Raw genomic sequence first — 121,896 nt, forward strand, 5'->3', positions numbered from 1 at the left:
CTCCCACACATCCACACATGACCCTGCACATCTTAAATCGTCAAGACAGCCCACACACACTCTCTTGTGAGCAATCCCAATATCAATGGGTCAAAGAGCCTTCGCGTAACGCACACACAGTCAGGTCCGAAATGATTGACACCCTTGAAAAAGATGAGCAACAAATACATGTTTCTAGAGCTCTTTGGCCACGCAACACCAGGGGTGGGTTTGGCGTCGAAAGAAAGATCCATATTCAGACAAGATGGATCTTTGATGTTATGGGTCTATTTTGCTTCCACTGGTCCTGGAGCCCTTGTTATAAGTTCTACGGCAACATGAACTTTACCAAGTACCGGGACATTTTTGTCAAAAACCTGTTTGCCTCTGTCAGGAGGCTGAAACGTAGCCGCCAGTGGATCTTCCAGTGAGACAATAACCCCAAGCACACATCAAAATCCACAAACAAATGGTTGACCACAAAATTAACATTTTGCAATGGACTTCTCAGTCTCAGGACTTGAACCCCAATAAAAACCTGTGGTTTGAATTGAAAAGGGCAAGTCCATAAGCGCAGACAAAGGATATCAAGGATCTGGAAAAATGTTGTATGGAGGAGTGGTCTAAAATACCTCCTGATGTGTTTCATTCTCATAAAACATTTGAGAAAAAGGATCAGTGCAGTTATCCTCACAAGGTGAGCTATTGAAAACAGGGGTGTCAATCATTTTAACCTCTTTTTAGAAGAAAAACAAATATATTCATTGTTATCAAAAAAATGTTTTAATTCTCTAAGAAATTGTCGTAGTAGAATTTCCCCCATAGAGTATTTGTATTATATTTGTATTATTTACTCAATAGTCTTCTTTGCTCATCTTTATCAAGGATGCCAATTATTCCAGACCGTACTGTATATCATATATGGGGGAGTGTCACGCCCTGGCCATAGAGAGGCTTTTATTCTCTATTTTGGTTAGGGCAGGGTGTGACTAGGGTGGGCATTCTAAGTTCTTTATTTCTTTGTTTTCTTTTTCTTTGTTTTTGTTCCCAATCAGAGGCAGTTGTCTATCGTTGTCTCTGATTGGGAATCATACTTAGGCAGCCTTTCCCTACCTGTGTTTTGTGGGTAGTTAGTTTCTGTTTAGTGTCTGCACCTGACAGAACTGTTTCGGTTTTTCACTTTGTTATTTTGTTCAAGTGTTTTTTGAGAAATAAAATATCATGATCACTTAACACGCTGCGGTCTGATTCTCATTCCCGACGAGAGCTGTGACAGGGAGTGTAAATTCTCACCGCAGGAAAATGGAGGGCTAGCTGCATAAGTAGGGAATGTTTGAAGCAAGTTGATACTTGTGTTCTAAAATAAGTTGCAATGTTTAGAAAAAAAGGGAAAGGACTGAAAATGGACCCATAAGCTGTTGATTCAGTACATTAAATAATGATTTTGGCCTGCACCTTGAAAACATGCAGAACACAACTGTATGGTCGCTGCGTTGGTGTCAGAAGTGGGATGGCACCACTCCACTTCTGACATCATGTTAACCAAGATGCTTTGTCTACTGTTTTGATAGCGTCTAATTCCAGGTCTATTGTCATTACATAAAGTATTGAGTTAACAGCAAGGTTCTCCCTTTAAATTTCAAGGCACTCCATGATAGACATGGTTGTTCCATACAACCCAGGCAAGATGCTACACTCCCAAGGTATGTTAATGATAACCAAGGTGTATAAAATTGAAGCTGGGGGCCGAAGATTCTCAATCAGAGTTTCCCAGTTGTTGAATAGCTTGTCAAATCAGGTAACAGGGGTAGTGGGGCACATACCAGATGCTTTAGGAAAATATCCTCAGTGGTGGTGTGCAGACCTCTCAATACTTTACTGGAATCGTCATTTCCACACACTGCTTCTATAATTGGCCCCATTGCTTCTAGTAGATTTGGTCCCGCTGTCCCAGTGAGAGCATTAACACACATACTCACTCATATCAATCATTTCATAGTATCCCCATAACCTCCAAACAAGTCCCAATGATTCTGCACTTAATACAACAATGGCAAATCTCTACGCTTTCAATGTGATATTCAATTATATTTTTCAGCTCGGCACATGAGGTTCTGCTAGAATCCTTATCAGCATTCCATTGCTAATGGTGGATTGACTAGGAAGTACCACTGTTGTCGGTGGATTTTAAGATGTTAGATTTTTCCTCAGAGAAATCACACAGAAGGTGAACATGATTTTACATTCACGGGTCTTTCTGAATTGCAGGCTCACTGTCGCCTCCTGACTATTCATGTAATACGTCAATATATTAAGTAAATGTAGTCAGGTGAATTAACAGACTACTACCCTCCTGTACACCCCCCCCCCCCCCCTCAATCTGTCACTTTAATGACTATTCCTCACAAAGTCTGCTGTTTTTGAGTGAACAGAGGGAGCCAAAGTACAAATGTAAGTGAGAGATTGAGAATATCATTCAAACCAATGTGTTTTTAGTAGTGGGGGGCTGTGTATTTGCCTCTATTAGCCCATAGAAATGCATTAAATAACAGATTCATGGATGGAAAAGCAGAGAGTAAAACAAATCTATCAAAGGGAAGTTTGTTTTAAAGTGTCTGGCCTATATCTGAGAGTTATGAGAAAGATCAGAAAATTATTGATATATATTTGTACCCATACTACACTACAAGTCCAGAAGTATATGGACAGCCCTTCAAATTAGTCGATTCGGCTATTTCAGCCACACCCGTTGCTGACAGGTGTATACAATTGAGCACACAGTCATGCTATCTCCATAAACAAACATTGGCAGTAGAATGGCCTTACTGAAGAGCTCAGTGACTTATAATGTGGCACCAACAGTTCATCAAATTTCTGCCCTGCTAGAGCTGCCCCGGTCAACTGTAAGTGCTGTTATTGTGAAGTGGAAACATCTAGGAGCAACAATGGCTCAGCCCCGAAGTTGCTCACAGAGCGGGAATGCGGTCTGTGCTCGGTTGCAACACTCACTACCGAGGTCCAAACTGCCTCTGGAACCAACACCAGCAGAAGAACTGTTCGCCGGGAGCGTCATGAAATGTGTTTCCATGGCCGATGTATATGACAAGCCTAAGATCACCATGTGCAATGCCAAGCGTCGACTCCAGTGGTGTAAAGTTCGCCGCCATTGGACTCTGGAGCAGTGGAAGTGTTCTCTCTGAAGTGATGATTTACGCTTCACCATCTGGTAGTCCGATAGACGAATTTGGGTTTGACTGCTGGAGAACGCTACCTGCCCGAATGCATAGTGCCAACTGTAAAGTTTGGTAGAGGAGGAATAATGGTTTGGGGCTGTTTTTCATGTTTCGGGCTGACCCCTTAGTTCCAGTGAAGGGAAATCTTAACGCTACAGCATCCAATGACATTCTAGATGACTCTGTGCTTCAAACTTTGTGTCAACAGTTTCATCATTACAATCCCCCTGTGCACAAAGCGAGGTTCATACAGAAATGGTTTGTCGAGAGTGGTGTGAAAGAACTTGACTGGCCTTCACAGAGCCCTAACCTCAACCCCATCGAACACCTTTGGGATGAATTGGAACGCCCAACATCAATGTCCGACCTCACTAATGCTCTTGTGGCTGAATGGAAGCAAGTCCCGCAGCAATGTTCCAACATTTAGGGGAAAGCCTTCCCAGAAGAGTGGAAGCTGTTATAGCAGCAAAGGGAGGACCAAGGATTTTGGAATGAGATGTTCGATGAGCAGGTGTCCACATACCTTTGGCCATGTAGTGTACTTATACATGTAGTGTACCATATAATATACACTGCATGACCAAAAATATGTGGAAACCTGCTCGAACAGTTCTTGTGCTGACGTTGCTTCAAGAGGCAGTTTGGAACTCGGTAGTGAATGTTGCAACCGAGGTCAGATGATTTGCATGTGCTATGCACTTCAGCCCTCGGCGGTCCCGTTCTGGGAGCTTGAGTGGCCTACCACTTCGCAGCTGAGCCATTGTTGCTCATAGACGTTTCCACTTCACAATAACAGCACTTACAGTTGACCAGGGCAGCTCTAGCAGGGCAGAAATTTGATGAACTGACTTGTTGGAAAGTTGGCATCCTATGACGGTGCCTTGTTGAAAGTCACTGAGCTCTTCAGTAAGGCCATTCTACTCTCAATGTTTGTCTATTGAGATTGCATCGTGTTCGTGAGTCCTGTGATGGAAAACCGCATCGTGTTCGTGAGATTTTCCTCTTTCCATAGAGTAGGCCTAACCATTGTAAGCCAAACCATTCGGCTGCTACATTTTTGGGATGGGAAGTCTCATGGTCTAACAAACACCGCTGTAGCTCAGTCACCTTCCACCGCAGATGCAGAAGGCCGCCATTGGCCGATGCGGTGGATTGACATGCAGCCCATACAAAAGAACAGGTCTCTCTACTGTAAACTGATTTTGATGCTAATTACACTTCCGCCGGGGTCGCAGACATCAACTCTAGGGGGTTTTAAGAGGTATGTGTGGCAAATTCACAAACCGTGGTTAACTGTGTCGGTCTGTGCACACAAACAATTCTGCGTCTTTCACATAGCAGTGGGGACTGTAGGCATATTGGTCCTCAGACAGAGGCAATACGTTTTCTAGACTATGCCAACTTGTATCATACATTTGGATCATATATGGTTAAACTAGTATTCAGGGTCAGTAACTGAAAGGCATGTCCCACTATACAAATGGGACATTGTATATGTCTATGCAATCTGCTTCGTAGAAAGAATTGGAGTAAATGTAGGTTTCTTTTAGAAAGGCCAAATATAGCCTATTCAGAACCATGGCTAATGTAAATTAACAGGCAATAATTATTACATTTGCTGGGAGTGAGAGAATCCCAGGCTTGCCATGAAGCACATAATTCCCTAAATTTGCCCCAATGTTTCAGCAGTATAGTATGTCAAACGTATATTGTCCTGCTTTATTGATTTAAGGTATATGAAAGCCAAGTTTTATGTAGTGGAGTATGTGGCTACGATATACAGTATGTCATTGTTGGATTGTGCTGTGTTCTTCTGTCTTGAAAATGGCTTATATATAGTATGTACTATATCTAATAAAATCTCTAAAATAATGTAATGTGAGGCATAGAAAACAGGTTTCAAAATAAAGAAAGAAACTATTTCTATACTATGCCACTGCAAAAATGAATTGCCAGTGAGACTTACTGTGAGTACTGTGCAATCCACCATTCAGAGAGAAATTACTAAGAATAATGTACCTTTTCACCTTGGCCTCAAAAAAATATATCCGAGGACACCAACTCAATTATCATTTTTCCCAATGATGAAAAGCTCAGTGCATAATTGTAATGGTCTCTGCCTGTTATTGACAATACCTTTACAATTATGGTGTCATAAAGCTTACTTCTGGAATATAAGGAACCATTTATCATTCTTTATGATAGAGTGGTGATAGCTGGGTAATCAAAAGATACCTGATCAAGACCTAAGGGTGGAAGCGTTGTTAATAAATATCACCTGGGAGCATGAGCAGCAGTGTGCGGCGTTTTCCTTTCTGTTTTCCAATCAAAAGATCAGCCCATCGATGGGAAACCTACAGTATATGCTTGGTCCAAACACACACTCCATTGTCACTTTATAGGAACCACTGCTTGAGGCAGAGGGACAGGGTTCACGGTGTAGCTGTTGCCGCTGTACTGTACCGTCGGTCGCTCTGGATGCATTGGGGTGGAGCTGAAAAGTCCTCCGGCTCTATTTCAACGAGGACTCTTCACAAAGATTGTTTCATCACTGTGGTAAAAATAGATTGGGATTTCATCAGAGGAAATCAGTCTCCCTTAAAGGGTTGTGCTACCCAGGAGACGGAAATGAGGGAGATTTAGCTTGGATCTACTCCGCAGCCATTTTAGTCCTTTGGAATTCCTTGATTTTTCTTTTCCCACACATAAAGCCATTGTGCTAATGTTAGCTATGAGTTACCATTAAGTAAGTACAGCATCGGGATGCCTTATTTATGTAATGGATATTGTAATATTGTAGATTGTGGTAATGTATTCTACTCAAGATGACTGTTTGGGGGGGTAGAGGATTGAAATGGTTGGTACTGAGGAGTCTTATGTCAGCGTTAAATGCTAATGTGATGAAGTGAAGTGGACTACTCAGCTTTAACCCCCTTGTCCACTGTTGACACTTCTCCCACTAGAACTAATGTCAGTGCCTAGTCAGTGGTCCCTTGCTTTCCAGAAAGATTGGTTCTGCTTTCATTCATCCGGCTGGCAATTATCAGAAGTCATTGCTCATCCAGTTCTGCTGTGATCTGCTGGACGGTCAGTCCACAGGAGGGATTTTACATTACGCTTGACTCAGGTTCCTGCAGCTTCAGCCCACTATCAGAGGCAGAACGATGTGAATTACACCCCGATGGCTTCAGACTACTTAGCTACACTTACATGCCACTGACCTGTCACAGCGGATGAAGGACACCACGGACAGACAATGTGCTTCTCATGCCTCGGCCCCAGTTCAGCAGCATCAAATGAGGTCAATATGCACCAAGTCATCGCCATCCCAGAGTGTCGACAGCCCCCGTCTCTGTCAGCGAACACATCCCCTGCAGGGGCAGCTGTCATGTGGAAAACTTCCCACGTCACATGCAAATAAATGACATCATGTCCAATCATCACGTCCAATGCTCAATTGAATGAGCTGAACCACTGTGTGTGAGCGAAGACAAGAATGACAGCAGACAAAATATGCTTGATTTGAGTCTTCACAAGTTATCCCTGGGTGTTGTGTGGTCATTGCAAATTGGTAGGCGAAAGTAAGACTGCAAATTGTGTCCTGTGATAAAAGTGGGAAAATAAGCATTAATTAGCACCTACCGATTGTGCGGCCGATGGAATGCTTGAGGGAGAATGTTAAACATGTCCATTCACGTTTCCCTTCAATTAATGCTCAACATAACTCAGAGCAACAATATTCAAGAGAGGAAGTTAGAGAGGAGTGCCTGTTAGCTGGAAGAGAGGCATAGAACCTAAAGTGGACAAGAGTAAATGTCACGTACACCCAAACGTACATGTAGATTACCTTTTGGTTTGCAGCTGGCAAAGACACTCATTCACAAATGGACAACAATGCATCATTTGGCTATTTCTGTCACCAGCTTCAAAACATCAAACTAGGCTAGAATAAATTACCCTTCATTCCAGATGCCCTATATAGGCTATGCATGACACAAAACAGGGTGTCTCAATTCCTGAAAGATATCAACACCCCACTTCAAATATGTAATAATCAAAAACAGCTTCATGAAGAAAAAAGGGGTCTCGCATCGGAATGTCTTACTGTTACAGAAAGCTCTATAACTCTATGTTGAGGGCAGCAATTGGGAATCTGTCCATGGGTCCAGCCATCTCCTGAGAGCCTCTTCTGAGAACCGAGGGCTATTTCCAGTGAACTAGTCTATTTATACAGTACTGCTCGCCTCAATAGAGAAGCAAAATTAGCCGGATCTTTCAAGCAATCAGGCCAGTAATCTGTCCGTCTAAGGGCCTTGTTGAATCAAAGCCGTGGCTTGGTTGAGTATTTTGATAGTTCAGGTAAGTTTCAATCCTCAGACTTGGGAGATCATGATCACCTCAACAAATGGAGTGTACCACAACAGGAGGTGTGTCTGATAAATGAACACCTTTTCAGGAGGAAGTGATTGAGTTCATTAGCCTTTTGCTGTGTGTCTGTTTGTGAGTGGGGCGTGTGTGTAGTCATTTTTGGTGTCAAGTCCCCAACTGTGCTGGATGTGTTTGAAGCCGCTTCAGGGTACAGATACTAATGAGATGGAGTCCTCCAAGGTTATGGAATGCAGTGCACACTAATTCACAAACAACATTAATGTTGAGGCATTAAGGAAGATGCTAAAACAGACTTCCAGAATGTAAACTTTACAAAGTCACATGGTATGATATCCAAAGTTATATGGAAGACATGTACCAAACAATCACTGAAATGCATTAAAAATCTTGCAGAATCCAGCTTGTTATTACAGTAGAATGTTTTCTGGCATTTGAGCAGCTGGTGACATTTCTCTTTCTCCTATGTCCTCTCTCTCATTACTTGGTCTAATGGACATTGATGAGCCTCGTTGATGCATGCTTTGTTTGCTGTACATACAAGCTAACACAGTATGCTCTGGCACTCGTAGGCAGCAGGTCTTTATTTCTTAAACAAGGGCGGAAATTAGGCGTTCTTTTATGAGCCATTTCTGGTGATGATTTTGCATGCGTCTCCGGGGTACGGGCTGGTGGGAGACGCAAGGAGAGGCGTAAAATAACGTTGGTGGGAAAACGTTTGCCCCAGAGCTTGTGTGTGTGTGTGTGTGTGTGTGTGTGTGTGTGTGTGTGTGTGTGTGTAAGTGTAGTGTGCTCTCATTCTCTCTCTCTCTCTCCGATTTTCATGAATACATTACTCCTCTGGCGCATCAACTGTGCTCTTTATGAAGCACCCCCTCTCCAATCGATTGGTGTCCTACTGGAAACGGTAAGACTGGAAACAGACTATTGTTGCAATGCAGTCTCGTCTTCCTCTCTCTTTCTCCATTCCGATGCAGTCAAATAAAGAAAGCCCCTGATTCTCTCCTCCAGTGAATATAGTCTGATATAGAGGGTTTTGAATGTGAGGCACCAAATGATGTCATCTGTGGATGCCTGTAGGCTGTACAATGCCCCACTGGTGACAATTGCTTGATGGTCTACTTGCTTGATGGTCTACTGGTCCAATGGTCTACTTGCTTGATAACTTGATCCTCGTCATCCTATCATGAAAATGTAATAGTTCAATTTTAAAATGAAGGAGAATGTGAAAGGCAAAAGCAAAACGGTCTGATTAGATTTGAGCTTTCTCCTTTCCCCAGAAATTCAAAAATACCCTGGCAGTTACTGTTCATTTCAAAAAATTAATGATAAAGAGACTACTACTGCTTTTCCACCATGTATTGGTCCCTTGGGCTTTCGAGGTGCATCCATAACACCTTTCTCCATGAAGTTGACAAGAAATGTACTCCTTGTACAACTCCTGTTTGGTCTGTATGAGTTCCGCAGACTACCTCACAGCCTCTGCAATGCTCCTGGCTCCACCATGAGAAGGATGATCACCTTCAGTGATCTGGTAACCTTTGCCCCTTCAGAGGAGAAACTGGAGAGACTATCGACCAATGGCCTCGATCCTGCTGCGAAGAATTGAGTTCAAGTGCATCTCGCTCACGTTTTCCTACAATACATGTAAATACTTGTGTGACAATAACTCTAAACATGCATTTCTAGTGTACAATTTCTAGTAGTTTCCTAGCAGGATGAATTCATATTGACTTACATTTCAATATCTGGTTTAGTCAATCCCCATCTTTATTCCCAAATCTCTTTTAATGCAGTGGTTCCTCTATTTGGATTAAGAAACCACCCCAGATTCATAAAAGCCTCTTACAGAGACTAAAGGATTTGGGTCGCATGGGTTTGCAAAATGTCTTATTTTATAACTTGGACATTGGCAGGATACTTGTCCTGTGTGGGTGTCTATGTGAATATTGCTATGCACTCCTTTACCCTTAGCAACTACTACGCACACCACTAAGTATTTCAGTTTGGGCTCAATTCAGGAAATATTTTGGACTTTAACGATCATCTTTTTCTCCCCTCTTTGGAAGATTGGGTGTTTGATGCTCATGATGAACCTGTATCCGTTGGCTTGAGAGCTGTGACCTTCCCAGGGCGTAATTTATCATTTTGATATTTAGATCGGTGCTTTGTTCAAAGTCACTATGCATTGTAGGTTAAGAGTAAAGTAAACAAATATCCTCATCCTTTGATACTGTACTGTACTTTTATCAGACTGCTTTGTGGCACAGAAAGCTGCTCCTTTCTCCCTCTCTGTGATCTCATCTCCTTGCCCCCTCTTGAGGATATCATGGAAAGATAGTCACAGTTTGCATCCTGCATCACTTCCTCATCCGTCGCCACGGCAGCCCATGCCCCCCACCAGCAGCAGCAGATGTATGCACAACACTTGTGCTGGGCCTTTTTTGCTGAGCCGCAGGCAAATGGGACGGAAACCAAGTGACATCACCATAACCTTGCGTTAGATAAAGCATTGACACACCAAACTCTGCATGTTACAATAACTGTGTCATCGTTTTGGTTCCTGAAGCACCATGATGTGTGGCACCATCTGGAGCCATGTTTTGCCTGTCATCAGATCCGATCGGAAACGATCATTAAAAATAAAGTTAGCCAAATAATCATGCCAGGCTGTAATTTGCAGCAATTGTAAATCCCTTCAAACGTTTGTAAATGAATTCAAATGCACTAGTCAACAAGATGCGCTGCAATTCAGAGAGTATGGATACATTCCCAAATGTATTAACATTACATAAAGTGGCTCTATTGAGATATCAGCCAGCTGTTTTCAAAGCTCATGGGCTTGTGGTAAGTTTGGAGATTTACCTTTGTCACTTTGTTAAATATGTCGTCACATTATGAAATGCATAAGAAGCTTAAAATAGCAAGAAACATAAATAGCAAGGCTTTAACTGATGATGATGACGGTGAGGAAGATGACTATCAATCATTGTTCACTCAGTCAAACACCTAGGCATTGATGCAGTGGAAGGTAAAACGCTGCATCTTTCATGCTATCTCTTTCCCTATGCTTGATGTGCCTCTGTTTAGCTAAGATGTCAGTCTTTGGCTGGGGTGTGATTACTAGACAGCTTGACTCACGGTTCTGACTCATTGGGTACATGTGCCAACACGGCCATGTAGCATCATCAATCCCAGCCCCAGTGCAAAGGGGCTGCTTTCTCTCTCTACCTGCCCATTACATTCTGTGTACTCAGCGCAATGACCTAAAACAATTACACACAATGACATGCTTAACATACAGCTACAATGGCATTTGTATGGCTTCGTTTTCTGTTAAAATACCATAATTTACTGTAAATCTGTATTTGAGGGGATACTGACTGAGCATGTCAGGAAAATGTCTGGATATGAGCAAAATGTTATCATTCAAATATTTTTGTTATTTTCTTCTGGTATTTAGGTTTTAAACCAGCATATTTTAGCATGGATGTACACACACACAAACCCAGTCTTAAAGCCACTCACACACCACACACAAACCTACACACACGCCTGCACGTACTGTACACATGCTCACACTCAAACATGTATTCGCACACATGGGCACGCGCACACACACACACACACAGGTGAGAAACTAGGTTATCATAGCAGTAAACTTGCTGCAGGGTATATATCTTACAGAGCAAGATAACCTGTTTCAAGGAGTCCTGGGACGTGGACTACCAAACACACACACACACACACAGACACACACACACAAACACACACACACACACACACAGACACACACACACACACACACACACACACACACACACACACACACACACAGACAGAGTAAATGTCCTCGTTGTAAAGCAGCACATTATTATCTTAATTAAGACTAAAACAACATCCCTTATTTGAAGGCTACAATACATGTTGTCCTCTCTAAGACAGAGGTCAGGTTAGACTATGAAAGGTCAAGATAGCATAAAAAGCTTTACATGTATTTTTTACTAAAACACTTTAAGACATTCCATTGCATACATTTATGAATACTGTGACATATATGTCAAATTCTTTTCTGTACATACCCAGAGTCATCATGTGAAACATACATATTCTAATTGAATAACATACATAAGGTGTTATAGTTGGAACAAAGCCCTCCCCATAAAGAGCATGTGCATTACTCATCCCCCACAAAGAAAGCAGTGATGCTTCAGTGTGTTGTGGGTGGACTAAGGTGGGTGGGAGGGTTGTGGGTAGAACATAGGGAACTGCTGTTACCACATGATTCCAGGGCTGCATCATAAATGGCACCCTATTCTTTATGTGGTGCACTACTTTCCCTATAAAGTGCACTACTTTTGACTAGACTAAAATAAGTGCACTATGTAGAGAATAGGGTACCATTTGGGATGCATACTGTACCAGGTTCACGCTGACTGTTCATTGTGTGCACATTTCCAGCTCCAAATCAACCTCCTGTGTTGCCAGCACATTGTTCAGACTCCCAACAAACAGTTCTAATTAGCTTCTCCTCTGTTAAAGCCAGTACTGTGTAAGAGCCTAGACAGTTATGTTCTGTCTGGTTGCAGGGCAGGGATTTTACCTGCACCCCACCTTCAGGTGCATAGGCTCAGAGGGGCACAGACACACACACACACGGACCTGGGCACACACACACACACACACGTTTCCTCTACCTGTTAAGATTTAGGACACACACACACACACACACACACACACACACACACACACACACACACACACACACACACATACACTGTCTCTCTGAAGTTCCTATCTCAGGTCCAGAGAAATCTGTGAAGCAGCATGCGGCTTGTCCCAGTTCCTCTACTCTACCTGTGTGCGTGCGTGCGTGCACGTGTGTGTGTGTGATTGCATATTGCGACGAGACTGACCCATTTGAATCTAGAATGCAGTCTTCCACAAGCAACATGACTCCTTGAGTCTCATCAATTGCTTTAGATAAGGTGAAGTGATGGACTGATGCAGAAAATTTTGATTTTGCACGGAAAACTGAATATTTGACATACACACACGCACACACGCACACAGTCATATTTGTTGTTTTTTCTCAGCGTATATGGCTTAGCATATGGTCCACTCTAAATGAAAAAGTTTAACAGCAATTTTGTCACCATAGCTTTGGGGCGAGGGTGTAACTACATACAAGCAGTCACATCCTGATTTGAAAGCTGTTGGTCTCACCACTGGATTTATTGCGCGGCAGACGCACAACACAATTTTGCCATACAAAATTTCAGCGCAGAACAGTGCACCGTGCACGTCTATTCTATTCATCTCTCAAGTCAAACGATGGTGTGAGACTGGGGGAGAGCATACATACTGGACTGGTGGATGGATGCCAACAACTGAGAGAAGAAGGTGTTTGGTTAAGTCATCGAGCGACAGCCTGAAAGGTGCGCGCGTTCAGATGCTCCGCAGGCACAGGTTTTTTTCCCTGGCAAGAGAGAGATAACGGGAGATGCTGCTGGAGTTGCTTTTGTGCCGTTCCGCTCTCTCTGTCTCTCTGGCTTTAATCTTTCCTTGGGACAAGACATTTGCCTAAGGGAGATGTGAAGAGGCTTAAAGTATGGCATGCAACGATGGTTTCTGCCAAGAAGGAGATGGTGACTGCGATGTACCCCAGTTATATTTCGACTCTCGTCTACCTTTTCTGCCTGACTGCTTGGTGAGTTTCTAAAATACTTGATCTGGGGGGGTGATATTCTCCTGTTAGATTGGCGCGAGCTGCTCTGGTGCCGCTGTCCATGGTCCTGAAGACTCTAGGTGCTGAAATCCAAAAGTGCTCTAACTGTGTCATATGGTTGTGACTCCCAATTTTGTCATCCATAGTCTGTGTATCGGGGAAGCTGCTGTCTTTCACGATAACAAACTATTTTGATTATTTGTGTCGTTTTTCAGTGTAAAGAGAATATCTGGAACGATAAAAAGGGATGAGAGAATATATCCCGAGAATTTCACACGCATTTTAGACCGACTACTGGACGGGTATGACAACAGACTGCGACCTGGATTTGGTGGTAGGTACCTATCTGAAGCAGTGACAGTTTTCGGCTGTTGAATGAGTTTCTATGTGGCTCAGAGATGGTCGAAAATTATTATCACTATTGTGCCAATGCTATTGAATAGTTTAGATAGGGTATGAGGTTGCGATCAAAATTGCATTGCATTTTTCAACCAGAGCTGTTCAATACTGTTTCAAGTGAAACATGTTGCTCTACTGAGTTACGAGCACTACCTCCCACAGAAGTACAACGACATTCCATGTTTCAAAAGCTGGTCATCATGAATTGAATTAACACGTTCTTATATTCACTGCTTTGACTCTTATGTGCGACTGAAAACGGTATGCTACCTTCAAATGTTTAAGCGAGTTTAGTTATGTAATCGCTGTGGAAAAAGCCGCTTAATGCACAATTTAAGTAGAAAGAGTGCAGATGTACTTTTCGTGTCTGTCAAATCCTCCACGAGCTCAAAGTATCCGACACACGTTTAAAGACTATGCATTTAACGAGAAGTAACTTCTTTATCGTTCATTAGGCCTACGGCAATGACATCTGACATGCATGTCGTTGTGCTTGAAAATACCTTAAGCTACGCTCTTCAACTCAACCCTAAAAAATCTTCCAACTCAGGGCGCGTAAAACTTCAGAACTCACCCTTCAAGTGTGCATAGCATAGGTTAGATACTGATCGGCTTGTCCCAGAGGTTTATGTTTTAAACCTATTTAGCTATTTTGCATTCCATTATATGCATGCTTAGAAACTGGTGCAGGTTGTTAGGTAGTCATAAGCTATAGACTATTGCATACAGGGCATTGCCGGCTATTTGGGTTAGTCGTTTTGGCACACATCCACACAGCACTACCAACCCAACGTTTGGCCCATGTTAGGCTGTTTCTGGGGTTTCATGTTTTACATATTATTCCAGGCCTACAGGTGAATACAGGTCAAATGAGGGTTGATGCTTAAAGGGTGGACTAGCAAACCAGAACTACTAGTCTAAGGTCTATTGGGGCTGTAATGAGATATGCCTAGGATATTCTAGGGATTGTGAAGCTGATTAAATTGTTCTCTCAATAGGTCCAGTGACAGAGGTGAAAACAGACATTTATGTGACAAGTTTCGGGCCTGTCTCTGATGTTGAAATGGTATGTACCAAATCAAGAATTTGAAACAGATGAGTACCCGAAAATAAGTTTGACTGACCATGCACTTATCGTCCCAAACATAACTGTTTATTTCTGACATTTGCCAATTTCTGTCTTTCGCTTCCTCAGGAGTACACCATGGACGTGTTCTTCAGACAGACATGGATGGACAGGAGGCTGAGGTATGAGGGGCCTATCGAGATCCTCCGCCTCAACAACATGATGGTCTCCAATGTGTGGACTCCAGACACCTTCTTCAGGAATGGCAAGAAGTCTGTGGCCCACAACATGACTGCCCCCAACAGGCTATTCCGCATCATGAAGAACGGCACCATTCTTTACACCATGAGGTAATACATTTGCCAAAATGCTTTACACCCTGATGCTTACCCAGCATGCCAGTGTTACAATGCTAAGTGCTATTCAGCCTACCTACAGTATCCATCATAAAAGTAGGGACTCACTGTATAGATATGATGCATGTTTGAGTTCTGTTTAGACGGGTCCCAACTCTCTCCAACTCCCATTGGTTCTAATATGTTTGGGTTTATGTGTCCCCAATAGGTTGACTATCAGTGCAGAGTGTCCCATGAAGCTGGTTGACTTCCCCATGGATGGACATGCATGCCCTCTCAAGTTTGGAAGCTGTAAGTATGATATGACACTGTACGTCTATTCTAATACTGTATCAGGAGTGACTTGATGAAGTGGTTCTTAGTCCTTGTTCTGATGACATGCATACTTCGGAACACTGTGTATTTATTGACATACACCCCAAAGCAAATCCACTTGTACTGTTTCTTAGTAGATCTTAAACCTGACACTGTTTACGTGCTTACATGCTTTCATAGTAAACTCATTTGTCCTTTGTCTCAATTCACTTAGTATGCAATGTTTTAAAAAACCTATTTATACTTCAATGCACTAAATCTGTCCCAGTTCGTCACATAAATGAAGTTGACTAATTGGGTTAGAAAAATATACCATTCTATTGTAATACCATTACCATATGAATTGTCATATTCTTCCAGCTTTGTCATATTTGAGGATTTCAGACATATTCCCAGAGTGAGAAGTAATTACTTTTCTGACTAAAATGCTAATAATACATTACATTCTTTTTGTACCAAAAACAGAAGAAAGAAACCCAAAATCAGCACTATTATTCATAATGAGAGGTCAGCAAAACAGTGACTTATCTCCGATGAAAGGATCTCTCCAATGAGCCTTCTTTCTTGTCAGAAAACAGTAGTGATTTAAGATAACATCTGCTGAGGGGAAAACTAAAGAAAGGAGGAGGAATGAAGGATGGTTTTCCCATGCACTTCACAATCCTCCCCCAATCTGTTATCAGCAATTGTGACATTGTAGAGGTAGAGGACAAAATAGATTCCTCTGTTATCATTCTGTCACATTACTCTTGGTTTAAGATAGTACCTTCCCATCCTCCCATCCTGGCCCAGAGTCAGGGAAGTAGATGTTGGACCCGATGGTGTAAAGGTCAGAATCCCTCTCCTCGCCCCTGGTTAGCTCAGACCTATTCCGGTTCTCTCCAGAGCTGGTGTGTGTCGGAGCGCCGCGCAGCTTTCCGCTCCACAACATGCCCCAGCTGGCCCATTTTCCCGGCGCAGTTGGTGTCCTGCCGACTTCGAGTCCCCTGTGGGAAACGGCAAATGAGAACAACGTAAGGGGGCATGCGTAGCCGGAGACAGACCCTAACATAAACCCAAGCCTGTGTTCTCGTTTTTCTTTCAGCCCTGTCTTATAGGAACTCTCATGTCACATTTCACTGTTTTTGCAACATCTTTGCAACGTTGGATATGCAAAAACATTGTACCAAAGAGCTTGTGAGACCGGGTAGTTTGTTTAAAAGCCAACTCATTGCTATTGCTATTGTACTACTCATTTTCCATCAAATTATGAGGAAAAGATATCTGAAAACCCAGAGAGTGTACCATTTGAGGTAATCTTCAACATTTGCATGTATTAAGTCAGTGAGTGAAGTGCAGATCAAGTGGGGAAATCATGTGTGACTGGACTTTTCACCATCACGTCAATATGTCTCTTTCAAATGCATTGTGATCACCTGACTAAATGGGGGAGATAGAAACATTTCTCATGTTCACAGAGCTTAGAGTTATGAAGAGGATGTCACCGGCTTACAGTAGTCATTCTTTCATAAACTTAAACGTGACATTCTCTCTATCCTATAATTAATCCTCTCCTCTCTCTCTGTCTCACTCTACAATTTAGAATTGGCCTCAACCCCCCCCCCCCCCCCACTTGAGAGTTTAATCCAAATCTTTTCCTTCTCCACCCTCAGATGCATACCCTAAAACAGAGATGATCTATACCTGGACCAAAGGACCACAGTATTCAGTGGAGGTTCCCCCAGAATCCTCCAGCCTAGTGCAGTACGATCTCATTGGCCACACTGTCAGTAGTGAAGAGGTCAAGTCAATCACAGGTATGATGGGCTGGTGAAAAGCTACTTACCATTGGTTAGATATAGTAGATATCCCCAACTCTGATGATGGTGATGCCATTCTTTGTTAATAATCATTTACATTTCTTCATCAGTTCTTACTTCCGTTTGGAATGTTTTCTCTACAGTGGATTTGTCCAAATAACTGTTTGACACCATGTACCTCAGAGAACAGAGAAGACACCATAAAAACCCCATGCTACCAGGAGTCCATTATTTCCTGTCCTCTTGCTCATTGTCTCATGCCAGTCATGAACTAATCAACTGTGATATCTATGGCTATCCGCCAGGTGAATACGTGGTGATGACAGTGCACTTCCACTTGAAGCGGAAAATGGGCTACTTCATGATTCAGACATATATCCCCTGCATCATGACAGTAATCCTCTCCCAAGTGTCCTTCTGGATAAATAAGGAATCGGTCCCGGCTCGAACAGTCTTCGGTAAGTATTACTCACAAATCCCGCCATTCTGTAGAATACGTCTGTTGAGAGGCAGAGAAGATGCAAATGTGAAGAGGGAAGTGCCTCTTCTGTGCCGTCTCTGTCTCCATTTTTTGTAGCTGTGTAGCCAGAGCATTCAACGTTCTGTCTTTAGCCTCTCACACATCTATTAAGGTCTACGCTTAATTAAATGTGTGTTATACTTCTATTTTTGTTATCCATCAAATTGGCAGTTGCATTTGCCAATATGCCCACTTGTATAGAAACAGAAGTGTTCAGTCCCCACTGTGGGTGGTGTCAGAAATGAAAGAGTACACCTTTAAGCTGGGAACCTTGTGCACCTTTCATGGAATTAGTGTACTTTACCAGATGTTCATCACATATCCTCTGTCTGTTTGCCTGGTCTCCTATCAATTCCACACCACCTTTCCCTTCGTTGCGTAATCAGACTTTTACAAGTGCTCTGTGTAAATCTGCATTTCTGTATTGCATAATTGAGTATCCATTTCTTGTATTATAGTCTTCAGTCTTATTCTTTTTCATGCCCATTTAGTTTGCTGAACTGAAATTAACTTTAGCACTTAATTAACCTCTCCTGGATTTTTTTTTAGTGAGTTGTAGACATGGATAGAATTTTAGCTAGCTTGAGACTAGTACTTTTTAGACGGGACTAACAGAAAATGAGCCAAACTAGCCTGTCGGCTAGTACCATTTTTCTCTTTTGAAATATCCCATAGCACAGATTTTGGACACGGGCTAGTAAAAATTGCTGTCTACTAGCCTGGCTGGCCAGTGCCCAAAATCCTTAAATTCCATGCCTGGTTGTAGAGGATTAGCTGTGTAGGATAGGGTCCTTTTAGTATAGAAGAAATCTAGTGCACGTGGCTGAGTAATGTAAGGTCAGTGGTTTCTGAGGTGTACTGTTGTCCTCCTGCTAGCTTCTTCTATTTCTTCAATATTGATTGCTGGGATGTTGGTTATGTGGGTGATTGCTGGGATGTTGGTTATATGGGTGATTACTGTGCTGTTGGTTTTATGGATGATTGCTGGGGTGTTGGTTTTATGGATGATTACTGGGGTGTTGGTTTTATGGATGATTGCTGGGGTGTTGGTTTTATGGGTGATTGCTGGGGTGTTGTTTATATGGGTGATTACTGGGGTGCTGTTTATATGGGTGATTACTGGGGTGTTGGTTTTATGGATGATTGCTGGGGTGTTGGTTTTATGGGTGATTGCTGGGGTGTTGTTTATATGGGTGATTACTGGGGTGCTGTTTATATGGGTGATTACTGGGGTGTTGTTTATATGGGTGATTGATGGTGTGTTAGTTATATGGGTGATTGATGGTGTGTTAGTTATATGGGTGCTTGCTGGTGTGTTGGTATGTGGGTGCTTGCTGGGGTGTTTGTTAAATGGGTGATTGCTGGTGTGTTGGTTATGTGGGTGATTGCTGGGGTGTTGGTTATGTGAGTGATTGCTGGGGTGTTGTTTATATGGGTTGTTGCTAGGGTGTTGTTTATATGGGTGATTGATGGGGTGTTGTTTATATGGGTGATTGATGGTGTGTTAGTTATATGGGTGCTTGCTGGTGTGTTGGTTATGTGGGTGCTTGCTGGGGTGTTTGTTAAATGGGTGATTGCTGGTGTGTTGGTTATGTGGGTGATTGCTGGGGTGTTGGTTATGTGAGTGATTGCTGGGGTGTTGTTTATATGGGTTATTGCTGGTGTGTTGGTTATGTGGGTGATTGCTGGGGTGTTGGTTATGTGAGTGATTGCTGGGGTGTTGGTTATGTGAGTGATTGCTGGGGTGTTGTTTATATGGGTTATTGCTGGTGTGTTGGTTATGTGGGTGATTGCAGGGGGTGTTGGTTATATGGATGATTACTGGGGTGTTTGTTATATGGGTGTCTATGAGGATGTGTGACTTTCATGGGCACCACTGTAAAATAATTGGAGGATATTTTGTTTGGGAAAAGTACTGTTTTGGCTGATCCAGTGGGGTTGGTAGTTGAAAATACAGTAGGTTTAATGTAATGAGAAGGTAATTGCTTTTTGCTCTTGCATGTGTTCATGGAAATATACATTTCTTTATGAGCACCCACTTTTGGCACTTTGTTACATGCTACTCCACATGATGTTGGTTACTGCATCTGTTTCATCTGTGGGCCTATTCATTTAGCCCGCTGACTTTCTTTCAGGGACACATATCGCTGACTCAATGGGTTCTACTCATATCTCAGCAGCTGTAGAGGCCAGTGTGTGTTATTCCACAGCCACATTGATTCACACAACGCCCCAATGCATCCCCTCAGTCCCCTCCCGTCTCAGTGGCAAGCTAATGAAACTGTCCAATATGTGACAGGAGGGTGTCGTGGGAACATAAATATTGTTGCAATGGCCAATCCCCCGGGCTGTGGGGCTGTTACAGTACTCTCTCGTCTCTCGCATGTGTGTGGGAGTGTGTACTAACGTACAGGCTGACTGGCATTTTCTTCCCTTCTCTCCTCTTCCCACGATATAACGTTCCATTTTCTGACTCTGTGACTCCAAGCCTGGCACATATAATGGTTGTAGAGGAGGGAAAAAGGACATTGACTTGAGGGATGATTAGCAAAGCTCCCCCTGGAGGCTCAATGTGTTATTGTCTGGTGATGTTGGAATTTGACATTGACGTCATATAAAACTAGCCTGGTCTCAGATATGTTTGTCCAATCAATGTCTGGCATGACAAAGGCCATAGGGGTTGGCCAAACAGCACAATGAGATCTGGGACCAGGCTAATGAAAATGGTTCCGCCTCTTGAACATGCACTGGTCATGTTAACCATTCTGTTCCAATCCAAGCAACCTTCATTAAAGCAATGAGATCCATTCTGTCCTAATCCAAGCAATTTTATAGCAATGAGACCCATTCCGTCCTAATCCAAGCAACCTTAAATCAATGAGATCCATTCTGTCCTAATCCAAGCAATTTTAAAGCAATGAGAGCCATTCTGTGCTAATCAAAGCAACTCCAAAGCAATGCGTTCTAATCTTAACAATGTGTCACAAGATAAGGAATGAAAATGCACGTGTTCCAATAGAAACAGGCATTATTCAAAAATTGGATTGTAATAGCTCATCTGATTAAAATCAGTCACACCTCGTTAATCTGTATCAAGAACGATTGTGCCTCTGATCTCGCCAATTAACCCAATGAAAGACACGAATATGAACTAATATCCTAATATTAAAGCTAATATCTACCTCTGGATATTTCGTCCTCGGAATCATACATTACAGAATCGTCCGGTGGTCGGCTGAGTTTAGACACATAATTATGCTGCGAGTCACGTCAGAGCAGGTGGTCTGGCGGTACATATTGTGTCATATCTCTAACATAAAGGTGATTTTCATTAAATCACATGTATAGCTATTTGCTAATAATCCCAAGGACATGTGACCTACAAGTTTATTGTAACTCCCCAGTTATTGTAATGGTATGATCCTTGGCGCAGGTCGGATTGGTTATTGTTTAAAAGGGAATTAGAGAGGAGGGAAAGTAGGTACGCTACGGGGTCGCTAGGGCAATCTCATTAAGTGGGAACGCATTGGAAGCAAAAGTCAATAGGTCATCGACTGGAGGTTTACAGGTCATTCTAGTGTCACAAACATTCATTTTCCTGTTTTTCATATTTAGCATTAAGGCTGTCATGCGTTGCTTTGTGTGCTGAATTTTCTAAATCATTTTCATAGATTTTCTAAGAAGTTGTAGACCTGAACTAGCACACCTGATTCAATTAGTTATGTGATTGATGATTAGTTGATCAGTTGAATCAGGTGTGCTAGTTCAATACATTGAACAGCTGGGGGTCCCTGAGGAAAGGTTTGAGTCATTCTGATATAGAGGATGGTTAGGCCTACTGTTTTAGTTGTATTAGTTTAGTGTGTTGATGTAACTTGTATTATTTTGACTACAGCCAAGGTTAAACTTTTTCTCATTTTCAGGCATCACCACAGTCTTGACCATGACCACGTTGAGCATCAGCGCGCGCCACTCCCTCCCCAAGGTCTCCTACGCCACAGCCATGGACTGGTTTATTGCCGTGTGTTTTGCCTTTGTCTTCTCCGCCCTCATCGAGTTCGCTGCCGTCAACTACTTTACCAACGCGGAGATGGAGAGACTGAAAAGGAAGCCGGCAAAATGCCCACCGGCCCCCCAAACAACCCCAGTGAAAGTGAAAGATATGGAGGAAGTTCTGCAGGTGAGACTTAAGACTTATTTTCATTCCCTTTACCCCATCAGAGACTGATGTGTGCACTCCCCTTGCTAATTTGTTTGCTAATCTCATCAAATGGAGATTCAATTCAAGTCTAAAATATCAGCGATATTGAAAGGCCATGTTTTTCAAACTTTCCGATTTGCTTTAAAGACTCTTTTGTGACAGATGAGAATTAAATAAGCATTTACAATGACTGGCATTCATGAATCACATGGTGATCACCCATTCAAAGAAATGCATTGGAAATGTCAGACAATACTATAACTGAAAGTTACTTTATCATTGATAGTTTGCTTCTTTTATTACCCCCCTCTTTCTCTGTACCCCTCTTTCTCTGTACCCCTCTTTCTCTGTACCCCTCTTTCTCTGTACCCCTCTTTCTCTGTACCGCTCTTTCTTTGTACCCCTCTTTCTCTGTACTGCTCTTTCTTTGTACCCCTCTTTCTCTGGACCGCTCTTTCTTTGTACCCCTCTTTCTCTGTACCGCTCTTTCTTTGTACCCCTCTTTCTCTGTACTGCTCTTTCTTTGTACCCCTCTTTCTCTGTACCCCTCTTTCTCTGTACCCCTCTTTCTCTGTACCCCTCTTTCTCTGTACCGCTCTTTCTCTGTACCCCTCTTTCTCTGTACCCCTCTTTCTCTGTACCGCTCTTTCTCTGTACCCCTCTTTCTCTGTACCCCTCTTTCTCTGTACCCCTCTTTCTCTGTACCCCTCTTTCTCTGTACCCCTCTTTCTTTGTACCCCTCTTTCTCTGTACCGCTCTTTCTTTGTACCGCTCTTTCTTTGTACCCCTCTTTCTCTCTCTCTCTCTCTCCTTGATAGCATGAGCTAGAAGCATGATGACGATTCACTTCCTGAAGGCCAAATAAGAATAGTAAATGGTGAACACACATTAAGTTTGGCCTGTTTACAGTACAGCTGTCTGCTTAGATCAATGCACGCCATTTGTAATCCAGCGCAGAGGCTTAGCAATATTATCCCTAAAAATTCTAAATATGCTCTGAATGTCCTACATGTGCTTGCTTTCTTGTGATTAAAAAAGACTCTCCAGCATTTTAAGACACACGTGTTTTGAAGACATGCGTTATAGAATGGGTAACGTGTTAAATAGTAGTAATAATAATTGACCTATAGTTGCAATGTGACGCAAACATGTTGTTGTTCAGCATTTTACAATCTGTTCTCTTGAAAGCATATGCGTGCCTAAAGCGTGTGTAATGGGGTTTGACCAAACATGTTTCTATTGAATTCATTACTCCATTCATGTGATCTATCAGAAACACAGGCCTACTGTAGTAAGAACACAATCCTACATTTGAGGGCATTACATTGTGCGGTGTTACATTTCTTGCGTCACAGTCCAACTGTTGATTGATGGCTGATTCCCACCAGAAAACAGCCATACATTCCCCCTGTGTGGCCCGAAGACTACTTAGTTTCTCTGTGGATCTCAAATCCTCGTGTGGAATAATCTCGCCTGAATGCAGTTTAGTGACAACGGCACATCAATGGATTAGCAGGTTGCCACGGCAACACAGCCGGGTCACGCGCGTGTGTGTGTGTGTATATAGGTTTCAGATGCCTCTTTTCCTAGAGAGCCGTGGCCCCAGCCCCAGTGGGGAAATCTGCTCGGCATTAGGACCTGTGGCGTATATTGATGTGGCGCAGATTTTTCTAAGCCTTACCTTCCAGCCATAGTGTTGTCAAACTTAGCCTAGAATCCACAGTTCTCCGCCTCACATCTCTCAGACAGGAGGCCATATGGTTAGCTGTTTAGAAACATTCCATTGGGAGTCAGTGGGGGAATTATCACTGTTGAGGCTGTGGTTAGAGTGCAGCAGCGCCCTCTACTGGGGTTGAAATACTATGATTGCTCTCGGGAGATGAGCTCTTTTGATGTTTTACTGTACTGCCACACCACCCCATGGAACAGTGCTTGTGACATAAGTTTGTGTGAAATTACCGAAAGCCTACCCAAATAATGTCTTTGAGCTGGGTTATTCTACCATACAAACTAAAGTAAGCCAGTCATATTCAGGCCCATAGGCCAAGTTTAGAATGGGAGGTTTCTGGCTGTTTTATCCTGATAGTCCTCTAGCACGGAGAGGTCTATATAGTTCATATTTATCAGCACAATCCCATTTGTCATATTTTACCTTACCACAAAGAATTAAGTGAATGTCTAATTTCAGTCAAATGTCTCCTCTTCAAGGTGTGTGCTCTTGTTGTTGCACAGTTCACTGCAATATGGGTTTTTTGCTTATTTTTCCTCCTCCACAGCATAACCCTGATACCAATGGGAACCTTCGCAAACGGATGAACTATATGTCCCAGCAAGACATCCAGAAAGCTGAGTCATACAGCACAGCAGCTACAGGGGTAACCAGGAGACAACCCCAGTCTGGCCAATCGTCTTCATCCACTGGGTCGACTGGGGACACCATCATCCTACCCCACTCCAGCCCCGGCCCTGCCAGCCAACCGAACACCTCCTTCACCACCCTGTCCGTCAAGAACACGCCCCCAGCTCCACCCACCACCCCGACAGTACCAGCCAATCAGAGCCAGCCCACTGCTGACTCCTCCCTCCAGGACCTCCTAGGACCTAGACTGGAGCACATTCAACTGATGGGTAAAAATGAGCCCAAGCAGTCGCCGTGCTCCCAGCCGACCACCACTGGTATGGGCGGGACCAGTAAAATCGATAAGTACGCTCGCATCCTGTTCCCGGTGTCCTTCGGAGCCTTCAACATGGTCTACTGGGTGGTTTACTTGTCCAAAGACACTATGGAGGCCAAATTTCGAGGCCAAATCTAGTTTCTAGCTCCTCTAGGGGTGATCTTGGGAATGATTTTCTACACACTGTATAGTGACGGGATAACAACAATGAGTTCTCCTGAATCCTATCAGAGATCTGGAGAAACGAAAGATGACATGACAAGGAAACCAAACATGCTGGACAAGAGCCTTAAATAATTACACCTAGGAATACTAATCTCAGAACATCTGTTTGTTTCATTTTCTAGAGGGCTTCTGAGAATGCGCATGGTAACATAACCATTCCAAATATGCCTGAATCAAACAAATCACAACTAGGCCATACCCTGAGTGGCCATATCCAATATTCAATACAGTAATTGTTTGATTGATTGGTTAGTTTTAATGTTAGTAAGTATGGTCACTGACGCAAAATACAGTAATTACTGATCTTAGCAAAAACGGCTAATAGATCCCTCTAGTCTTAGCAGGCGTTGCTACAATGACAAAGGATTAGGAGTCACAATATCGCTGAGGGTGAGCCGGACACACTACAAGTCACAAGGTGTCAAGAAGAACAGAGATGCATTGACAAGCAGATTTGGGGTGCATTTTCTCCCTTACTGATAAACACCAGTTATGTTGTCATTTGTTCTGGTATCAGATGTAGATCCATTTTGTCCACTCAAATCTACCAAGCCTGTACAGCGAACCTCGACCAAGCTTTGTTAATAAGCGTAGAATGAGGTTACCATACATGCTGGCCTACTTTGCTCAGTACCCTACAAACAACATTTCCAGGGGATAAGGTTCCTCTAAGCCCTATTAGTTCAATATTCTGAGTACATTCCCTCCAACAACATTCTAGGGAGTCTTTGGTTGAATGTTCAACTATTAAATGATGTGTTTTTCTTTTACGTAGTCTGTTTCTGGAACAGTGTATTAATGTATTCATTAAACATGAAATAAGAATATTGATAACTCACAAAGGAATATATTGTAGGAATCTGGTGAAACCCTTTGTTTTGGGAACATTTCCTCTGAGTTCAGGGGTGTTAATTTCTTTGCATATGTGGGGGCCTGATTGAGGGTTTTCATGGGCCTTTCATGTACGGCACCTGTTATTGTCCATCATGAGGTCAGAGGAAGGGTCATTCCACATATCATAATTTGTTACATTGGTGTAGAATGCAACTATGAGACCATCAGAGACCACAAGTTATGCCGGTTAGGGACTTGAGAGATCGGGAGGAACGTGTATAGTGACTATGCAATTCTCTCTGGGCGTTTCCTAGTGCATTAGCCTTGAGTGCTGAGGGTCTTTAGGGTCCTATACAAACTTTGGATAGCTTTCCACTGATAAGGTACAAAGTTCCACATTTCTCATTCCTAAATGTGCCATGTCCATGGCATCTATGCAACCTCTCTTATAGTAAAAGTATACTGCTGTCTCCCTGAGGACAGCTCCGCTCTCGTTATCAGCTGAGGTGATGTCATCTGCAGAGGCATGGTTAGTGACTTTCCTAATGCCTGGTTTCCTGCTAATGGCTATTATCACCCAGACAGGTCTTACATAGTTGGCCCCTCAGTCACTGTTGACATAATAGTGCATTAAGTTCCTGCAGATGGGGCTCAAAACAGAGAGGCTGATAGACAGCTCAATATGTCTGCCACAGCCTCATGTCTCATTGATGCACTCGTGTGAAATTGATTCTGCACTCCCAACTACACACACACACAATCACACATCCACGTGCAACACACACACTCTTTAAGGAACTTGTTCGCAACCGGTGGAATGGTGTGTTTTGATGCATTTTGTGTGTTCTTTTCCCCAGCTGTCCCCAGTATTTTCTCTCAATAACACACCTTGCCTAGTGATTGATCAGGTGTCACGGGCAGTTCGCCTTGCTTGTTGAAATAATTTCAGGCTAGACTGCGGCCGGCTAATGAAAGTTGGGTCTTACCTAAAGAGCTCCTGGTTGCTGTGTGGGAGCAGCGAAACAAGTGTAGCGAGTCTAGTGTATATATGCAGAGAGCTCTTGCAGAGGATGTGGTTGACTGGTTACGTCTGATACAAAAGCATCCCCCTGGGTGTTCAGCCAGAGTACAGCAGAGGGGGAGGGAGGTCATTATGCAGGCCCAATAAAGGAACACATCGACATCACTTTTATTCGTACAGGCCCTCAGTGTGTTTGGTCTACGTCTTGAATATCTAAATGAGACTGCTAAGAAGAAGACCTGCGGATATGATGTGTTAACTCACCGCAAACCCAGGCCTAATCTGTCCACCGCTTAAGCCCAATGGTTGAATAAATGTGACCCCTAAAGATGTTCTCAGACATGGTCCTGAAGGTCAGTAGATCAATTGATGGAACATAAGCTAGTTATAAAAGCAATGTACTTTCAAGTCAATAATATGTGCGATTACTTTTCAGCGTAATTGTGTTTTACACAAAAGACTTGTGTGGTTTGTGTTATGTGGCAAGCATCATTTCAGCTTGGAAATCACATTAGGCTTCTTCCACCAATTTGAACATGTCTGTCATACTGGACTCCGATGCTGAGCTTTGTCTTTGCTTCCTGTTTTAGGGATGATTTCACAGACCTAGATCCGCCTATTCCGATCTACTGCCACTGGAAGAGAATCAGATTTGTAATTGACTTAGCAATGGAAGTCTTTGTCTCTGAGAATAACTGGAGATATTTTTTTTTTCATTGTACAAGCAGTTATGTGAGCAAATATCCATAAATGCTCCTTGGACTGCCTCCAGAACCAAGCCCAGGCGAGGAGTAAAACTGCGAGAGGGATTGGGATGGCATACACGTAGGTGGAATAAAAAAGGCATTGTTACTTCTTTCCAAGAGGTTAACCCTTACACAAAATGGTGAACTCCTCCTGACTGTACATACTCACAACAATAACCGAATGTCTTTGTACAAAATACTGACGTTGTGTGTTTTGTAGTCAAGAGAATATTTACCATTGCAATTGGCTATGCAAGACGAATATGTTAAAATTGTGACATAGTGCAGGTGCCCATTCTGGACCTTCTGAGAGGAAGTGACATCACTCTCAGCCAAATAAACAGAGTGCATAATGTGACATTGATGGGTCTGGTTTCTTGATCTTCTCTTTCTATAATGTTAAAGTAATTCATATGTTATGTGGTCAGTCATTAGGCTGTCATTTTCCCAGCCACATGTCTTCTTCCTATTTGGTAAAAAGGCTTACTGTGGTGCGCAAAAGAAAATCTGTGAATCTCTTGGTATAACTGTTTAATGGCATCCATATTAGTACAACTTCAGTCATGGTCCTCAAACGCCACCCCTTGCTCAGGTAAAAAACATCAACCATCCAGTTCAGTTCTCTCTGTTTTTGGACTTCCTAACCCTTATGGCTAAAATGTTAGTAACTGCATTGACAGCCCTGGCCTTAATTTAATAATATATTGCCTGTAAATAACATGAACAGTTTGTTGGTGCTCGACTTGAGAGGTAATTTCACAAAGCAATTAAAGCATAATTAAGAAAAATTACTTCATAGATGGTTGGCTGAGGGCTTGTCATTGACAAGTGCCAGGCAATTATCTGAGGGACTCTGACTCATGCTTGTTATAACCTGCTGCTGCTATCCCAATTTTACTCACACATCTCACTGGTTAGCATGTCACAGCAGTCAATGATGTGTAAGCAACTCGACAACAACCCCAAACGGGAGTGAAATGAGAACATTTCTCAATTAGCGGAGTATTGTGTCTGAGTACAGTCTTGGCATTTATTTTCTTGACCCAGAACAGTTTTGACTGGTCATGTAGTCCATTTATTTTTGGGGGGTTATGGTAAGACTGTTATACGTTTCATAACCAAGGGTTATATTTCATTTACTTGAAATTATTGGAATCCTACTTTGTTTCCTACCTTTGCCAATATCAACACACATCCTCCTCGCTCCTCCCCAGGGTACATAAAAAGGCATATCATTTAGGTCAGTACACTAGTCTGTCCTGCTTTAAATATGTTTAGTGTTATGCCCCCTGCTGACATGTAATGATGTTACACCACAAACTTAAAATAATGTGGGAGCGGTCATTATGAAGTCTTATCAAGATTTTATCCAGTCAGAATTTTCTTGGTAATATGTCTTGCTGTCTAACCTAAAAAAGGAGAATTGTGTATTGTTCTCTTAGAAAAATGTAAAGTTTCAGGTGAAATAGACAATAGAAACTCAGATGTATTTTGATAGTTTGTGACCCCTGAAGTGACTAGGGCAGGGGTCTCCAGTGGTGGAAAAAGTACCCAATTTTCATATTTAAGTAAAGGATACCTTTAAAAGAAAGTGACTCAAGTAAAAGTCACCCAGTAAAATACTACTAGAGTAAGTCAACACTGGGGCCCCACAAGGGTGCGTTCTGAGCCCTCTCCTGTACTCCCTGTTCACCTACGACTGCGTGGCCACGCACGCCTCCAACTCAATCATCAAGTTTGCGGACGACACAACAGTGGTAGGCTTGATTACCAACAACGACGAGACGGCCTACAGGGAGGAGGTGAGGGCCCTCGGAGTGTTGTGTCAGGAAAATAACCTCACACTCAACGTCAACAAAACTAAGGAGATGATTGTGGACTTCAGGAAACAGCAGAGGGAACACTCCCCTATCCACATTGATGGGACAGTAGTGGAGAGGGTAGTAAGTTTTAAGTTCCTCGGCGTACACATCACAGACAAACTGAATTGGTCCACCCACACAGACAGCATCGTGAAGAAGGCGCAGCAGCGCCTCTTCAACCTCAGGAGGCTGAAGAAATTCGGCTTGTCACCAAAAGCACTCACAAACTTCTACAGATGCACAATCGAGAGCATCCTGTCGGGCTGTATCACCGCCTGGTACGGCAACTGCTCCGCCCACAACCGTAAGGCTCTCCAGAGGGTGGTGAGGTCTGCACAACGCATCACCGGGGGCAAACTACCTGCCCTCCAGGACACCTACACCACCCAATGTCACAGGAAGGCCATAAAGATCATCAAGGACAAAAACCACCCGAGCCACTGCCTGTTCACCCCGCTATCATCCAGAAGGCGAGGTCAGTACAGGTGCATCAAAGCTGGGACCGAGAGACTGAAAATCAGCTTCTATCTCAAGGCCATCAGACTGTTAAACAGCCACCACTAACATTGAGTGGCTGCTGCCAACTCACTGACTCAACTCCAGCCACTTTAATAATGGGAATTGATGGGAAATGATGTAAAATATATAACTAGCCACTTTAAACAATCTTACCTAATATAATGTTTACATACCCTACATTATTAATCTCATATGTATATGTATATACTGTACTCTATATCATCTACTGCATCTTTATGTAATACATGTATCACTAGCCACTTTAACTATGCCACTTGGTTTACATACTCATCTCATATGTATATACTGCACTCAATACCATCTACTGTATCTTGCCTATGCCGCTCTGTACCATCACTCACTCATATATCTTTATGTACATATTCTTATCCCCTTACACTTGTGTCTATAAGGTAGTAGTTTTGGAATTGTTAGCTAGATTACTTGTTGGTTATTACTGCATTGTCGGAACTAGAAGCACAAGCATTTCGCTACACTTGCATTAACATCTGCTAACCATGTGTATGTGACAAATAAAATTTGATTTGATTTGATTTATTTAAATGTACTTAAGTATCAAAAGTAAAAGTATAAATCATTTAAAATTACTTGTATTAAGCAAACCAGATGATTTTCTAGTTTTTTTTTATTTTAACTGTCTAAACACAGCCCTTTTTTTTTACAGTTCAACACTCAGACACAATTTAACAAACAAAGCATTTGTGTTTAGTGATTCTGCCAGATCAGAAGCAGTAGGGACGACCAGTGATGTTCTCTTGATAAGTCAGTGAATTAGACAATTTTCCTGTCCTTCTAAGCATTCAAAATGTAACGAGTACTTTTGTGTGTCAGGGAAAATGTATGGAGTAAAAAGTACATTACTTTCTTTAGAAATGTAGTGGAGTAAAAGTAAAAAGTTGTCAAATAGTAAAGTAGATACCAAAAAAAAAACGTAAAGTACTACTTAAAGTATGGGGGTCTCACACCGGTAGATCGCAAGCTATAACAGTAGCTCGCAGCCCACCTATGAGTAGCTATCCAAGCAATTCTAAAAGGACATTAAAAAAAAATTGTGTTCCATCAAAAACTGTCAAACATAAAGCTCCCGGCTACTATCCAATCAAAGCCACATTGACATTATCCCATCCCTGGTTAGCCACTATTGACAATATTGGACAATAAGATATTAGGATTATTTGTCTCAATTGTGTGGCCATTGCAAACTCTGCTATGACATGCTGCAGCAGCAGGCTTAACAGCAGAAACATCACCAGACAGACACGTTTCATTCTTGCTTAATGAGTAATTAAAGGGAAATTACACTTACATCTAAATGGGGGGTTTTCACACCTCAAAAATGGTGTTCTGGTGTGATTTTAAGCGCTGACATGGGCTCAGAACATACATTTTTGTTGTTTCTCTATGAATAATTGAAAATAGAGTGAAAATCTAAAACCAGGAAAAATACAAAAGGCTATTTTATGGGGCCCCATTAGAGCTGTTTATTAACATTTACATTACATTTAAGTCATTTAGCAGACGCTCTTATCCAGAGCGACTTACAAATTGGTGCATTCACCTTATGACATCAACCATTATTTTGTCAGGTATATTGACAGAAAATACACATCTTATACACTAAGGACCCAGGGAAGAGTTGCAGGGTAGATGAGAAGAAAAGAATGGTCCTATTTCAAAGCTATATGAGTAGCTCGCGACATGTTTAATTGCTAGAAAAGGTTGGAGACCCATGGCTTAGGGAATATTCCTAGATTGATTCAAGGTCAAGAGAGGGCTAGGGAACCTGCGGTTCTTGGACACCTAACAAGTTCACACACATCCATACACTTTCCCTTGTTGTTCATATATTTAGGTTATTCTCAAACCTCTAAAAGTCCAATTTTGATGGTGATTTTTTAAAATGTTCATTCGATTGACTCGTAGGTGCGTCAATAGACTCCTCTTAAGGATCGGACCCGATTTTTCAATTATCGCCTAAAATGACATACCCAAATCTAACTGCCTGTAGCTCAGGACCTGAAGCAAGGATATGCATATTCTTGATAACATTTGAAAAGAAACACTTTGAAGTTTGGGGGGGTGGGTGGACACCGATCCCGTAGAGGTTAATTCACATGTGTATGATTCATCTGTGGAATTACATAAGACTGGAGGAGAGAAGAGTTAAATGATACAGAAGATGTTTCTGTATGGATTTATCGTTTCATGATTTCACCTGAAAATCCAAGTGGGGAGAAATATGAAAGTTTGGGAGTGTCATTTTCAGGCATGTGCCAAGCCTGTTCCCTAGTTGCGTCTATAAGTAATCAATGTTCTTTATTTTGTACCTCATCATTCCGTTTCATATCAGGGGAAGCATTTGGGGTTGCCATTACACTTGAGCAAACAACTCAAAAGCTACACCTCCATTATTTCTAATTATGTGCAAAACATGTTTCATCATTTAAACATCATTATTTCAGCGAGACCTATCCATGTAGGTGTGTAACCCGTTTTAATTAATGAAGGTATTTATTCCTCCTAGAGTGCATACTTAATTGGAGTGCAATAAGCAACACCTGCAACTGAGGAAAAGCTATACATTTGTGAAGCACGACTGAGTTCATGTTACCATCTCGGTCAGAGCACAGTAATCATATGCATTTATTAAATATTGCAAAATGTTTAACAGATTCATGAACAACACAATAACAAGGTACTGTAACTGCCAACATAAAGGACCCCCCCCCCAACATAATGCATCTTAATAGGGCGTTGGGCCAACACGAGCCAGAAACGCTTCAATACGCCTTGGCATACAGTAGATTCTACAAGTATCTGGAACTGTATTGGAGGGATGCCACACCATTCTTCCACATGAAATGACATAATTTGGGGTTTTGTTGATATTGGTGGAAAACGCTGTCTCAGGCGTCGCACCAGAATTTTTTTCAATTGGGTTGAGATCTGGTGACCAATATAGGGCATAGCATATGGCTTACATCGTTTGATTGCGCAACAAACTATTCAGTGCCCTGTGAATGGGGGCATAGCCATGGTAGCCAAAATAATGGCCTGCTCAGCATTTTTATACATGATCCTAAGTAATGATGGGTTTTTAATTGCTTAATTAACTCAGGAACCACACCTGTGTGGAATCACCTGCTTTCATTATACTTTATCACTCACCTGTATGTCAAATGGCATCATTGTATTTAACTTCTTTTTTTTTTACAGGGGCAAGAGTCCTACATATAACCTTTCTCATCAGAGAAGGTTTCTCTATGGAAGTATGGGTTCTTAAAGCGTTCTCTGTTGGGTGAACAGGTTCTACCTGGAAAGGGTTCTACAGGGACAAGCCATAGAATCCTTTATGAAAGGTAGAATGTTTTTCCAAGAGTGTGGACATCACTACTGCGGCATGATGAGTGGCTGGTGCAGTACAGTGGTGCTATTACACTTCTAAAGGATGGGGCAGTGGTCAATGGCAAAGACTTTATAAGAGCTATTTCTCTTCTTTATTTGACATATTTTAAGACCAATGTAGTCGGAAAAGGAGAAAATAGATGGTGAGAAATGAATGTATTACATCAGAGAACATCCTGTAACATTATGGTAATAATATAGCTAGCTACATAGTACATTGAATTAATAAGCCAATTTTGTAACAAATTGAGCAATTATACATAATTCATTGAACCCATTAGCCTTATAACCTCTCCATTTCTCTCATTGTTGTTCTCTCACACCCTCACTCCCTCTCACTCATACATAAACACACACATACACACATTCTCTCACTCCCACACACACACACACACACACACACACAGTCCTTGCTACCTGTAAAGATGTAACACGGTTTGTCTTTTCCTCCATGGAGCAGTGTGGTCTTTATCGGTGTCACAGACCCTCGACAGCCTCTTCATCTGTATTCTGCAAGGCTTGTTGCCGAGGCAACAAGGCATGAAACAGGTCTGGCAGTTCCAGCAACATGTGTGGGATCAGCTGACCAAAATGATGATAATGTACGGCTGATTTAAGTGTATAATTTATGTTCTCATAAATCACTGATTAATGTCAATTGCCTTTGTTATACATTTTCCTCATATTTCCAGCATGTATAGTTTAGATAAGATATTACAGTAATTGTATCTTGCCATTTTATAATAACGTAAATGCATGAATGCCCAATATCATTACGTAAGGAGAATATGTGTAATTCGTCTATTTTGAATGCACCATATCTTGGATGGTAACATTGCAATCTTCCCCTCACAGATGATATACCTATATTATGAGAAACAATTTAGATAATAACTATTAAGAGTAAAGATCATTTTATATAAAAATACAAAACAAACATGGGAAGTGATCTGTTGAGTTACAGTAATGTGTCTCCAGCAGAGGACGCTGTCATCACCGTCATCATCAATAGTCCCACAGTCTTTATTAGAGAATGGCATGGCCTCCTCTAGTTACCTCGGTTACCCCATTGGATCACAGCAGAAATGTGACCTTTTTCAAGTACTTTTTTTTTTAGTTGTCTGCTTGTTTTGGTTAATTACAAAACTCAATTTAAGAAAATTGCCTGCTCCCAAGTGCTCAATTTTCAACATTGCCTGCTCCCAAGTGCTCAATTTTCAACATTGCCTGCTCCCAAGTGCTCAATTTTCAACATTGCCTGCTCCCAAGTGCTCAATTTTCAACATTTCCTGCTCCCAAGTGCTCAATTTCCAACATTGCCTGCTCCCAAGTGTTCACACTACTTAGAAAAACGTAATATTGTATGGCTACCCGTATGACCCTTTTCATGAAGGCGCTAGAAGCCACCTGAGAGAATGAGTGCTAGCCATTAAGCTAGGCAAGACCAACAACACAAACTATACAGCTACAAGTACTTAGTGGAGTTACAAACAGACTATACTAAACGAATTAAAAGTCCTGTGATGAAATGTTTTCCACACACACAGCTACGTGTAGCCTTCTTGAACACTGAGTCCCAACAATTCCCACTCTCCCACATCGTATAGCCAAAAGCCACAGGGCTCTTCTCGCAGGCTCTATTTCCCTACATGGGTGCATTGTGAACCTTAGGTTGGAATGTTTGACCTAGTTACATGCAGTTTGAACAATACAGCAGCTTTTTGGCATGCTTTCTTGTTTCTGTGTAACTAAAAATATATTACGAAGTTGTCTCTTTTACAATGGGAAAGAATGTTTGTTTTCCCTAATTTGTGTGTGTGTGTGTGTGTGTGTGTGTGTGTGTGTGTGTGTGTGTGTGTGTGTGTGTGTGTGTGTGTGTGTGTGTGTGTGTGTGTGTGTGGTATTCTTCTTCTATGACATAAATAAAAAAAGAGCTGTACTAACTTCTAATAGATCCTCCCCATCCCCAAAATCCCCATCCAATCTCATTGACCCCCCCCATCTTTCCCTCCCTTTAAAATACTTACAACAATATAACAGCACATCCTCCACCGTTTCATTGACCATACACTCCAGACACAAACCATTCACATGCTTGCCAACCAGACGTAATGACGAGTTTGAATCTTGATCCAACAACCTTTATTTGGAGGGCTCAGAGTCCCATCTTTTCTTCCACACATCTATCAAAATGGCTTTGATCTTACATTTTGCCTCACCTCTACCCAGTGGAACATTAATATCAATCATATCTAATTTCAAAGCTCTTTTGGCTAACTGGTCTACAATTTCATTCCCTTCCACACCCGAATGTGCTGGGACCAGTGGTGGAAATAGTACTCAATTGTCATACTTTAGTAAAAGTAAAGATACCTTAATAGAAAATGACTCAGGTAAAAGTGAAATGTCACCCAGTAAAATACTACTTGAGTAAAAGTCTAAAAGTGTTTGGTTATAAATATACTTAAGTATCAAAGTAAATGGTATTGCTAAAATGTACTAAAAGTATAAATCATTTCAAATTCTTTATATTAAACAAACTAGATGGCACAATATTATTTTTATTGGTCGGATAGCCAGGAGCACACTCCAACACCATAATTTACAAACAAAGCATTTGTGTTTAATAATCTTACAGATCAGAGACAGTAGGGATGTCCAGGGATGTTTTCTAGATAAGTGTGTGAATTGGAAAATTTTCCTGTCAAAATGTAACAAGTACTTTTGGGTGTCATGGAAAATGTATGGAGTAAAAAAGTACAGTATTTTCTTTAGGAATGTAGTGAAGTAAGTTGGCAAAAATATGAATAGTGAAGTACAGATACCCCAAAAAACTACTTAAGTAAAACTACTTTAAAGTACTACTTAAGTACCACTGGCTGGGACCCAACAGTTTTTCAATTATACATAATATACATAATAACATTAATACGTAGGTCACTCCTATTAGATTTACCAGATGATAAACTATTCAATACAGACGGAAAATCTGAGCATACTATAATTCTAACAGGTTGTACGTCCTCCACCCACTTGAGGGCAATTACTATCGCCAACAGTTCAACTGAGAATACTGACAGTTCATCTGTTAGTTATCTACATATATGCACATCCTTGGATCCATCTGTGAAAAACTTGTCCACCATTTTTCCTATATCGCTGATTTCTAACCAATCTTTCCTTCTCTCAACCAAGGTTTGATCAACAAAAGGATCTGGGAGCAATCATGGAGGAACATCCCCTATCACCACAGAAGGGCCCACCCCCAACTCTCTCAAACCCCTCTCATCAGCAAGCTTTACAATTGTCCAACCAAAACCCCCACCCCCACTAGTATATTCCCAACAGTCATCTAGAACAGTAGCAGTGGGATGCTCAATCTCACAGCCTTTCAACCTAACGCAATAAGTGAATGAAATGTTTTTACGCCGTATATTCAAAGGCATCTCCCCTGCCTCCACTAGTAAGGCATATACAGATGTTTATTTAAATGCACCAATACATATACTTAAAGCTATATACTGTATTCTATCCAGCCTCTGAAGCCAAGTTTTGGCTGCTGTTCCATAAACTATACACCCATAATCAATTGTAGTCCTGATCAGAGCTCTATAAATATCCATCAACGATTGTACGTCAGCACCCCATTCATAACCAGAGACCGCGTGCATAAGATTAACCACCACCTTTCACCTTGTTTCAACATTTATGACATGATATTTCCATGTAGATCACTCATTGAACCATAGACCCAAACATTTATACTTAGAAACCCTCCCCATTGTCTGCCCATACAGAAACAACTGTATGTTATCAGCAACTTTCCTCTTCTTCTACTGATAATTTAAAACCCCAGTCAATCGACCATGTTTGAACATCCATTATAGCTTCTTGAATAGATTTGATCACAAGAGACTTTCCTTTTCATTCTTCCAAATAGCTCCATCATCAGCATATAGGGATGGCCCAACACCCCTGCCTACATTAAAAAACAATCATTAATCATAATGTTGAACAAAATTGGACTGATAGCGCTGCCTTGAGGAATACCATTGTCAACTTCATAGCCATCAGATAAAATTGATGCTATTTTAACACTAAAAGAGTGATTAAATAAGAAGGCCAAAACCCAGTTATATAATCTCCCACCAATACCAAGTCATTCCATTAATTGTAGTAGTATGCCTTCTCTCCACATAGTGTCATAAGCCTTTTCAATGTCAAAAAAGACAGCCATTACTTCTTTCAAGACCAGAGTTTTTTAAACTTCATTGCTCACCTTTACCAATTCATACAAAGTATATCTACCTTTACAGAATCCACGTTGAAAATGACTCAATAAACCTCTTTGTTCCAGGAAATATGACAATCATCTTTTCCATTAGTTTACACAAGTTAGAGGGCAGTGCTTTTGGTCTAAAACTATCAGGACATGAAGGCTCCTTACCAGGCTTTACAAAAGGTAATATTACTGCATGTTTCCAACCAGAAAATAGAACCCTCTCACTCCAAATCTTGTTAAATAATCCCAGGAGAACATGTATGACCTCCACAGGTAGATGCTTAACCATTACATGGCACAATCTGGGGCTGTATATCCACAGCCTATTAACACATCTCATCTATGCTAAAAACTGCATCCAAAGAAGAGTCAACTGTATTCATTTTCTTATACATATTAAAATTATCATTTAAAATCTCACACCTGTGTTGCTTATATACTTCATCCAAAGTAACCCCACTATGTACCCTAGCAAGTGTCTTCCCCAACAAGTCAGCTTTTCCTTCATCAGTTAGACATTTTTTGACCCTTAACCAAAACTGGAATTCGAGTTGACTTGCTTCTTCCAGTCATCTTTTTCAACATAGACCATACACCTCCCCAACTCAGTACCCCTGCCTATTGTAGAGCAGAACTGTCTCAATGTATTTATCTTGACAGACGTAATGACCCTACGTACTAAAGCCCTCTTCCTTTGGAAATCAAGTAGATTCTTAGGAGTCATATACCTACACAACACTCTGTAAGCCCTATTTCTTTCTCTAATAGGCACAATGATCTATTCAGTCCACCAAGGAACCACCTTCCTTTTCTCACCCACTTCACTCAATGGTACACATACATTCGCAGCACTCAAAATCAGAGAGGTCGCAGAGACCGCACATACTGTACATCAACCGGCCTCTCTAAAGACAACTGTCCAACAGACTATAAGCAATGATCACCAAACTTTTCCAAGTCTGCTTCATGAAAGTGCCATCTTCATGAATGGTACTCTATCTGGAATAGTAGCATCACAATTCATGGTATACCAAATTGGGAAATGATCACTTCCAACAGTAGAATCATTCATTATATTCCATTCACACATACAGTTGAAGTCGGAAGTTTTTGATTTTGTGATGAAAGTGGGGTATGGATTTCTACGGTTAAAGGTTTTAATTCAGTTATTGTAATATCATAGTTTAACACAGTACTATTACTACACAAATGAACATGTGCTGTAATACAACCTAATCTTGGAACCCAGAAGCAAATCTCCCGTTTGCTGGCCATTTTAACAGTCCATCAAACTATGTAGCTGTAACCAACAGGGAGAATAAGGAGAGGACAGATAGAATGGTGAAAGTAGCGGCATCAAGGAGAAAGCGCGGCAAACTATTCAGCAGATGGGAGGGGAGAAAGGGCAGAGGGTAAGGAAGGGAGAGAGTGTGTATTGTGTGGTGCAATCTAGATAGCAGTAAAGCGCGGCAAACTATTCAGCAGATGGGAGGGGAGAAAGGGCAGAGGGTAAGGAAGGGAGAGAGTGTGTATTGTGTGGTGCAATCTAGATAGCAGTATGGATGGACACATAGATTGAACATAGATTATCTCATTTGCATGTGCTTGTTGACATTAAATGTAGTGACAGGGATGTCACCATGTATTTATATGGAAGTTATTTTGCCCCCAACGCCTATGTTGAATTGTGAGATTTGGCTAAGTACAATCTTAGAAAAAAAGTGTTCCAAAAGTGTTCTGGGAGAACCTTTTTTGGTTTCAGGCAGAACCCTTTTTGGTTCAAGGTAGAACCCTCTGTGGAAAGGGTTCTCCTATTGGGACAGCCCAAGAACCCTTTTTAGTTCTAGATAGCATCTTTTTTTCTATGAGTGTATTGATTCATTGATTGAGAGGTGGTGTGTTTATTCCTTACCCTTTACAGCAAGCATGTCTTTCCCTGTTGAAACAATACGTATTTGGGGGGGATGTCTCTCGGCTAAGGAGTTATGACTAATTGAATCTGTCTGTAAACTTGTCAAGGGAACCATGTTTACGTTGTTCATCATTCGTATTCCTTCCTCGCCATTCAAATTATTTCATGCGCCCACTCACTAGCCACCTACATATCACTTTGCCACCATGGCCATTGCTCTCGATTTGAATGTAGTTTTAAATAAGAAACTGGAGACATAATCGATGTATCCAATAGTATTATAGATCATATAGACTGAATGAGGCAATTCATGCATTTCAAGAAATAAATGAATAATTTACATGTGCAAATATGTGTAGTTCAGATGGAGGTGGTTCCCAAGCACATTGATTTTCCCCCTTCTTCTTCTTTGAAGTAACAACATTCCTCTTTACTCTGAAATATGGATCTGGTATGTGGAAAATTCAATTAGAATAGGATCAAAATTCCACCTCCTTGAGATTGTCATGTTTTTTTGTTTTTTTTTCAGAAACAAGGTCTTTCTCCTCCTAAGTCGTTTTCTCTCAGGGTCGGTAACAGCTCATCTCATAGTGTATCGTTTAGCACATTTTTTTTCTTAAGAGAAATACAGATTTAATCAAATGCCACGCAGTATACGCAACACCCTTGTGTTATTACATATGTATTATGCTATTATTGTTGTGTAGTTACTGGGTTAAACAAGAATATAACAAGAACATTTATTTTAAATGCATAAGCAAATATTGGTCAACCTTAAATGCGAACTAATTAAAGGCTTTGAATTAATTGGAAAAGTGTTACATCTGTTTAAAACCTTAGTTAGTAATCAATCTTTAGTGTGTGTGTGTGTGTGTGTGTGTGTGTGTGTGTGTGTGTGTGTGTGTGTGTGTGTGTGTGTGTGTGTGTGTGTGTGTGTGTGTGTGTGTGTGGCGAAAGAGGGGGGAGGGAGCGAGAGAGTCGCGGAGCGTGTGTGCCTTTCCCCTGTCACGAGGTAAACTCAATTGGAAGCAGAATTGGAAAATATGACATGCTGAACAAGACCCAGTGACATCAAGGACTATGCATTTATCCGCTATTAAATTATTAAGATAATGCATGATTTGCCATAACTGTGATATATTGGTGCTTTGAATTTATAGTAAGTATCACTCGTTATTTTCGCGCGGCGTGCTCATTCCATCTTGAGAGACCGCACATCGTAGTGGTTCCATTGGGTTCAACTTTAACATTTGGCTCAATTTCTGTACGAATAATTACTTGCAATTAGGCTACGTCCTGCATTCCAGGTGAGTCTCCTCGCTGATGAAAAGTCGTTTTGTGAGAGTTCCTGTCTGTGTCTCCGCTGATCTCATACATTGTAAGTAGCCTAGCCTAGATATGATGCAGAGTTTATCTCAGTGGGGATACCCCTAAAACATTTCTGCACGCGAGCAAGGGATTTTAGAAAGGTGGTTGTGAAGGAGACGCTCTTTTGAACAACGCTAAATGTTTAGTGTTAGACAGTGGAAATGATTATTCAACAGAGGCATGTTAGGCCTATGTGTCAATTAATTCTAATTGCAGTCTCCCTAGTTAACATGGTGTAAATGTTCAATGTAAAAAAACAAATTATACGCGCATTCAAATGAATTATTTCCAGTAATACTGTATCTAGGTATTTATTCTCTGTGTTTATTGTGTGTAGAAATAGGCCTACACCAAGAACAAGATACGCAAAATAAACAGCTGATCCATTATGGCAACATTATGTATTGTCTTCCCTGGTGTGTAGGTGTACATGCAGCTATGAGGAATAGAGGCTACATGTTTCAATGTCTACTCATCTGCCTCACACTGACGCTCCTCTTGCAAACGAAGTAAGTCCTTGAAAAATATTTTTTTGATCAATTATGTTTTGTCACATTACACAGGAAGACTGAAAGTATACCACTATATCTGGGTTTTGGAATTGAATTCCTTTCGTTTTGTACACTACAATAACCGAATGTAGGGCTACTATGTTTTAGTAGCCTAACCTATGAATAGCCTATGTATTTAGCATGGTGAACATCAATCAGGCTTTTGTCGACGTGGGGGGCTTTGAGATTAATGAAGTGGGTGATTTTCTGATTATGTTCCTGTGGGTGGCGATAAAGTACAGTCGCTACTCTCAGTCTGAAAAAGCAGCGCTCGCTTCAGATGCCATTGAGCGTGAGTCACTAATATGTAAATAGCACTTGATTTCAATGCTCAAGGAATGACATTCCATGAGATCACACAGTTCTCTCAATTGTACCTATGTAACTACTATAGGAATGCATATGTTTGTGTTCGGGACACTTTGTAAAGTGGGACCTTTGTACTGTATGGCCAACATACAGTATATGTAGTGTATAGCCTATACTGTGTCTATAGCCTCAGTTTATAACACAGCTTATTTTAGTAAGGTAGTGTAATTCTCAAATTGACGAGGAAGTCTCATGGTTCCAGCATTTTTGGCACATTGCACTTAGGGTCACTGTATCAAGAGCCCTCATGAATATAGCTTGTAGACTGATATTAGTATACATTCAATCAAGGAACCAATATATCAGTCAATGGATTAACCAAGTAATTATCCACATCAATCACATGTAATGAGAGCACATTTAATGAATTTATGCCTCTTCCGATTATTGGATTCATGAATATACAGCTCTGATGACATTTGCATATTCAATTGTGTTTTTGCTCCCAGATCAGATGGGACACAAATGTTCAGCTCATAACTGGGTCATCTGGGAGGGTGCTTGGGAAAGGGGGAGTGTGTTCTTTTACCTTTTGACTTGATCTCCTCTTTCATTCCCCCCGGAATAACTATGCAAAATCCTCATCAATCTGACTTGTCTGTCTCCCAGGCCAGTGATTGCTGATCCTACAACAGATGCCTTCAAGAACAATATCACTCTCTTCACACGGATCCTTGACAGACTTCTAGATGGCTATGATAATCGTCTTCGACCCGGCCTTGGGGGTAGGGAATATCTCTTGGCTTCATTAACTATGACAAAACAAGCTCAGGGCCTGTATTCATAAAGGGTCTCAGAGTAGGAGTGCTGATCTATGATAAGTTTATCATTTTAGATCATAATTCATAACATTACATGGACAGGGGGAGACCTGATCCTAGACCGGCACTCCTACTCTGAAACACTATGAATACGGTTCCAGTTTGTGAACAAACATTTTAGAAAGACATGGCATAAATTCACATCACAGATTGTGATGACTTTAACTTTCTTGGCTTCATTTGATTCATTTTCCTGCCAGGTTTAGTGGCAGTATTCCTCACAATATTTCCGTCAGCATGCAGAAGAAATAGTGCCAGCAATGCGTCTACTTGTCTTGTAATGTGTGAAATAGTGTGATCATAAATCATGTAGAGTGTAGCTGTGTGCCCAGCATACATTTGTGTGGAGAAGCAAAATGCAGTTCAGACAATGTTTCCCCCATGACAACAAAGTGATTGTCATAAAAATAAGCTAATATTTTCTCATTCCATTTAATGGTGCTGCGCAGGAACATATTGGTCATCAGTGGGCTTGTTATCCCAAATCCTCAGTACAAATCTGTGTCCTAAATGGTATCCTTTTCTCTACACAATGCCCTACTTTTGACCCAAGCCCTATAGGCCCTAGTCATAAGTAGAGCACTATAAAGGGAAGATTACTATTTGATTACCCTCCTGCCTGTTTGCTGAAAGTAGTGTTGTCTAGGCAGCAGGAGGCGTTTCAACGTTTCCCCAGAGGAAACAGCATCGACACTCAGCTGCCCTTCACCACCATACATAGAATAGTCTCCCCTTAACAATTTATTAGGAAACTGCCCTGTCCTGTTACAGCTGCTTCCAATCCACACGATCAAGGTGTTGTTTGGCGTCTTTTCAGATGGGCTATTTGCTGCACTAGCCCATTGGCCACCTGGGAATACCCGCTCTGTGTGGTGGCATGATGGTCTAGTTAGGGATCTACACTAGACACAAATATATGCTTTATAAAGGACAGATCAGTGCAGTCAACTGCTTTCAATCTGTGATTACGATTATGCCTGGAAATAGAAGAATTGAATGGCCGTTGATTTAACAGTATATCAGCTCCATATTGTTTTGTCAGTTCTGTTCTCCTATGTGAAAGGGGGTAATCACCTGCCCATCCTTGTTGCTCTAGTATGTCTTAACCCTTGTTGCTTTCGGTCCTCCTCCTCAGTAAACGTTGACCTGTGTACTTTGACATTGGACCCCGGCCCAGCACACAGCTACTGTATCACCAATATCAGACATCATAATTAGGCTAGTGTCAACTGAGATACTAGTAGCCTGATACATGCTACTGTCAACAGAGATACAGTACTAGTAACCTGATACCATGCTAGTGTCAACAGTGAGGACTTGTAATTTCATCGTGAGACCAGCTGAGACCAGCGGAGCAAAAAACTCATAATTATCAGCTTCCATCCAGTCAGTGCATTAAACCACTTCACCAGGCCAAATGTATACAGTCCTTTATTGAAAAATGTATATCTTAACAGCCTTTATATCTATTAGAGCCATGTTTGCGCTGAGGCGAACTACAGGCCTTCAGTGTGTGACAGGTTCGTGATTCTGAAAGGACAGCAACCGTAATACCAGTTTGTAGGAGGGTGCACTTTTTCTCAAACACAAAGGGCCAGTGGTGTAGTGGAGGGTAAAAGCAGGCATAAACTGTATACCCAAATTTTTTTCAGTGGGCATTTTTATACTCGCTTCTTAATACCTATTGATGGTTATCAAAGTAGTGTAGTGGAGCGTTCTGTCTCCTAGAGATGAACGTACTTTGGTGCGAAAAGTGCAATCAATCCCAGAACAACAGCAAAGGACCTTGTGAAGATGCTGGAGGAAACAGGTACAAAAGTATTTATATCCACAGTAAAACGAGTCCTATATCGACATAACCTGAAAAGTCGCTCAGCAAGGAAGAAGCCACTGCTCCAAAACCACCATTAAAAAAAAGCCAGGCTACAGTTTGCAACTGCAAATGGGGAAAAAGATCGTACTTTTTGGAGAAATGTCCTCTGGTCTGATGAAACAAAAATAGAACTGTTTGGCCATAATGACCATCGTTATGTTTGGAGGAAAAAGGGGGAGTCTTGCAAGCTGAAGAATACCATCCCAACTGTGAAGCACGGGGGTGACAGCATCATGTTGTGGGGGTGCTTTGCTGCAGGAGGGACTGGTGCAAATCACAAAATAGATGGCATCATGTGGATATATTGAAGCAACATCTCAAGACATCAGTCAGGAAGTTAAAGCTTGGTCACAAATGGGTCTTCCAAATGGACAATGACCCCAAGCATACTTCCAAAGTTGTGGCAAAATGGCTTAAGGACAACAAAGTCAAGGTATTGGAGTGGCCATCACAAACCCCTGACCTCAATTTGTGGGCAGAACTGAAAAAGCGTGTGCGTGAAAAGACGCCTACAAACCTGACTCAGTTACTCAGGAGGAATGAGTCAAAATTCACCCAACTTATTGTGGGAAGTTTGTGGAAGGCTACCCTAAACCTTTGACCCAAGTTAACCAATTTAAAGGCAATCCTGCCAAATACTAATTGAGTGTATGTAAACTTCTGACCCACTGGGAATGTGATGAAATAAATCATCCTCTCTACTATTATTCTGACATTTCACATTCTTAAAATGAAGTGGTGATCCTAACTGACCTAAAACAGGGAATTTTTACTTGGATTAAATGTCAGGAATTGTGAAAAACTGAGTTTAAATGTATTTGGCTAAGGTGTATGTAAACTTCCGACTTCAACTGTATCAATTATGTCGTGCGATAGAGAAATCATGGCCAAAGTAGCCTATACAATCGCAAAGCACGTGAAATATATTTACATGCACACAGCCTAGTTTCAACGGAATATAATCTGCAGGCAGCAAGAGCGTGCAGCTCTCAACTGGTTTTGTTATGGAGCAGCTCACAGAATGACATCGGTAGCCGGTAGGGTAGGAAAGACATTTAAATTTATGAGATCTACCAGTAACTGCTAACTAAGGCAACAATGGGTATGCAAATCAGGCATTGAAAAAGTTTAGTCCGAAGTGTTGGTTAGTAGGCTATTTATGATGCGCAATTGTCATAATTTGCTTTTTACATCAGGGGCATAGACATCGATGGGCCTGGGTGGAAAAGAGGCCCACCCACTGGGGAGCCAGGCCCTGATAGGCCCAACCAATTAGATTGACGTGGTTTAAGCATTGTTGTGGACTTAGACCATCACATTTTTGTATTTTTTTCTATTAAAAGAAGTTGATTTTGAGAGTGAAAATCAGACAAATCTATAGCAAAACTCATTAAAAAACATAGGAAAATATAGGATTTTTAACACTAGGCAGGCCTTTTGGGAACTTATGGGCAAAATTAGAGTTTAACCACTTTTCCTGGCACCACTACACCACTGTGTAGGACCAATGGAAAGACAGCAGTCACACACAGCATGATGTTAAAGATAAGCAGTCCTTAAACTTGGACATAATAAGCCAGTAGGTCCCAATCATAATAATACAAAAACACAACCATTAAGCATATCCCAACTGACATTTACAACTATTACTTAATTTCAAAAAACATTTCACATTTAGCACACAAAGTAACCGGTGACCTAGTTTAAAGTGGAACTGACAGCGTTTTAACTACTTTGCAGATATGAAACAAACAGACAATCATAATATAATTTAAAAAATATACAATTCCCAGTTTATGCTACAAAACCAAGTTTAAAAGCGGTTTTAAAAATAGGTTCTAGGTTCTCAGTGATACATAACATACACTAAGGCATTGTTGGCAGAATAGATGGATGCAGTTCAATGAATGATTAATATAATTCACCAATACATTTCTGGGTAGTCCAGAAAATATTGCTATCAGGTTGTAAATCACAGGTGGCCTGGTACATTGTTTGCTGCGTCCATTCAGGATGCACTTGTTCAGATTCAATGACTCAATATTTTGGGCAAAAACGGACAGATGTAACTAAGGCTGGGAATGGCAATACAATCAAACTAGCAAGGGCGATGGTCACAAGTCAGACATAACGTGGCTAATAGGTTAGCGTATCTATTTATGTAGCAAGCTAAAAACACAGAGCCTAACTTTAGCTAGCTAGCTGCTATGAGGATGTCATGCCATTGGAGTAGTGGGTGAGTGACTGGCTTTTTCCCCTTGTAATATTCATATGTGTAAACATACTGAATTACAGAACTGACTGTTACAGAACCGGCTATCAAGCTCACAGAAGAGTCATCTAAACTCACAACATTCAACACACCGTTTGGACGCTACAGGTTCCGTCGCCTGCTTTTTGGGATTATCTCAGCCCAAGACGAGTTTCAGCGAAAGATCGACGAAGTGTACGAAGGCCTCAACGGAGTTGTGGCCATTGTGGATGACATCCTTGTCTATGGTCGAACCAAAGAGGAGCACGAACGAAACCTCCGCGCGATGCTGCAAAGGTCCCGCGAGAGAGGAGTCCGGCTCAACCCTGAGAAGAGCACAGTCGGAGCTACAGAAGTCAGCTACTTCGGACATCTTCTCACAGCGACTGGAATCAAGACAGATCCACAGAAGATCTCAGCCATAAAAGAAATAGAGCCACCAAAGAACCGCACAGAGCTGGAAACAGTGCTTGGCATGGTCAACTACTTAGCCAAGTTCACACCCAGCCTCTCAAATGCTAATGCACCCCTGCGTCAACTGCTAAAGCAGCCCAGTGAGTTTCTCTGGGACAAGCAACACGGCATTGCTTTCCAGAATGTGAAAGACTTGATCACGAGAGAACTAGGACCAATCCTTCCCTACTATGACCCCGACAAAGAGCTCAGACTCCAAGTGGACGCGTCGAAGTATGGACTAGGTGCAGTGCTACTGCAAGAAGGAAAGCCCATCGGCTATGCTTCCAAATCTCTCACAGACTGTGAAATAAACTACGCTCAAATCGAAAAGGAGCTCTACGCCATTCTGTTTGGATGTAAACGTTTCCATCAGTACATATATGGACAACAAGTCATTGTGGAATCCGACCACAAGCCCCTTGAGTCAATTATGAGGAAACCACTAGCTGCAGCCCCACCAAGGCTACAGAGAATGATCCTTCAACTACCAAAATACGACTTCACAATCACTCACCGTCCAGGCAAAGACATCCCTGTCGCAGACACACTCTTCAGGAAGTTTCTTACCTATAAGGATAGCAGCCTCAGTGAAGGCATGGACTCGCAAGTGCACACTGTGTACAGCAACTTACCAGTTAGTGACACAAAACTGAAGGATATCCAAGCAGAACCAGAAAAGCACTCACAACTCACACTGCTGAGGAAAGTCATACAGGATGGATAGCCTGAGGAGAGGAGAAAATGCCCTCAGAGCGTCTCAGAATTCTGGAACCATCGTGATGAACTATCACAGATCAACGGAATAATTTTCAAAGGAGAGAAAATCATTATTCCTACCAGTCTCAGAGAAGAGATTTTGACAAAGATCCATGCTGGACACATGGACATGGAAAAGTGCAAACAGAGAGCACGGGACATTTTGTTTTGGCCCGGAATGTGCAAACAAATAGAGGACATTGTTGGTAAATGCGCCATCTGTCTTGAACGATGCCCCTCAAACACCAAAGAGCCAATGTTACCTCACTGTATCCCAGACCGACCTTGGCAGGTCGTGGCATCCGATCTGTTCACCTGGAACAACGAGGACTACATCGTAACAGTGGACTACTACAGCAGATACTTCGAACTCGACAAGCTTCACAGCACCACATCTGCAGCTGTGATACATAAGCTGAAAGCAGCCTTTGCCAGGCATGGCATTGTAGAGACTTGAAAATCTGACAATGGGCCCTGTTACAAATCAAATGAGTTTGAATCCTTCACAAAAGCATGGGAGTTCACACATGTCACCACAAGCCCGCATTACCCTCAAAGTAATGGCCTTGCTGAAAAATCTGTGCAGATTGCTAAACCACTCATGGATAAAGCAAAAGCAGACAAGAGAGACCCCTACCTCAGTCTCCTTGAATACGGAAACACTCCAGTTGACAACATCAAATCACCAGCCCAGCTGTTGATGAGCCACAGCCTTCGCTCAATACTTCCCACCACCAACCAGCAGCTGCAACCTGAGGTCGTCAGCTACAAGGAAATGCATAAAAAAGGTGCACAGAGACAACAACAACAAAAGCGATACTACGACAGGTCAGCTAGACCACTGCCACCACTGATCGACGGAGAGTCAGTTAGAATCCAGGAGCATGGCCTCTGGAAGCCAGCAGTTGTCATTCAGCCAGCTGACACTGAACGTTCATATCACGTCCGCACCGCAGAAGGAGCGGTGTACCGCCGCAATCGTCGTCACCTACTGAACACAAAAGAACAAGAACAACACACTGATGAGATGAACTGTTCCCCTGAAGGAGAATGTGATGGACTAAACACACACACAGCACAACATACACCATACTTACCTGCAACACCACAAGAACTGTTGACTGACACAGAAGCATGCTCAGCATCATATCGCACAAGGTCAGGATGAGAGGTCAAGCGGACTGTAAACTTGTTATTGAAAGTTCACTTGAAATGCTTTGGTATTGTATTTGTTTGAAATGTTAAGATGTTATTTCTACAGTGAAAGCTGAGTTGCTGAGAATCCCTTGTTTGAAAAGTAACAGTATGTTGGATCATTGTTTCAGAGTCTATGTTGATTCAGTTTGTGTGGTATGGAATATAAATGGTTACTTACCTTGAGTTCAAACTACAGAGCATGTATTCAAAAGAAACCCTTAGAATATGTAAACATTTTTCTTTTGTTTTAAAAGAAGGGGGATGTAATATTCATGTGTAAACCTACTGAATTGTAATTGGATGCATTTTACCGCCATATCATACTGTGCTATGATTGGTTAAGACCACCCAAATGGTTAGGTCATGGTCAGAATGATCCTGGTTGGCGATATGTGAACATGCCAGTTATAGCTAGCTAATAAAGTGCTACGTTAAGAATGATCCTGTAGCACTGCATTTCATTATTTTGTACAACGTGTGCAAAACAAGACACCCCTCATATCGTTTTTTGGTGGCTATACACAGCTAGTGATGCAGGTGTCATTTGGGTAGCTAACAAACACTTGAATGACTGTTTTCATATCATATCTCTTGTGTTTGCAAATTGACTCTGGCTATCTAACGTTACTCTGATTTCAGAGCACTCTCGTCTCAGTGTGCCAGAGCGCAGAACAACTGATGAATTTACGAACTCGCAACACCTGCAAAAAAAGTCATAGTTAGTCAAGTACACTCTAGATGACATGTAAACAGCCTAACCAGCTTTGCTACGCCAAGTAGAATGGTCAGAGTGAGGTGTTTTCTCATTTGGGTCTGGAAGTAGCAAGCCAGCAAGCTAGCTAACTTTAGCCAGTTAGTTAGGGTGCTTGGTTTGGACAAGCATGCATTGGCAGGCAAGCTGCAGAAGGACAAGGGGGCTACAATTCCCCATAGTCTATCAGTGCAATGTTGACGGCCAACTAGTTGAAAAAGTTTGAGGGTTTATCTAATGTTCCTTCGTTCGATTAGTTGTTGTTGATATACCTAACTGAGGGAGAGAGAGCCTACGTCTTCATAATTGTTTGATCAATAGAACTGTAAAGTTCCCAAATGTAAGAAGACTCCCGTGGTGTTTACACATTCGCAGAAATCCATTCAGGTGTATTTTGTGGCTTTTGGTGAATGCGCTTTAATGATCTAAATTTGCGCTGCTGCGACTGCCAGTCTAGTTCAAAGTGAATGATGGCAGGCCCGTGTGGCAAATGGCTTGTTTGTATAAAGGTCTACTGTAGCTCTGATTGACTATAGTGCACCAGTCTGGTGGACTCCTGTCTTAGACAAGACAGATGTTTTTATTCGGTTTTATTTACACCAGTGTTTATTAATTGTCCAAACGCACGCCAACTTTCCCATTCTATATTGCAATAGAATTTTCACAAATGTCTTAGTATACAGTACGCATTTCCCAAACATTCTAAGAATTTATGAACACGTAAACATGACCATATCTAACAGGTCGCTTGTCAGAATCTTTCTTTTTGGTTTCATATTCTTCCTGGGGGTGTATAAATGTATACAGATTTTAAAGATTTCATGTTGCTAAAATATTGTCAGTTCCAATTTAAATGCAGCATTGTTTCACACACAATCTATTTTAAAAGAGATTGCTAACAATAGCAAGCGCTCTGCAAAAAAACAAACACAGTTCCACTCACCAGATAATGATAATTTAAAAATAACTTATTTTTGAAATGTATTCTTGAAAAGTGAGAAGCTAACAAATTAGCAACAACATCCTCTTTGATAACATCTGCTGCAAACTAGCCAATAACAAAAGCTAGCTAGCTAGACTGTGGGAAAAGTATTGCTCGCTGTTGCGCAGTGACCTGGTGACCTTGAAGAAGGTAGAAGTTTCCATACATTTCTGTAAAAACGGTCCCGCTCATTAAGTCAAAATGTGACCGCTTGATTACACTGTCACTCCAAAATGTTGCCCTAATACAGTTGAATGGCTGACTTAGCTAGCTATTTATCTCCCCAGAGACCAACAAAGAAAAATCCTGATTTGATATATTTTTCTCTTCAGTGTTAGCCAAAAACTGAAGAGATTAAAATCAGAACACATTGAAATTATTATTATTATTCAGTGCATTTGGAAAGTATTCAGACCCTTTGACTTTTTCCACATTTTCCAGCCTTATTCTAAAATGTATTAAATATTTTTCCCCATTATCAATCTACACACAATACCCCATAATGACAAAACAAAAACTGTTGTTTTTTTTAAATTTTGGAAATCTATACAAATAAAAAACCTGAAATATTAGATTTACATAAGTATTCAAACCCTTTACTCAGTACTTTGTTGATGCACCTTTGGCAGTGATTACAGACTCGAATCTTCTTGGGTATGACGCTACAAGTTTGACACACCTATATTTGGGGAGCTTCTCACATTTCTCTCTGCAGGTCCTCTCAAACTCTGTCAGGTTGGATTGGAAGCGACGCTGCACAGATATTTCAGGTCTCTCCAGAGATTTTTGGTTGGGTTCAAGTCCAGGCTCTGGCTGGACCACTCAAGGACATTGAGACTTGTCCCAAAGCTACTTGTGCATTGTCTTGGCTGTGTGCTTAGGGTCATCGTCCTGTTGGAAGGTGAACCTTTGCCCCAGTCTGAGGTCCTGAGTGCTTTGGAGAAGGTTTTCATCAAGGATCTCTCTGTACATTGCTCTGTACTTTGCTCTCTATCAGAGTGACCATCGGGTTCTTGGTCACCTCCCTCACCAAGGCCCTTCTCCCCCGATTGCTCAGTTTGGCCAGGAGGCCAGCTCTAGTAAGAGTCTTGGTGATTCCATACTTCTTCCATTTAAGAATGATGGAGGCCACTGTGTTCTTGGGGACCTTCGATGCTGCATAAATGTTTTTGTACCCTTCTCCAGATGTGTGCCTCGACACAATCCTGTCTCGTAGCTCTACAGACAATTCCTTCGATCTTATGGCTTGGTCTTTGCTCTGATATCCACTGTCAACTGTGGGACCTTATATAGACAGGTATGTGCCTTTCCAAATCATGGCCAAATCAATTGAATTTACAACAAGTGGACTCCAATCAAGTTGTAGAAACATCTCAAGGATGATCAATGGAAAAAGGATGCACCTGATCTAAATTTAGAGTCTCATAGCAAAGGGTCTGAATACTTATCAGAATAAGGTTTTTAATACATTTGCAAAATTACAAAAACAAAAAAAACAGTTTTCACTTTGTCATTATAGAGTATTGTGTTTAGATTGATGAGGGTTTTTAAAAATCAATTTTAGAATGAGGCTGTAACGTAACAAACTATGGAAGCAGGCAAGGGGTCTGAATACTTTCCGAAGGCACTGTATTATCATAATCATAATTTTATAAATCCTGAGCCCTTCTCTAATGGATTAGAAGGCTAATTTTTCCCCCACTGTGTTTGGGTTAGTAATAATTTGTAGAGTGTCTCTATTTTCCCTCAGTATGCATTTTTTCACTATTCTGAATGTCTAAAGAATCCATTTGTTTAGAAATATTAACACAGAAATACTGGACATTGTACTGGACAACTCTTATGGCGGTGAGTTGACAAAATGACCCTATACCATGCTAGTGTCAACAGAGATACAGTACTAGTAACCTGATACCATGCTAGTGTCTACAGAGATACAGTACTAGTAACCTGATACCATGCTAGTGTCAACAGAGATACAGTACTAGTAACCTGGTCCCATGCTAGTGTCAACAGAGATACAGTACTAGTAACCTGATACCATGCTAGTGTCAACAGAGATATAGTACTAGTAACCTGATACCATGCTAGTGTCAACAGAGATACAGTACTAGTAACCTGATACCATGCTAGTGTCAACAGAGATACAGTACTAGTAACCTGATACCATGCTCGTGTCAACAGAGATACAGTACTAGTAACCTGATACTATGCTAGTGTCAACAGAGATACAGTACTAGTAACCTGATACCATGCTCGTGTCAACAGAGATACAGTACTAGTAACCTGATACCTTGCTAGTGTCAGAGATATTAGTAACCTGATACCTTGCTACTGTCAACAGAGATACAGTACTAGTAACCTGATACTATGCTAGTGTCAACAGAGATACCGTACTAGTAACCTGATACCTTGCTAGTGTCAGAGATATTAGTAACCTGATACCATGCTAGTGTCAACAGAGATACAGTACTAGTAACCTGATACCTTGCTAGTGTCAGAGATATTAGTAACCTGATACCTTGCTACTGTCAACAGAGATACAGTACTAGTAACCTGATACATGCTACTGTCAACAGAGATACAGTACTAGTAACCTGACACCATGCTACTGTCAACAGAGATACAGTACTAGTAACCTGATACCATGCTAGTGTCAACAGAGATACAGTACTAGTAACCTGATACCATGCTAGTGTCAACAGAGATACAGTACTAGGAACCTGATACCATGCTAGTGTCAACAGAGATACAGTACTAGTAACCTGATACCTTGCTAGTGTCGGAGATATTAGTAACTTGATACCATGCTACTGTCAACAGAGATACAGTACTAGTAACCTGAATAGTTGTGGTAATATTGTCTTTAAAGACTCTACTGCGACATCCATGTTTTTCTTTGTGTCATTTATTCATAAATAAAATTGACCACAAAAGGTTCATATTTTCACAGTTTAGCTCCAAAATTTCACTGTGCCAATCTAAGATCTTTAAGGGGAACACATTCTGATGGGGAAGTGTTGTGTGATGGAACACCGGCCCTCATGCGTCATCATGGACATTGGTTGATGTATCAGACGTCTCATTGTTGACCACCACCGGCTCGTTCCATGTAATTAACTATGTATGGGGCTAGTGGCTAGCTACACCCAGGAGTCATCTCTCACCCCCTGGACACCTCACCGTGTGTGTTACGTTCCCCAGTTTCTGTGTTGTGGGTTTGTTTGTATGTATGTGTTTCAGGATGGCTTCCTGAAGCCCAAAGCAGCTGATTGGTCGACCCCATTGATAATTGAAGCTCTGACCCCGCCCCCTCATCAAAGGATACAGCTGTCTTCAATTACAGACTCCTTCTGCATTTTTACAAGCCAGTGTTCGTTTGTTATGAGGGGAGCTTCTTGGTATGTACTGTGTTGGTTGTTGCTCAAATAGAGCTTCTTGGTATGTCCTGTGTTGGTTGTTGCTCAAATAGAGCTTCTTTGATGTCCTCTGTTGGTTTTTGCTCAGACAGGTTTTTGTAAAGTATTTTGTCACCGGTCCTGCTGAGGTATGTTTTTGTCACAAGGACTGTGTTTTGATTATTTAAATTGATTACTTATGTTAGTAATTATTTTTTGTTCCCAGGGGGGACAGGGAAGACACCTTAGGAGTGCTTAGGCAAGAGGACTGCGGGCATACATATACCCGTAGTATGTACTTTGTCTATGCACACTAGGTAAGACCTGGGCGGATCACCCCCTGTATTTTGGTTAGCACACCAGGTGGCGTTAAGAATAGATAAGTAGTGGGTAGGTAGGTAATGTAGTAGAGGGGCTCTTTAACTTTCTTTGCTTTGGTTCCGTCCAGACCCTTTTTCCCAAAATTACCGTGTGAAGGAATAAATTCCCTCTTAATTGTAAAATTCTCTGGCTCAGTCATCCTTACCCACACCTACAGTCACATACCTCTTTCACTCCACGGGGAGTTGAGTGTAGCATGGTGTTGCGTTCCCTCCTCCGAGAGGTGTGCGTAACTGTGTGTGTGTGTTCTAGCCTTTAACAAGCTCATAAAAAGCCAAACACTGTCTGCAGAAATCTTCACATAATGATCATGCTGCCTTCTAGAGGAAGGTTGAGCTGAAGGTGAATGAGTCTCTAGGTGTGATGTTAAACAACACAGAACATGATGGATTAGTGGCAGCTGACTTGGAAAAAGAAAAGAAAAACAGTTACGATCAAATGTTATATTTAGAAGCATTGAGAAGAAGTGGAATTGTAGGGCCAAATACTGTAGTTATTGCTTGAAGTGTAGTCTTGTGAGTTGCTACTGCTAATATACTACTACTATTACCGCTAATACTACTATTACCGCTACTGCAACAATTCATAAAATTATTTCTCTAAGTGTAATTTTTGTATGGCTATTAAAGCATCTCCTTCCATCATGAAAAAATGCATCTGCCTCCCTCCTCCATCCCTCACCTCCCACTCCATCCCTCTCTCGATTTGATTTCCAGGTGGCCCAGAGACTGGGCCTCCCACAGGATCTGGTGTCATTTTACATTTAAACAGATATTCAAGGGTCCATTAGCCCAGAACAGCATCAGCCATATGGTGATAGTCTTTGGTGTCGGGGAAAGGCCTGAATGGCAGTATGTGGTACAGTAGCACTGACATACTTTCTCTATGGGGAAAAATGTCTTCATGCCTAGAGGTACGGAATCATCCGTATACTTCTGTAACCCAAAATTGAGTGGCTTATGAAGAAAATATGAATTGATGCCTAGGCTGCATTTGTTTTGCCATCTGTTTGACAGACGTTGGATGCCAGAGAGTCATTTAACTTGTATTTGAAAGAAATAACTGAATATTTTCATGATGCAGATTAATAGTCTGCCTTTCTTTAGAAAGTGCATTACATTTTCCCCACAGAATTTCTCCAAGAGTTCTCTTTGCTTTGTGTCCAGGTTTTCTTTAAATGTATCGTAACCACTAGCCGAAACAACGTCACTACTAATCGCTAAAACAGAAGCTGTGTGGGTGAGCTGTTGTTGAAGACTACCCAATCCAGCAGCAGAATAGCCTGCAAACCTGCCCCTTTAATCCTCTGGGTTTCCAGTCTGATTATTTAACCAGGGCTAGCTGCTCACTGGCCCGTATGAGGGTCAGGAGCACACAACCCCACCCCCTCACATATGCACCTAGGGAATCGCCTTAATTCCTGACACTCCTAACTAATGATTTGTATCCTCTGTCAACACAGTATTGTGGAACTATTCATGTCATTCAGAGCAACTATATTGGAGGATATCTAAAGTTTACCTTCCAGGCAGGTCATATACATGCTTCCTAGTTCATTTAGTTGTCCTTTAATATAGAGTTAAAGGTTGGGTATGATTGTCAACCTTTTTCTCTTAATTCAACCCTGTTCTACATTAATTGAAAGAAAAATATCTCACTTTAGATGCTATTTTTGTATTCAACTATAAATAAATAGTGCACGCATCTTCAGTTTGGGTGTTTACTATTGTCGTTTAGTTAGACAATTGACAGCTCTAAATCACATAAATGACAAGCTATAAGTAAACATGACTAAACCGCTTTGGTCCGTCTGAGCTGAAGAAGTGAACCTGCACTACATGGTACGATAAATAAAGTGGCCTCACATCTTCGGGATTCAAATGCACTCAGGATTCTTTTCTATGTAATAAACAAGTGATTTGTCCCCAAGGGACGCTCCTTTGTACTTGGGCTATGCATCATTTGCATCGTTTGTACGTAACACTGTAATTGTTTCGTTTTTTCACGATTCGGTTTAATGTTCCATCGAATATGAACATGCAGCACGTCTGCTGTTGTGTCCACTGTTATGGGTGATGATCTGGTTCTATGGAGTTCTTGACTGTAGGTATGACCATAGAATCATAGAGCAGTATATTATAGGATCTCTATCCACAGGATAAACATGGTATCACCGCATTGTAAAGGCTTCACATTAAAACAGTGCATTAAGATGGGGTACATCGGGGTCACTGGTGTCATATTTCAGATTTCTACTCCTCCGATTGTATTTATTCATTTATTGTGTGTCTGCACGTGTCTGGTTTACACATGCAAATACCTACTTTATAATGCAATCCAGTGTATGTATTGCTACATTTATTGCACACATTTCCCACCGATCCGCCTGTTCCTCTCAATATGCAGGACTTCATAAATAACTAAGCATATCCATTACATGTCTGGATGCATTTTGTCAGCAGATGCAGTGAACAGGGAGTGGTGAGCGCACTGGGCCTGTTTTGCCTCGCCTAGACACCTTGTATGAGAGCACTCACGTTATTTTTAGGCCAATGAGAAGCTCTTTAGAATACACGTGAGTTACTGTGTGTGTGTGTGTGTGTGTGTGTGTGAGTTAATGTGTGTGTGCAGCAGAGAGTGGATAACATAGTCGTAAAGTCTGAAAGCTTTTTAAAGAAATTACCCAAGCATGTTAGAGATTAACTTAATGAAAGAGGAACTCAGAGAAAGAGATGTGTGTACTGTTTTCACTCGCTCTGAATAAAGGTAGGCCTGATAGGATGGTGTTACAGGCAGGCCTGATAGGATGGTGTTACAGGCAGGCCTGATAGGATGGTGTTACAGGCAGGCCTGATAGGATGGTGTTACAGGTAGGCCTGATAGGATGGTGTTACAGGTAGGCCTGATAGGATGGTGTTACAGGCAGGCCTGATAGGATGGTGTTGTTAGGAGTAAAAGTCTATGATATTTTATTGCACGGCAGGGAAATACCACTCAAAAGACGAGCTACAGTTCTTCTTAGATCTGTAATAATAGTATTTTTTCCAGCCTTTGTTTGTTCTATATTAATTATATTTTATGTTTTTCAGATCGTATAACAGAGGTGAATACAAATGTCTACGTCACCAGCTTTGGCCCAGTTTCAGATACAGACATGGTGAGACCACATTCTAATCTTACGAGTACCTTGTTCCCAAACTGAGCTGTGCTGGGCTGGCCTGGTTACACATTCATTATAGAAAGTAAACGTGTAATGTGTTCAAGATTTAAAAAGGCTTCTAAAGTTTGTCATTTCCACTTAATAAAAATGTTCATTAATTATAATCCGGATTATTTTCCTGCTATGAGAAACTTTTAAATGTAAAATAGCGTATCTGTATGTAGGGGAAATCAGTTTTATCTGAATCATTGTACCACTATTCAGAAATCTCTGCAACTGATAACCATGAAAACTCAATTGTGATAAACAAGATAGGAGGGTAAAGGACCAAATTGGTTCTTGTGATTAGTTTCTGTAGTGTTTTACAATTGAAACGGGGAGTAAATAGCCTAAACCATTCTTACAACAGGATAATATGGTGCTACACAGAACTTTGGTGGAACTAAGCACTTAGTTTAAATACTACACAACAACACAGAATAAACAAATCATGATTTTGTCATTCCAGGTGTTTTGTTTACCGCTTCATTGCAAAACCTTGGCACCATTTTCCTTTTTGTCACTTATTTGGACCACTTAGTCTTGGTCGTATTCATTGGGACACACCATATCAAAACGTTTTGCAACTGAAAATAAAAAGGAGCGTTTCTTATTAAACATGTTCCGTTTTCCCATTCCTGTTTCGGTATGTTTTCTTCAGTTTGGTGCCAAATGAATGGGACCGGTGTTTGTGTTCGTTCCAAGCAGCTTAGCTTGGCTCTAGTGAAGCATCAAAGCCCCAGTAACCCTGACTCCTTAAGATTTGGTCTATATTCCCATTGTGTCTCTACCTTAGCTACAATGTTCTACTCTTTTTCATCCTGACTGCTATTTTACTGTCCGGCCTCCGTTTGGTACAGCAACATATATATATCAGATTCTCCTATCATTCCCTTCTTTTAATGTTTTCTTCGTTTTTTTTCAAGGGCAGAATTGTCCGTAAATGTTTCTTTCCTGGAGCTCATCCCCATGCATTTTTGTCCCCTCATGACAAACACATTGACACATTTTAGGGTGAAAATACACTTTGGGGATGAAATTTCATTTCCTTATGTTAGAAAATACATTTTACCCAGACAAATATGATTATCCATGCTCTGAATCGTTCAGTTGGGTCTTTCTCTAACATATCATTAACATTAAATCTAGAAAGTCGGATTTTGTAACCTAACCAGTTGGCAGGTTTCCCGTAACAACATTTTCAGGATTTAATATTTTGTGGTTGTCATCTTCAAAGTTGTTTCTGCGGATTGCTTAAAGCAACATTTGCATGACACAAAATGTATTACATGTAAAAGGCTTTGAAAATAGAAAAGCTTGGTGAAGGCAGATGCTTGTTTTTGTGAGAAATCTTTGAAAAAATGACAAATTTCAAGTTCATATGAAAAGCGTATACAAAAATGTAATGTCTCAAAATCGATATACTTCTTACCTCTATATTGTTTTATGTCCTGTGGATTTAAGAGGAAAGATGACAAATTTAATGGGAAAGTGAGCCTGTCAGGTAGCCTTAATTCAGCGATGGAATTTTCCAGAATTTTTACCACTTTTTCTCTCTGGCCTCCATTGATTTCGTCACCCTAAATTGGGGCACCCTAAAGCTCCAAGAACTTTTAAACATATTATGATATAGACATGAGGTTTTCTTAGAGGAGTATCTACACAAGTAACATTTTACCCATTGGTCAAAATATGTGTTTTTGATTGGACTCTCTCTCCCTCTTCCTTCGACAGTTTTGTCTTATGAATGATTGAAAATCTACTCTTTATTCAACTCGCTACTTAATTTATACCGGGCTTGTTTTTTAAATGAAACACACACCCTTTAAAACGACAATATTCAGAGCAAGCCATTCTGTAAAGGAACATTATGGTTCCGCTGCTAATGATTAAACATTTATGATGTTTGAAATGCAATGCAGAATTCAAAAGCTCATTCATGGAATAGCAAAATATACATTACGGACAACTATTAAGTATTCACTAGGCGAGTGTCCCATATCATGGCAAGGAGCAATAATGTAAGATGTGTACAATGATCTTGATGCAGCCATGATTTAAAATCCTAGGGAGACTAACTGTATTCCTATTTATTAACATTTGTGCTTAGCATTTATACAATAAGGATTTGTACATGGTTGTTGGTAGCTGGGATGTATGAACGATAACTCAACATAGTAGGGAATTCCAAAAGATTGTCCAGTGGACTACACAAGCTGCATGTAAAATATATAAAGCACATAATACATTATCTGTTGTTGCCATCAAATTGCTAGTGGTTAAAGTTAGAATGATGAATTAACCATTTGCATTGCCCATATGGTCTCATAAGATGTAATATACTGGACCTCACACCTAAGGCCTATACTGTATTTTTTCCCAGCTCATATGATTTTGAACACACCAAAACACATACCTCTTCCAATACCGTTTGCCCTGGAGCCCTTAACAAGCCAGGTATCCTCTTGAGGGCAGGATTTGGAGACGGACGGATTAGATTCCTGGGATATGATTATCTATGACAGGATAGTGTGGCATGTAAACATCTTATCCTATTTACTGTTGCTTTTGCAGTCGGAACAGGCTGTTTGGCATTTCATGGGTGTTGTGTGATGTTTTCATTTGATTGTCAAATAAATCAGTTCAAAAAGTAGGCTACCTGCGTAGTTCGATCCACCAGAATCATTTAGCCTACTATAATTTACTACTGGCAACTTTCACCCCTAATTTAGACAAGTCTCTGCTTACAATTTCTGACATTTGCTTGTCAACTATAGTTTGATTCATGCAGCTTCTCTTCTGTCATAACTTGTTGCCCCAGAAGACTAAATAATGTAGTGCTCACCAGAATAATATCTTACAACGATAGACTGAATGCATTAGTAATCTAGTTAACACTGGTGAAGTTATCTGTTTTGTTTAGGGGCCGTGGGGGAAAAACGCAACAGTGGAAAGATTGGTCCTGTGCAAAATGTCCAAAATATTATCAGTTTGACCAAAGGAAATGAAAAGCTGAGAAAACGATAACACATTTCTTGATAAGACCTCAAGTCATCTTCGTGCATATTTTATGTGGTTGAAAAACTGCCTTTTTCCATAACAGTGTCAAAGAGAACACATTACACAAACATTCACATTTTCTCAAGAGATGCTGAAAGAAAGAAATAATATGTTCCCAAGACAAAATTAACATTTGTTGTATAATTTCACTGCAAGAAATGCATAATTCTGCAGGAGTTAATATTAGATAACGCTACATGTGAGAGATTATAGGCCTACAGCAGGTGTCCATATTTCAATTACTATTCAATTTAACCCATACACTTAAATTAGGAATATTCTGTTTATTCATGGATACAGGGACACTCATGAGTGGGATATCAAACGTGCATGTAAACCGCTTATCCCAGATAAGACCTTAAGCGGGATATGAGCTACTATCCGGAACAATGTGCACATGTAAACATGGTCAGTGGAGTCGGAGAGGCGTGGTAGGTAGACAGTACACTAAGGTAGACAGTACACTAAGGTAGACACAACACTAAGGTAGACAGTACACTAAGGTAGACAGTACACTAAGACCAGGGACCTCACCTTGTAGAGGCTGCTCCACTCTGAAATAAATCACCAGGAGAAAAACCATCCAGTGTGGATAAATGGCAGGCCCAAGCGCATGCAGGAGGCACAGTGAGTCAGTAATGGATGTTATATGGGATGCACAGCCTGGAGTGGAAGGGAGAGAGAGGGTGCCATCCACCTTGGTTTACCACAGGATATCTTCAAAGCCTCTCGCTAGGCGCTGCTTGTGTTGTATATCTGCTTCATATAGAAAAATATATATAGTAGGGATAGTACGGCATCGTTAGAAGTGTCACTTTATTTAAAAATTAAGGAGCGAGCAGGTATTCCATATTCACAGTGCAGAAATATTACGTTTGCTATGTTTATGTGGAGATTCATTTATGGTGGCATTGTCTGTACCTGTGATATTCATTTGTGAAATTCATCTGTGTGATTGTTGTCGATTGTAGCCACAATGTTATTTCTTCCCACAGGAATACACCATAGACGTGTTCTTCCGGCAAAGCTGGAAAGACGAGAGGTTAAAATTCGACGGGCCCATGAACATACTGCGGCTGAACAACTTGATGGCCAGTAAAATATGGACGCCAGACACGTTCTTCCACAATGGGAAGAAGTCAGTGGCTCACAACATGACCATGCCCAATAAACTACTGAGGATTCAAGACGATGGCACCCTGCTTTACACCATGAGGCAAATACACAGGGTCACTGGGTTGCCAGGGAAAATACAGTTTAATGAAATGTTATTAACGTAGCAGGTTTAGCTTGTGTTCTTTCAAGTAAAAGCCTTGTCTTGTGGGAGTCAGAACGGCTCATAGGAGCCTATCTCCTGTTTCTGTAGCGTGAGGCAGCTTGATGTACAAGTACACCCCCTGGACAGGACACTAGTCTGTCTCAGGGCCTTACAATTAACATGGAACAGGAAAATACAGGAGTACCAGTCTCCCCAATGTCACCTCAACCCAAACACATCTCATTACATCTCAGTTATAGATCATTTATTTTATTTTTTTACCTTTATTTAACTAGGCATGTCAATTAAGAACAAATTCTTATTTCCAATGACGGCCTAGTGGGTTAACTAGTGGGTTAACTGCCTTGTTCAGGGGCAGAACGACAGATTTTTACCTTGTCTGCTCAGTGTCGTGTCTTTGGCTATGCCGGATTAAGTGATATGACATGCTATTCTATAAAATCCTTTTTCTGTAATTAATATGACCTGATTAAGCTAATCATGTAAATGTAATTAACTTATAGAGCTGTTATCTTCCGAATAAATTCTGAAAGACCTAGTAATATTTTACATCAATAGCAGTCAATATTAATCAGTCAATATATTTCAGTCTCATTTGAAAGTTGTAAATTCTTGGTTATCTGCACGAACCCTGGCTAACAAGTTGAATCAGCAATACAAAATTGGGTTTAATTACAGTATTTATTTACTAAATACCTAACTAATCACACAGAATTACATATACACAGAATGAATCATACTTTGATTACAAATTATGTCATAAAGGAAAACGTCCTTAGCGGGCAGAACAGATTTGACAGCTGGTTACACAAATAACGGGGGTTGGGTTTGAGTGCAAGAGCGGGAATACTTGAGTAACAAAGGGAGAAGCTATGTCTCTATCGGGCCATAGGCAGCTACTCTATCATAAATACAGAATCTTATGCATTCTAAATTACCGCCCATTTGGAAAAGGAAAATGCAATAAATATTTACTCTGAGCTGCGCTTCAATAGGCTGGTGGTAGATGGAAGGCTGTGTTGCCCAACAGAGTCCTTTGAAGAGTGTCTCTGGTGGTGAACGGGATACGCTGTAGTGTCGTCGTTGTGTGGTAGACGGTATACTCTGTCTGTCCTCTCCTAGCCCATGTTTACAGCGGCCGCTGCTAACTCAACAGCTAGGAGGTATCACTTCTGTAGCGAATAAGAGTTCAAAGTTCATACCATTCGCAACCAAAGCTCACGCGGAGGTTGGCTTCATTCTGTAGTTATTATCTGAATCCTTCTGACATCGGACCGTCTTCCTAATGTACCCGGAACAGGAGGTTACATTTTCGTCAAGGGCTTATATAGTGGAGGGAGAGAACGGTGTGTTTCATAGTTTATAACCCATGTCTCTTCACAGGGGCGGGCCACTGATTGAGCAGAGCTCTAACTTTATGAAAACCCAAATCTCTCATTTGGAAGCTAAAATTACATTTAATCTTTTCACAAATAGTGTCATATTTAAACATTTAAATTGCACAACAATTCCATGTGAATCTGATAACTAGAATGTGTAGACTTTCCCAGATACAGTTTGTCGTCCTGTCATCAGTCATAATGTCTCAGATGACAACCGAACTGACATCATATTCATTAAGTACCAACACATTTTCAACTGGTTCTATTACCAAAATATGGTTCCTTTCCCCCACTTGTTTGATGTTCCCAGACTCTTTATGTTTAACAAAGGCTATTCAAGAGTCACTCAGAGTCAGAGGGAAGGGAGAAAGGTATTTATGGGGGGGGGGGGGGGGGGGTTATAAACCTTACCCACAGGCCAACGTCATGACATCAGGGATTTGATCTTGCAGCCTTTCGGTTACTAGTCAAACGCTCTAACCACTAGGCTACCTGCCGCCCCACATTCTACACATTGAATGAGGGAAAATGTTGCTGATTTAAAGCTAATTTCCAGAAATTCTCCACATATTGCCATGGGGCAGGGAGAAAAATGTGCAGTTTTATAGCTCATCTATAGGTACACATTTTGCGATGAGGCTGAGAGAGGGTTGAAAATGCGCTAGTGGCTTTATTGCAAGATTTTACTCACTCAGTGCCAAAAGGGCCATTATTTTGACAAGCAAGTGCTTTCAGAATACAGAATGTAGAAGAGAAATATTGCCCAATCAGAGGCCATTTTGAATTGAATCACTTAGGAAAAGGCATTGTCAGGTTCTTTAGGTGGTTAGAGCGTTGGACTAGTAACTGAAAGGTTGCAAGATCGAACCCCCGAGCTGACAAGGTAAAAAGAAAAACTGTCGTTCTGCCCCTGAACAAGGCAGTTAACCCACTGTTCCTAGGCCATCATTGAAAATAAGAATTTGTTCTTAACTCACTTGCCGAGTTAAATAAAGTTAAACATAATAATAATAATAATACATTTGGCAGGAATGGAAATAGACACAGAGCATCTTCACTGCACATAGTGCAATATATTTCAGAAATTGCCCACGATAATCTGGGGATGCTCAGTGTGCCCTATAAGCATTTGTATCCCTTTGGTTTCCATCAACTCTGGTCCTGCTTAATTATTGATTTAACCTTAGCTACATTTAGATTGAAAGAGGCACTCATGTTTTTTGGTACAAATGCATTGCTTGTTCATTCTAACACTACTAAACACACTAAACATATGCAGCTGAAGTCGGAAGTTTACATACACTTTGGTTGGAGTCATTAAAACTTTACAACCACTCCACAAATTTCTTGTTAACAAACTATAGTTTTGGCAAGTCTACTTTGTGCATGACACAAGTAATTTCTCCAACAAATGTTTACAGACAGATTATTTCACTTATAATTCACTGTATCAGTGGGTCAGAAGTTTACATACACTAAGTTAACTGTGCCTTCAAACAGCTTGGAAAATTCAAGAAATTGATGTCATGGCTTTAGAAGCTTCTGATAGGCTAATTGACATAATTTGAGTCAATTGGAGGTGTACCTGTGGTTGTATTTCAAGGTCTATCTTCAAACTCAGTGCCTCTTTGCTTGACATCATGGGAAAATCAAAAGAAATCAGCCAAGACAACAGAAAAAGAATTGTAGACCTCTACAAGTCTGATTCATCCTTGGGAGCAATTTCCAAACGCCTGAAGGTACCATGTTTATCTGTACAAACAATAGTACACAAGTATAAACACCATGGGACCACGCAGCCGTCATACAGCTCAGGATGGAGACGCTTTCTGTCTCCTAGAGATGAACGTACTTTGGTGGGAAAGTGCAAATCAATCCCAGAACAACAGCAAAGGACCATGTGAAGACGCTGGAGGAAACAGGTACACAAGTATCTGTATCCACTTTAAAACGAGTCCTATGTCGACATAACCTGAAATGCCACTAAGCAAGGAAGAAGCCACGGCTCCAAAACCGCCATAAAAAAAAGCCAGACTACGGTTTGCAACTGCACATGGGGATAAAGAGTGTACTTTTTGGAGATATATCTTCTGGTCTGATAAAACAAAAATAGAACTGTTTGGCCATAATGACCATCGTTATGTTTGAAGGAAAAAGGGGGAAGCTTGCAAGCCGAAGAACACCATACCAACGGTGAAGCGCGGGGGTGGCAGCATCATATTGTGGGGGTGCTTTACTGCAGGAGGGACTGGAACACTTCACAAAATAGATGGCATCATGAGGGAGGAAAATTATGTGGATATATTGAAGCAACATCTCAAGACATCAGTCAGGAAGTTAAAGCTTGGTTGCAAATGGGTCTTCCGAATGGACAATGACCCCAAGCATACTTCCAAAGTTGTGGCAAAATGGCTTAAGTACAACAAAGTCAAGGTATTGGAGTGGCCATCACAAAGCCCTGACCTGAATCCTATAGAAAATGTGTGGGCAGAATTGGAAAATGGTGTGCGAGCAAGGAGGCCTACAAACCTGACTCACTTACACCAGTTCTGCCAGAAGGAATGGGTCAAAATTCACCCAACTTATTGCGGGAAGCTTGTGGAAGACTACCCGAAACGCTTGACCCACGTTACACAATTTAAAGGCAATGCTACCAAATACTAATTGAGTGTGTGCAAACTTCTGACCCACTGGGAATGTGATGAAAGAAATAAAAGCTGAAATAAGTAATTCTCTCTACTATTATTCTGACATTTCACATTCTTAAAATGAAGTGGCGATCCTCTGACCTAAGACAGGGAATTTGTACTTGGATTAAATGTCAGGAATGGTGAAAAACTGAGTTTAAATGTATTTGGCTAAGGTGCATGTAAACCTCCGACTTCAACTGGATCTGTGTTTTGGGACACTACAGTGACGCATTGGGCTGTATGTATTGTATCTAGGTTGACGGTTCACGCAGAGTGTCCGATGCATCTGGAGGACTTCCCCATGGACTTCCACTCATGTCCCCTGAAGTTTGGCAGCTGTGAGTAATGCATACCAAATACATAGACGCACGGCGTCACTGGGTTGCCAGGGCATTACTCTCATGAAAAGAACATGCGATTTGAAACTCGTGCAGGAATCAAAATGTGTCTAGTTTAAGTCGTACAATAGGTCATGTGTCGTATGTGTGTAGGTCACATTGATTTAGTTGGGGGGCCACCAGTTTTGAATAAATCACCACTGTAACTTTTGTGTTCAGTGTCGTTCAGCGCGGCTCCTCACTCTGCTCCATGTCAACAACACTGTCACATTGGCTTTTCCAAGAGGCAGAATTTGATCTTCTTGCTTCATTTGATTTGAGCCTAAACCCGCATACAGTCCCACTCTCAAGTCCCACACCATAACTAAACAAACCAAACAGGGGATACAAGACCAAACAAGACACAGGATAAGAATAGACTCTGTTTCTGCTGCTACAAACACTGAGTTTTAAATTTCAACTTTGTTACAGCAATAACCATTCCATAACCACTAAGGGTGTAGAATTACCTCCCACCGCCCACACATGTTTTCACTTAAAACACACGCTGTCAGTAGCAGCACATATTTAGAAAGGCTTTGGTCTGAGCTTCTGGGAAAAAGATAAGAAGGTAGTGTTATTGGGTTTGGTGGCTGAGTTGAGCTCTCTGTTTTCATCCTAGTATCGATGCAGCGCTCTCCTCTCCTTTGGCTGCTACTACCCTTGGATGTTAGTTAGAGTGGCACATTGTGGCACAACAAAATATTTTTAATCAATTTCTGTTGGCACTTATATTGCTCCATACCACAAAACCCAATTCTAAAGACTTTATTGAAGGAGCTCTAGAAATTATGCTAATTGAAAAAGTAGAATCTGAAAATATTATTTTTATACACAATGTGGATATGTTCGTTCAGTTGCATGATGCATTATTGTTCAGATGATAAACAAAACAAACTAGTGCTTCATCCCCTAAAATCAAATAAAACGCTACCTGAGTCAGTATGTCATTGCATGTTGTGAAGTGCACTGCAAGCCGGCCCCTGGCTATAAAACCTTCAGCCTATTAAAAGAAACTCAACCATTGCCAATGCCAATTAATAATAAAAGCCTTACTTTAAATGTTTGGAGGAGTTAATACAGTATGTTAAGTGTTTTCATGGCGCAGCAAGACAGGCAGCGGGAGAAAATCATTCTCTAATGGCGTTGATGACTCACTGTGTCAATGTTTACTCTTTGAAATGTCTTAGCCTCTTCATATTTGTCTCTCTGCATAAAACCCCCACGGTTTGGAAGAGATCTGACTCTCTGTATAAAACTCCCATGGTACGAAGATGTGATGACTTTATATACACTGCTCAAAAAAATAAAATAAAGGGAACACTAAAAAATAAATAAAGGGAACACTAAAAAATAAATAAAGGGAACACTAAAATAACACATCCTAGATCTGAATGAATGAAATATTCTTATTAAATACTTTTTTCTTTACATAGTTGAATGTGCTGACAACAAAATCACACAAATTATCAATGGAAATTAAATTTATCAACCCATGGAGGTCTGGATTTGGAGTCACACTCCAAACGTAAAGTGGAAAACCACACTACAGGCTGATCCATCTTTGATGTAATGTCCTTAAAACAAGTCAAAATGAGGCTCAGTAGTGTGTGTGGCCTCCACGTGCCTGTATGACCTCCCTACAACGCCTGGGCATGCTCCTGATGAGGTGGCGGATGGTCTCCTGAGGGATCTCCTCCCAGACTTGGAATAAAGCATCCGCCAACTCCTGGACAGTCTGTGGTGCAACGTGGCTTGGTGGATGGAGCGAGACATGATGTCCCAGATGTGCTCAATTGGATTCAGGTCTGGGGAACGGGCAGGCCAGTCCATAGCATCAATGCCTTCCTCTTGCAGGAACTGCTGACACACTCCAGCCACATGAGGTCTAGCATCGTCTTGCATTAGGAGGAACCCAGGGCCAACCGCACCAGCTTATGGTCTCACAAGGGGTCTGAGGATCTCATCTCGGTACCTAATGGCAGTCAGGCTACCTCTGGCGAGCACATGGAGGGCTGTTCAGCCCCCCAAAGAAATGCCACCCCACACCATGACTGACCCACCGCCAAACCGGTCATGCTGGAGGATGTTGCAGGCAGCAGAACGTTCTCCACGGCATCTCCAGACTCTGTCACGTCTGTTACATGTGTTCAGTGTGAACCTGCTTTCATCTGTGAAGAGCACAAGGCGCCAGTGGCGAATTTGCCAATCTTGGTGTTCTCTGGCAAATGCCAAACGTCCTGCACGGTGTTGGGCTGTAAGCACAACCCCCACCTGTGGACGTCGGGCCCTCATAACACCCTCATGGAGTCTGTTTCTGACCATTTGAGCAGACACATACACATTTGTGGCCTGCTGGAGGTCATTTTGCAGGGCTCTGGCAGTGCTCCTCCTTGCACAAAGGCGGAGGTAGCGGTCCTGCTGCTGGGTTGTTGCCCTCCTACGGCCTCTTCCACATCTCCTGATGTACTGGTCTGTCTCCTGGTACTGCCTCCATGCACTGGACACTACGCTGACAGACACAGCAAACCTTCTTGCCACAGCTCGCATTGATGTGCCATCCTGGATGAGCTGCACTACCTGAGCCACTTGTGTGGGTTGTAGACTCTGTTTAATGCTACCACTAGAGTGAAAGCACCGCCAGCATTCAAAAGTGACCAAAACATCAGCCAGGAAGCATAGGAACTGAGAAGTGGTCTGGTCACCACCTGCAGAACCACTCCTTTATTGGGGGTGTCTTGCTAAATGCCTATAATTTCCACCTGTTGTCTATTCCATTTGCACAAAAGCATGTGAAATTTATTGTTAATCAGTGTTGCTTCCTAAGTGGACAGTTTGATTTCACAGAAGTGTGATTGACTTACATTGTGTTGTTTAAGTGTTCCCTTTATTTTTTTGAGCAGTGTATATATATATATATATATATATATATATATATATATATATACACTAATATGGTGTGATATAGATCTAGATCTTATATCATTTATACGGTGTTGATTTCTCAAGGCAGTAGTCATTTTCTTTCATTTGCCTAACAAAATGTAATGATCTTGCTTACAATGGGCAACATAGTCATGGAGTTGATTTTTTTTTTGGGGGGGGGGGGGGATTATACAACCCTTAATCAGTTACATGACATTAGACACTATTCTCTTGAATCATCAGAAATGAGAATGAATCACTGCCCAAGAGAGAATGAATCACTGCCCTATTTTCATATGCCTATTTTTCACATACCACACTGATGGTGTTAACCTCACTCCCTTTGTGATCTTAGATGCCTATACAATGTCAGAGGTGACTTACGTCTGGACTAGTAAGGCTGCCGACTCTGTGGTGGTGGAAGGAGAGAGCTCCCGTTTGAACCAGTACGACCTGCTCGGCCAAACAGTGGGCCAAGAAACCATCAAGTCCAGCACAGGTACGCTCAGGATATTACTTCACTTGGTTATTCATCCAATTAGACAACTAGATCATGAGCACAAGCTCTCCCTGCAGGCCTGGATCCCACCTCTGCCAGCAAATGAAGAAAGTGAGAAACAAAAATACATAATTTATCCAAGATCACTTTGTAGATGGCCAAAGTTTAGTGGAGCAGATGTGATGTTTTTACTACAGATCATTTAAGATTCCTGATGCCCACTTCAGTGAGAGGCACTGCTTGCTACTACTGACTGCATCGGTTTGTTCTGTGGTTCTCAACCCGTTTTGGCTACTGAATCCACCATCACATTTCACTCTTATCTTCCATTCTGCTTGTGCAACCAAGGACTAGGTATGTGTTCTTATGAAATCTTCCCAAGGTCCCACTGTGGATAGACCAAGTCTCCTCAAGAGTACTAACAACTCAGGTTGCAATGCACTGTTAGTTGACTCAGCCAGTGGATAACAGAGGATGACAGAATGTTTATTCCATGTCTTCTCAGTGGGAGATGCTGCATGTCTGAGTTTATTCATAGGAGCTGCGACTAGAATTTCTCCAAAATACATTTTAGTCTAACTGGGGAACCAACAGCACAAAACAACAACCGATGATTCTGATTTGACTGTCGGAAAACGAGACTTTCCACTTTGGACCCATTGGACTCCTACGGGAGTCAAGAACTCCTGCTCTCCTCAGTCGGTTGGAGAGGAGCGTGGAGGGGAGGGAGCGAGTGAGCACTTTGTGCCTAATTGCAACATTAATGGGAAACAAAAGCACAGCTGTAGGAGCTGCCATTCACTCAGACACACAGGAGAGCTCCGTTCTGAAAGGAGAGCCGCCTCTTTATTCCTGAGCTGTGCTGCTGGTCTTATTTTGGAGCTGTCGTAAGACACAAACAGAGCCTTGTCTCACCAAAGTGCACCAGAGTGTTAAATTAGGATTTGTGGTGTTCTGGGCCTCGGAAACACAGGAAGGAAGAAGCCTGCGTATAGGAACAGATGGGGAAAGCATTCAACAAAGTAGATGGAGGGGAGTCATTAGCGAAAAGAAAGGGAACCGACAGTGACACGTACACTCCATCGAGATGACAGACAGGCTTGTTTATGCTGGAGTATGGCTAACACATTGTTTTTCATCATTGAACATTATGACATTTTAAAATGCAATTACTCATCTAATTTAAGAGGAGTTACAACATATGTATAGTACTGAAGGTTCGTGGAATTACAGTATATTCCTTTTTTTTTTAACTACATTACATGATTCACCATCGGAACAAAAGCAAACTGTACTAGCTCCTGTGAAGATACAGAACAGTAGTTCATTATAGGTCAGAAAAGCCACAGCTACGTTGCATGGCATGGATCAGCCAGGTGGATCAATACGGTGGCTCATGTCTTCAATGTTTAGTATCTGGCCCCTCTGAATGTCTCCACACGCGTCTCTGGGGAGCACTCTCATCAGACAAGTCACTACATGTTTGAAACGCTCTTGATCATCTCTTCTCCTCCTCCTTTCCCCACTTCTTTCCTTCCCCTTCTTCTTCTCCTTCACTTAGACAAACATACTCTCCATTATTACCCAGAAGTCTACATTCCAACGATGTAGAGAATACTACTGTTGGCTGTTTTAACATCCAATTGCAATCCCAACTCTGTTTTCATTCAGGAAAAGCCCTCCAATCTCAACTAAATGCTCCAGTCATAATCCCAGCTAGCACATAACATTCTGAGAACCATATGTTTCTTAGAGCTTGTTGAGAGCATGTTGTCCTATGGTTATTTTGCATACAATCTTCCCACAACTTTCTGGGAATGATGCAGGATAATTGCTTTGGAACATTCTCAGCACATTTAAGAAACGACCAAAAAAAAAAGTATTTTCTTGGCGTTTCATTACTTTAAAAAGATCAAGAGAGCCGCACACTCTAGGAGATCAGATGCGGAAACATTGGTTATTAGGTTATTCAATTATTGCATCTGAGCTCCTAGAGTGTGCGGCTCTCCTTTAATTCTTCAAGTGTTCTACTCCGCTAGCCAGCACCTCACCTAATTAGGTATTCCTTTCTTTCATCTCCAGTTTCATTACTCTAAACAGAACGTTTCCTAAAACTTCAAACATGATTACATTTCATTTCAATTCTGGCAATGTTCTAGGAACGTTTGACATTGGGAATGTTCTCAAATTGTTCAAGAGAAAGTTAAGAAACAAAGTTCTGTGGTTATTTCAGTACATCAGTTTCTTCATGGTTCTATTTAAAGTCATGTTCTCAAATTGTTCTGTGGGAATTTCAGTACTTACGCATAACGCTTCGTACAGGTTTACACATGGTTCTATTTAAAGTCATGTTAACAAATTATTTAAGAACTTTAGCAACGTTCATCTATGGGAATTTTAGTACTAAAGTATAATGTTTCCTAAAGGTTTCCTTGTGGTTCTATTTAAAATCATGTTCTCAAATTGTTCCGAGAACATTAAGAAAACTTGCCATAATGACAAGAAAACTTTAATATTCAGATAACGTTGTAAGAGTTTTTAAATACATAATTTCAGTTTTTAGAATGTCAAGAAAATGTTCTATAAAAACCACAACACTAACATTCAGAGCGTTTTAAGTGGTATTTAAAAACATATACATTCCATTCTCAGCATCAACAAAATTCTCTATCCTCTATCTTGTTAAATGTGTTCAGGTGTGTTGGCCGCGCCCACTAATTGGCCACACCTGATCTTAATGAGTGCTTGTTTCCTTTGAAATTACTAAAATGAACAGCTTTGCTATCATCCAAAAAACATTGCATGCTAAGGTGGGGCAGTGGACTAATTCCATGGAGAGAGAACATAAGATTATTGTTTTGAATCTCGCTGATGCCGTGTCACAATAAAAAAATCATTCATGCCTATGGAAATGAATTTCCATGTGTCCTATCTGTGCTTTGAGTTTTTTTTTAAGTTAACCCGAAATAAGCCACTATAGCAGTGTTATGAAGTCTTATTGAAACATTAAGTGAAAGTTCATTAAGGAAGTTATTCAGAATTCTCAGAGCGTTTTCAGAGTGGCAGGTAGCCTAGTGGTTAGAGCGTTGGGCCAGTAACCAAAAGGTTGCTAGATTGAATCCCCTAGCTGACAAGGTAAAAATCGTTCTGCCCCTGAACAAGGCAGTTAACCCACTGTTCCTAGGCCGTCATTGTAAATAAGAATTCGTTCTTAACTGACTTGCCTGGTTAAATAAAAAAAAAAGAGTGTTAGTAAAATCTCCCAGCAAAACTTTCAAAGAACCAGAGTAAAATGTTCTCAAACTCTCTATAACCTAAAAAATAAACATTCCTAGAACAGGCAAAATGTTCTCAGAACATTTAAAACAAATGTTGTTTATCTGGTCAGAAAATGTATGGCTTCATTCCCAGAACCAATGTCAAACCAAAAACGTACCTTCCGACAACTTCCAAGGAACCAAATGTTGTAGCTGAGATGCTACTAGTCTGAAAGTGAGTAAAATATTTCATTCCTGGGCCCAAGTCCCACTAGGAACATTTCCCAAGTGAAATACGGAGGAGCCCCCTTTGCTGAAAATCCATTTGTTGTATTTTCCCGCTACAGATTTGCTGATTGTCTGACTTTAAAGGAATCGTTCATCAGCACTGTGTCAGTGTGTCATCAACCGTGGGGGTAAACTAGGTCATTTGGCATGGGTGACTGTACTTAAGTGCGAGGGACATCTTGGGTGACTGAGGCTTGAGTGCGAGGGACATCTTGGGTGACTGAGGCTTGAGTGCCAGGGACTTGCAATAGGGCCACGAGAATAACAGCAAAATACTTCTAGCAAATCACTTCATTTTGTTCTATTTTTACATTGACTCACATAGAGAGAACAGAGGGGTGTTCACCAAAGCAAATGTGTGGACAGAAAATGACAAAATAACATTAGAAGTAAATATTTGTACATTTCCATGAATTTAATCTGTGTTTATTATATATATGAGGTCATATTATGCTATGAGGTTGGAATAATACTGTGAAATTGTGAAAATTATGATAATGCCCCTTTAGTGTAAGAGCTGTTTGAAACCACAGTCTGAAATGTCAGCCTCTTTAGGTTAATAGACCAATAAGAGTTCCAAACGTCTCTGCCAATTACAGCAAGTTTTCAGTTTTTCTCTCCCCATTCATAACACTCTCAGACAGTCCTAGCAAAATGCTTTGCTAAGAAGCTGTTTTTGTTTATTTTGGACCATATTCATTGAAAGAAATCACAGTAAGGTACTTAATTGTTACCCAGAAATGATTTGATATAAAAAATCAAATTAAAAAAGGCTGCATTGGACCTTCAATGAAAATATTGTGGGTTTGTTTTCTAACCAATCAAGTGTATTAATCTTTATCTATTTGTCTTTATCCCCCTCACCTGGGTCAATGGCAGCAGTCCTACATAGGCACTGTAGCCCATGCTTCCTTCCCTCTGTCCTTTATCAGAGGACACAGGTTGGCATTTATTGGGGTGACTCATTTACTGGAGGCAGCTTGGCATATTAGTCACTAGCTGGCACAGCCACAAAGTCATAAAATTACATTTTAAACCTAACTACACTTCTAACATTAATCCTAACCAAAACTTTAAATTAAACACCAAAAATACCATATTTTTGTTTACATTATTTTTGTAATGGTATACAGCCAATTTTGACTTTGCAGATGGCCCATTTAGCAGAAATCGCACAGCTCTGCCTCCAGGACCAGATTCGTCTCAATAAAGGTCAACTTGCTCAGAGGACTAAAGTTAATGTGAAATCAAATGATTGGCCTAGATTCCATCAGATGCATTGGACATTAGCATCTCAAGTGAGGGTGTGCTGGCGTCATCAGTGCCGACAGGAGGCTGAAGCTATCTAGAACCAGGCTCTCCATCTTCATTTGCACCCACAGAGGAGTATGTCAAGCTGCCTGCCTTCTTCTGGAATGAGAGTGCATTGCTCATCTGCTGGAAAGGCATCCTTCCCCTGGTCTACTCCATTCCCAATCAAATGTGGCGGATTTAACAAGCTATAGGGGAGGCACCTCCCTTCCACTTTAGAACAGTGAAGAGTCCCTCACCACCAACGTGTCTATTTACAGATGGGCTGTGTACAGCTCTGACAGCTGATGCTTAAAGTTCGTGAGGGAGATATAAGTCTCCAACTTCAGTGATTTTTGCAATTCCTTCCAGTAATTGGCAGCAGAGAACTGGAAGGAAAGGCGGCCAAAGTAGCTGTTGGCTTTAGTAGTATATGGGGCTTTGGTGATGAATAGGATGGCACTGTGATAGACTGCATCCAATTTGCTGGGTAGAGTGTTGGAGGCTAATTTGTAATTGACATCGCCGAAGCCAAGGATATTTAGGATAGTCAGTTTTATGACGGTAAGTTTGCCAGCATGAGTGGAGGAGGCTTTGTTGTGAAATAGGAAGCCGATTCTAGATGTAACTTTGGATTGGAGATGCTTAATCTGAGTCTGGAAGGAGACTTTACAGTCTAACCAGATACCTAGGTATTTGTAGTTGTCCACATATTCTGTCCACATATTCACATAAATCAGAACCGTCCAGAGTAGTGATGCTAGTCGGGCAGGCGGGTGTGGGCAGCGATTGGTTGAAGAGTATGTATTTCGTTTTATTAGCATTTAAGAGCAGTTGAAGGCCTCGGAAGGAGTGTTGTACGGCGTTGAAGCTGGTTTGGAGGTTTGTTAACACAGTGTCCAAAGAAGGGCCAGATGTATACAGAATGGTGTCGTCTGTGTAGGTGATCAAAGAATCACACGCAGCAAGAGTGACATCAGTGATATATGCAGAGAAAAATGTCGGCCTGAAAATTGAATCCTGTGGCACCGCCATACAGACTGCCCAGAGGTCCAGACAACAGGCCCTCCGATTTGACACACTGAAATAGTTAGTGAACCAGGCGAGACAGTCATTAGAGAAACCAAGGCTGTTGAGTCTGCCGATAAGAATACGGTGTTTGACAGAGTCGAAAGCCTTGGCCAGGTCGATGAAGACGGCTGCACAGTACTGTCTTTTATCGATGGCGCTTATGATATCATTTAGGACCTTTAGCGTGGCTGAGGTGCACTGTTGGTTTTCTTCAGCCAGGGGTGAAGGGTAAGATCCATGTTTCTGGCCCTCCCAACCCTGGCTGAGGCAGAAGGGTTCAAATCAAATGTCACATTCACCAAATACAATCCGGTGAAAAGCCCTTAACCAACAATGCAGTTAAGAAAAATATTTACTAAATGAACTAAAGTAAAAAAATAAGAGCAGCAATTAAATAACAGTAGCGAGGCTATATACAGGGGGTACCGGTACCGAGTCAATGTGCGGGGGTACAGGTTAGTCGAGGTACTTTAGATAATATCTACACTACCGTTCAAAAGTTTGGGGTCACTTAGAAATGTCCTTGTTTTTGAAGAAGAAAAGAAAGTCCATTAAAATAACATCAAATTGATCAGAAATACAGTGTAGACATTGTTAATATTGTAAATTACTATTGTAGCTGGAAATGGCAGATTTTTTATGGAATATCTGCATAACTTTACAGAGGCCCATTATCAGCAAGCATCACTCCTGTGTTCCAATGGCATATTGCGTTAGCCAATCCAAGTTTATCATTTTAAATCCAAGTTTATCATTAGAAAACCCTTTTGCAATTATGTTAGCACAACTGAAAACTTTTTTTTTTTTTTTCTTTTTTTAAATTCCACCTTTATTTAACCAGGTAGGCTAGTTGAGAACAAGTTCTCATTTGCAACTGCGACCTGGCCAAGATAAAGCATAGCAGTGTGAACAGACAACACAGAGTTACACATGGAGTAAACAATTAACAAGTCAATAACACAGTAGGAAAAAAAAGGGGAGTCTATATACATTGTGTGCAAAAGGCATGAGGTAGGCGAATAATTACAATTTTGCAGATTAACACTGGAGTGATAAATGATCAGATGCAAAAGAGCAGAAAAGTAAATAAATAGAAACAGTATGGGGAAGAGGTAGGTAAAAATGGGTGGGCTATTTACCGATAGACTATGTACAGCTGCAGCGATCGGTTAGCTGCTCAGATAGCAGATGTTTGAAGTTGGTGAGGGAGATAAAAGTCTCCAACTTCAGCGATTTTTGCAATTCGTTCCAGTCACAGGCAGCAGAGAACTGGAACGAAAGGCGGCCAAATGAGGTGTTGGCTTTAGGGATGATCAGTGAGATACACCTGCTGGAGCGCGTGCTACGGATGGGTGTTGCCATCGTGACCAGTGAACTGAGATAAGGCAGAGCTTTACCTAGCATGGACTTGTAGATGACCTGGAGCCAGTGGGTCTGGCGATGAATATGTAGCGAGGGCCAGCCGACTAGAGCATACAAGTCGCAGTGGTGGGTGGTATAAGGTGCTTTAGTGACAAAACGGATGGCACTGTGATAAACTGCATCCAGTTTGTTGAGTAGAGTGTTGGAAGCAATTTTGTAGATGACATCGCCGAAGTCGAAGATCGGTAGGATAGTCAGTTTTACTTGGGTAAGTTTGGCGGCGTGAGTGAAGGAGGCTTTGTTGCGGAATAGAAAGCCGACTCTTGATTTGATTTTCGATTGGAGATGTTTGATATGAGTCTGGAAGGAGAGTTTACAGTCTAGCCAGACACCTAGGTACTTATAGATGTCCACATATTCAAGGTTGGAACCATCCAGGGTGGTGATGCTGGTCAGGCGTGCGGGTGCAGGCAGCGAACGGTTGAAAAGCATGCATTTGGTTTTACTAGCGTTTAAGAGCAGTTGGAGGCCACGGAAGGAGTGTTGTATGGCATTGAAGCTCGTTTGGAGGTTAGATAGCACAGTGTCCAAGGACGGGCCGGAAGTATATAGAATGGTGTCGTCTGCGTAGAGGTGGATCAGGGAATCGCCCGCAGCAAGAGCAACATCATTGATATATACAGAAAAAAAGAGTCGGCCCGAGGATTGAACCCTGTGGCACCCCCATAGAGACTGCCAGAGGACCGGACAGCATGCCCTCCGATTTGACACACTGAACTCTGTCTGCAAAGTAATTGGTGAACCAGGCAAGGCAGTCATCCGAAAAACCGAGGCTACTGAGTCTGCCGATAAGAATATGGTGATTGACCGAGTCGAAAGCCTTGGCAAGGTTGATGAAGACGGCTGCACAGTACTGTCTTTTATCGATGGCGGTTATGATATCGTTTAGTACCTTGAGCGTGGCTGAGGTGCACCCGTGACCGGCTCGGAAACCAGATTGCACAGCGGAGAAGGTACGGTGGGATTCGAGATGGTCAGTGACCTGTTTGTTGACTTGGCTTTCGAAGACCTTAGATAGGCAGGGCAGGATGGATATAGGTCTGTAACAGTTTGGGTCCAGGGTGTCTCCCCCTTTGAAGAGGGGGATGACTGCGGCAGCTTTCCAATCCTTGGGGATCTCAGATGATATGAAAGAGAGGTTGAACAGGCTGGTAATAGGGGTTGCGACAATGGCGGCGGATAGTTTCAGAAATAGAGGGTCCAGATTGTCAAGCCCAGCTGATTTGTACGGGTCCAGGTTTTGCAGCTCTTTCGGAACATCTGCTATCTGGATTTGGGTAAAGGAGAACCTGGAGAGGCTTGGGCGAGTAGCTGCGGGGGGGCGGAGCTGTTGGCCGAGGTTGGAGACCTCGGTGAGAGACTTATTTCTGGAGAGAGTAATTTCTGAATAAATAAGCAATAAACCTGGCCTTCTTTAGACTAGTTGAGTATCTGGAGCATCAGCATTTGTGGGTTCGATTACAGGCTCAAAATGGCCAGAAACAAAGCCCTTTCTTCCGAAACTCCTCAGTCTATTCTTGTTTTGAGAAATGAAGGCTATTCCATGTGAGAAATTGCCAAGAAACTGAAGATCTCGTACAGCGCTGTGTACTAACTACTCCCTTCACAGAACAGCGCAAACTGCCTCTATCCAGAATATAAAGAGGAGTGGGAGGTCCCGGTGCACAACTGAGCAAGAGGACAAGTACATTAGAGTGTCTAGTTTGAGAAACGGACGCCTCACAAGTCCTCAACTGGCATCTTCATTAAATAGTACCTGCCAAACACCAGTCTCAAAGTCAACAGTGAACAGGCAACTCCGGGATGCTGGCTTTCTAGGCAAGTTACTAAGAAAAAGCCATATCTTTGTCCAGTGTCTGTTCTTTTGGCCATCTTAATCTTTTCTTTTTATTGGCCAGTCTGAGATATGGCATTTTCTTTGCAACTCTGCCTAGAAGGCCAGCATTCCAGAGTCGCCTCTTCACTGTTGACGTTGAGACTAGTGTTTTGCAGGTACTATTTAATGAAGCTGCCAGTTGAGGACTTGTGAGGTGTCTGTTTCTCAAACTAGACACTCAAACTAGACACTCTCTTGCTCAGTTGTTCACCAGTGCCTCCCACCAGGACCTCCTTCACACATCTAGATGGCGGGGTGGGTGTGGAGCCAGACACAGCAGGGAATTCAAACTGTAGAACACTGTTCCTACATTTGAATATAAAAATGGATTTTATCAAACAAAACTATGCTACGGTTTATCTCTGGGACCCTCAGGATGACAAATCAGAGCAAGATTATTGAATGTAAGTACATTATTTACCTTCAGAGGTGAATGTATCAAACCAGTTGCCGTGATAAAAGTTGTTGTTGTGCACTCTCTACAAACAATAGTATGGTATTGTTTCATTATAATAGCTACTGTAATTTGGACAGTGCAGTTAAGTTAACAATAATTTAAGCTTTCTGCACATATACATGTCTATGTCCTAGGAATTTTTTCATATTACTTACAATGTCATGTTAATCACATTAGTGCATGTTAGCTCAACTGTCCCAGTGGAGGGACACCGATCCTGTAGAGGTTTTTAATTTGGCATTGTTAAGCCACAGATAAAGAGCCAATAACAAGTATTTACCCCATTGCACAATTTCCACAAATTGTTGACATGGAGCCTGGATATTGAGAACCAGTTAATTGGGATTTGTTTTACCAATCTACACAAAATGCTCCACAATCTTTTGGTGTTTGAGCCACTTGATTGCAATGGCGGTAGAGGACCTTAAGTCTGTTATGTCTGTGGAGTGATTATCATCTTCATCCTGTAATTACACTCTTCCCGCTCGCAGGGAAGCACGCATAAACTTCTCTGGAGTAAATCCCACCACGTCTCACAGATTCTCTCCCCCCATCGACGACAGAGAGACATCAGGGAAGCACGCATAAACTTCTCTGGAGTAAATCCCACCACGTCTCACAGATTCTCTCCCCCCATCGACGACAGAGAGACATCAGGGAAGCACGCATAAACTCCTCTGGAGTAAATCCCACCACGTCTCACAGATTCTCTCCCCCCATCGACGACAGAGAGACATCAGGGAAGCACGCATAAACTTCTCTGGAGTAAATCCCACCACGTCTCACAGATTCTCTCCCCCCATCGACGACAGAGAGACATCAGGGAAGCACGCATAAACTCCTCTGGAGTAAATCCCACCACGTCTCACAGATTCTCTCCCCCCATCGACGACAGAGAGACATCAGGGAAGCACGCATAAACTTCTCTGGAGTAAATCCCACCACGTCTCACAGATTCTCTCCCCCCATCGACGACAGAGAGACATCAGGGAAGCACGCATAAACTTCTCTGGAGTAAATCCCACCACGTCTCACAGATTCTCTCCCCCCATCGACGACAGAGAGACATCAGGGAAGCACGCATAAACTTCTCTGGAGTAAATCCCACCACGTCTCACAGATTCTCTCCCCCCATCGACGACAGAGAGACATCAGGGAAGCACGCATAAACTTCTCTGGAGTAAATCCCACCACGTCTCACAGATTCTCTCCCCATCGACGACAGAGAGACATCAGGGAAGCACGCATAAACTTCTCTGGAGTAAATCCCACCACGTCTCACAGATTCTCTCCCCCCATCGACGACAGAGAGACATCAGGGAAGCACGCATAAACTTCTCTGGAGTAAATCCCACCACGTCTCACAGATTCTCTCCCCCCATCGACGACAGAGAGACATCAGGGAAGCACGCATAAACTCCTCTGGAGTAAATCCCACCACGTCTCACAGATTCTCTCCCCCCATCGACGACAGAGAGACATCAGGGAAGCACGCATAAACTTCTCTGGAGTAAATCCCACCACGTCTCACAGATTCTCTCCCCATCGACGACAGAGAGACATCAGGGAAGCACGCATAAACTTCTCTGGAGTAAATCCCACCACGTCTCACAGATTCTCTCCCCCCATCGACGACAGAGAGACATCAGGGAAGCACGCATAAACTTCTCTGGAGTAAATCCCACCACGTCTCACAGATTCTCTCCCCCCATCGACGACAGAGAGACATCAGGGAAGCACGCATAAACTTCTCTGGAGTAAATCCCACCACGTCTCACAGATTCTCTCCCCCCATCGACGACAGAGAGACATCAGGGAAGCACGCATAAGCTTCTCTGGAGTAAATCCCACCACGTCTCACAGATTCTCTCCCCCCATCGACGACAGAGAGACATCAGGGCAGGCATGCAAATTAACCTCCCCATCCACAACAGAGAGACAATTTGTGCAGGCAAGCAAATTACCCTCCCCATCCACGACAGAGTGACATCAGGGCAGGCATGCAAATTATCCTCCCCCATTTCCCACGTCCCCATGAGGACAATGGCTATTTTAAGCTTAGGGGTTAGATTTAGGGTTAGAGTTAGGGTAAGGAGTTGGTGGTTATGGTTACAGGATAAGTTTATGTTAAGGTTTAGGAAAAGTGTGATTTTGAATGGAAATGTATTTTAGGTCCCCACGAGTATAGAAGAACATAACGTGTGTGTGAAGACAGGAGAGCGAGAGAGCATCAAGACTCCCTGTAAATGGGGTGAAAGCAGGCAATACTGCAAGTGCTCTCAAATAACAGGGAATAATACATATTTTGGGATTAGGTGGGTAAACAACTTTCTCTTCTCATCTTGGGTTCTCTTTGAGATATTCTCCCATTATAAGTCATGCATGCGGCATTGGCATAATTGAATGTCCTCGTTAGAGGTTTAGTTTTGCATTGCGGTTATACAATTACAATGTACAAAGCTTTATTCAATAGGCTTATTGTTTGAACTCTGAAAAGTCCATAGTGTTTTGAACATTGCATATCCAACCCAAAGCATCCACATCCATATTATTATGAATTCGCATATGAACTGGTGAAAAACGAATAGAATCGGACGTAAATAAATAACGCTATCCTTCAAGAGTGGCACTGTAGTCGAGGCCGTATAAATGAATAAAGCAATCTCTCTCTACAGGCGAATACACTGTCATGACGGCACATTTCCATTTGAAGCGGAAGATTGGTTACTTTGTGATCCAGACCTATCTACCATGCATTATGACCGTCATCCTCTCCCAAGTGTCCTTCTGGCTGAACAGAGAGTCCGTGCCAGCTAGGACTGTGTTTGGTGAGTATGGGACTCCTTATCCGACAGTGATGTTATCCTAGACCAGGTATTCCAAACTGGGGTACGTGCAACGCCGTCAATGGTACGGCAAATAAAAAAGTTTTGAATATTTTTATTATACATACATACATACATACATACATACTGTGGCAAACCTCTTCAAGGTTAGGAGCGTTTGTCACAAACTAAGTGGTAAACTGTCACCAAATCACCCAAGAATGAGAGTTCTTTCGAACAGGACAGTACCTGTGTGTTTGTTTCTCCGTCCTGGTCCACCCAGGCCGTAGGCGAGGTCAAGGATAGCAGGGTTCGGTACACAAATCGGGTTCTCGGTAGGTCCAGGTCCAAATGCCAACAGGTAAGTCCAAAACAATCCAGCTCATACACGGTAAATCCAGCCAATCTCTATAGTCTCTTTCTCTATTGTTCATAGCTCCTTCCAGCACTCTCTCTTCCTCTTCCTGGTTTTTCTTGACCCTTTATCTGTGAGTCGGCTCCACCTTCTGAGGGTTCCCCTTGCTTCTGGGACTTGTAGTTTTGGCAGTCGGCCATTTTGTGATCTGTAGTTCTGACAGGGGTGGCCATTTTAGTGATCGGGCAGAGCCCGTTTATTAGTTCTGCTCTCACATATCTGCCACTTATCACTCGACCCCCTTCTTTGCCACATATCTCTCCCCCTAGATCCGACCCCCTAGGTCGGGCTACCGCAGCAAAATATGCATGCATGCGGGATAACCCATCCGCGTTTCCCATTTCCTTCCCTGCTCTGTGTTTCAAGTCAAAATGAAACGGTTGGAGACTCAAAAACCACCGCATCACCCGAGCGTTCTTCTCTTTAGCCCTATGCATCCAGGTGAGTGGGGCATGGTCACTGATGAGGGTGAAGTGGCGCCCCAGCAGGTAGTACTTCAGGCTTTCTAGAGCCCACTTTACTGCCAGCGCCTCTTTCTCAACGACTGAGTAGTTGGTTTCCCGTGGTTCCAGCTTCCTGCTTAAAAACAGGATGGGGTGTTCTACCTCTTGGGATAGCACTGCTCCCAAGCCGACCTCTGAGGCATCCGTCTGAACCACAAACTCTTTCTCAAAGTCTGGTAGCACCAGCACTGGGTTACAGCAGAGAGCCTCCTGTAATGTCCTAAATGCTTTGGTGGCCCTTTCATCCCATTTGACCATGTTTGGCCCTCTGGCTCTAGTCATGTCGGTAAGTGGGGCGGCCACTGTGGCATAACTTGGGATGAACTTCCGGTAGTAACCGGTCAGCCCTAGGAAGGCTCGGACCTGCTTCTTATTTACTGGTTTCGGCCATTCTCTAATTGCCTTCACCTTCTTATGTTGGGATTTGATTAACCCTCTTCCCACAGTGTATCCCAGATACTCTGTTTCCTCTAACCCCACATAACACTTGGCAGGGTTTGCCGTGAGCCCTGCCTTTCTAAGGGCATCTAACACTGCCTGTACCCGGGGTAAGTGGGATTCCCAATCTGGGCTGTAGATCCCCACGTCATCTAAATAAGCTGCGGCGTATGCTTTGTGCGGTTTTAGGACTTTGTCCATGAGCCGTTGAAAGGTGGCTGGGGCCCCGTGTAAGCCGAATGGCATGACGGTGTATTGAAACAAACCGTCAGGTGTTGCAAAGGCTGTCTTTTCTTTGGCCCTGGGGGTCAGAGGAATTTGCCAGTACCCTTTTGTCAGATCAAGGGTCGTAATGTACCGAGCATGACCAATTTTATCCAGTAGTTCATCTACTCGGGGCATGGGGTAGGCATCAAACTTCGAGATTTCATTTACCTTCCGAAAGTCGTTACAGAACCGCAAAGACCCATCGGGCTTGGAGACCATCACAATTGGGCTAGACCACTCACTATGTGACTCTTCGACCACTCCAGCTGTCAACATTTTCTCAGTCTCTGCTCTAATCGCGGCCCGTCGAGCCTCGGGTACCCGATATGGCCTCATACTCACTTTTCTCCCTGGTAGGGAAACGATATCATGAGCCGTAACCTCAGTTCGGCCAGGTACCTCTGAAAACACATCTTTGTTTTTCTGGATCAGGGTCTTTACTTCCTGTACTTGCGCTGGGGACAGAGTGGGTGAAATATTTACTTCGGCTGTCTCCTGAATGTGTGTGGGGTATGTGACCATTAGTGTTTCTCTCTCCATGCTTTTAACAGGTTTATGTGATAAATCTGTTCCTGGGGCCGTCGACCTGGCTGTCGGATCCGATAATTGACTTCTCCTATTTTCTCCAGTACTTCATATGGTCCTTTCCATGTGGCTAGTAGTTTACACTCTACCGTGGGGATCAGCACTAACACCTTATCTCCCGGTTGAAATTCCCTCAGGGTAGCCTGCCGGTTATAAGTGTGCCGCTGGTGTTCTTGTGTTTGTCTCATGTGCTCTCTGACGATGGGCATGACTGTCGCTATCCTGTCTTGCATTGCCGTGACGTGCTCTATGACACTAGTATACGGGGTGGATTGGTGCTCCCAGGTTTCTCGGGCGATGTCTAAGATTCCCCGGGGATTCCCCGGGGATGGCAAACATCAGATACGGCAACATGCAATCCCAGTTTTTCCCATCCTTTTCGATTACCTTCCTGAGCATTGACTTCAGGGTTCGGTTGAATCTCTCAACCAGCCCGTCCGTCTGAGGATGGTAAACCGATGTCCTCAACTGTTTCACCTGCCACAGTTTACAAAGGTCCGCCATAAGGCGGGACATAAAGGGGGTCCCGTGGTCGTTAAGGATCTCCTTTGGAACCCCTACCCTGGTGAACAAGAGCACTAATTCCTTTGCGATATTTTTGGAAGTCATCGTCCGAAGGGGAATGGCTTCTGGGTAGCGAGTGGCATAATCTAGAATGACCAGAATGTATTGGTGCCCTCTGGCGGATTTGGGTAGTGGGCCCACTAAATCCATCGCTATCCTCTCAAATGGCGTTTCGATTATGGGGAGTGGCACTAACGGGCTTCTAAAAGCTGGTCGGGGAGCTGTTAACTGGCACTCCGGGCACTCTCCACAATGCCGAGCCACTTCAGCTTGAATTCCTGGCCAGTAAAACCTCCTTACAATCCGGTCTCGGGTTTTATCGATACCAAGGTGTCCACCCAGAATGTGCCCATGAGCTAGATCCAGTACTGTCCTCCGGTACCGAGTGGGAACCAACAACTGTTCCACCACATCAACCCCTATTTTCGAGACTCTGTACACCAAACCCTTTTTCATGATGAAGTGGGGAAAACTATTAGGCATCATCCCACCATTTATGGGAGTACCATCTACGACCTGCACATCTGCTCTGGCTTGCTGCAGGGTTGGATCCTGGTTTTGGGCCGTCTCAAAATTAGTCAAGGACTCTGCCAGGTCTGCTGGTTCTAGATCGTCGTCCTCTGGATTCAGATCGACCCCAGCCCCACTAGTACCGGGCTGTTCCTTATCAGCGAGGTTTGCCACTTCATCCTCCTCCTCCCCTACTAGCACCTGTGATGTTGTCCCCTGGGAGACTTCTTTTCTTGGCTTTGGTTGAAGGCCCCATGCTTCTTCCTGCTTGGTCAGGGTTGTTGGCTTCTCAAATATGCCATTCTTGTGGCCTAACTTCGCAAAGTTAGGAAAGTCTCTACCCAATATTACATCATATGGCATCTTTGGGACCACGCCGACCTCATAATCCAGCAGACCGTCCTCTGTTTGTATGCTCACTAAGGCCGTGGGGTACAGACGGGTATCCCCATGAATGCATGTAACACTGATATTCTGTCTTGTATCCAGTTTATGAGTCGGCACTAGGCCTGCAACGACCAGGGTTAGCATACTGCCGGAATCCAGCAGTGCTTCAACCTCTTTCCCTTCAACCTTCACCCTGCACATATGTTTGTTTCTTGATCTTTCAAGTACAGTGGTTACAACAGGACATGCATACCGTATATCATCTGCATTTTCACCAAGGTTACATTGCATTGGCTCTTCTTTAATAGGGCAGTAGGCTGCAATATGTCCTGGTTGATTAGAATTGTAACAGATAATAGGGGTTCGGGGGGGAGACCCCCTCGACACCCAGTCCCGGTTTCCGTTTTTTCCCTTAGTGTCTCGGCCTGATTCTGATTCTTTCCTCATAGCCCCACGCTGCTCTCTTCCCCCTCTATATGTTGGGACAGCCTTACCCTGTCCGCTGTTTCTCCCATGCCTGGGGAACGGGAATCTTTCCTCCTGTGCCTGCTCAGCTGTTCTTGCCGTACAATACCGTTCAACCAGGCCCACGAGATGGTCGGCGGAAAGTACCTTGTTCTGGCCAACCCATCGTCTCACTTCTTGGGGTAGACCTCGCTGAAACTGGTTGAGTACGATGGTCTCGACAATCTCGGCGGATGACCGGGTCTCTGGTCGCAACCATTTCCGTGCCAGGTGAATCAAGTCGAACATCTGTGTTCGTGGGGGTTGTCCCGGTTGGTAGGACCACTGGTGAAAGCGGTGTGCCCTCACGGTATCGGTCACTCCCAGTCTAGTCAGGATCTCCCCCTTTAGTTTATCGTAATCCTGTGCATCTTTCAACTCCAGGTCGAAATACGCTTTTTGAGCGTCCCCTGCCAGGTATGGTGCCAGAAGCCCTGCCCATTCTTCTTTCGGCCACTTCTCCCTCTCTGCCGTCCTTTCGAAGGTGGTAAGATATGCTTCCACATCATCCTGCGCTGTCATTTTTTGAAGAAAATGATTGGCCCTCCTCTGGGTATTTGCAGCTGGTAATTGAGCCCCAATTTGGTCCGCTAGCCCCTTTAGGCCTTCTCTTAACTCCCGGGTGTTTCTCTCTTGCTCTTCTTTGAGCAGCTGGTTGGTGCGGTGCTGGATCTGTAACGTGTCCTGATACATTCGCATTGCATCCTGATGAACTATTTGTTGAGCTCTAGTTGCCTCTTGTTGGGCGGCCGCCGCTTGTAACAGGGCCTGTATGGCTCCCTCCATACTCATTTTCCTGAAAAACTGTCCTAACCAAACAAAGCCAAAACAAACAAAAAAACCTGACTCCCCTTTGGAGTGCTAACTGAACATTTATTTATTTTTTCCTTCTACCTAACCAGTGGTATGTTAGTCCATGCCCGCATCCTCCACCACGTGTGGCAAACCTCTTCAAGGTTAGGAGCGTTTGTCACAAACTAAGTGGTAAACTGTCACCAAATCACCCAAGAATGCATACAGGGTTCGGTACACGAATCGGGTTCTCGGTAGGTCCAGGTCCAAATGCCAACAGGTAAGTCCAAAACAATCCAGCTCATACACGGTAAATCCAGCCAATCTCTATAGTCTCTTTCTCTATTGTTCATAGCTCCTTCCAGCACTCTCTCTTCCTCTTCCTGGTTTTTCTTGACCCTTTATCTGTGAGTCGGCTCCACCTTCTGAGGGTTCCCCTTGGTCCTGGGACTTGTAGTTTTGGCAGCCGGCCATTTTGTGATCTGTAGTTCTGACAGGGGTGGCCATTTTAGTGATCGGGCAGAGCCCGTTTATTAGTTCTGCTCTCACATATCTGCCACTTATCACTCGACCCCCTTCTTTGCCACAATACATACATACATACAATTGATGTTGAAAGTTTACATACACTAGGTTGGAGTCATTAAAACTCGTTTTTCAACCACTCCAAAAAATTATTTTTAACAAACTATAGTTTTGGCAAGTCAGTTAGGACATCTACTTTGTGCATGACAAGTAATTTTTCCAACAATTGTTTACAGACAGATTATTTCACTTATAATTCACTGTATCACAATTCCAGTGGGTGAGAAGTTTACATACACTAAATTGACTGTGCCTTTAAGCAGCTTGGAAAATTCACGAAAATTATGTCATGGCTTTAGAAGCTTCTGATAGGCTAATTGACATAATTTGAGTCAATTAGAGGTGTACCTGTGGATGGGTTTCAAGGCCTACCTCCAAGTGCCTCTTGGCTTGACATCATGGGAAAATCCAAAGAAATCAGCCAAGACCTCAGAAAATAAATTGTAGACCTCCGCAAGTCTGGTTCATCCTTGGGAGCAATTTCCAAACGCCTGAAGGTACCACGTTGATCTGTACAAACAATAGTACACAAGTATGAACACCATGGGACCACGCAGCCGTCACACCGCTCAGGAAGGAGACAAGTTGTCTCCTAGAGATTAATGTATTTTGTTGCGAAAAGTGCAAATCAGTCCCAGAACAACAGAAAAATCAAATGAAACCATCTAGTGTTCAGTGAAATAACAACAACATGTCAAATACCGGCAGCCTCGTCAAATAATTAAGATCCAATCACATTGACATAGTGGAGTGGTAACGTGCATGCAAGCAGTTGCTTCCGACACCACTTGGGTACACTGCAGCATCCACCAAGAGGCTCTTGCTGCCAAGGGAATGCCTGACAGCTTGAAAGACGTATTGGACACTACAGTAAAAATGCAAGGTCCCTGAACCCTCGTGTATTTTCTGCACTATGCAATGATATGGGCAGCGACCATGTATCGCTTTTACAACATACAGAAGTCCACTGGTTATCAAGGGGCAAAGTATTGACAAGGTTTTTTAAATTGAGAGACAAGCTTAAAGATTTCTTTACTGACCATAACTTTCACTTGTCTGACCGCTTGCATGATGATGAGTTTCTCACATGACTGGCCTATCTGGGTGATGTTTTTTCTCCCCTGAATGATCTGAAACTAGGATTACAGGCATTCTCCGCAACTATATTCAATGTGCGGGACAAAATTGAAGACATGATTAATTAAGAAGTTGGCGCTCTTCTCTGTCTGCATTTAATAAGGACAACACACAGGTCTTTCCATCATTGTATGATTTTTTGTGTGCAAATGAACTCAAGCTTACGGACAATGTCAAATGTGATATAGCGAAGGACCTGAGTGAGTTGGGTGCGCAATTACACAGGTACTTTCCTGAAACGGGTGACACATTGGATTCCTTATCCCTTTCATGCCCTGCCTCCAGTCCACTTACCGATATCTGAACAAGAGAGCCTCATCGAAATTGCAACAAGTGGTTCTGTGGAAATTGAATTTAATCAGAAGCCACTGCCAGATTTCTGGATTGGGCTGCACTCAGAGTATCCTGCCTTGGCAATTTGCGCTGTTAAGACACTGATGCCCTTTGCAACCACGTACCTATGTGAGAGTGGATTCTGGGCCCTCACTAGCATGAAAACTAAATACAGGCACAGACTTTGTGTGGGAAAATGATTTAAGACTGAGACTCTCTCCAATACAACCCAACATTGCAGAGTTATGTGCATCCTTTCAAGCACACCCTTTTCATTAACCTGTGGTGAGTTATTCATAATTTGATGAACAAATAAGGTTTTATAAGTAAAATCGTTAAATAAAGAGCAAAATTATAGATTATTATTATTTGTCCTACAAGAGCTCTTTGTCACTTCCCACGAGCCGGGTTGTGACAACAACTCACACTCATTCTTATGTTTAATAAATGTATCATATAGTGTGTGTGTGTGGCAGGTTTACAATGATGGAAAACAACAACATTTGAGAGTGCGCTGACACTGGTGCTAGAGGAGGTACGCAGCTGGAGGGTGAATGTTTGAAGGGGTACGGGACTATAAAAAGTTTGGGAACCACTGTCTTAGACTAACCCCTCTGCGTGTCTACTTGCGGTTCAGAGTTTCTCTGTGGTGCCAGGAGCCTTGGGAATGTGCTCTGCAGCTCCAATAGCTGTTTGTATTTCTGTGCAATGAATGAGCAACACTTTAAATGTGATCCTGTGCGACATCCTGAAAAGGCAAGTGAATTTTCATTCTGCCATAGCAAGGTATTTTAATGGAGTGCTAGTGGCCAAGAGGAAGGCTAGCTTAATGGTGTGACCAGTGTCAACAGGACTTGGACTGTTTACAAAAGGCAGGGGGTTGATTGTAGTCCATGAGGGAATATAGACTACAAAATATGCTTTATACACATGGGGAGACATTGATAAATTGATTTTATTTGATATACTAAATAAACAAAAGTAAAAAAAAGTAACAATAACGAGGCTATATACAGGGAATACCGGTACTGAGTAAATGTGTGGGGGTACAGGTTAGTCCAGGTAATATGTACATGTAGTCAGGGGTAAAGTGACTATGCGGAGATGATAAACAGTAAGTAACAGCAGTGTAAAAACAAGGGGGTGGGGTGTCAATGCAAATAGTCCGGGTGGCCATTTGATTAATTGTTCAGCAGTCTTATGGATTGGGGGTAGAAGCTGTTAAGGAGCCTTATGGACCTAGACGTGGCGCTCCGTTACCGCTTACCGTGCGGTAACAGAGAGACCAGTCTACGACTTGGGTGACTGGAGTCTTTGACAATTTTTTGGGCCTTCCTCAGACACAGCCTAGTATAGAGGTCCTGGATGGCAGAAAGCTTGGCCCCAGTGATGTACTGGGCCGTACGCACTAACCTTTGTAGCGCCTTACCCTTACGGTCAGTTGCCGAGCAATTGCCATACCAGGCGACGATACAACCAGTCAAGATGCTCTCGATGGTGCAGCTGTTGAGGATCTGGGGACCCATGCCAACTCTTTTCATTCTACTGAGGGGGAATAGGCATTGTCGTGCCCTCTTCACGACTGTCTTGGTGTTTGGACCATGATAGTTTGTTGAGGATGTGGACACCGAGGGACTTTAAGCTTTCAACCCGCTCCACTAAAGCCCAGTCGATGTGAATGGAGGCGTGTTCGGTCCTCCTTTTCCTGTAATCCACGATCAGCTCCTTTGTCTTGCTCACGTTGACGGAGAGGTTGTTGTCCTGACACCAAACTGCCAGGTCTCTAACCTCCTTCCTATAGGCTGTCTCATCGTTGTCGGTGAGCAGGCCTACCACCGTTGTGTCATCAACAAACTTAATGATGGTGTTGGAGTAGTGCTTGGCCACGCAGTCGTGGGTGAACAGGGAGTACAGGAGGGGACTAAGCATGTCACCACTGAGGGGCCAGTGTGGCAGATGTGTTGTTGCATGCCCTTACCACCTGGGGACTGCCCATCAGGACGTCCAGAATCCAGTTGCGGAGGGAGGTGTTAGTCCCGGGGTCTTTAGCTTAGTGAGGAGCTTTGTGGGCACTATCTGTTGGGGCGGTATGCAAATTGGATTGGGTCTTTGGTTTCCGGGACAATGGTGTTGATGTCATATCACTGCAGAGGTGAGTATCATTCACATGATAAACACAGTATATCACATAAAGGAGAAGTACATCACAAAATAATATGCACCGAAAAACAGAATGCTGATGTGTTCATGGTAGAAATGGCCCATAGCTGTGTAAGCTTTAATCAGGCCATTTCTAGATATGATTGGATATGCTCTGAAAAGGAGGAGTTAGTTGGTTTATTATTCTTTAATTCTCCTCATTATTTCAGTGCCACAGAGAAGTGGGCAGCAAATGAACATTTAAGAAAAAACTTGGTTAAAGAAATTCAAAGAACTTATTCTGGACCTTAGTTCTAAAAATACTCTGAGTAAATACAGTCTCATCTCTTATCTGCAGATACTTTTTCCCCCTCCCACTCATTAGAATAAAAGGAAATTTGAGCTAAGCTGAACTTCAGTGGGGACTCGCAATGTCTTCATACAGCCCTCAAATCAAAACATCAGGCACAAATGTGTCATGAGAACATTTTAGATAAGTATGGTTATTTATTTTGATATATTTTGTGTCATCGATTAATGTAGCCTAGTGGTTAGGGTAGCCTTATGGTTAGAGCGTTGGACTAGTAACCAGAAGGTTCCAAGGTCAAATCCCCAAGCTGACAAGGTACAAATCTGTTGTTCTGCCCCTGAACAGGCAGTTATAACCCACTGTTCCTAGGCCGTCATTGAAAATAAGAATTTGTTCTTAAGTGACTTGCCTAGTTAAATAAAGGTACATTTAAAAGAAATGTCACCATTGACATACAAGGTGCACTGTTCAGGTAGCAGACATCAAATCAAACTTTATTTGCCACACTCCACAATTAGGAGTGTTAACGTTTAAATATTTAAACTTATAAACAAAATTGGGATCCTTAACGTTAAGAAAAAATCTCTAGCTGAAAAACAGAAGGAAGAGCCTAAAGAGCCTGGCCGCTCTTTGGGCTCCCGTACACACAGACAGAACCGGCATGTGACACACATCATAAAATAATGCACCGTTTACACAACCTATTGTAGCCAACACCACTATCGCCAATGGTGACAACAACCGTGTCACTTCAAAGGTGACAGGCTCATGGCACTGAAAGGACAGTGACCCTAATACCTGTGCGTTCCATGGTGCTGAAAGGACAGTGACCCTAATACCTGTGCGTTCCATGGTGCTGAAAGGACAGCGACCCTAATACCTGTGCGTTCCATGGTGCTGAAAGGACAGCGACCCTAATACCTGTGCGTTCCATGGTGCTGAAAGGACAGCGACCCTAATACCTGTGCGTTCCATGGTGCTGAAAGAGAACCCCTTTTTAATGAAACACATAGACAGCAGTCACACACAGAATCAAATAATGTTAAAGAATAAGCAGCCCATTCACTGGAGTAGGCCCCATAAAATCATAACAATACAAAAGCACAACCATTTAATTTCCAAAATGAAATTAACAAACCAGCTATTAATTCCCATTGCAAATATATTTTATCACGTTCATCACACTAACCGATGATCTAAAGTTTAAATGCAATAATGTTTCAGTCATTATTTTCAAAGCGGTATCTCACAGCAAGCGAGCTGCAACAAAAAACAGTGCCACTTACCAGATGATTGACATTTGTAAATTAAGTTTGAAAGTTAATCTATAACAAATGAGCAACATCCACCTTGAAGTCCACCTTGAACAGCTGCTACAGATGTTGTCACCTTTGTAACACTACTACAACACAAGCTAGCTAACGCTACTAGCGACACTGATTCTTTTATAATGCTCCCCTTTCTTCTTCAATGTTTTATGGCAGACTATTAGTGTATTGCCGCCACCCACTGTTATTCTGTATTATGAATTCATTACCTCTTGCACTCTCAATAGTGAGGCCTAGACACGTCACTTTAAAAAATAAATGGTCCCACCCATTGCAAGTCAAAATGTAACTGGTTAATTTAGGGCTGTTGTGGTGACTGTATTACCGCCACACTGGCAGTCACAAGTCATGACTGTTTAGTCACGGTAATTAGACTTCTCCAAGCTCTGATGCTGCTGATGGTCATCAGTAGCCTACCAAACTTGCTAACTGCCTGGTACTCAGCACTCTATTTTCCCTCTAATCACTATGACATCAGTGAAAATGTGTTTGAAAATTTAATCAAACACTTCATGAGAGCCCATGTGCTCATGTTGCGCAACATTTCTATATGCTGTGCAATTGCTAGAGAAAACAGAGTGATGGCCTCTACTAAAAAGAGGAGGATCCATCAGTTTTCAATAGGCTAGGCCTACTATATTTATTTCTGAACTTTACTAATATTAAGCGCATTGTTTATCTTTACAACAGGAGTAATAGCCTACCTGGCTGGCATGAAAATGAACCACGGGAAAAGTGTCCTCAATTAGCTATTTAAGTGCATAGATTAGATGTATTTTTCCCCGCTGCCCCTGTTTTGCGACAGGAGCATGATAATGGTCCAATCTCAATCAAAACAAATTTTACACATATTATTTAGTGTATGTAAAGATGAGATTAAATCAAGAATAGTCTGATGGGTGACAATATTAGCCTATCACTTTGCGACTTTTTCTAATCATAGTCGCACACCTCATGTAGCCTAGCCCATAGGCCTTTAGGTTTTGATAAGGTTTGTATCACAACTTAAGTGGCAAAATAACATCTTAAAATTAATCACATGAATCTGATTTACAAGGGATGTGAAGCTTAACTGACATACACTACCGGACAAAGGTTTTAGAACACCTACTCATTCAAGGGTTTTTGAGTTTGAGTTTATTTTTTATTTTTACAGGGACAGTGCACATTAATCAACGTTTCAGTAAAAGTGCCGGATTTAGCCAGCCGGCTAATTTTCAACCGCAGTCCCTGGGCAGGTTATTAAAAACAATTACAATATAGACAATAGCAACATAGAACAAGCAAGACATAGCAACATAGGACAAGCAAGACATAGCATACAGACAGAGCAACATAGGACAAGCAAGACGTAGCATACAGACAGAGCAACATAGAACAAAAAGCAGTCTATTCTTTATTTGTACTATTTTCTACATTGTAGAATAATAGTGAAGACATCAAAACTATGAACTAACACATGTGGAATCATGTACAGTAGTAACCAAAAAGTGTTAAACAAATCAAAATACATTTGAGATTCGTCAAATAGCCACCCTTTGCCTTGATGACAGCTTCGCACACTCTTGGCATTCTCTCAACCAGCTTCATGAGGTAGTCACCTGGAATGCATGTCAATCAACAGGTGTGCCTTCTTAAAAGTCAAGTTGTGGAATTTCTTTCCTTCTTAATGCATTTGAGCCAATCAGTTGTGTTGTGACAAGGTAGGTGGGGTATACAGAAGATAGCCCTATTTGTTAAAAGACCCAAGTCCATATTATGGCAAGAACAGCTCAAATAAACAAATGACCATGCATCATTACTTTAAAACATGAAGGTCAGTCAAAACTGAAAAATTTCAAGAACTTTTAAAGTTTCTCCAAGTGCAGTTGCAAAAACCATCAAGCGCTATGATGAAATTGGCTCTCATGAGGACCGCCACAGGAATGGAAGACCCAGAGTTACCTCTGATGCAGAGGTTAAGTTTAGAGTTACCATCCTCCAGAAATTGCAGCCCAAATAAATGCTTCCCAGAGTTCAAGTAGCAGACATCTCAACATCAATTGTTCAGAGGAAACAGCGTAAATCAGGCCTTCATAGTCTAATTGCTGCAAAGAAACCACTACTAAAGGACACCAACAGGAAAAAGAGACTTGCTTGAGCCAAGAAACACGAGCAATGGGCATTAGACCGGTGGAAATTTTGGTCTTGATGTCCAAATGTGCGATTTTTGGTTCCAGCCGCCATGTCGTTGTGAGACGCAATGTGGGTGAAAGGATGATCTCTGCGTGTGTATTTCCCACCATAAAGCAAGGAGGAGGAGGTGTTATGGAGTGGGGGTGCTTTGCTGGTGACATTTAGAAATCAAGGCACACTTAACCAGCATGTATACCACAACATTCTGCCGTGATCTGGATTGTGCTTAGTGGGACTATCACTTGTTTTTCAACAGGACAATGGCCCAACACACCTCCATGCTGTGCAAGGGCTATTTTACCAAGAAGGAGAGTGATGGAGTGCTGCATCAGATGACCTGGCCTCCACAATCCCCCAACCTCAACCAAATTGAGATGTTTGAGATGAGTTGGACTGCAGAATGAAGGAAAAGCAATCAAGTGCTCAGCATGTATGGGAACTCCTTCAAGACTATTGGAAAAGCATTCCATGTGAAGCTGGTTGAGAGAATATCAAGGGTGTGCAAAACTGTCATCAAGGCAAAGGGTGGCTATTTGAAGAATCTCAAATATAAAATATATTTTGATTTGTTTAACACTTTTTTGGTTACTACATGATTCCACAGTTTTGATGTCTTCTATTATTCTACAATGAAGAAAATAGTAAATATAAAGGAAAACCCTTGAATGAGTAGGTAGTGTATGTATATGTGACCTATAAAATTTGATTTGATTTGAAATTACATGGATTTATTAGACTTTTTAACGTGTGGAAGCCAGGAGATGCTAAATGTGTTCATTAACGAATGGTCAATTACGTGAGACCGCCAGTTATTTGCTTGACAATCGCCAGCTGATTAAATTTTGTGACCGCCACAGCCCTATGTTCATTCCACTATTACTCCAAAATTGTAATACAATGGTAAAGCTGTCCAGCTTCTAAAGGCCGAGCCAATGGCTGACTGAGCAGGTTCAATGTTTCTATCCAGATACCACTAAAGAATATTCTGATTGGATATTTTTTCTATTCAGTATTAACACAAACTGAAGAGATTAAATCAGAAAATTATTACAATATTGTAAAATATAAATTTGAATGTTTTTTTTATGTATATTTTATTTATCTATTTCTATAAATCCTTAGGCCTTCAAAGCCCCGATGGTTCCCCACTGATCAAACCAAGATGAGCTATTTAATGTTAGCTAGGCTAACTTAGTCTACATAACTTTAACTGTCCACTTTCTCCCCTTCCAAATCCCACAGTAAATAACAACAACACCATTCAGATTATTAAATTGCAGCCTACCTGTTGGCTCTTGGTGTTGTAGCCTGTCTTTTTAATCCCATCTTCCATTGATTAGATGGGAAATAAATCAAATAAAAAATGTGCCTATATATCTCGTTATGAATTCAAGTTGTGCCCCAGGCTTTTCCTGTAACATCCTAAATGCCATCTTGCTTTGATGTTACAGTAAAGCATTTGTTGGTACATGTTAAGTTATGCATTCTCCTAAATGACATAAAACAGTAACATTTCACTTTAAGTTTGCACTATACCGTGTCATTACTATACACCTAAACTACTTTGCTAACCCAAATGTAATAATTTGGCTGTACATAGTATCTGTTGATAAGGTACTTAAATAATTGAATGATAATCAAAGGGAACTGACCAAGCTGAAACTGTTTTGCTGTTCCCCTAGGTGTAACCACTGTCCTGACAATGACCACCCTGAGTATAAGTGCTCGTAACTCCCTCCCCAAGGTGGCCTACGCCACGGCCATGGACTGGTTCATCGCTGTCTGCTACGCCTTTGTCTTCTCTGCCCTCATCGAGTTTGCCACCGTCAACTACTTCACAAAGCGCAGCTGGGCCTGGGATGGGAAGAGCATTGTGAATGACAAGGTAATGGAAGCATAACCCCCCCCCTCCCCGATGGCCTAAAAAGGCAGCATTTTCAGAGATAGTATATGGTGATCTGTTTGTTTTGAAGGTGGCCAACCCATATCCATATGATTTTCAACCCAGGGTCCTTTGCATGTGTTGTGTTTGCATCAGCATTCAGGTAATTTCCTGTTCGACAGCCACAGGCAGTGCTGTACCTGGAAGACCATCTGCATACGTATGAATGTATACATACAGTGACTTCAGAATGTATTCACATCCCATGACTTTTTCCAAGTCGTTGTTACACTGGCCTACACACAGTATCCCATAATGTCAAAGTGGAATTATATTTGTATAATACATTTAAAAAATAGTCAATAAGTATTCAACCCCTTTGTTATGGCAAGCCTAAATAAGTTCAAGAGTGAAAGTAAAACATTTGCATAACAAGTCTCATAAGTTGCATGGACTCTGTGTACAATAATAGTGTTTAACATGATTTTTGAATGGCTACCTCATCTCTGTACCCTACACCATCATCTGTCAGGTCCCTCAGTCAAATAGTGAACCTATTGGTGGATTGGTAAAAAGTAATAATATCCCTTTGAGCATGGTGAAGTTGTTAATTATACTTTGGGTGGTGTTTCAATACACCCAGTCACTACAAAGATACAGGTGTCCTTCCTAACTCAGTTGCCAGAGTGGATGGAAACCTCTCAGGGATTTCACCATGAGGTCAGTGGTGACTAAGACAGTTACAGAGTTTAATGGCTGTGATAGGAGAAAACTGAGTATGGATCAATAACACTGTAGTTACTCTACAAAACTTAGTTAATTGACAGAGTGAAAAGGAAGCCTGTACAGAATAAAAAAATATTCCAAAACATGCATCCTGTTTTCAACAAGGCACTGAGGTAATACTGGGAAAAATAAATTGGCATAGCAATTAACTTTTTGTCCTTAATACAAAGTGTTATATTAGGGTAAAATCCAATACAACACACGACTGACTAAGTACCACTCTCCATATTTTCAAGCACAGTGGTGGCTGCATCATTAGTTAAGAGTATGCTTCTAATCGTTAAGCACTGAGGAGTTTTTTCAGGATAAAAAAATAAACTGAATTGAGCTAAGCACAGTCAACGTCCGAGGGGAAAACCTTGTTCAGTCTGCTTTCCACCAGACACTGGGTGATTAATTCACCTTTCTGCAGGACAATAACCTAAAACAAGGCCAAATCTACACTGGAGTTGCTTACCAAGAAGACAGTGAAGGTTCCTGAGTGGTCGAGTTACAGTTTTGACTTAAATCTAATTGAAAATCTATGGCAAAACCTGTAAATGGTTGTCTACCGATGATCAACAACCAATTTGACAGAGCTTGAAACATTTTGAAAAGAATAATGGGCAGATGTTGCCAAATCCAGGTGTGGAGAGCCCTTACAGACTTAACCAGAAAGACTGACAGTTGTAATTGCTGCCAAAGGTTCTTCTACAAAGTATCGAATCAGTCGTGTGAATACTTGCAGTAACAGTCAAATGTTTGGACACACCTCATTCAAGGGTTTTTCTTTATTTGTACTATTTTCTACATTGTAAAATAATAGTGAAGACATCGAAACTATGAAATAACACATATGGAATCATGTAGAAACCAGAAAAGTGTTAAACAAATCAAAACATATTTTACATTTGAGATTCTTCAAAGTAGCCACCATTTGCATTGATGACAGCTTTGCATACTCTTGGCATTCTCTCAATCAGCTTCTTGAGGTAGTCACCTGGAATGCATTTAAATTAACAGGTGTGTCTTGTTAAAAATACATTTGTGGAATTTCTTCCCTTCTTAATGCATTTGAGCCAATCAGTTGTGTTGTGACAAGGTAGGGGTGGTGTACAGAAGATAACCCTATTTGGTAAAAGACCAAGTCCATATTATGGCAAGAACAGCTCAAATAAGCAAAGAGAAATGACAGTCCATCATTAATTTAAGACATTAAGGTCAGTCAACCTGGAACATTTCAAGAACTTTGAACGTTTCTTGAAGTGCAGTCGCAAAAACCAGCAAGCGCTATGATGAAACTGGCTGTCATGAGGACCGCCACAGGAAAGGAAGACCCAGAGTTACCTCTCCTGCAGAGGATAAGTTCATTAGAGTTACCAGGCTCAGAAACTGCAGCCCAAATAAATGCTTCACAGAGTTCAAGTAACAGACACATCTCAACATCAGCTCCTCAGAGGAGACTGTGTGAATCAGGCCTTCATGGTCGAATTGCTGCAAAGAAACCACTACTTTAACTATACATTCATGTACATACTACCTCAATTGGCCCGACTAACCAGTGCTCCCGCACATTGGCTAACCGGGCTATCTGCATTGTGTCCCACCACCCGCCAGCCCCTCTTTTTACACTACTGCTACTCTCTGTTCATCATATATGCATAGTCACTTTAACCATACCTACATGTACATACTACCTCAATAAGCCTGAATAACAGGTGTCTGTTTATAGCCTTGCTACTCTTATTTTCAAATGTCTTTTTACTGTTGTTTTATTTCTTTACTTACCTACACACACACACTTTTTTTTCGCACTATTGGTTAGAGCCTGTAAGTAAGCATTTCACTGTAAGGTCTACACCTGTTGTATTCGGCGCACGTGACAAATAAACTTTGATTTGATAAAGGACACCAATAAGAAGAGACTTGCTTGGGCCAAGAAACACAAGCAATGGACATTAGACTGGTGGAAATCTGTCCTTTGGATCTGATGAGTCCAAATTTTAGATGTTTTATTCCAACCTCCGTGTCTTTGTGAGACGCGGAGTAGGTGAACGGATGATCTCCGCATGTGTGGTTCCCACCATGGAGAAGGAGGTGTGATGGTGTGGGGTTGCCTTGCAGATGACACTGTCTGTGATTTATTTAGAATTCAAGGCACACTTAACCAGCATGGCTCTGATGCAGCACTCCATCACTCTCATTGGTTGAGTTAAGGACCGCAGAGTTAAGGTAAAGCAGCCAACAAGTGCCCAGCATGTGTGGGAACTCTTTCAAGACTGTTGGAAAAGCATTCCATCTGAAGCTGGTTGAGAGAATGCCAAGAGTGTGCAAAGTTGTCATCAAGGCAAAGGGTGGCTACTTTGAGTAATCTAAAATCTAAAATATATTTTGATTTGTTTAACACTTTTTTGGTTACTACATGATTCCATATGTGTTATTTCATAGTTTTGATGTCTTCAATTTTATTCTACAATGTACAAAATAGTAAAAATAAAGAAAACCCTTGAATGAGTAGGTGTCCAAATGTTTGACTGGTACTGAATATATCTTTTCACTTTGTCATTAAGGGACATTGTGTGGTAAAAAAAATCAGGTGGTAACACAACAAAATGTGTAATAAGTCAAGGTCTATGAATACTTTCTGAAACCAAGCAGGTGCCAGATCAGACAAATGAATGTGGCGATACAAACACAAAAGGTCACAGCATATTTTACTTAAATGTTCAGAGAGGGAGAGTAAATTGGTACCCCATGAAGCATAGCCAGGATAAATGGGTAAATGTTCAGGGAGGAAGACCACATGAAGCGTAGCCAGGATAAATGGGTAAATGTTCAGGGAGGAAGACCCCATGAATCATATCCAGGATAAATTGGTTAATGTTCAGGGAGGAAGACCACATGAAGCGTAGCCAGGATAAATGGGTAGATGTTCAGGGAGGAAGACCCCATGAATCATATCCAGGATAAATGAGTAAATGTTCAGGGAGGAAGACCCCATGAAGCATAGCCAGGATAAATGAGTAAATGTTCAGGGAGGCAGACCCCATGAAGCATAGCCAGGATAAATGGGTAAATGTTCAGGGAGGAAGACCCCATGAAGCATAGCCAGGATAAATGGGTAATGTTCAGGGAGGAAGACGCCATGAAGCATAGCCAGGATAAATGGGTAAATGTTCAGGGAGGAAGACCCCATGAAGCATAGCCAGGATAAATGGGTAAATGTTCAGGGAGGAAGACCCCATGAAGCATAGCCAGGATAAATGGGTAAATGTTCAGGGAGGAAGACCCCATGAATCATATCCAGGATAAATGGGTAAATGTTCAGGGAGGAAGACCCCATGAAGCATAGCCAGGATAAATGGGTAAATGTTCAGGGAGGAAGACCCCATGAATCATATCCAGGATAAATGGGTAAATGTTCAGGGAGGAAGACCCCATGAATCATATCCAGGATAAATGAGTAAATGTTCAGGGAGGAAGACCCCATGAATCATATCCAGGATAAATGGGTAAATGTTCAGGGAGGAAGACCCCATGAATCATATCCAGGATAAATGGGTAAATGTTCAGGGAGGAAGACCCCATGAATCATATCCAGGATAAATGGGTAAATGTTCAGGGAGGAAGACCCCATGAATCATATCCAGGATAAATGAGTAAATGTTCAGGGAGGAAGACCCCATGAAGCATAGCCAGGATAAATGGGTAAATGTTCAGGGAGGGAGACCACATGAAGCGTAGCCAGGATAAATGGGTAAATGTTCAGGGAGGAAGACCCCATGAAGCATAGCCAGGATAAATGGGTAGATGTTCAGGGAGGAAGACCCCATGAAGCATAGCCAGGATAAATGGGTAGATGTTCAGGGAGGAAGACCCCATGAAGCGTAGCCAGGATAAATGGGTAAATGTTCAGGGAGGAAGACCCCATGAAGCGTAGCCAGGATAAATGGGTAAATGTTCAGGGAGGAAGACCCCATGAATGATAACCAGGATAAATGGGTAAATGTTCAGGGAGGAAGACCCCATGAAGCATAGCCAGGATAAATGGGTTGAGATGAAAAAAAATAACAAAAGGACAAGAGGGAAACTGTGAAAGAGCCATAGAGTGATAAGAGCTCTTTCTGTGTGGGAAGATACATTTGAAGTGAATCAGACTTTGATGGGGAAAAGACACTTTGCACCTTGTTAATCAGTTCGTGACAACAACAACAAAAAACATAAAAGCTGATGTGGAAAGGTTGGTGCTTAGTTTCAACCCATCCTTCAGAATGTATTTGTTCATTTTCAAAAAAGCATATACAGTAGGGCAAAAAAGTATTTAGTCAGCCACCAATTGTGCAAGTTCTCCCACTTGAAAAGATGAGAGAGGCCTGTAATTTTCATCATAGGTACACTTCAACCATGACAGACAAAATGAGAAAGAAATATCCAGAAAATCACATTGTAGGATTTTTAATGAATTTATTTGCAAATTTGGGTGGAAAATAAGTATTTGGTCAATAACAAAAGTTTATCTAAATACTTTGTTAAATACCCTTTGTTGGCAATGACAGAGGTCAAACGTTTTCTGTAAGTCTTCACAAGGTTTTCACACACTGTTGCTGGTATTTTGGCCCATTCCTCCATGATGATCTCCTCTAGAGCAGTGATGTTTTGGGGCTGTTGCTGGGCAACACGGACTTTCAACTCCCTCCAAAGATTTTCTATGGGGTTGAGATGGACCTTGACATGTTTCTTACGAAGCCACTCCTTCGTTGCCAGGGCGGTGTGTTTGGGATCATTGTCATGCTGAAAGACCCAGCCACGTTTCATCTTCACTGCCCTTGCTGATGGAAGGAGGTTTTCACTCAAAATCTCACGATACATGGCCCCATTCATTCTTTCCTTTACACCGATAAGTCGTCCTGGTCCCTTTGCAGAAAAACCGCCCCCAAAGCATGATGTTTCCACCCCCATGCTTCACAGTAGGTATGGTGTTCTTTGGATGCAACTCAGCATTCTTTGTCCTCCAAACACGACGAGTTGAGTTTTTACCAAAAAAGTTATATTTTGGTTTCATCTGACCATATGACATTCTCCCAATCTTCTTCTGGATCATCCAAATGCTCTTTAGCAAACTTCAGACGGGCCTGGACATGTACTGGCTTAAGCAGGGGGACACGTCTGGCACTGCAGGATTTGAGTCCCTGGCGGCGTAGTGTTTTACTGATGGTAGGCTTTGTTACTTTGGTCCCAGCTCTCTGCAGGTCATTTACTAGGTCCCCCCATGTGGTTCTGGGATTTTTGCCTCACCGTTCTTGTGATCATTTTGACCCCACAGGGTGAGATCTTGCGTGGAGCGAGGGAGATTATCAGTGGTCTTGTATGTCTTCCATTTCCTAATAATTGCTCCCACAGTTGATTTCTTCAAACCAAGCTGCTTACCTATTGCAGATTCAGTCTTCCCAGCCTGGTGCAGGTCTACAATTTTGTTTCTGGTGTCCTTTGACAGCTCTTTGGTCTTGGCCATAGTGGAGTTTGGAGTGTGACTGTTTGAGGTTGTGAACAGGTGTCTTTTATACTGATAACAAGTTCAAACAGGTGCCATTAATACAGGTAACGAGTGGAGGACAGAGGAGCCTCTTACAGAAGAAGTCACAGGTCTGTGAGAGCCAGAAATCTTACTTGTTTGTAGGTGACCAAATACTTATTTTCCACCATAATTTGCAAATAAATTCATTTAAAATCCTACAATGTGATTTTCTGGATTTTTTTTTCTCATTTTGTCTGTCATAGTTGTCATAGTTTTTGGCTCACTGTACATGTAACTGCTAGGGATACAAACAATATTGAAAGCAGGTGCTTCCAACCAGGTGTGGTTTTTGAATTTCACTGAACAAAAATATAAACATGCAACAATTAGTTACAAAACTGAGTTACAGTTCATATAAGGAAATCAGTCAATTGTAATAAATGTTATGGATTTCACACGACTGGGAATACAGATAGGTATCTGTGACCAACAGATGCATAAAACAAAAACAAGTTAGGGGCGTGGTTCAGAAAACCAGTCAATATCTGGTGTGACCACCATTTGCCTCATGCAGCACAACACATCTCCTTCACATAGAGTTTATCAGACTGTTGATTGGTGCCTGGAATGTTGTCCCACTCCTCTTCAATGGCTGTGCAAAGTAGCTGGATATTGGCGGGAACTGGAACACGCTGTCGTGAAGTAGCTGGATATTGGCGGGAACTGGAACACACTGTCTTACACTTCGATACAGAGCATCCAAAACATGCTCAATGGGTGACATGTTTGGTGAGTATGCAGGCCATGGAAGACCTGGGACATTTTCAGCTTCCAGGAATTGTGTACAGATTCTTTTGCCATGGGGCCGTGCATTATCATGCTGAAACATGAGGTGATGGCGGCAGACGAATGGCACGACAATGGCCTCAGGATCTCGTGCATTCAAATCGATAAAGTGCCATTTTGTTTGTTGTCCATAGCTTATGCCTGCCCATACCATACCACCACTGCCACCATGGGCACTGTTCACAACGTTGACATCAGCAAACCACTCGCCCACACAACGCCATACACACTATCTGCCATCTGCACGGTACAGTTGAAACCGAGATTCATCCATGAAGAGCACACTACTCCAGCGTGCCAGTGGACATCAAAGGTGAGCATTTGCCCACTGAAGTCGGTTACGATGTCAAACTGCAGTCAGGTCAAGACCCTGGTGAGGTCGACGAGCACACAGATGAGTTTCCCTGAGAAGGTTACTGACAGTTTGTGCAGAAATTATTTGGTTGTGCAAACCCACAGGCTGGTCTAAGACGTTCCCAGGGGGGAGGAAGATGGATGTGGAGGTCCCAGGCTGGCGTGGTTACATATGGTCTGCGGTTGTGAGTAGGGCACTGGCGGTCACGAAATTTAGTCTGCCTGTGTTTGACAAGCAAAGAACTGTCGGCTTCACGCTAATTGACCATTAATTAACATAAACACATTTAGCATTTCCTGGCTTCCACCGTGCCAACAAGCCACTGATGCTGACATTTGGAACATCTACATTTTAAAAAGTCTAATACATCCATGTAATATAGCCTAAGCCTTCACAATAAATCCATTATTTATTTTAGACATGTCTAAGAAGCATGATATGAAGAAAATGCTGTCTATTTCAGAAGAACAGAATAGCATACTCTGAGTTGTCGTTATGTTAGGTCCTGATCTGGCTATGCCAAATGGCAGTGGTCTACACTAGTTCATTAAGCAGACAACATTTGCTTAGAATTCCATGGCATTATTTTATAGTATGAAGAACACAATTGAACAAAACTGAATAAAATAGAAAGGATATTTTCTCCAAACGATTTAAGGTAGTGCGCACATATTCTGCGTTGAGCGGTTAACAAATAAATAGGTATTCCTATATACTTAATTTGGAGTTGTAACTTGTTGTTCCCCAAACGCTGGGCTATATGTTTAGATTTTTAATACATTGTAAGGCTGCATGATGTGACTCTAATGATGATTTGAAAAAGTTTGAAGGCATGAGCTCTGCTTCGTTTTTTTGCGCAGGCTGTACACACTACATCAGTAACTCATTCACAATTTGACAAGCACTTGATAATACCTAGAATTTCACGGAGGCATCCCTTTTGTGTGGCCGCAATGCACCCTAAAGAAATGCATGCCTTTTGCAGCCAGTGGCTGATGTCCCTTCTCCCTGAGTGCTGCGCGCTCCTTCACGTGATAGGGTCTTTCTCACAGGCTTCAAATGAAGACGGACACATCCGGAACGCAACTACGCGCGTCCTGATCCAATTCCGACCGAGGAGCATATTGAAGATGTTGGAAGAACTCTCCACATTTACTTTTCATCAGCCAACAAGATGAGTAGGCCTAACAAACAGCAAAAGCACTAGCCTATGTCAATCTACTATCCCCCATAGTACAAAGGTGGACCTATTCTATTCTGTGCGAGAAATAACTATTCCAAGCATAGTCTGGGACAGCTGTGGGATGCGATAGATCCCAAATGAATTCAACCACTCGCATTAAAAAAACGTTTTTACGCAATGTGGCTAACTTAACAGATCAGAACGTTTAGCTTAAAATGTTGATAAACTATTAGGCTATTTCTTCACATTATAAGCGCATAAATGCAGAAAACACTATTATCAAAAGTGACTGCAAATGCAGTTATGCCAGTAATGCTTTTATTATAAAGATGCATTTGTATGGGGAAAATGTTCTTCCCCAAACTTGAAATTCACAGGCTGGTTGTGTTTGCCAGTTAGGCTCTACATCCCTTGTAAAGCTGTTTAATGTGCTTAATTTTAAGTTATTTGGCCACTTTAGTTGTGATACAAACCTTATTAAAACATAAGCCTATGGGCTAGGCTACATGAAGTGTACGGCTATGATTAGAAAAAGTCGTCAAAAAATATATTTTTCCTATGCTGGGCATTATTCACAAGTGATAATATACACTGCTCAAAAAAAATAAAGGGAACACTAAAATAACACATCCTAGATCTGAATGAATGAAATATTCTTATTAAATACTTTTTTCTTTACATAGTTCAAAAAAATAAAGGGAACACTTAAACAACACAATGTAACTCCAAGTCAATCACACTTCTGTGAAATCAAACTGTCCACTTAAGAGGCAACAGTGATTGACAATAAATTTCACATGCTGTTGTGCAAATGGAATAGACAACAGGTGGAAATGATAGGCAATTAGCAAGACACCCCCAATAAAGGAGTGGTTCTGCAGGTGGTGATCACTGACCACTTCTCAGTTCCTATGCTTCCTGGCTGATGTTTTGGTCACTTTTGAATGCTGGCGGTGCTTTCACTCTACTGGTAGCATGAGACGGAGTCTACAACCCACACAAGTGGCTCAGGTAGTGCAGCTAATCCAGGATGGCACATCAATGCAAGCTGTGGCAAGAAGGTTTGCTGTGTCTGTCAGCGTAGTGTCCAGAGCATGGAGGCGCTACCAGGAGACAGGCCAGTACATCAGGAGACGTGGAGGAGGCCGTAGGAGGGCAACAACCCAGCAGCAAGACCGCTACCTCCGCCTTTGTGCAAGGAGGAGCAGGAGGAGCACTGCCAGAGCCCTGCAAAATGACCTCCAGCAGGCCACAAATGTGCATGTGTCTGCTCAAACGGTCAGAAACAGACTCCATGAGGATGGTATGAGGGCCCGACGTCCACAGGTGGGGGTTGTGCTTACAGGCCAACACCGTGCAGGACGTTTGGCATTTGCTAGAGAAAACCAAGATTGGCAAATTCGCCACTGGCGCCCTGTGCTCTTCGCGGATGAAAGCAGGTTCACACTGAGCACATGTGACAGACGTGACAGTCTGGAGAACATTCTGCTGCCTGCAACATCCTCCAGCATGACCGGTTTGGCAGTGGGTCAATCATGGTGTTGGGTGGCATTTCTTTGGGGGGCCGCACAGCCCTCCATGTGCTCGCCAGAGGTAGCCTGACTGCCATTAGGTACCTAGATGAGATCCTCAGACCCATTGTGAGAACATATGCTGGTGCGGTTGGCCCTGGGTTCCTCCTAATGCAAGACAATGCTAGACCTCATGTGGCTGGAGTGTGTCAGTGTAACGGATGTGAAATGGCTAGCCAGTTAGCGGTGCGCCCTAGTGGCTTTTCAATCGGTGACGTCACTTGCTCTGAGACCTTGAAGTAGTTGCGGCTTTTGTGGAGCGATGGGTAACGATGCTTCGTAGGTGACTGTTGTTGATGTGTGCAGAGGGTCCCTGGTTCGCGCCCGGGTATGGGCGAGGGGACGGTCTAAAGTTATACTGTTACATCAGCAGTTCCTGCAAGAGGAAGGCATTGATGCTATGGACTGGCCCGCCCGTTCCCCAGACCCGAATCCAATTGAGCACATCTGGGACATTTTACATTTACATTTAAGTCATTTAGCAGACGCTCTTATCCAGAGCGACTTACAAATTGGTGCATTCACCTTATGACATCCAGTGGAACAGTAGTGCATCTAAATCTTTTAAGGGGGGGGTGAGAGGGATTACTTTATCCTATCCTAGGTATTCCTTAAAGAGGTGGGGTTTCAGGTGTCTCCGGAAGGTGGTGATTGACTCCGCTGTCCTGGCGTCGTGAGGAGTTTGTTCCACCATTGGGGGCCAGAGCAGCGAACAGTTTTGACTGGGCTGAGCGGGAACTGTACTTCCTCAGTGGTAGGGAGGCGAGCAGGCCAGAGGTGGATGAACGCAGTGCCCTTGTTTGGGTGTAGGGCCTGATCAGAGCCTGGAGGTACTGAGGTGCCGTTCCCCTCACAGCTCCGTAGGCAAGCACCATGGTCTTGTAGCGGATGCGAGCTTCAACTGGAAGCCAGTGGAGAGAGCGGAGGAGCGGGGTGACGTGAGAGAACTTGGGAAGGTTGAACACCAGACGGGCTGCGGCGTTCTGGATGAGTTGTAGGGGTTTAATGGCACAGGCAGGAGCCCAGCCAACAGCGAGTTGCAGTAATCCAGACGGGAGATGACAAGTGCCTGGATTAGGACCTGCGCCGCTTCCTGTGTGAGGCAGGGTCGTACTCTGCGGATGTTGTAGAGCATGAACCTACAGGAACGGGCCACCGCCTTGATGTTAGTTGAGAACGACAGGGTGTTGTCCAGGATCACGCCAAGGTTCTTAGCGCTCTGGGAGGAGGACACAATGGAGTTGTCAACCGTGATGGCGAGATCATGGAACGGGCAGTTCTTTCCCCGGGAGGAAGAGCAGCTCCGTCTTGCCGAGGTTCAGCTTGAGGTGATGATCCGTCATCCACACTGATATGTCTGCCAGACATGCAGAGATGCGATTCGCCACCTGGTCATCAGAAGGGGGAAAGGAGAAGATTAATTGTGTGTCGTCTGCATAGCAATGATAGGAGAGACCATGTGAGGTTATGACAGAGCCAAGTGACTTGGTGTATAGCGAGAATAGGAGAGGGCCTAGAACAGAGCCCTGGGGGACACCAGTGGTGAGAGCACGTGGTGTGGAGACGGATTCTCGCCACGCCACCTGGTAGGAGCGACCTGTCAGGTAGGACGCAATCCAAGCGTGGGCCGCGCCGGAGATGCCCAACTCGGAGAGGGTGGAGAGGAGGATCTGATGGTTCACAGTATCGAAGGCAGCTGATAGGTCTAGAAGGATGATAGCAGAGGAGAGAGAGTTAGCTTTAGCAGTGCGGAGCGCCTCCATGATACAGAGAAGAGCAGTCTCAGTTGAATGACATCATGTCTTGCTCCATCCACCAACGCCACGTTGCACCACAGACTGTCCAGGAGTTGGCGGATGCTTTAGCCCAGGTCTGGGAGGAGATCCCTCAGGAGACCATCCGTCACCTCATCAGGAGCATGCCCAGGCGTTGTAGGGAGGTCATACAGGCACGTGGCGGCCACACACACTACTGAGCATCATTTTGACTTGTTTTAAGGACATTACATACCTTAACCTCTTGCTCCTACCTGGCACGCAGGCGTCCCATCTAGAGCTCTGGAAATGCAAATGTGCTACGCTAAATGCTAATAGTATTAGTTAAAACTCAAACGTTCATTAAAATACACATGCAGGGTATTGAATTAAAGCTACACTCGTTGTGAATCCAGGCAACAAGTCAGATTTTTAAAATGCTTTTCGGCGAAAGCATGAGAAGCTATTATCTGATAGCATGTAACACCCCAAAAGACCCGCAGGGGACGTAAACAAAATAATTAGCATATTCTGCGCTAGACAAACCGCACAATAAAATATAAAACATTCATTACCTTTGACAATCTTCTTTGTTGGCACTCCTAGATGTCCCATAATCACTATTGGGTCTTTTTTTCGATTAAATCGGTCCATATATAGCCTAGATATCGTTCTATGTAGACTGTGTGATAAACGGAAAAAAATAGCGTTTCATAATGTAACGTCATTTTTTAAAATTCAAAAAGGCGACGATAAACTTTCACAAAACACTTCGAAATACTTTTGTAATGCAACTTTAGGTATTAGTACACGTTAAGGGAAGATTTCGGCAGTAGCTGTATGGTTAGTGAGAAAGTCCATATTGCAAATGTACGGTCCCTTACTAGACGTCCGAAATCGTTTGTAAAATTTGCAGACGGCGTCGGGCCGAGCGGCAGGGCCGGACCTACCAGGAAGTCATTACATTTACATTTACATTTAAGTCATTTAGCAGACGCTCTTATCCAGAGCGACTTACAAATTGGTGCATTCACCTTATGACCTCCAGTGGAACAGTAGTGCATCTAAATCTTTTCAGGGGGAGGGGGGGTGAGAGGGATTACTTTATCCTATCCTAAGTCATCAAATGAACTTTGTCGGACATTCGGTTTCCGTTTTACAAAAATAATAAGATTTTGGTCATTTTTCCGCTGTCCCGGAAATTCCCACAAGAGGGCATAAGCAATCATATTGCTATTGGACAAAACATCACGATTCACGACGGGGCCTTATCTCGAAAACTGAAAATATTTCGAAGCCGAAACTCGGTGAGCGTAGGGGCGGCATAATGGGCAGTTGGCCCCGAACAAGATGGCGTCTAGGCCTCAACGGTTTTTGAGTTATGGCCATTTATCTGGGATTAAAGGTCCAAAATGAAAATAGAGAAATTATTTTTCCACTTCACGTCAAAGTCAAGGAGCCTCCGGTGTCAATAAAAAAAGAACCAGCCATTTATCTATCGTCATTTAAGAGAAATCGTACAACGACAGATTCGTGATGTTCACGGATAGGTGTTTTTTTTTTCAACGGTTACAGATCCAGTTGCAGGGTGTTCTTACGAATCTTTTTAAAGTGTGCTGCGGAGCTCTGCGAGATTTCTGTGATTTTCTATGATTTTCTGAAATAACACACACTCACTAAACCCTCCGTAAATAACTCAGTTCTTAACGTAAAGACTTAAAACTCAGGATTCTGTAAAGGCATACCCCAATCAGGATATGAGTTTATTTATAGCTTCCTGTGCCAACCGGAAGTGCCTTAAATGGTGTCACAGTGGCAGTTTCCAAGGGTTAAAAAGGTCAGATCTTTTCAAAACTTCATATGTGTGATTAGGCAACCCCCATAAACTGTAAGTCAGTCATTTCTCCCAACAGATGTCAAAGAAAAGCTCTCTCTCACACACACACACACACAGAAACACAAACACAGCAAGGATGGAGTGACAAAGTGCGGTGCTTAAAGACACACAAAGCCTACAATGGCATTTCCATATTCTCTAGGCCGTGCCGAGTTCAACAAGATGCCCCACTTGACCATAGCTCGCTCGGTCTAAGCACAGCGACCATGAGAAAAAGTAGGCCCAAAATTAAGCCTAGCCCTAAATGTCATTTGTTTTGGGTGACAGTGAGAGAACTGTTAGGGTGAGAAGCACAATTCGACCTCAGGTACGTTCCTAAGGTCCTCCCGATCCGTGCGAGCCTAACCTTGACCATGTGGCATTAACCCTTAACAGTTAAAAGAAGGTGTTTACATCAAACAGTTTGCATTGACTTCTCTCCCCATAGGAATACATTGCCTGCACCTCTAAATTCAACCTGAAGCCTATGTGGGTTATGAATGCCTAATGAACCTATCTTCTATGACAGTCCATCAGACCACTATGAGGTCTACCTGTGTCGATTCTAAGCTTCCTGGAGCAACCGGAAGTGGTTAAATTGACCCAAAAGGAGTTTTGATGTACATAACCTTCAAAGGTGAAAATGACTGCATTCAACACTGTGTAGATCGTAGATCAGTCAATTCTTAACTTAAAGACTTCAAACTCAGGATTCTGTAAGTGTTTATGTCAATCAAGACATGTGTTTACTTATAGCTTCCTGTGCCAACCGGAAGTGCCTTTAATTGGGTCACACTGTCTGTTTTGAAGGGTTAGAAAAGTCAGATCTCTCCAAAACTTCATATGTGTGACTAGGTAACCCTCCTAAACTGTAAATCAGTCATTTCTCCCAGCAGATGTCAAAGAAAAGCTCTCACACACACACACAGCAAGGATGGAGTGATAAAGTGCAGTGCTCAAAGACACAAAGAGCAGGCAATGGCATAAACATAATCTCTAGGCCGTGCCGAGTTCAACGAGATATCCCGCTTGACCGTAGCTCGCTCGGTCTAAGCGCAGCGACCATTAGAAAAGTAGGCCCAAAATGAAGCCTGCCCCACAACGTCATTTGCTTTTGGGTGACAGTGAGAGAACCGTTAGGGTGAGAAGCACAATTCGACCTCAGGTATGTTCCTAAGGACCTTCCGATCTGTGGAAGCCTAACCATGACCGTGTGGCGTTAACCCTTAATAGTTAAAAGAAGGTGTTTACTTCAAAGAGTTTGCATTGACTTCTCTCCCCATAGGAATACATTGCCTGCACCCCTAAATTCAACCTGAAGCCTATATGGGTTATGAATGCCGTATGAACCTGTCTTTGGTAATAGTCCATCAGGCCAGTATGAGGTCTACCTGTGTTGATTCTAAGCTTCCTGGACCAACCGGAAGTGGTTAAAATCACCCTAAAAGTGTATATCCATACCCTGCCTACAGTTTGATAGACATAGTGCATTCAACCCTGTGTAAATCAGTCAATTCTTAACGTAAAGACTTAAAACTCAGGATTCTGTAAAAGCATACCCCAGTGAGGATATGTGTTGACTTATAGCTTCCTGTGCCAACCGGAAGTGCCATAATTGGTGTCTCAGGGGCTGTTTCGAGGGGTTAAAAAAGTCAGATCTTTCCAAAACTTCATATGTGTGATTAGGCAACCCCCATGAACTGTAAATCAGTCATTTTTCCCATAAAATTTCAAGGGAAAACTAAATCACACAGACACACAACTTGTAAGGAGGGACGTATTGGGGTGTGTAGAGACTGACAGTGCCTGCAATAGTTAGCTTTGTTCGAGCTAAAAAAGAACCGTCAGACCTAGAGTTCCAAAACTTTAGAAACCTGTTCTAGACCTCAGGTCGATAGTGCGTGGTGAGTTGGGTGGCTCTAGAAGGTTCTCGGACCTAGAAACAGCCTCGTACATTTGCAATGACTTCAATTCATTTTGACCATTACGAAAATGGCGACATTTAGAAATGTCTCAGAGACACAAGACTAGGTGCATTGAAACCGGCTCGGCCCATAGAGACGGACCCCAACGTTTCTGTCCGATAGCTCATTCAAGGACCCCATAGCAAGGCATGGAAAAACGTGGATTTTCAGCACCAATTAGGGTTTTACTCGGGCACCGAAGGACCTATCGAGCCGAAACTCAGGATTCGGGGTCGCCTCACATAGGCCTTCACATAATGTCCGACCTGGACCCGCAGCTAGAACGTAACTATGTGTTTTACGTTTTTATTATGTTTTAAACTAAAGGCGCTGTGAATTATGGGCCTGCTCTGACATATGTGATAGTTGGCTTCTAAATGAGTTGGAAAAAGTGGGTTTGGTGTCAATTGGTATCAGTTTGGTGTCAGAATGACATCTAATTGACTGATGGACACTGACTTGCTAGTTGACTTTTGTACATTAGCAATATGTTTAAACGGAGAGGGACCATCACCAAAATGGCATTCTGAAATCAACACAAAAAATGGCATCACCATAGTCTCCAGACTGTGCCGAGTTCAACGAGACACCCCGCTTGACCGTAGCTCGCTCTGAGTGCAGTGACCTTGAAGAAAAGCAGAACCAAAATGAAGCCTGGCCCTCAATGTCATTTGCTTTTGGGTGACTGTGAGAGAACTGTTAGGGTGAGAAGCACAATTCGACCTCAGGTACGTTCCTAAGGTCCTCCCGATCCGTGCAAGCCTAACCTTGACCCTGTGGCATTAACCCTTAACAGTTAAAAGAAGGTGTTTACATCAAAGAGTTTGCATTGACTTCTCTCCCCATAGGAATACATTGCCTGCACCCCTAAATTCAACCTGAAGCCTATGTGGGTTATGAATGTCGTATGAACCTGTCTTCGATGACAGTCCATCAGGCCACTATGAGGTCTACCTGTGTTGATTCTAAGCTTCCTGGACCAACCGGAAGTGGTTAAAATCACCCTAAAAGTGTTTATCCATACCCTGCCTGCAGTTTGATAGACATAGTGCATTCAACCCTGTGTAAATCAGTCAATTCTTAACGTAAGGACTTAAAACTCAGGATTCTGTAAAAACATACCCCAGTGAGGATATGTGTTGACTTATAGCTTCCTGTGCCAACCGGAAGTGCCATAATTGGTGTCTCTTGGGCTGTTTCGAGGGGTTAAAAAAGTCAGATCTTTCCAAAACTTCATATATGTGATTAGGCAACCCCCATGAACTGTAAATCAGTCAATCACCCATTGGGGTGCGTAGAGACATACACTGCCTGCATTAGTTAACCTTGTTGGAACTTTTAAAGAACCGTCGGACCTAGAGTTCCGAAACTTTAGAATCCTGTTCTAGACCTCAGGTCGATAGTGCGTGGTGAGTTACGTGGCTCTAGACGGTTCTTGGACCAAGAAACAGCTTCGTACATTTGCAATGACTTCAATTCATTTTGACCATTACGAAAATGGCGACATTTAGAAATGTCTCAGAGACACAAGACTAGGTGCATTGCGACCGTCTCGGCCCATATAGACAGACCCCAACGTTTCGGTCCGATAGCTCATTCAAGGACCCCGTAGCAGGTCATAGAAAAAAGTTGATTTTCAGCACCAATTAGGGTTTTGCTCGGACACCAAATGACCGATCGAGCCGAAACTTGGGATTCGGGGTCGCCTCAGCTAGGCCTACACGTAACATAAGAAATGGACCCGCAGCTAGAACGTAACTATGTGTTTTATGTTTTTTTTATGGTTTGAACCGAAGGCGTTGTGAATTTTGGGCCAGCTCTGAAGTATGTGATAGTTGGCTACTAAACGAGTTGGAAAAAGTGGGTTTAGTGTCAGTTTGTATCAGTTTGGTGTCAGAATGATATCTAATTGACTGATGGACGATGACTTGCTGGTGACTCTTGTCCATTTGCAATATGTTTAAACAGTGAGGTACCATCACCAAAAGTGACATTCTGAAATCAACCCTAACGAGCCATTGAGATGAACCAGAATCACTGCCCAGCCATCCCGAGTTCATCGGGCCAGTCAATTTCACATTCCTGCAGGATTTTTATAGCATGACAAATTCGTGATGGTACCTGCCCATTGAACCATATTGCAAATGCACAGTGACTTTGCAAAAGTAAGAAAACATAAACAAATGGACATAATGAAATCACCTTATTTTTATTTTTGGGTTACCAGTTGCACAACAATGCACGTGCATTTGCAATATGATTCTATAGTGAAAAAACATCACCTAATGGACATTCTGAAATCAACCCTAACGAGCGATTGAGATGAACCAGAATCACTGCCCAGCCATCACGAGTTCATCAGGCCAGTCAATTTCACATTCCTGCAGGATTTTTATAGCATGACAAATTCGTGATGGTACCTGCCCATTGAACCATATTGCAAATGCACAGTGACTTTGCAAAAGTGAGAAAACATAAACAAATGGACATGATGAAATCAACACAACGAGTGATGGAAAGGTATAACTGTCACTGCTCGGCCATCCTGTGTTCATCAGGCCAGTCAATTTTGCATTTTTGAGCATGTCAAATTTCATATGGTAAATGCCCATTAAAACATATTGCAAATGCACGTGCATTTACAATATGATTCTATAGTGAAAAAACATCACCAAATGGACATGATGAAATCAACACAACGAGTGATGGAAAGGAACAACTATCACTGCCCGGCCATCCTGTGTTCCCATAGCGGGCATTAATATCAGAATGACCGGTAAAATGCATTTACAACCGTATTTTTATTTTTGGGTTACCAGTTGCACAACAATGCACGTGCATTTGCAATATGATTCTATAGTGAAAAAACATCACCAAATGGACATGATGAAATCAACAAAACGAGTGATGAAAAGGAACAACTATCACTGCCAGGCCATCCTGTGTTCATCAGGCCAGTCAATTTTGCATTTCTGCAGGATTTTTGAGCATGGTAAATGCCAATTGAACCATATTGCAAATGCACGTGCACTTGCAATATGATTGTATAGTGAAAAAACATCACCAAATGGACATGATGAAATCAACACAACGAGTGATGGAAAGGTACAACTATCACTGCTCGGCCATCCTGTGTTCATCAGGCCAGTCAATTTTGCATTTTTGAGCATGTCAAATTTCATATGGTAAATGCCAATTGAACCATATTGCAAATGCACGTGCACTTGCAATATGATTGTATAGTGAAAAAACATCACCAAATGGACATGATGAAATCAACACAACGAGTGATGGAAAGGAACAACTATCACTGCCCGGCCATCCTGTGTTCCCATAGCGGGCATTAATATCAGACTGACCGGTAAATGCATTTACAACCATATTTTTATTTTTGGGTTACCAGGTGCCTATTTTCAATCACCAGTTGCACAACAATGCGTATCCATCAGAATATTTTAAACAGTCCATAAAGCACTCAGGATGGCCCCCATAGATAGAGGGCCGTAGTAGGGTACTCCCATAGCGGGCATGGACAATAGGAGTCCCGGTAAATGCATTTACAACCATATTTTTATTTTTGGGTTACCAGTTGCACAACAATGCACGTGCATTTGCAATATGATTCTATAGTGAAAAGACATCACCAAATGGACATGATGAAGTCAACGCAACGAGTGATGGAAAGGTACAACTATCACTGCCCGGCCATCCCGAGTTCATCAGGCCAGTCAATTTTGCATTTCTGCAGGATTTTTGAGCATGTCAAATTTCTTATGGCATTTGGCCCCCAAAAAAAGTGACTTTGACTTTTGACTTCCTATGAAATCATATTGTAAATGGACAAATCATATTCCTTATGCACAAGTAAAAATAAATAATAATAATGATAATACAATACAACTAAAGTATGTTGATACAGTTCTTATACGTGTGTAATTGACACAAAATTTGAAAGAATTTCGAAAAACGGTCCAGAAAGCACTTTTTGGGTGTGTGAAGTTTTTTACAAAATTTTGACATTTTTGACTTTTGACTTTTGACTTCCTATGAAATCATATTGAAAATGGACAAAACATATTACTTATGCGCATGTAAAAAATAAATTAAAAAAATGATAATAAAATTGGACAAAAGTATATTCATACAGTTCTTACACATGTGTAATTGACAAAAAAATTGAAAGAATTTCGAAAAACGGTCCAGAAAGCACTTTTTTAAGGGGTGATAAGTTTTTGACAAAAAAAAACATTTTTTCAAAATTTTGCTTTTGGACGTTGACTTGGGTTACATTTCCAATATGAAAAACCACGGTGGAGCGGATTCGCCACCTGTTGAATTTTTAAAGTGTTACAACTGGCAATTGCCATATGGTATTTGCAATACACTTTGCATGAATCAACGCCGAATTGGGTGGTATTGGACAATGTGTATATGGTTTGTCCGATGCCAATGACTTCCCATTCATTTTTGTCCAATACAGGGGGGTCTTCCCTTACATCAAAGTTGGATCAGCCTGTAGTGTGGTTTTCCACTTTAATTTTGAGTGTGACTCCAAATCCAGACCTCCATGGGTTGATACATTTGATTTCCATTGATCATTTTTGTGTGATTTTGTTGTCAGCACATTCAACTATGTAAAGAAAAAAGTATTTAATAAGAATATTTCATTCATTCAGATCTAGGATGTGTTATTTTGGTGTTCCCTATATTTTTTGGAGCAGTGTATAAAATACTAATTCTGACCTTGCAAACATGTAAATAGCCAAGTGAATGAATGACATCAGAGTGAGCTGTGACAGTAATGTGTGTTGGCAGCGTGGTGCCTGACAGCATATCGGAGGCCCGGCTAACCTTCATGTTACCACTTCTCTGCATTTAGATTGATGCACAATCCTATCCCAGATCCCATTCATTATTATTACCCCCCCCCGGGTGCATTCATCATCCAGGACTGTCTGGAACACATACTGGCCGGAAGTGACAGGTTCGTCTGACGACTGCTAGCTACTAACTTTGGCTCCTTCCACAGAAAAAAGAGAAGGCCTCCACCATGAAGAAGAACAACGCCTATGCCGTGGCGGTGGCCAACTATGCGCCCAACATCACCAAGGACTCTGGGTTGTCCACCATCGCCAAGGGCGGCGCCGTTGAACCCAACATGGCGGTTGGCAAGGGTGGCAAAACGGACCCAAAGAAGACTTTCAACAGTGTGAGCAAAATTGATAGGATTTCCAGGATTATGTTCCCAGTCCTGTTTAGCAGCTTCAATTTAGTCTACTGGGCCACGTACCTAAACAGAGAACCGTATATAAAGGATATGGTGCCCTCAACCTAGAGGTCTCTCCCTCCTGCATAATACATCTGAATTACGGAACTAAAATACTTACCAAATATGACCAGTATCTGCTAACTCTTGGTTTGTTGGTACAAGACAGACAAGCCCTGGATTGCTTTCTCTCCCCCTCTGTCCTGTTTTTTCTACACCACATTCTGCAGTGCTTTTGGAAACAACTGCTTTTGTAAATATAGATGTATTTATAGTCCTGACTTGTGTGTTTGGTTATGTAAATCATTGAACAATACATTTATTTTATCTTATGGTTTTATTGACCAGTGATGTTTACATGTTTGAAAAATCTACGAAAGGAACCTTGAGATGTTTATTTGCAGAATCGAGAGATTTAAGTCAAAACATTCTTTTTTTTAATAGTTTAAAAAATATATTTCTTATGTTAACTTTTTTTTGTGGGCTAACAATTTAATTTTTCTCATTAACCAGGGATTTCTCATTTATGGTATGAAGTTCTTTTTCTATACAAGCCAATGCAAAAAAAGAGTAATCTTTTTTTTAATGCTTTTGTTGTATTGCAATGTAACTTATTATTGTTAAACAAAATATCAACATAAGCGAAACAAACCATACTGTGTAATAATGTTTCAAGTTGATTATTATCATTTTTTATATTTTTTACACATACTACGTCGAAGGCAGGTGCCATCTTCCTCACACAAAACAGCACTGAACTGTGCAGAAAGACCACGGGAAATACTGCAGCATGATAATCTGCTGCGCGGTTTATTTGGTAACCTTTCTTCTATGATATACATGTATTGGATAAGGCGATATTATGTGCCAGAGCATGACAATGCGTTACACACACACACGCTACTCAATCACTAGCAAGAGTTATCAAAACTCAGAACGACAGATTTTTACCTTGTCAGCTCAGGGATTCGATCTAGCAACCTTTCGGTTACTGGCCCAATGCTCTAACTACTAGGCTACCTGCCGCCCCGTATTGAGCACCTAGAACTGAATGCTAACTTGATAAGCTTCTGTAACTTCTTTTGTCATGAAAAATATATAGGTGAACTGCTTTTGAATCAGGGGTTGGAACCAAAATTAAAAACAAATGATATAAAAAGTCGCCCTGCAAAGACATGCTAAACTTTGGGAATAGTGCAGCGTTTTACAGCATTGCAACCATAGGAAAAAATACATTGATCACTTGATGTATTTTCTGTAAATGTTTTTGTTATTTATAACAGGATTTATTATGAAAGATTGCACAAATACTGCTATGTTGAAAATAATGTACAGTAACAGTCAAAAGTTTGGACAGACCTACTCATTCCAGCGTTTTTCATTATTTTGACTATTTTCTGCATTGTAGAATAATAGTGAAGACATCAAAACTATGAAATAACATATGGAATCATATAGTAACTTTTAAAAAAGTGTTAAACAAATCAAAATATATTTTATATTCTTCAAAGTAGCCAACCTTTTCATTGATGACAGCTTTGCACACTCTTGACATTCTCTCAACCATCTTCTTGAGGTAGTCACCTGGAATGCATTTCAATTAACAGGTGTGCCTTGTTAAAAGTGAATTTGTGGAATTTCTTTCCTTCTTAATGCGTTTGAGCCAATCAGTTGTGTTGTGACAAGGTAGGGTGGGTATACAGAAAATAGCCCTATTTGGTAAAAGACCAAGTCCAAATTATTATGTCAAGAACAGCTCAAATAAGCAAAGAGAAATGACAGTCCATAATTAATATAGGACATAAAGGTCAGTTAATCCGGAACATTTCAAGAACTTTGAACGTTTCTTCAAGTGCAGTTGCAAAAACCATCAAGCGCAATGATGAAACTGGTTATCATGAGGTACACCTCAGGAAAGGAAGACCCAGAGTTACCGTAGCGGCAGAGGATACATTCAGAGTTACCAGCCTCAGAAATTGCAGCCCAAATAAATGCTTAACAGAGTTCAAGTAACAGACACATCTCAACATCAACTGTTTAGAGGAGACTGCGTGAATCAGGTCTTCATGGTCGATTTGCTGCAAAGAAACCATTATAAAGGACACCAATAATAAGAAGAGACTTGCTTGGGCCAAGAAACATGAGCAATGGACATTAGACCGGTGGAAATCTGTCCTTCGGTCTGATGAGTCCAAATGTGAGATTTTTGGTTCCAACCGCCGAGTCTTTGTGAGACGCAAAATATGTGAACGGAGGATCTCTGCATCTGTGCTTCCCACCGTGAAGCATGGAGGAGGAGGTGTGATGGTGTGGGGTTGCTTTGCTGGTGACACGGTCTGTGATTTATTTAGAATTCAAGGCACACTTAACCAGCATGGCTACCACAGCATTCTGTAGCAATACACAATCCCATCTGGTTTGCGCTTAGTGGGACTAACATTTGTTTATCAACAGGACAATGACCCAACACACCTCCAGGCTGTGTAAGGGCTATTTGACCAAGGAGAGTGATGGAGTGCTGCATCAGCTGACCTGGCCTCCATAATCACCCGACCTCAACACAATTAAGATGGTTTGGGATGAGTTGGACCCCAGAGTAAAGGAAAAGCAGCCAACCAGTGCTCAGCATATGTGGAAACTCCTTCAACACTATTGGAAAAGGATTGCAGGTGAAGCTTGTTGAGAGAATGTCAAAACTGTGCAAAGCTGTCATCAAGGCAAAGGGTGGCTACTTCGAGGAATCTAAAGTTTAAAATGTATTTGTACTTGTTTAACACTTTTTTTGGTGACTGCATGATTCCATGTGAGTTAATTCATAGTTTTGATGTTTAAAATAAATACAACCTTGAATGAGTAGGTGTCCAAACTTTTGACTGGTACTGTATATTTAAAATAAATGCAATTTTAATAACATGTATATAAATATGTTAATGTCATTACCCAATAATCTGTAAAAAATAAATGTGGTATTGTGTGGGCAAATGCTTTAATACAGTGCATTCGGAAAGCATTAAGACCCCTTCACTTTTTCCACATTTTGTTATGTTACAGCCCTAATCTAAAATGGATTAAATACATTTATTCCTCTTCAATCTACACACAATACCCATAATGACAAAGTGAAAACAGGTGAATTTATTGCAAATAAAAAACAGAAACCTTATTTACATAATTATTCAGACCCTTTGCAATGAGCCTCGAAATTGAGATCAGTTGCATCCTGTTTCCATTGATCATCCTTGAGATGTTTCTAAAACTTGATTGGAGTCCACCTGTTGTCAAATCAATTGATTCGACATCATTTGGAAAGTCACACACCTGTCTATGTAAGGTCCCACAGTTTACAGTTCATGTCAGAGCAAATGGGTCAAAGGAATTGTCTGTAGAGCTCCGAGACAGTATTGTGTTGAGG

General features: G+C 42.1%; 2 protein-coding genes across 2 annotated transcripts; both read left to right on the top strand.

Annotated features, from left to right (window-relative positions):
- Window positions 1-13,200: 13,200 nt before the first annotated feature.
- gabra4 (gamma-aminobutyric acid type A receptor subunit alpha4) lies at window positions 13,201-27,841 on the top strand. Its single transcript, XM_029662209.2, has 9 exons — window positions 13,201-13,308; window positions 13,542-13,660; window positions 14,724-14,791; window positions 14,921-15,141; window positions 15,356-15,438; window positions 17,115-17,258; window positions 17,567-17,719; window positions 21,705-21,961; window positions 24,259-27,841. Exons 1-9 carry the CDS (start codon window positions 13,223-13,225, stop codon window positions 24,793-24,795), a joined length of 1,668 nt encoding a protein of 555 aa, XP_029518069.2. The 5' UTR covers window positions 13,201-13,222; the 3' UTR covers window positions 24,796-27,841.
- A 38,595-nt stretch (window positions 27,842-66,436) lies between these two features.
- Window positions 66,437-119,037, top strand: LOC115130784 (gamma-aminobutyric acid receptor subunit alpha-2-like). The gene is made up of 5 exons (XM_029662230.2): window positions 66,437-66,586; window positions 69,906-70,049; window positions 82,386-82,538; window positions 97,190-97,392; window positions 118,248-119,037. The coding sequence occupies exons 1-5, from the start codon at window positions 66,529-66,531 to the stop codon at window positions 118,551-118,553; spliced, it is 864 nt and encodes a 287-aa protein (XP_029518090.2). The 5' UTR covers window positions 66,437-66,528; the 3' UTR covers window positions 118,554-119,037.
- The last annotated feature ends 2,859 nt before the right edge of the window (window positions 119,038-121,896 follow it).

Source organism: Oncorhynchus nerka, linkage group LG6, assembly GCF_034236695.1.
Source record: "Oncorhynchus nerka isolate Pitt River linkage group LG6, Oner_Uvic_2.0, whole genome shotgun sequence".
In the NCBI taxonomy this organism is placed as follows: Eukaryota; Metazoa; Chordata; class Actinopteri; order Salmoniformes; family Salmonidae; genus Oncorhynchus; species Oncorhynchus nerka.

What these genes read in the sequence shown, in the direction of transcription:
- gabra4 (XM_029662209.2), top strand. Translation starts at nt 13,223, where the DNA reads ATGGTTTCTGCCAAGAAGGAGATGGTGACTGCGATGTACCCCAGTTAT. An exon ending in ACCATTCTTTACACCATGAG is followed by an intron (nt 15,142 to 15,355) that starts GTAATACATTTG and finishes TGTCCCCAATAG; the next exon opens with GTTGACTATCAGTGCAGAGT. An exon ending in ATATGGAGGAAGTTCTGCAG is followed by an intron (nt 21,962 to 24,258) that starts GTGAGACTTAAG and finishes CCTCCTCCACAG; the next exon opens with CATAACCCTGATACCAATGG.
- LOC115130784 (XM_029662230.2), top strand. Translation starts at nt 66,529, where the DNA reads ATGCATCTGGAGGACTTCCCCATGGACTTCCACTCATGTCCCCTGAAG. An exon ending in TCCCCTGAAGTTTGGCAGCT is followed by an intron (nt 66,587 to 69,905) that starts GTGAGTAATGCA and finishes TTGTGATCTTAG; the next exon opens with ATGCCTATACAATGTCAGAG. An exon ending in GCCAGCTAGGACTGTGTTTG is followed by an intron (nt 82,539 to 97,189) that starts GTGAGTATGGGA and finishes CTGTTCCCCTAG; the next exon opens with GTGTAACCACTGTCCTGACA.